Below are 131,028 nucleotides of genomic sequence, written 5' to 3'. Positions count from 1 at the left end.
TGCCGCAACATTAGGGTTGGCCAAATTAATTCTATGCGCGTGTGTATGCAGAGCTCACGAAAATTAGAACCCGAACCTAATTCTCTCTGTGGCTCCAACCCCCAATCCCTTTTATCAGTAGGGGCCGCATGTCTGTTGGCACCTTTTAATTCCCATTGAATCTGCTGTTAATCTATATTCTATGTTTTCGTAATTTGTAATTGAAGAGGCCATAATGTAAAAACTTAATTTCTCGCACCCTGCGAAATGCCCGAAACAAGCTGGTCAGGGGTTTGTTCGTGGCATAACTCAAGCTCGTGATTTTCTATCGAGACAAATCCTTTCGTGGATATAGACTATCGCAAATAAGGGTGAAGAAAATCAATGCCGCTTCGTGAGTGCGATGCTTTTTTCTTATGACCCGTCATTGTCTTCGGCGGCGCTTGGATTGATCGGTGGATAAAATATCCACTATTAAAAAATATCAAAAAGCTCCTTCACAAATATATATATCTCATCGGATTAGGCGCGCGCCGGATAAGTCCGAGGAGGCGGCCCGGTTCAAAGAAGGAATATGCGACCTGTGATACGGTTTAGGTGGCGCATCAAGCTCAACTCACTTAAGGTCAAAATTGTAGAAGAAATATACTGATAAGCATCTTCAACTTGAGGCTAACTTCCAATTCGATTGCATTGCATCCCCAATACTCTAAATTCTTAAATACGAGAATTAGGCTATTTAACGAGTGACTTTTTTCCTTAAAAATGGCTTGCTTTTTTAGCATTTGAAATATATCTTCCATTTAATCGTAAGCAACCCAAATACTTAAATATATACATATGCATGAGGTCTTAAGTCCATTTTTTAAAAAATTGAAAATTTTTCATGGTTTTTCTAAATTTAAACAAAAGTACTACTTATTATTCGATTCGTACCAGCGGTTCCCTCGCAAGAGGAAAATGCCAAAATTGGAATTCTGAATTACATATATCGCAGAGAAAAATTGCGTGCCTCGTCTCGTTCTGTCTGTTTGATTTGAATTCTAAACGCTACTAATTCCCAAGTTCCACAGAATTCCCCAACTATGTTCAAGATGAAGCGTTAAAGATGAGTGCCCGATACTCCATCTTGACATGGACTCTACATTTGCACGACCAATTCGTAACGAAGACAGAGTACTCAACAACCAAAACTCATGGGGCGTTGCTTTCTGCATTTTCTTGATGAAATGCCCCTCCAAGACACTACTAGTGAAGGAATCCATAAGGAAAACTGCTCTGTTCATGCGTATTGACAAGTAATGTCCCCGATGGGCGTTCGTCGATGACAAAACAAACCACTTTCGAGGGGTTTTAAATTTCATTAACGATAAGTGAAATCCAACCCATAACCCATGAAGTTAGTGCACGAAGCTCCATATTTCCCAGATAATTGGTGAATACATAGATAGTTAGACATTTCCGCAGTTCACAGAATTGAACAGACAAACCTCCACTTGAGGCTTACCCATCATGATTCATGAGGCCTCTTTTGAACAGTCCAAATAACCTCAACCAGAACTTGAAATGGCTTCCTCACAATGCTCTGCTGCATCATCCTTTGCACCATCATCTTCAAAACTCGGAGCCTTTGGAATTAGTCCAAGCATCTTGAACATGAGTTGATCAGCATCGAAATCATTGTTAGGAGTTGTCAGAAGCTTCTCGCCCGTGAAAATGGAATTTGCACCGGCCAGAAAGCATAGCGCCTGCTCCGGCATAGAAAAACGGACTCTGCCGGCAGATAACCGTACCATTGCTTTTGGCATGACTATCCTCGCAGTGGCAATCATCCTTATCATCTCCCATATTTCAACTGGCTAAAAGCAGACATAAAAGTGAGATGCCTTTTCTCAAGACAAATCTCCTAAAGAAATCTAACCAGATGCGTGGTAACCTCATTATTCATGCTATTGATTCATAGAAATAAACTGATATGACTCTTAATTGGTGATCTCCACTCATTAACGTATGCGTGCTTGTTAAATTCTGTCGTGCAATTGGAAGTGGCATTTTCCTGTCAAAACATTTCAGAATAAAGCAGTTCTCTTTGCATTTTCAATATGAAGGCATTAGCACCATGCTTCAAGGCACTTGCCACGAAAATCTCATCTAAAAACTGTTAAGAGATCATTTTGATTATCATATGAAATCTGACACGGATCATTCTGCAAGTCTACTAGAATATCCTGTGTCTTTTCCCTATAGAAAATATACCTCCTGATTAGACATTTTCACATAATACCAGGACGTTTTCAAACCCAACTAGTTTCCATTAACATGTTAAAAAGTTGTTTTTTCTGAATTTCTTTATTTCTTCTGTCATATTTTTCGTACCAAGTCTTTACCAGTGAACATCTTAAGTTCACAAAATCTCAGACGGCAATGCCAGGTGAAGATTCATAAGAATATGCTTCATTTATTAAGTCGAAAGATAAGGAAAAGAAGAAAAAGGGGGCAACAACGTTTGCCTAAAGGAGCTGTTACTGATTAAAAATCGCTTGGGAGCGCAGTTTACTAACTTGTTACCAAGGAAAATCAAATTACCTTCTGATCTTGTAGAGGTGTGCCTTTTACGGCAAGCAGCGCGTTAATGGGGACGCTCTCTGGATGTGCTGGCAGGGTCGCCAAAGTATGCAACAAACCAACCCGGTCCTCCTCCGTTTCTCCAAGCCCAATTATTCCTCCTGTACATTAAAAAAAAAAAAAGAGTTTCGACTTGGTCATACAAATCGTAGAATTTATAACTAGAAGCTTCCTGAGAAGAGTCGTCCTTATACAATACAACCGTCGAGAAGAATGCAAAAAAGTATGTGAAGCACAGTCTAAACTACCACCATTAAATATTGTCATTGAATACTCAAAAGAGCCACTACTTTCATATTAATTAATGCCATCACATTAGTGACCTCAGAAAAATGTACCAGGGAATACCTAGTGGATCAATGCTTGCAGAGCTAACACCAGTAACATCGACGATTGAAGAAAAGGGGGAGGAAAAAAAAATCTAAGGTAAAACCACGAAACAACAAAACTCATGCTCTGTAGGTGATTCAGAAAGATGGTTTACACCTGGCTGCAGGCTAAAAATGAATAACATTAGTGAACTGTGTGGAATGGGACCAAACAGCTAAGAACTACAATTACTTCGGAAAGCCAGGAAAAAAAGGACTAGACACATTGGTAAGAAAAGTACCAGCCAGAATTGTTATTCAAGTTAACCATGCCAGGACAGAGAGCATACTCTCCTTAAAGCAGCTGCTGGCAGCTGGACTAACTCTAGTGATCCAAACTGCTTATATATTTTTTTGTCATTCCTTTTAACTTAACTTGCTACTTAATCTGTCTGAGATTAAATATTAAGGAAGAAAGTCTCCCTTATCTACACTGTAGTTGGGAGTACAAACAGGCTTTTAATGCTAAACATTAATTTGATTCGTTTTTCCTGAAAATGCTCCAGACTGTTCTTCAGAATCCTCAGAGAGGTCCTCGGTAGAACTTCAGAAAGATGAACAATCTGCTAAATACAGACAACAGTTCCTCCGAAAGCATGATAACCTTATGAATTACACTACATTTTGTACTACAAAGAATTTATCGTGATAGCAATAATCTGTAGCAAGAGCATACCAGAGCACACATTAATCCCTGCATCGCGGACGTAATCGAGGGTTTTCAACCGCTCATCATAAGTTCTTGTGGTGATTATATTTGGATAATATTCTCTTGAGGTATCGAGATTGTGGTTATACGCTGTCAGGCCAGCATTCTTGAGTTCAATGGCTTGCTGCTTTTCTAGCATGCCCAAGGTGCAGCATACCTCCATCCCCATCTCCCTGATCAAAAACATGTAGCAAGGTCAAACTTGTGAAGGAGAAATGTTAGCAGGAAAAGGAGTACCTAAATCAAAATGAATGATAAAAAAAAAGGGGGGGTGGGGTGGGGGACATCAAATCCTGACTTTGAGACTATTCAGATCCGATCATGCATGGCCCAGACATGCAAGTCAAACATGGGTTGTTCGGCTGTAGGACCGTTACTTCCATTACATCGATGTGGATTGCCTTCGGCAACAGCAATAGAGCTTTTTTAAACATTTGTAAGCCACGGGCTACTTAGAAAACCCTTTTGTTTGAACATAGGAGTTTGTAAGAGTATAATTCAGGAAAAGTAGTGAGAGACACCTACAAAACAAAGGACGGACAGATCTGTGGGAAAATAAATTTGGCCAGGCTGCACAAGAGAAAAAGTTTGCAAAAGGCCAAGGTAGCACTTTGTAGCATGATTAAATTTGCTAACATCGGTCTTGAACATATTGAACTATTGGCATCTATCTTTCTTTATGACACCTTTAAATATCATCAGCTACTAATGGAGTGTTGAGAAGAGTGTCAAAAGATTGGCCAACTAATGTCAACCAACATGGACTGTTGTGGCTGGAAATGTGTAACAGACAGCTTCGTGGCATTCCAGAGCTTGATAAAGCTTTAGCAACGGCGATCGTGATGAGATGTATATGGAGATAATAACCGAAAGTCAATCGAGACTCATTTTATGCATAATTCTAGTCCATCAATCATGATGTGATAGGATAGCTAAAGGAAAAGTAAATTTCCAAAAGGTCTATAGATAATACTCAATTTCCACAATAGCTTTTGTACTCTAGATTCATTAATATTTAACAAAGTTAATTGAGACTCATCCTACGCACAATTCTAGTCTGCCAATCATAATATGATGGAGGCCATAGCTGTAATCGGGAAGACGCTCAGCTAAAGCAGCAGACCAAAAGTAACCTGAGAAATTGTATTTGAATCACTCAGCTCTACATCAAATATGCATCACAATCTTAACGATACCTCAATTTCACACAGTAAGGCTGAGTTTACCAACTAAGGTGAGGTTACTCGTCATAAACTTTTCGGTTAAAAACACAAGAAGGAAAACAGGGCTGAGCGACCAATTGATGTCAGAATGAAACTTTCAAGGAACATTTTATCGAACTTAATCTCAAGGTTTGAGTGCAAAACTAAATAAACATTAACGATTTTGGCTGAGATGGACATTTTTATAGGGGAAAGAGCACAAATAACGGACAGGAAACTGCACGCATAATTGCGAGACACATGGTGAAGGATCCAACAGCAACAGTTAATCAATTTGCAAAGAAAGCAAGAGTTCCGCAACAATGTAGAGCAATTTCTTGTGGTTATATCATGTGGAGAGAAGTAGCTAGATGGAAAAGTACAGAATACTTTGCAAGGTACTTCCGTCAATTTTTGTCTTTCAAATCTCTCATTGAGTAGGATGCTTTGCATCTCATATCTTTTAAGAACAAAGGAGAATCACAGCTCCACCAACAATATGCAACATAAGCCGAAATCACTATGCCCAAAGGGAAGTACTCGAACAACCCGCTACTCCTCCAATAAGAAACTCTGAGATTTGGAATTGATTTAGGGTTGTCATGGGGAGTAGTCCTCCTACGATTTGTGTCAAGATATGAAATCCTAACTTACTTCCTTACAAAAGAGGAACAAAATCATTTGAAATTTGGATATTCACAATGCTTTTACATAACAATCTGAAAATATTACCTTATTTCCTTCACATATTCAAGGATCTGGTTAAAATTAGTCTTCCTGCCTATGGTATCTCTCCAGGCAGCACCCATGCAAAAGCGTGTGCTACCAGCCTCCTTGGCCTGAAAGGTCATACTGGTTAAGATCACACGGAAGTGGAATGAATTGCTTTGAAAACAAAATGCGGCACTAGCACCTCAGATAGGTGATAAAGAGAGAAATCTATATGACCATGAAGTAGCCCAGAGGAAATACCTTTTGAGCTGCCTGAAGGACATCGTCCTTTGTCATGAGCTTCTGGGCTTTCAACCCAGTGCTGTACCTGGAGGACTGTGGACAGTAGGAACAATCCTCGCTGCACCCACCTGTCTTTATGGAGAGCAGAGTGCACTGCTGCACTTCCCTGAAGTTATGGGCATGTCTATGGACTTGAGCCTGACCAAAGCGCAGACGTTAGCCTTTCAAAACTCATAAAAGCTGATGATGTCCGAACTCAAAAACCAATGCCCTTGCTATAAGAAATTCCTTTCAACAAGAGACAAGGACAAGATACCCATCACGCACGCAATGTCTTCTACATCTTAAAGACTCCAGCAGCAAGATTCAACATTTGGTCAAAGTATGGAACCCAACCGAACCGATCCTTCCTCCCTCGACTTTCTTTTCAACGTAAAGGTACGAATCAAACATGCATTTGCAATCGCTCTCTCCCACTACGCTAATGGCCGAGCAACACCCGCTGGGGGGGAGAAATCGTAAAGGGAAAAGACAGAGAAACGAGGAGGCAGAGGCGAAGAGATGCTGACCCCATGGAAGAGGAGATCGAGGACGGGGGAGCCGTATATGGACTTGATCTCGTCGCGGGACCAATCGTTCCGGGGACCCTCGCCGATGCTCCTGTCGGCGTGAACCGCAGCTGCCGACGAAGAAGAAGAGGAAGAGGAAGAGTAGGAGAACGTGAAGAGAAGAGACGAAGAAGAAGCGGAGATGGGCCTCGCGCTGCCGCGGAATGCCGATCGAATCACCAGCATCTTTTCCCCCCACGGTCGGCGGCGGCGGCGGCGGAGGAGGAGGAAGACGACGGTGGGGGGGGAGCGGGGGGGTTTTGGTTGTGCCGACGCTGCCAAACAAACCGGGGGAGCTCAACTACTACTATCTACCCCTCCTCGTGTTTGTCGTGCATTAAAAATCGTCATTCTCGCTGCAACGGTAAGTCCTTAATTTTCTCCAAATGGCGCGGGGAGGGCGACTGCCGCTGGACACCCGTCAAGCATCGATTGCATTCGGTTCGGCTTTTAAGAAATTTCTTTTTTGAAGTAATGTAAAGGGCTTTTAGATCATTGTAAATCTTGCGCACCGCTAGAAAATATTTGGATCAAATTATGATCATCTGGCATCATCGATAACTTTATAACTCGAGATTGGCGAATCTTGCGGCGATACTACACCGGGATGTTAGAAGCCGAAAAATCTCTCCATACGAGGAATGCGGCGGCAATTAGATAGTGCAGAATGAGCATTCCAGAAATTTGAATTGAACCCGTAACCTCGCGAAGGACGGTCGATCTTTACTATTAGGCCGACCACCTTGGTGGTCGTTGCTTTATAAGTCTGGTGGATCTCGCGCTTGCGCTACCCAATTAGCTCGACTTTCCAAGCATGGGGTCGAATTGATTAGTATTTTAAGGAGCAATGTAATGCAGTAAAGCAGGAAAGCACTTTCTTGTATTTACAATAGTCTTGCTTTTTTTTTTTTTAATTTAGTGGAGCGCGCTTTTTCCGCTCGTTCTTCAACTTAGACAATCCATTTTTTGTATTTTGACCGTATTATCCCTTGTGTAACCCACTACTTTTATTACCACTCTAAAAAATATATATTTTTTATTTCCTCTTTTTTTTTTCCTTTGTCGATCCCACTTTCCTTCTTCTTCTTTCTTTCCGCGCCTTTCACGTCTCAGTTCTCGGTTCTTGCAAATTGGTCGCTTTATTTTCTCTCTTGCATGCCATTCTCTTCTTTCTGTGCCTCCCTATTTCTCAAGCTACAGGGCATTGAGACACTATTGGCTTGCATTCACACTAAAATAAATCGAATTCACAAGAACAAGATAAACATACATTGGGAACCCCACACAAGCCCCACAAAAAGATCATCCTCCGTATCGATGTTGGCTACAGATGGACTATTAAGTTCTTGAGATGGATGTCCAGCCACCGCATCGTCAGCTTGTCTCAAGATGACAAGTTGTCGGTTGCAGATTGATTGCCTTGGGTTGTCAAGTTCTTGGGACGGACGTCCAATTGCCGCATCGTCAACTTGTCTCGAATCGATGAGCTTGACATGTCTGGCGAGTTCTAAGGCCAACACGATTATATCAATAACACGTTCCTACCCCACCACGCTAGACAACCAATAAATGGCGAAGTCAACAGTGCCGAGCACATCTCGGGCTCCAACCAGAAGACTTTGATGGGGTACAAATCAACCCAATTCAACTCTGAAACGCAGAAGCCGAGCAACAGGGGCGACTGTGGGAACGATGGGGCGAAGATGGATCGCGGCTTTTTCCCCGACGAAGTTGAAAGACAAGTCGATGCTCTTGAGAAGCCAAACTAGAAACTTCAACCCCACTCACGTCAGGAGTGCTTCGATGGTAAAATTCCACGAGGAGTACACCCTTAATCGTACATGGAGGGACCAGTCGAGATGCGTGAAAGCCTGTTCAATACCGTATGACCGTTTAAAAAAAAAGCGCAGAGTTACTCAAACTCAAAAAGAACCGAGTCGGGTATCAAAAATGAATCACTAACAAATTTAAACCTTTACTAAATTACCAAAACATCTACCTTTTTCTACCTGGATAAGATAATAAATCTACTTACATGGAGACATGGGAACTTAGTATCATGATAACAAATGCATCGAGAATATTTGACCGATTAAAAGATAAACTTGTGGATCATGGCCTAACATGATATTTAAAGTATCAAACGTATTCTTTTCGTTACAAAAACATTAAAGAACAGTTGAAAGACAGGTACTATCAAGTCAAAATCCGCAATTAATTTGTTGGGTATGTCATCAAGGTGGTCGTACATCCGGGAATTTTCTAAGTCAATGAGATACTTATCAATGTACTTTGTGCATGGTACTGCTGTAACTTTCACCTATCAAATCGAAACAAATCAGCTGCGGCTGATATGCAAAACGAGTAAGGATCGCTAGAAAGAGAAGAATAAAAGAACAAAAATGGAAAATAAAAAGAAGAAAGAAAGAAACGTGAATCTTTTTCTCGTTGTTTGGATGAGTGGGGATGGAATATAGAAAAATGAGCAAAACTTAGGCTCCATTCGATTAACGGAAAATAACTTTCATAAAATATTTTTTGGATGTTTCAGAGTTCGTTTAACGGAAAATAAATTAGTCATGAAAAATATTTTCCATCAATAAAAAAAGTACCTTCAAAAGTGAAGAAAAAGTTTTCCGTATCTTCTTTCACCCAATTTTCTTACAAATAACACATTTTATTTTTATTTTTTCTTGTTTTTCTTTTATAAAATACAGAGTTTTTCTTTCTTTCTTTCTTTTATTTTTGTCTTCTTCATTGGCTGGCGACCACCCGCAGGCGAAGCGGAGCCTCGCCGGTTTGTGGCGAGGCTCCACCTCACTTAATTTGGCGAGGTTGAGCCTCGCTGGATCTGGCGAGGTCCGAGCTTGTCCGACTAGCCTGGGGCGAGCTCGGGCCTCGCTAAAATCTGGTGAGCTTTAGCCTCACCAGCCTGTGGTGAGGCTCGAGCTCGCCTGTGGTTAGTCGCCAGCCACGGAAGAAGACAAAAAAAATGAAAAGAAAAAAATAAAAATAATTTAAAAATAAAAAAAAATTGAATTTGTATGTCATTTTTTCTGGAAAATCAAATCGGATACCGAATGACGAAAAATATTTTCCAGTTCATTTTCAGGTTTCGGCCGAACATCGAAAAATATTGTCATTTTCCAGGAAAATGACTTTCCAAAAACCATTTTCTAGAAATGTCAGCGAAATGAACGAAGCCTTAAAATAACTTCGGAAAGATCTAGTTCATTAATTTTCAAGATGCTTGTCTAGGCTTTTCTTTCTCACTCTCGTCTCTTCTCTTCCCAACCAAACAAGAATGGATGATTGTTCGTCAATGTTATTGTTTCTGCATCAACTCCCTCAAATATGAACATTGTAAATTGCTGTCGAAATTTTCAATATCAATTGGCTAAATTTTTGAAATTTGACAACCACCATTTTTAAGTTTTAGGACTCGGCTGAATTTTCGTGATGGATTTTAGGATTTTTCTAATCAACGTATCCTTTTTTTACCGTATACTATACACATATATGCATATGTCGTTTTGCCAATATCTAATATCATAAATGATAAAGTGGCATTTATCTCATTTACCAAGGCCTTCCCAAACTATCATTGCATCTAATGATAGATTAACACTTTTTTCCATACATAACTACCGACTTCTTGTGTGCACATAGCAAGTGCCTACAAATTAGTAAAGTTTATTTTATTTTTTAGGTCAGACCTAAACCTTTCGAGATATGTCATTAGATCTGTCAAAATAGACCATAAACTCATTTCGTAATCCATATTTGATAGGTCGAATTATTAAATGGATATTCAATAAATGAGTTATAAATTGATTTTGAATGGTAAAACCCAAATTAGGGAAAAGTGTCAAAAAGTCCTAAACCTTTGGCATTGGTGCCAATTTAGTCCTAAACCGTTTTTTTTGTGCCAATTCAGTTCTAAACCTTTTGCATTGATGCCAATTTAGTTCTAAACATCTTTTTTGTGCCAATTCAGTCCAAAACATTTTGTCTACGTGCCAATTCAGTCATTTTGCCTAATTTTGGGCGGATTTTGCTGACGTGGACGTCGATCGACAAGTAGCTGGTCACCGACGCTGACGTGGACAACTTTTAATAATATTTTAATATTTTTTGAACTTTTATTTATTTATTATTTCTTTTTTTTTTTCCCTCCCCTCCCTCCTTCCACCAGCCGGTTGCTAGACCAGCGACCGGCAACAGGCCAGAGGCCGGCGAGGCTCGCCCTTGCCAGCGACGGCGAAGGTGAGCCTCGCCCAACCATGGCGAGGTCGATCTCGCCGGCCTCTGGCCTCTAGCCAGTCGCCGGACCGGCGACCGGCTGGAGGAAGGAGGGAGGGGAGGGAAAAAAAAGAAAAAAAGAAATAAAAACTCAAAAAAAGATTAAAATATTATTAAAAGTTGTCTACGTCGGTGCCGGTGGCCGGTCGGCGTCTATGTCAACAAAATCCGATCAAAATTGATCGGAAAGACTGAGTTGGCACAAATACAAAATGTTTAGGACTGAATTGGTACCAATGCAAAAGGTTTAGGATTGAATTGGCATAAAAAAAAGTTTATGACTAAATTGGCTACAATGCAAAAGGTTTAAGACTAAATTGGCACAAAAAAAAGGTTTAGAACTAAATTGGCACAAATGCAAGAGGTTTAGGACTTTTTTGACACTTTTCCCGCCCAAATTAACATGGATGTTAAATAAGTTCACAATTTACTTACTTTCAACTGACCTCTATGACTTTTTCTCGCCCTCACTCGATTTCGTGCTCGCTCGCTCCACGCTCTCACCTCAGTTTATATATGAGCTTTTCTAAATTTGGTTAAATACGGAAATATTTTAACAATATGGGTAAGACGTGAATATTGATCGGGTCGGATACGAGTCACTATATTGGAATTGCATGGAAAATGGATCGAAAACGGGTTAAAATGAATCAATTCGGGTCGGATCATTTTTCGCCTCGACTCACCCGTATGATGGATCTAAATCTTAATTATGCGTTTTAATAAGGAATTTAAGTTAGGAAGAATAGATAAATTCCCTTTTATTCCCCAAAGACATTGGACAACAAAGCATTACTTTTTGGGTTCCCATTCTTTCTTCTTTTGGGTGGGGGTAGGCACTTCTTTTGCTGCCGCACGATTTGAATGAATTTTTGTGATTAGAGAAGAGACGGAGACGGACCCGACTCGATTCAAACCACCCATCCACATCAGGTGCGTTCCAATTTCCCCGTCTCCCCATCTCTCTCCTTCATTACATACTTGAACTTCTGTCCGTTCTGCCACAGTAGCTCCCAGATCTGCTCTCTCCGTCTCTCTGCTTGGCTTCGCGGTGTCGCCGACTCCCACGCTTCCCTGCCGACTCCTTCAGCTGGTGCGCGACTCTCCTTCTCTCTCTCCCTCTCTCCTTTACGCGAATGATTTGTCTGATGCTGATGCTGATGCCGATGCTGAGCTGAACGGGTGAAGCTTTCTTTCTTGTTTTCTTCTTGTTCTTTTTGGAGAATCGCTTCAAGTTTCTCCTTTTTTGAATTCGATCCGGAGATCCGGTGCTGGGTTTGTTTGAAATCGCGGTTTGGAAATCAGGGTCGCCGACGATCCGTCGTTGAATGCTCTGGATTTTGCGCATTCCCCAATGTGCGGAACGAATTGGGTTGTGCTCCGTTCTCGGTGAAACTTTTTGTTGGGAACGCTCCGTCGTCTCTGTTTCGAGATGAATATCGATTGGTTATTGGCCAAAGTTTGGTTCTTGGGCTGTCATTTTAGTCCCCGTCTTGACGTTAAGACATTTGTGATGACTTGGTAGGCGATCATGTTATGCTTTTGAGCTGAGGGTTGCGCAGGAATGGGTCAGATCATGTTCAAAGTTGTTTCACGCAGGATAGACTATTTGCCGGCAACTCGATTTTGTCACTCGAACATTGACTTTTCATTAGCTTAACTTGCACTTCCAACATTTCCTACGTTCAAGTACCCTTGTCTCTTCCTTTTTTCGTTTACCTTTGAAGCTTGAGCACAGGGATTTCTAGCAAGTCCATTTTTTCAGTTATGCATCTTATCGCAAGCTAAAAAGATAAGTAATAACGTGGTGGTGCATATCGCTTCGTCAGAAGTCCAAGTCCTTTCACCAAACCTGTTAGAGATTGTACAGCCTATGTCACAAAGGCCAGCGCTATAATAATTGTCCCCTAAATTTTAGGTACATATCTGAAGTTTCGGGTAACAACCTAGGCTTTGGTATCGCTAGCTAGAAAGTGCAAGTTTAAGTCATATCTAGAGGTGGGGTTGAGTGAAGCTTAGTCTAACCAAAAGTGCCAGAAAACGTACTAAAGCGCTGACTCATTTATACTGATGTAGGGCTTCCTCTCGCATCCTGCATCAGGTCATTGAGCAAAGGATCAGGCAACAGTCCTAGGGGAAATTCCTTTGTGAGCTTCCCCCCCCCCTTTGAATCTGCTTCTGTTACTGGTGTATGCTAGTTTTGCGTCTTACCTCCTGTCTATCTTTCCCACGGTGGACAAAAGAACTGAAAAGCTCTGGAAAATTTTCTTACGTGCCGTGCATGATGAGGATAAGATACATATAGTTGACTAGAACATTGTTTGCTCTCCTAGTTCTTCCCAGGCATCAGTCTCTGTGATCAATCTCTTTCCATTGAAGCTCTTCTAGGAAATTGTTTTCGGGTTTTGTATTTACTTTAATGCTATCGGCCACGTGTGGTGATACTCCTCTTAAATCTTGCTATTATTCTTTTTCAATAATTCATGTTGAGGAAGATGCTATTATTTCTGATTTTCTAAGCCTAGATTGTTGCATTACTCATTGAAATTCTGTCTAGCATGAATTTTGAGTATTTTGAGCTTGACGCTATATACTCTTCTTTTTTTTTTCCTCTATAAAACTAAGTTCAGTGGCTAAGGGGACATGGAGCTCACTTGTGTTCTCCATGATAGTTAACTTTCCTTTGTTAAATCTTTCCGTGGAGGTAGTGGTAATTCTTTGGTTGGATCTTCTTGCCAGTTTTCTTCAAAGCCATTTGATCTTCCCATATGTACCCTATAATCTCCCTTGTCTATTGCATGGCAATTTGGGATTTAATTATTACTGTTGAAATCTTACGAAACCAAAATTACTTATTTGGTGGGTGTTGCTTGTGTAAAGCATTAGGAGAATCCACCGGATCATTTCTTTAATCAATGTGCTCTTAGTAGAGTTTCTTTTTTTTTTTGCATTACTCATTGAAATTCTGTCTAGCATGAATTTTGAGTATTTTGAGCTTGACGCTATATACTCTTCTTCTTTTTTTCCTCTATAAAACTAAGTTCAGTGGCTAAGGGGACATGGAGCTCACTTGTGTTCTCCATGATAGTTAACTTTCCTTTGTTAAATCTTTCCGTGGAGGTAGTGGTAATTCTTTGGTTGGATCTTCTTGCCAGTTTTCTTCAAAGCCATTTGATCTTCCCATATGTACCCTATAATCTCCCTTGTCTATTGCATGGCAATTTGAGATTTAATTATTACTGTTGAAATCTTACGAAACCAAAATTACTTATTTGGTGGGTGTTGCTTGTGTAAAGCATTAGGAGAATCCACCGGATCATTTCTTTAATCAATGTGCTCTTAGTAGAGTTTCTTGCTCACATAAAGAACAAAAAACAGAAATAAAAAACCTACAACCCCTCTTCAAAAAATGATAGGAGACTCGTTAAAATCTCAATAAAAAATTAATTACCCTATGATAAAACTATCAACTCAACCAAGCAAAGAACCCTAGTCGATTAAGACTCTTGTTTGATGCATCAGGCCATCTTCAGCAAATTTGGTAAGAATGAATATTTCGACAGGTATCAACTTGTTGGGTTGTGTGGGATACGTCACCATTTTCTACCTCTTCCTTGTTTGTCCCTCACCCTATATATTATTGACTTTTTTACAAACTTAAATGAGAACACTCTGTCAAGAAAAGTAAAATTTTGTGGTGAAATTCAGGGACTGTGGTTGGTGTTTATATGCCATGAGTTCAGTGCATTTGTTAGCCTGTGTATCCTGTGTTCATTGTTGAAAATGGATCCGGTACAAGAGGATCAACTAATGTAGAAAAGCTCAGTTTTTATTACAATAAGTGTTTATTACTATGAAAGAGTTAGAATGCTGTTTTGTTTGCTGCAGGAATAACTTTTGAGGTTGTGACATTTAGAGGGGTAGATATATGAAGAACGGAATTCTGGAATGCAGTGTTTGCCACTCACGTCTTGTCTCCCCAAGTTCTAAAACTGTGTCAAGGGCTTATGACCGACATAAAAGCACTGTTTCATCAAAACAGCGGGCTCTCAATGTTCTTTTGGTTGTTGGGGATTGCATCCTGGTTGGCTTACAGGTAAATTATAGATACAAGTACTTACTCAAATTGCTGCAGTATCATATTTAATTATTGCTTTGAACAAATAGTGAGGTGACCTTGAAATGGAGGGTAAAGAACCATTGTGCACTTTACATATGATAAGGGACTTGTACAAGTTTAGCCATTTCTACTGTCTGACATACTCAGCCTGTAGGCATTTGCATAGAATAAAGACCTATCATTTAGTTATTTCGCATTTAGGTCATGACAAGCACTAGCAGTCAATGATAACTTGACTGCCATTTTGATGTGGGAATTACCTTCTTCAATTTTCATTTCTCGGAAAGCTTGCTTTTGTCTTCTTCCTTTTTTTTTTATGAGTTTTAGATTTACCTGACAATTATGGTCCACGTCTTTTGGCCAGCCGATTTTAGTTTACATGTCCAAGGTTGATGGAAAATTCAACTTCAACCCTATCAGCGTTAACTTTTTGACGGAAGCTGCGAAGGTCCTCTTTGCAGTTGTTATGCTTTTGTTCCAGGTAATGTTTATCATTGTCAAATATTAATATATGAATTTTTTTACTTCAGCTGTTCTGCATAGGAATTTATTGCTTTGAACTCTCCACTAGTAAAAAGAAGATATAATATGAGTGGACAATCTATCTATGATGTCACTGAGTCTTTAGAAAAATTTGATGTTGTCCGCTGAACAGAGGTCGTTCCACATTTGCCATTGCAATTGGGTGCACTTGTGCTTTCTTGGGTGTATTTTGGCACAGCTTGCTTGTAACCATAAGAGAAATAGCTAATAAATCCTGGAAACACTTGTATGTTTCAGTTCGAGGTTAACTTTTATTCTGTTTTGCAGGCTAGACGTCAGAAAGTTGGTGAGAAGCCATTACTCTCAGTCTCCACATTTGTGCAGGTAATGCATTTCTTTTATTATTATTATTATTTTTTTAGGAAAGGGCAGCTAGACTGCAGAGGAACATCAGAGTATATTTTCAATTTAAGTCATATTGGATTGGCTTAGATTACTATAGTGGTCATACTTTCTAATTACTAGATGCTAATTGAGGAGTGTATGAATGACTTGTTTGTGGAAGAATATGCCAGCTTGAGCCTCGTATGTGATTTGCACTTCACCTGCAGACCGATTTGTTTTTTCAAAAAAGTACTTTATCAATAAATGCTACTTTAATAAGTGCATTAGAATCTTCGAGCATGCTAAATTGATGATCAAAACTTTGAAGTGCTCCATTAAGATTGAAGTGGGCTTGATGTTATTGTAAATGGAGGTTTTTGTTTAATAAATGGCCTTTGCAATCTGTAGCGTGGCTATGATGGGAAGAATGTTTCTTCAAAGATTTTGATATTGTTTTAGTCTCTTGTTTGCTGTTGCTGCTATAATTTATTCGACACTTTTTGATGTTTCCACTCATATGCATGCTTGAGGAAGCACAGTATAGGCAACTAAGGTGCAGGTTAGGGCACTTCTCAAAATATAGATAAGGATCGCTAGGGTTGAAAATCCCAATAAAGCGATATAGCTTGAAAGTCCTAAAACTAATGTTGTATCACTTACCATAGTAAAATGACTGAGAAGCTCATGTCCTTTTGTTCATCCGAAAATGCTCAAATATCGTTATGATTCACTCAGTTGTGTGTGATGAACGTAAAAAATTAAGAACCACTTCTATGAATAAGTCCAGTATCCTCAATCATGCAAACAGGGGGAAGAGGGTGGTTGTTAATTGACCACACCAAACCAGATATATGTACAGACAAAATGGAAGAACGACAGCGATTAAGATTTCAAACCTTCTGGATGAGGGAGGAAGAATACTTGATGGCATGCCAAGTAAATTCTTCTAGGTTGAGCAGGTTGAATATTTCCGTGTAAGTAATGGAGATAATTCAATAGCTATTGAGTAGAAGAACCTTAGGGTTTCAATCCAAGACCTTTTAAGAAAACAAGGAAGAGACATTGTGAGGTTTCTGAAATGTAAGATGATCATGGGAAGAAGTGGATTGTGGCAAAAATCTAAAGACTACTGGGTGCATTTTACCTGATTATGGGGAGGCCCATGGTTATGTTTAGAAAAGTATTTGACAAGGGGAGGTTTTCTTTATCAAATGGTCAATGGAAACGGAATTTCATTTTGGCAAGATATATGGTATGAATAAAGCTTTTAATTGTCTCAACTCCCAGATTTTTATGGTGATTGAGGAGATAAAAAGGGAAGTAAGTGGTTGCTGTCTCTCTTCTGTCAAAGGAGTTTCTCGAGACTAATTTTATCAGGAAGATGACAGATGGACAGACTTTTTTCTTGTGGTTATTTGATATGGTCTACCAATGGCAGATGCTAGAGTGAGATTATTTTATGTGGAGTTTAACAGAAGTAGATGCTTCTTTGATAAAAAAGTTTTCAGCAAAGAGGAATGATGGTGGCGGAAACAAGATATTCCATGGATCAGTCGTTGGCTAATGAAAGCCTTTTTAAAAGAATTTGTTATTGAGCCACCTCAAAATTCATACTTGCTCTTGACAATACTAGAAAGCACTGGAAGGTCTTGGACTCTTGGTTACTTTATTCTTTATATGCAGACATAATAATTAAATGCCTGCTTCTGCGTTGTCCATGTTCCAAGCAGTTGTCATCAGCCTCTTATGGACTTGTGTGAAATATTGGGCGGAAGGAGAAGGAACAACAATCCTGGTTAGGAGGTTGTGGTTGGACGGAAAAAAGATGAATAATTCAGTTCTCTCTGAACTTGGTTACTTTGAAGTTTGAAGAGAGTTATAGGCCCTTAGGAGAGCCTCCAAAGGTGTCGATTTTATGCCACTTCACATAATTGGTAATGCCATCAAAATGAAAATTATTATGAATGGCACAGTAGAGTTAAGAGAATTATTGTCCTCCACCCAATGCCATTGGCGCAGGCAGCAGCAATTTATAATAACGGAGGACCACCTCTGCATGGTAACTGCACAAGGTCCCAAAAAGGGGAAAAGCTTCATTCCCAGCTCTCTCTCCCTGTGATTCATCTGTCCTTAAAGATTCTTTCAAAGCAGTTTCTGGTGAACATCATGAGTTCTGCTTATATTACCTTGACATCAATCTTTTTAAATCTTAAAAACGTTTTGCCTTTTGTATAGTTGTCTGGCTGCATGTTGGTTGTCTCTTTCAGAATTTCGAAAGAGTATTGGAGACAGATATCCAGCTATTTATGTGGCAAACGGAGTTTCTAATTGTCACCACTATTACAATTTTGTATGCTAAGAGCTGGCCATTTACAGATTTCCCATTGACAAACGTGCATCGTAGCAATATGCAAGAGCAAATATTCATGTGTTCATACATGCAATAGTTCTCACATTTAATCCTTTCTTAATGTCTATGGTTCTGTAGGCAGCTCGCAACAATGTGCTTCTTGCTGTCCCAGCTCTTCTCTATGCAGTCAATAATTATTTGAAGTTCATCATGCAGGTATAATTCTCACCATGTGCTGCATGTGTACATTGTTATCAATTCATGTGTAGTTGTCTACGTGCATGTACCTGTGTTTGCATATTGGATGGTGGAGATGTGCACTTGTGTGTGTGCATCCAATCTATCATCTACATGTTTACATGCATGCATTCATGGCATGTGCAGAAAGGGACATGTTTCAAAGGAGCAGATACCATTCTAGTGTTGTCTATTCTGCACGATTGTAAGATAATCGGTCTTTTCCAATCTTCAAATATATTACCCTTTACAAAAATTTCCATGGGAATGACAGGTTGATTTGAAGCTTCTAGAATTAGTTCTTTGGAGTGTGAAACTTTATTGACAATGTTCTTGCCGATTTATAATGTGGCTTGTCTAGGAATGGCAATAGGGCAATTCTCTGAGTTCAGAATACTTAGTGACAAGAGTTCAGATGTTACTGAAACTGGTCATATCTGCTCAAGCCATATAGAAGTAAAGAAAATTTGTTTGATGCAAAGTTTCTATCTGTTTTCTTCTCCTTTCATATTTTGTGAGAGATCCCACTTAGCATTGACGGATTCCATAAGCAATAAGAAAACCAGACAGCAGCAAATGCTGCTTCTGCTTTACAGATTTGTTCATGAGATTCTTTATCAATAAGTCTGAAGTCATTGCTCCTTTTGGAGCTACTGCTTTTCCTGTTGATGTGTTATGACTAATGATAGAAATCCATCTTCTACAGCTATATTTCAATCCTGCAACGGTGAAGATGCTAAGTAATCTCAAGGTATTGTCTTAGTAGGAATTTTTTTTATTGTTCCTTACTTAGAATAATGTCCATCTCCCTGTATGGTGTTATATTACTTTTGCTTTTTAGGATAGTGGTAATTTCTACGAACCTTATCTTTGTGGTTTGCCATTGTGTCCAGGGGGCCCTATTTTTCTTTAAATGTTTTTGTAGTGATTGTCCTGCTTTTTTCTTAAAATTACCCAGCAACTTTTGAAAGTCATCCTTGTAGCAGAGAATGCTTGCCATGGTGAATGTAATGTTTCACGTTTCATTTTAAAGCAATTGTAGGTCTTCCCATGTTTTAAGATGCTCTTTTTAGGGTAAGATGCCTTTAATTTCTATTCAACCTCTATCACTCTCCAAAAATCAGGATCGTTCTCTGAAGACCTGATGGCACATCATCTTCCCAAACAAAAGATGCTTGATCTTTTAATACTCTTGAAATTGGCCCCCTTCTTACTCAGTTTTTCAATAACCCAAGAATAGTCTCCTTTACCGTGGCGTATGGTTGTTTACTCTTAGTAACTTGTCTGGCATGCTCATTGTATATATGAACATATCATATCGTCAGCCATCAAATTCTCCTGGTTAGACTGGTGTTTAAGCTGGAAAGTCACGTTGAGTACTATTGCTGATGAAATGTCTCATGCAGGTTTTGGTGATTGCTGTTTTGTTAAAGATAGTCATGAGACGTCGGTTCTCTGTAATTCAGGTTAGTTTCTCCTTCATTTTCTTCATTTTCTTTCTTGCATTTTCACCTTGCTTAAAACAAGTACAGATTTCTGTGATACTTTTCTTCTATGCTACACCTTTGGAGTTGCTTAATTAATTGAAGTGCAGAACTTATTATTTCTCTTTGACAGTGGGAGGCTCTTGCCTTGTTGCTCATTGGCATCAGTGTGAATCAGCTGCGGTCTTTGCCAGAAGGGACTACTGCTTTGGGTCTTCCAGTTGCAGCGGGTGCATACATCTATACATTGATCTTCGTGAGTGAGCTTTCTTCCCCCTAGAAATGATGGCTGTTCCTTCGCAGATATGCATTGCCAATTGCTTGGCAAGCATTGAAATGAGTATGAGGGACTTTTTTTTGGATGATGTGAATTCAAAACCAATTTTGGTTTTTTTTCTCTGTCTTGGGTTACTGTGCAATTGTTATTATTTCTTTCTTCTGGGTATGGTGGGGAACGGATTGGAGTTATGAATAAAGCACAAGACCAATTAGTCCTTGGTGAGAGCTGATCATCATTAGGCAAAACCTTCTTCTTTATCTGTTTCGCTTACTCAATGGAGAAATTTGTAGGTTACGGTGCCATCTATGGCCTCTGTCTTCAATGAGTATGCACTAAAGAGCCAATATGACACAAGCATCTACCTTCAGGTAAGATCTTAGTCATTACAACTCGTTCAGCATCTTGACCTTTCTGCCAAGTTTGGTAACTTTAGGATGCACGTAGGTTGCTAAGCTTTTCAAGATGAATATTCATGACAGGTGTTGTTTATCTAATGCAAAGAATTTAGCAGAAAGTTGAGCTGCTTCCTTTTGTATATCTTGAACCTGATTGATCAGGAGGCCCAGTACTTTTGGATCTAGAGAATTCTTTATTAATAACTGGATTATTTCCCAAGAAAGATACGGCTGCAATCATTTTAATAGCCACACATTTATTGATTAGTACAAAGTTAAAAATTGCAATTTTAAGTTGTATTTTCCAAAAGAGAATTTTTTAAAATTAAAAGTAGAAAGGATGGTGAAGTTGTAACATTGAGGACTATTTCATCTAGAATGTTTTGAAACTGTGAACTTACCTAGTGGGATTGGAAACAAGAATTTAAAATTGCAGAGGGAATGTTATCACGTTGGTATTCAGAAACATCTTTAGTGGAAAGCATTTCTATAAGTTCATTGTTTATTGCTTTACGATGAGACCCTCAGACCACATACCTTTAGTAATCTCGATTTCCTTTTTTTTTCTTCTTTTGTTAAGTATTTATATTGCCCTTTCGGTTACAGAATTTGTTTTTATACGGGTATGGAGCTATATTCAACTTTCTAGGGATCGTTGCAATGGCACTTGTTAAAGGTATGGACATGAAATAGTTTGCTATGATTTCTGCAGGCCACCAGGCATGTGACCTGGCAGTTCTTTCTTCCCTTTTTTTTTGGGGGGGGGAGAAGGATTAAATCCTGGGAAATGCCAAAAGAAAAAAAAAAGCATGCTTCCTAAAGAACCTGAACTTCAGTTGTACAAGAGTACTTAGATGCTTCTGCATGAAGTTATTCCCTCCCCTTAATTGAACACAATGAGCATTCTATTCGACGTATTTGCAAGACGAGCTTTTTACTTCTGGCTATGCAGTGCATCTAATGGAATACTGAAATTTAAAGATTTTTTTTTTTTTTAAATTTGCGGGTCTTTTGGTAAAGATTTCCTCCTTTGGGCTATCAAGATTTTCTGCTCTGAGATAACCAATCTGAATTGTAAGAAAAAGCATCTTCTCAATTACATGATCATTTTGTGTTGTCACTCTCAGGTCCGGACAGCTTTGATATTTTTCAAGGACTTTCGAAAGCTACCATGCTTCTGATATGTAACAATGCAGCCCAAGGAATTTTATCCTCCTTTTTCTTCAAATATGCAGGTTGGACTGTATGTTTGATTCTTTGAGTTTGTAGCTTTGCTCTTAATCTATTAGTTCGAGAGCTGGAGACCTCCTGTTTATTGGGACCGAAGTAATCTATCATGTGCTTTCTGTCATTTAGATGGCTTAACATCTCTAACGTATATATATTGGGGGCATTCCAGATACAATCTTGAAGAAGTATTCGTCAACAGTTGCCACAATCTTTACGGGCATAGCATCTGCAGCTTTGTTTGGTCACAGTTTAACTATAAACTTTATGTTGGGAATTTCCATTGTTTTTATCTCAATGCACCAGGTAAGTGGAGAATCATTCCATGGTTATTTAATTAAATAGTGGTTCTTGTATTTGCACCTTCATTCGTTCACTTGTCTTATGCTTTTAATTGTTCAGTTCTTTTCACCCCTATCAAAAGTCAAAGATGAACAGCAGAATGGGGTGCTGGAGTTGGTAGAACCAGAAGATAATCACAGGTACGCCTTTACAATTATGTTGATATTCTTTCATGCCTAGAGGATAGGATCTGTGGTTACTTGTCGCTGAAACTTGAACTTTAGCGAATTTCTAAGTAGGTGTAATTAGGACCTGGCAGAAGTCCAAGGGTTTTTACCCAGATCACTGGGATCATTGGTTGTTTAAGAAAATTATATTTATGAAGAAGCACACAAATTTTGTGCTAATGAATGTCTTAGAGAAGTGTAGCTGCTCCTGTTGAATACGACTGGATCATTTTGATGAAAGCTATCTTTAATTACTTAGCTGGATAGTGGGTTGATCTTGTTGATCATCTTCCAGGTCGAGGGATTCCTTTATAAATATGGCTGCAGGAGCTAATGATGAGGTGTGAAATTCTTCATCTTCTGTGAACCGATTGTACTCTTTCTACACTTTTGTCATCTCACTAATTCTTGTCTCTGTTGATTTGCCCTACTCTCAGGCTACCCATAGAGTTGGATCTGATGACCGGCAACCACTACTTCCTAGATGAAGTTATTTCAGGTATTATTTGTCTCTCCGCCTCGATTACCCTAGTATCTTCTATCTATCTGGGCCAGTCATTTACGAAATAAATGTCCTGTCATGGAGGGTCTGGACTGAATGTGCCATGTAACATTTACTTTTAGCTGAGTTGGGAACTTTTGGAAGAATCCACTAATTCTTGCGTCTGTGATTCTCTTTGGTATGATATGAGATGGGTACTGCACTTGAACATTTTTTTAGCTTGGAAGTTATAGTTACTCCGGTAATCTCATGTATTTCAGCATCATAAATGTTGTATTATGATGCAGCTGTTTTTCATTTCTGATAGTGCAAGCTGTAGCCCTTTTACTTTTTCCGCTCTTTAGGAAACTGATTGAAAGCATTCTTCTGGCAGGAGTGATTGGTGGGTACAGGATTAGCCATTTATTACAGAGAAATTAAATAAAGTTATAGAAAAATCATTCAACTTCTTCGGATCCTTTTTGCTGGTCATGATGAAGAGGCTCTTAGAAAACCACACTGATGCCAAGCAGGGGGAGTGGATAAGTTAGGAGAGGACTGGGCAGGCTCTACTCAAGGGACAAGCTTCGTGAACCCTTCATCTTAGACCGGTCAAGAGAGGAGTTTTGCCCCCTTTTCTTTTTCCTTCTTGCTGTATGCGTGATTCTTTCTAGCATATATTAGTCACTTTTTGGTATTGTTCGATACCAACAAACGCCCACACGATACTGTGTATTAGGGAAATGAATTATGCTAGAAATCTTTGAGAATGAAACGCTTCTCAGTCAATGCATTTGTCACTATCAAAAAGACTACTTGTACATCCTAGAGACTTCTAAAATGCAGAAATATAGCAAGACAGCAAGATTTACGAAGTGGCCTTGCTTATGTCTTCCTGTTTATCCTCGCAATATTCTAACAGCTTAAGCTTCTAGAAAAGCTAATGGAGAGGTTGGGCCAGCAGAGAGTCTTATTTGTTTGCTGCTGGTTGTGTTGGAACTCTATGTTTAGAGTGTTGCTTGTTTGTTTGGGTTGTCGAGCTCATTCAAGAAGCTGATACATACATATTGAGTTATGGTACACGGTCGAGGGGGAAAACAGGATGGCAAGCTGATGATTAACGTTGAAGCAGTGAGGGAGCATGATAATTTGATAGTGGAAGCTCACGGCTGTTTACAATTTGAAGAATATTTTCTTTTCATGAGATTTTTGTTAGTTCAATTTGTGCTTATGATGCAAAATGGGATTTGTGAGAGGTAGGAATAAGACCGCGTGATTTAAAAGATACTAATTTTTTTTCGTAAAAAGACCGGGCTTGGGTGAGCCCGGGCCCAATTCATGCTTCGAGTCTAATTGGCTCGGGCACGCCCAGCGAGCGAATGGGCGGTTGGGCCATGAACATATCAATTTGGGAGTGAAGATCTTAACAAAAGATATGTTTGGAAAGCTATGCAATTGCAATTGAAATGCTGAGGTCCGAGGTCAGTGACATCAACTCAACTCGTGGGCAGTTCGTCTTCGCACACGGTTGCTTTGCCCGAGCAGAGATTTCGACTCGAACTATCGATCTCATGGAATGGAAGACAGCTGAATACGAGATTTCTAAATTTATTGCCCTCGACGGTCAACTTTTCTACTGTTCTTAGGTGCGGCCATCTTTTCTATTGTTCTTCTTCGATCCACAGAAGGGGAAATTCTTATAGATTTTCTCGTCTCTGGTTTTTCCCTCCCAAAAAACCCTCGATAGATTCATCTAATTTTCAACCATCTCAAGGGACGATTTCTCACAAACAATGACTGAAACAAAGTTGTACGGTGATACCTGGCTTTGTTGTGTGCTAAGACTTGAGATTTGCTGCCATTGGCCGGCTGGATTCGGCTTTTCTTCTCCAAAACAGCTACGGTGTGTCTCTGCTTTTTTTTTTTTGTCTCAATCTCTTTCATTTCCCCCAAATTCAATGACCTCTCTTCACTCCCTCTCCCTCCTCTTCCTCCCTCCCTCCTCCTCCCCCTCCTCCTCCTCCTCCTCTTCTTGCTCCGTGCTCAACCGCCGCCACCTCCACCACCTCCGCCGCCACCGCCAATGGCTGCGAAGCCACTCCATCGCTCCTCCACCTCCTCCTCCGCTTCGTCTCTTCTCCGTCTCCTGCTCCAAGAAGCCGCGGCGCCACCATCGCCGCCGCCGGGGGCCCCTCCTCCCCAACCCCGACGCCTCCGACGCCAGGTCCCCCATGCTCGTCGCCTCCGACGAACGCAGCGTCGAGCTCACCATCGACTTCACTAGCCTTTCCGCCCGTGCCAAATCCAGCTTCGGTTCTCTCGTCTCCGCCGGCAGAGATGCGTACGCCGACCTGAGCACGCTCGTCGCTCTGGACGACGATAATAGGATGGTGATATCCTGCCGGAGGTCCACCATCCAGTTCGTCGGGAGTGTGGTGGCTCTAAGCTTTGTGGCCGTTTTCGCGCTCAAGGTCGTGGTTCAGTTGGTGCTGGGATTCAGGTCGCGGTTCGGGTATACGAAGAATGAAGCTGTGGTGGTTAGGAGAGACAGGAGCCTTGGTGGCAGGGAGGTGGTTGTTGCGACGAGGAAGGAGATTGATGGCTCTAGGGTTTTGGATAATCCCCTTTCGCCTGCATCGCGGGGCACTGTCGATAGGCCTCCACAGAGAAGGCGTGGGAATTTCACGCCTCGGCTTGAAGAGAAGTTGCCTGAATGGTGGCCAGCCACGACGACCTCGTCGGCCGTGGATTCGGTGGTGGATAAGGAGTATTATCAGAGGGAGGCCAACAGATTGGTGCGAGGTCTGTGCTTGTTGCTGTCTTGACATTTAGAATAATTGATTGTTGTTTCCTTGCTAGTCTGTTGGAGACACTGCACCGTACTAAACTTTTATTTGTGCCTGTTATCAACGTTTGACTGCATGGAATTGGGTGCTCAGCTCTAGAATTATGGGTTGATATGAATAGGGCATAGAGAACCAGACTGCTCAGATAAAGAGTTTGGGAATCCGTCGCTAACATTAACCCAATAAAGAAATGGAATTTACAATGCAGAAGAAATTTGTTTTAGTCCCCTTCCTTTTCCTTATTCAGACTTTAGCAGGCACTGACTTCGGTCTTCTTGGATGCTCTGCATTGCTCAATACAAGCTAACGGTCTGGCCTTCAATATCTTATCTCTGGTGATCAAATAACGCTATGCGTTATTTATTCTTCTGTCATTGTGCTTTGCTTGACTTAATATGATGGGGAATGCGAGCTGGCCAATGATTTGGGGAATTTGCACTCAGAGGTACTGCTGGTGCATGCTCGCGTCAGTTTTAGCCCCCTTCCTTTTACCTTAGTCAGACTTTAGCAGGCACTAACTTCGGTCTTCTAGGATGCTCTGCATTGCTCAATACAAGCTAACGGTCTGGCCTTCATTATCTTAGCTCTGGTGTTAAATAGACGGTATGCGTTGTTTACTCTTCTTTCATTGTGCACTGCTTGACTAAACATGATGGGGAATCCGAGCTGGCCAATGATTTGGGGAATTTGCACTCAGAGGTACTGTTGGTGCATGCTGGCGTCAGTTATAGGCCTTTCTGGTCATATAGAAGGATATGCCTCTGTATCTTCATGCTTAGATTCTTGTCGTACTTATTGCAGCTGCTGAGTCTTCTAATTTCCTCGAGTCTTCTGCTATTTTGGTTACATCTGGCCTTTGATGGCAATTTTTTCTTCCCAGAGTTTAACATTATTTGACTGGTTCTCTGCATGTGAATGGGAAACATTTATTGCCTGTATGTTCTCAATTACAATTGCCTTCAATTATATCTTCAAGGCAACTTACAAAAATTGTTATGCAGAAATTGTCGACAATAGATTGCGTGGAAAGGACATCATGGTCGCTGACATAGTTCAAGTTAGTCCTCTTATGACTTGTTAAATATTTGTCATGAAGCATTTTGCTGACATATTTATAATTCCCATGGGTTTGTAATTCCTGCTGCTCTTTTATTAGTAAGTTTCATCAGTCAAAATGAAGAATTTTATGAATAAGAAGGTTCGCACTGAATTATTTGATTATGCACAATTATTTCTAAACATGGTATTTGAAAATTTGCAGCATATTAATTAAAATAACCAAGGGAAAATCACTTCTCTTCAGGACAACTATATTCATGCTCTGTTTCCAAGAACTGAGGAAATTTTGCATTTTTTGTTTTTTGTTCCAAAAACCTATCCTGACTTGTGCACATCGTCTGCAAGTTGTATGCTGTCTAAGGTTAATTGAATGCCCTTAATTTAGTGCAATTATGCCAGTTCAAGGAAGAGATTGCTGATTCATTTGTCATCCTCCCATGTCGTCTCAGTTTCTCCATACTATGACCAAATTACACACCTTGGGTTTTTTATAATTGGAGTTTTCTCTATTTGTTGCATAATGGTTTTTCCTCAGCACCAGTTGTTTATTAGGTGATCCATTAATGACATTCTGGGCTTCTCTTTGCCTGTATGGATGAGCAGTTGCGTCGCATATGCAGGACTTCTGGAATCAGAGTCTCCTTTGGCACAGAAAACACTCGGGATTCATTTTATCGTGTGTCTGTTGACTTTGTTCTGAATATGTGCAATCAGTATGTACTTTTAGACCGCACCCTCTATCTAGTTGTTCTTGGCCATCTCTTTTAATCTTTTGAAGTTACAATTTTCTAAGAAATTTATAGTTCTTCAGGTCAATCCATCTCTTTAGAGATAGATGGGGAAGATCCTAGGCAATTCCTTGTTGGGCTTGCTGGGAACATAGGGCTTGAGAATATTCGTGCAGCAAGAATTGTGTCTGCCACTGTTGCTGCACGTACACGATCTGGTTTTCTACAAGCTTGGGTAAATATTTCTCCTGTTGGTATCTAGTCACATCCTAAGCATGTAAAGCAGCACTCTTGAGCCGTTGTGGCTTTTGAGAATTTGGGAACTTAGTTATGCTTAAGAAGAAAGAAAGACTTTCTACTACCTAAATGTGTGTCATAACTTTCTCGTTATCAGGCTTTGTGACAACATGCGCAAGGAATTAAGAGAAGCAATGAAAGTTGTATAACACGATTGATATCTCGAAAGGTGGTTTATGATATTGCTCAACCCATAAAATACTTACAAAAGACACGATCTTTCAATTATTTTTCAATAATCAGGTCGTGAATTCCTAAATGGAGAGGCACATTGTTTCTTTGTATTAGCTGATATGGTGGAAAACTAATTAATAGATGTGGGAGAAATTGGTTGCATAATATCTTTAGTAACAATCCTTCTTGTAGCAAAAATAAGAGCAATGAACTTTAGATTAATCCTTCTTGTATTAGCTGGTATGGTGGAAAACCGATTAAGAGATGCGGGAGAAATTGGTTGCATAATTTCTTCAGTAACAATCCTTCTTGTAGCAAAAGTAAGAGCAATGAACTTTAGATTAATCCTGGGATTGAACTTTGGAACATCAGTGCTATTTGGTTATTGGAAACATTTCAGTTTTAAGTTGTCATTTTCCATGGAAGTAAAAGAACTGGTTTGGGAACATGTTTGGTAGCCCACCCTGTTTTCGAATATTTTGAAAGCTAAGAACAGTTTCCTTGAATATTAGAGAACAAGAGAGGGCTGATTTCACCATGCTCAAGCCGGAATAAGAGGAAAAATGAAATTATGTGAACTACTTTTCTTGCCTTTTAGGTTTTGAATCTGAATTAAAATAAAGTGCATGGAAGTATGTGGATTGTGTGAATTGTCATCGGTACCAAGCATACTGTTTAGGAAAAAAGAAACGTGAAGATGAAAACTATTATTTTGGAAACTTTTCAGTAAAACCGTAGACAAAGAATGAATTATAGAACCAGTGACCCACAGGGTGGATCATTTATGGGGAATTTATATTTTTGAAGAGTTGAAGCCATCTAAGGCAACATCCATATTCTGCTGCCTCATGATTTCGTCATAAACAACTTGCACATTTTATTGCAGGCATTGGAAATGCAAGGTGAACATTCTGAAGCACTAGCTCACCTGTCAAGTATTTGTGTTCTTCACCAAATATTCCCTCCAAGAGATTTTTCTGTATGTTCCCTGTCAGAAACTTTATCTATTCCGCGAGCTTTGATTCATCTTCAGAGTTATTATACATACAGATGTGACCAAAGTATCTTTGCTTGTTTCAACTGTTTGACTTCAAATTAGCATAGATACATGCTTTATGCAGGTCCAGTTTATTAGCTGTTAGTAGATGCAGTTTTTGCTCCTAAAAGATGGCCTTTTTTTATTTATTTAATTGCATGACTATCTATGTTATCTGTCTTATTTATAATTCTTATCCCTCTATTTTTGTAGCCTGAGATGGAAATGGTGGCTCTGGGCCTCGAAAAACAATTAAAGCCGGAACAGAGGGAGTATCTACTGAACATGCTTGTTGGTGTTTGTGGAGAAGAGCGACCTAAAAGTCTGGCAGAAGCGTTGGGTTTGGTATGGTCTCTTGACTAAAATCATTATGAAGTTTCTCTGATTGGATTTATTTGGCTCTTAGGCAAGTTAAATTTATGGGGTGCAATCTTTTTAATGATTTTTTTAATTTTGTTCTTGTAGGAACTTTCTCTTGATGATGGTGCTGGTGACCATTATGAAAGAAGCCTTTCATAGAACTAGGTAAAAAAGAAAACAATAAGTTTGCTTTTGATGAGTACAAGAGCAACTGTACGTTGTATTCTTTTCATACCATTCTTGTCAGAAAAACACCGTGGCACTGTATCGATGGGTCCTCAATAAACATCTATTTAAACTATAGAAGTCACTGGGAAGTGGTTGGTATAGTTCCACCTGCTGTTCAATCTCTTGTTTCCCCTTTACCTCTTTGTGGCAATACTTGTATGCTATTCCTTTCATCACAAGTCAGCTGATCCCTGGGTTCTTTCTGGTAATATCCCAATGTTCACTCCCGCAACACCCATTTCGGACGAGTGCACTTGGCCATGTGTTCTGGATAGGGCAATCTAGCCTTCTTAGTCATGATCGTGGAAAGCCAGCACGGTTGTTCATTTGTTTTTCTGCAGGTGGGGGCTGTTTTGTGGTCTATGCTTTGTATGGATGGGCACATCGCAGCTGACCGTGGCCAAGGACTGCCGATGGGGAGCCTTTTTGAAGTTGGAATCGTGGGACTGTGTTATTGCAGAAGCCATTCCTGAACTGTGAATAAGTAGGTTTTGCTTGATGTTCAAAGAGGGGAATTGTCCATGAAAGTCCTGGGCTTGGAAAATTCCGCTGCCACGTGATCATCAGTTGGCAGTTTTAAAGTAGAGAGACATGCTGTGATGGTTGGAAAAACGTGTTTTGTGCGGTCGTCATAACCCATTCGGCTTTTGTGAAAAGTAGGATTGCTAAATTTCATTTGAATTAAATATTATCGAATGATAAAATATATATATATATATATTTTTTGAAGTCGACTTATTTACACTTTATGCAGCTTCAGCAATTGGAGAAACTTAAAAACGAAAAATGAGCACAACGGAAAAAATCAAACAAACTAGCAATTTAAAGAAGGTTACATTTGAGATCTCTAATAAATAGAGGACTTTAAATTATTTTGAAAGTACAGCTCGTTGGACAAAAAATGAAAATGTATCTCAATGAATTTTTAGATAATATGAATTCTTTTTCAATAATAACTCACGAAGACAAAACTTAAAAAGAAAGAGAAGAAGGAGAAGAAGAAGAAACGGGACATTGGATAATTTTCTCATTCGTCCGGTGACATCATAAAAGAAATAATAAAGTATAAAAAACCGTTAGTTACGAATCTCTCCCTCATCTCCATTTTCCTTCGTCTTCTTCACCGATCTCCTCCTCCTCCTCCTCTTCTTCTTCTGCTTCTTCCTCTTCTTCTGCTTCTGCTTCTGCGTGCCAGTGAAAGGTGAGCTCCTCTCTCTTTCTTCCTTTCTGCTCCCAGATCCACGTCTCGTTCCTCTGTCTCGGATGCCGAGAAGGACCACACCGAGCTCAAGCTAGGGCTTTCCCGCTCGGCTTTCCCACCGGAACATTGCGTTCGATTCGATTCGATTCGGTTAACCTGTTTTTAGCTCGTATTTGATTGGTTTCTGCTCGGTTCCATTCATCACTTTCTGCGCAGGTTCGTTGCGGCGATCTCCGTTCCGATCGGTTGCGTCTGCTTTGGATTCACCGAGGTACTTGTTCTCGCTCCTCATTTCAAGCACCGCTTTCGAGTTGCTTCCGTCGCTCTTATCTGACGGTTCCTCTTTCGCCGGTTTCTACTGTCGATTCCAGCTCGTTGTTTGGGCAGTGGAGCGCCGCCGGTAGCTGTCGCGATGGTTTCGTTCGAGATGAATGACCGCAAAAGTCCGTGAGATCTCTCTCCTTTTGCTGCTCTTCCTTCTATTCAGCCATTTATATCCGTCTAGTATGATGTTTGTTGAGTTGATTGGCACGACAAATGAGAATTGGGACTATTTGGTAAATCAGATCAAAGATTTAGGTGAATGTGCATGCAGACTATTACTATTGGGAACGTCGCTTCTGAAGTTTGTTTTTACTCTTGTGTGATAATATCTGCGGGATAGGATTCTGTTAGGTGACATTCGTCATTGTGCTTGTAATTGGCGGCTCAAACTCCGATTGAAATGGGTCCTCTCCTAGTTTTTCTCGCTTTTTTTGGCAGAAATAAATGTCAAATGAAGTCATGTGGGACTCTATGTTTAAACTGGATCTGTTTTGAGTGTTTGTGGGATGTAGTTATGCTATATGCTGTATTTGTATCTCTAGTGCAATGTGATGCAACTGCTCCATTTAGCCTTGCTTCAGTTTTGAACTTAATTATTAAATAAAGGACTAATCTATGTTATTTTGATGGATTTGAATGTCTAGTCCATGTTAGCTTATGAATTATGAGTTGGGAGGGATTCTGTAGGTTTCTGGTTGATTTAGCAAACCGTGGTAATCATATTCGAACCTTTTATGTCTAATCTCAAATTTCTTCAGTCCACAAAAAGTAAAAAGGGAACAAGTGTCATCTGGAAATTCAGTTGATGATGCGCTGGGAAATGGTCTGATCTCCTCTGCCCCCTCCTTCAGATTTTCTACCATTTTCAGTTCTTCAAATTGTCTACGACTCTATGACTGTAACTGACTAATTACTAGACAAAGTTGCTGTTTTGGTACCTAATAGGTGTTACTCTTGACATGCATTGCTCTTTGCATGAGACTCAAATTTTCTTTTACAGTTAGTATTTGTGCCTTTGATCACCAGTGTCATTCAAACTTCTTCGTTGTGATCAGAAATCGGGCTAGGCTTGACTGGATTTGGTATCTTCTTCTCATTTCTGGGGATCGTCTTCTTTTTTGACAAGGGACTGCTTGCCATGGGAAATGTGAGTTTCTTTCCCTGGTTTCTGTAGTGTGGCACTGTCTTTCGTTGTGTTCTTGTTGTCCTAGTTTTGGTAGGGTTTCCATTTAACTGGCCCTTTTCCCTCTCAATCAGATTCTCTTCATATCAGGAGTCTCTTTGACTATAGGACCGAAGTCGACCATGCAGTTCTTTATGAAAAGGCAAAACTTCAAGGTTCAAGTCTTCCCCAACTCTTCATAGAAACTCTTGGCATATAAAGCTGTCCTCCTGTACTGTAATCTTCCTTTTGACACTTTCTATCTTTCTTGATGTCCAGGGAACAATCTCGTTTGGTGTTGGCTTCTTCTTCGTTATTATAGGATGGCCCATTCTTGGCATGATTGTGGAATCATATGGTTTTGTCGTTCTTTTCAGGTCTGCTCCTTTCATTTGTTGGCAGTCTCAAAATTGTTGTCTGTTTAACTTAAATTAAGCTAGCTCTCTGTCTGCAGTGGTTTCTGGCCGACTCTAGCAGTTTTTCTGCAAAGGATACCTATCCTCGGTTGGTTAATTCAGCAGCCATACATTAGATCGGTATGGCTATCTGTTTTCTCAGTTTTTTTTGGGTCCTATATTGCAAGCAGCGCTTTTGGTGGTTATGCTTTGTTATTATAAACATTGGGGCATGGCATTTTTGGTTCTTTGGTGAATGTGAAAAATGAACAGAGGATGATGAACTATAATGACATTTATCAGTCCTCAAAATCTTCAACATATGGCTTGCTAAAAAGTTGTTTTCGTGTTGGTGTCATACATTCAATTGTGTATTTTGTGAAAATTAAATTTGAATATGTGCACAACTCCATTTATCATCACTTTTGTCCTTTGGAAATGCTAGGATTTATTTGTGGACATAGGTGGTTGTCCAACTCGGTTCGTGTTATTCTGGACAGGGTCTGAAAGTTTAAAATGTGAAGCAACCTTGGCATGATGCTATCATAGAGTTCTGTTCATCCAGAAATGTAATGATAAAGCTACTTTCAATCTACTATGAGGAATAATTGATCATGATAGTCTCTTTAGAAAGCTTAGTTGAGTGAATGGTGGGTCTCATCATGGTAAATGATGCCCAGCTGTGTGGACTCTCTCTATTTGAACAGCTGCGACCATTTAAATGTTTAGCTCCAACTTCAGAATATAGATTGAGCTATGATATGTGAGCTATATCGTTAGATTTGATGGAACAACGATACATAAGCTTTTTTTTTTGTGGACATAAAAGAAGGTGACTAGTTAAAAGCACTTAAAACATGCGATTTATTACGTAGCATTTGGTATACGAGAGGAATAGTATAATTCCATGTAACCTCCTGCACTGGCAAAGTGGTTTGCATTGCCAAATTTGGCTGCTTTCCACTAGTCAGTTTCATGATTTATGTTCAAGTGGAACGCTATCATCATTTTTTTCATGGCTTCTTTTCGTTTGGCAACATGCGTTTGAAATTGCACATGGCAGATCTTGTTGATTGAACAGAAAATGCCGCAGATAAGATTTTTTGAAAGTGGATGGCGAAAGGGTAATGATATTCTTGTTTATCCAGTTGAATTTGGGGGCTAAGGGAAAAGTGCCTGTTGTTTTACTTAATGAGCATTCATAATTACCATTGCGTAATAAAAATATCTCAGATATATGGTCATGTGGTACATTATATAACATCCCATTCACATGCTGTTCTGTTTGGTTTTTGCAGTTCTTTGATCGTTACCGAGGGAGACGTGTGCCCGTATAGTTCTGAACTTGCAGAGCGGGCAATACCTCTGGTTTTTGTGTCTGCTTTAAGCCCCCATGTAACATATGGATTTATGGAGACAAATTTTTTCTGCCTCTCTCTCGTTGGAAATGGCAATTGATAGAAGGTGTCATGACTCGTGTTATATGAATGAGGAAGAAGGAAATTTTACGTGATGTAGCGGGATCTGTAGTGTCTCTTTCCTTCGTTTGGTGGTGATGATTGACCATCCTCGACTGCATCCCTTGGGCTTCTTTTCCCAGATTATAAGTGAACAATTAGATTTTGATTTGTTGCAAAAAGATGTAATCTAACCTTGCATAGCACTGTCCATATACCAAAAAAATATAGCTTTGCTCGGTTTTTCCCCTTTCTGTCGAACAGTAAATTTTCATTTCAAGTTGATTCTCTCTCTCTCTCTCTCTCTCGGCGTGTGTGGTTTGTGTATATGGAAGCGAGGTGCTTTGTTTAAAGGGATATGTACACTAGAAATCTTAAAACTTATCACAAAAGTGCATTTAAGTCCTAAAGCTTTTAAAAAGTGTAAACAAGTCCTAAAACTTGTTACAAAAGTGAACTTGAGTCCTAAAACTTTCAAAAAGTGCAAATAAGTCATAAAACTTGTCTTAAAAGTGCAAACAAGTCCTAAAACTTGTCAGAAAAATACAAATAAGTTTTAAAACTTTCAAAAAGTATAATCAATGAAAGGACTTGATTGAACCAATTTGATAAGTTTTAGGACTTGTTTGCACTTTTGTGACAAATTTTAAGACTTGTTTGCACTTTTTTAAAGTTTTAGGACTCAAGTGCACTTTCGTGGTAAGTTTTAGGACTTGTTTGCACTTTTTGAAAGTTTTAGGACTTAATTGTACTTTCGTGATAAGTTTTAAGACTTTGAATGCACTTATCCCTTATTTAAATAAAAGAGAATTTCCTTCTACTTCTGCATAATTTCATCAATGCACCCGCCTTGTCATATTCGATTGAGAAGCCCCTTTTCCCTTGGTTTATGTGGTGTTGTGCATGTTATTATCTATCATTTTATGCCCCTAGGCTGGTCTTGCTCCATTTGCTAGGAAACTGGGTAGTAATTAGAGCTGGCAAAAATTCAGGTCCCATTTCTTTAACTAAAATTCAATGGACTAGGTAATATATGGGTTGTTTGAAAATTTAAAAACAGGTTAGAGTGGGTTCACATTGTCAAAGCCCAACTAGATGTGGGTTTTGGTGGGTTTAAAGATAAACCCATTTAAGCTTAAAAAGGTTATTAGCTGAAAAAGTATATATATATTTTTTAAAAAAGGTAAAGAAACGGAGAACTATGATGTCGAAGAAGTGGGGGAACCGATGCTGTCGGTGCCCCTCCGCCTGCGGCAATGTCGCCTGTGATGGCCGATCACACTTCCGCCGTCGCCGTCGGCAACCACCTTCATCCTCCTCTTAGTAATCCCTCATCCCACGCCTTCTTGTGGTGTCGTTTTTCTCTGCGGCCTCCTGAAGAAGATACTTTTTGACATGTGAAGTTACATAATGTAACTCAAAGCCATAAATAAATCCATCTGCTGGGCATCTTTCTCTAGTTTGTCAGGAAGTTGGGTCATTGCTTTATCGATTGGGGGCGTCTTCATCATTTCCTTTCTTCAAGTTTCCTTCAAGACCAAGAAAGCAGAACAAGATGGTCTTCTGTTGCTAACCTACAAAATATTTCAACCAAAAAGCCAATCGGCCTTTTCCCATGTATCCAGACGACGTGAACAACCCCTAGAAAAACCAAGCTAGAAGACGTCCAAATAACCTCGGATGATCGAGTCAGATCCAGACCGAGACTGGCAAGGCGATGACTCTTTAACATTGTAATATCGAGATCAACGCGCACGTATCTGAAAACACCTTCGATTGCCAATAGAAAAAACGACATCGAAAGAAAGTCAAAAGAGGAGCGACGAGACATGACCTTTTGGAAGCCAGATAGAGAACCTTCTGATCGAGGAAGAACACCGCACAAAAGGATCGAGAACACAAACAGAAGACGCAAATTGAAGAAACAAGCAAGGAGGACCCACAACGTCAGCGATCGGTGGAGCGGGCGACAACAACAGGAGGAGCAACAACACGATGAGCAATGATCGGCTGTCGTATCAATTTTTTTAGGGGTCTAATTATCAAGTTAACTATGCAGATTTGTTTAATTTTTTGTTTATTTATTTAAAGAAAAAACCTTTTTCTCTGTTTTTCGGGTGGATTATGTGGGTAGGTTAGAATTGGACCTGAATTATGTTGGGTATGGGCCATTTAAATTGTTCATAAGATAAATGGGTGAATATGAGTTAAATGGGTGGATTTAGGTTGAACCCATTTAAGAACCACTCAAACCCAACCCAACTTATTGATTGTCACCTCTAGTTGTAATTGAGATATTGTACTCAGACTAGCAAGATTAGCAGAAAATACAAAACAGGAACATAAACAAATTATAATAGTTTAACTGAGATCGACGATATCGATGAGATTGATATTCAAAAATAGAGCACAGCTATGGTTGTGGCAGAAAGCTTCAATTATCTGACTGGCCGAAATACCTGCCGGAAATTGTGGCCAGAATATTCAGCATTATAACTTCATCGTCCAGCTCAGCCTTCTGAGTTCGCAAGCTCGCACATTTCCGGAGCAAACTCCGGAGAGATGCACTAGTGTCGGCATCCAATGGGGTGTCCACAGCGGCGCACAGAGCAAAGAGCCACAGACAATCGTTTCTTGAAAGAAGGCTTGCGGCATCCACCGAGTTTATACGTTTCCTGAGCATGGATACTCTAGCTACCGAGTCCATCCCAAGTATCGCGGATAAAGTGGGGTCTTCACTTTTTTCACTGCCAAGAGATTTCCGACTAGGATTAGGGACTGCTTCATCAACCTCCCGAGCAGTTTGACAGCCGCTGAAATTTTCAGAAGCATCACTTTTGGGATGTTGAACAGAGTACTCCTCTGCGACCTTAATCAAAGATCGTTGTTCCCCTAAAATTTCAGCACCGGTAGTCTCAACACTTGACAAGGCCTGTAAAATAAGGTAACCATGAGCACTTTTTTCCAGTTATATGAAGTAAGAAGCAACACAGCGTGGAATGGCACCATAAGTTGTCACCTATCAGCGTGCAAAAGATTTCAACTGACATTTCACCAGGAACAGAACTATCTATGATAAGTAATCTAGCTAGGAACAAAGACAAGCACCACACATATATACATAAATATAAAGAGCATACCCTCCTCAACATTGAAAAATCTGCAAGAAAAGCATCCTCCCATTGTTTCAGTGGCATCAAGTGTTCTGGACACTTGGCAATCTCAGGTATTACAGGCATGTAAGAGCTCTGTTCTTTGTGGAATTTACTCTGATCAAGCTTGGCTACCTTCACATTCGGAATCTGTGCAGCTTCCCACCTAAGACAAGACAATGCATCCATAATTAGAGCCTTGCCAAAGGTCTAAGACTAGTGCAAGAACACTTTAATAATTCTTCTTTCAAGTTGTAAGCAGTGAAAACCATATGAAGGATCGACAGCATCAGAAAGCAAAAAGAAAGGGAAGCTGCCACTATGATTCGTGTTCAGTAGGAGGGTGAGAAGTTGTCAGATAGTCATTGTTTTGTGTACATCCATGCGTTGCTCGACTAATGTGCAGGGACTACTGGCACAAGCTGCCATCATTTTATAAAACTGGCTTCAAAAGTTGCAAACATCAGCTTCACACAATGCCTGATTATCAGTGGAAGTAAACCTTCTCACCTAGAAGTAGTCGTGCTATCTTGTCCGTTGAATGCAGCATGCATATTTATGGGCCGTATGAGCCGACAGGTTTCAACCATACAGTGGTCATATCAAAGCCATTTCTTTGCTCTGACCCTAATTCTTGGCAATGCTAGAAGAATAACCTGGTGAGAAGACCTATATTATAGTTCAAACACAATGTTGGAACATCATATTTGTATGATAGTATTCATACGAGACAGCTATCCAGGGCACTTTGCTTTGCTTTTGTTTCTTCACTTCTTTCTATATTACTACATATTAGCTACCAATAGGAAAAAACGAGAAAGGGCCATCATGGAAATATGGTATCACTCAAAAGAAAGTAGATGGTCACCAAGTGCTTTAGGTTTCTTCCTCCCAACATTAATTTTACCACTAAACCTTAAGATATATACTTTGTGCGCTAAGTCTAAAGGAGCGTTTCATGTTTGCCTGGTGCATCTTATGAGACGAAATACAGATGGGCCCTTTTTTTATGTCGGCGAAGTAAATTAAAACATGAAAGGAACTGCACTTCATTCCTCGTGAAAAGGAAGTATCCACTCTACAAAATGAATCTTATCACCCACCCATTAGTTATTATCAGCCCGAACAATGACCGCCACAAGCATGCTCTAAGTTAAATTGATCACTCGATCTCATTAGCAAAATCTAAAATGTGCCGTGAACAGAGGTAACTTGATGCATTACAGATGCTTGAAGAAAGAGGAGCGTTACACAACAAAGTATATCCGCCTCTCCAATCCAGAGACATAGCACAACCATATCTCTTGCCCTCCGACAACTAGTATATATCATTAAAAAGAATAATACAAGAGTCCTAATATGAGAGACATGGCTTAGAAGGATCAATTTAAGGCGAGTGTGAGAGAAAAAATCTAACAAAATTTCAGTGGTGTAAGCTCTCTTCGGTGGGTCCTCAAGTATCAATCCAGCGTTACAAGGGTCACGACACCCACTTTCAAACTGTAAAACAGATACATCATACAAATTTTGCCCACTCTTAATTGCAGGATCACTCTTGATGATCCAATCGTCCCCGCTACATACTGGTAAAAGGGTCAGCTTGTTTTAGACAAATTATTGCATGTTCCGTTACTTTCAATGTCGAAGGTAGATTGGTTAAAAATTACTCTACATTCTTGACTAGATTCAGGCTCTTGGGATCATAGGAAATAATTAAAAAAATACCATACCGTTACTTTAATTGACTAAATTCACATCGATTAGAAGCTGCTAAAAGAGCCACTGAATTTCCATAATGACTGTAGATGAACATTTAAAGGTAATGCATGCCAAATTAACAAACTCACTAATCCCCTTTTTTGTTGCTTTCTCAACAAGTGAAATACCACCCCTTCCCGCACTAGATATCTTAGCATACATTTATCCTGTAAACTATGTCTCAATCTCGCAATCTGCCCACTATTGTAATAACAAACCCAGGTGCACTACATCACTCTCTTTTCACATCATTGCTACTATATCCTCCTAAATTTCATAACATCAATTTTCTTCTAGGTCACCACCTATGCATGCAGTCTTCATTGGCCCTCTAACCCTAAGCGTGTTGGCACTTCTACTAATCCCATCTGCTCACTGAGCATCTACAAACCACAGTCTCACATCTCTACAACTTACTGATAATGTCTCTCTAATTTATCCAGTCTTGAAGCAACACCATCAGCCTCTCAGTTCTGATATTTATAGGAAAGTTTATATATCTTAAGTTGAAATTCTCTCTCTCTCTTCCCCCCCCAAAAAAAAAAAAGAAAAAAGGTGAAATTCTGGGTCCGCCATAGTCCTGATGCCTTTGCTCTCGACCATGCTAACGTTTATGTCATTCACTCTCCTCACATAGCTAAATAGTACTGAAATTGGAACAGAAAGGGCGTGGGAAGGAAGATTAGCAAACACTGTTGAGAGAATTGGACTTATTTAATGTCTAAGATGAATAAGAAACATTTACCTGACTCGCTTAAGAAACTCTAACCCATCTTCTGGAGGCCCAGCATCAAAGTTGGGTTCTCCCTCAACCAAAAAGGCTGGTCTTTGGATGCTAGCAAAGTATTCATCACTGTCATCACTATCTTCCTCTCCCCCTTCTTCTATAATATCACCATCTTCCCCACAAATATTTTGGCCGCAAGCAGGGTCCAGATTCATAAAGTTTGTTTCACTGTCCTCTGTGTTCTCTAGTACAATACCAACCTGTTTTTTACACGCTTCACCTGAAAGTAATGACAAAATCCAAGTTTTCTTAAAAGAAATTGCTTTGCATCAAGAGGAACATAAACAGAGAACAAGGGATATATCCAAATGCAAGCTGCATAGAATAAGAGCAACAATGTCCACACATGTCATCAAGAAAGGAAACAATGTAAATCCATTCATTGTCGCGAAAATCAGTTCTATTTACAAACGAATTGCTTGTGGTGATTTCTTTACATTTCCACCACAAACAGTAGCTTTGAATGTACAACAGAAAAGTAATCAAGAGACATATGACCAATTTGTTGCATATAGGGTCTTTAGTGCAGGAACAAAGAAATTCACGTGATTCCCTCTTGCACTTCCAGCAATTGCACCTGTTCAGAACAGAAATTTGAACCATCAAATTGACACATCAGGCAGATGACTATGTAAATGATTATTTTAAGAAATGTGTTTGAGTTTGAATTTTGTCAAAACAAACAGTGGAATTCAAACAGAGAGTGGAAGAGCAATCACACGGGATACAAAAGAGCTTTTTCTGCTGATTATGACAAGAGAAAGATAACCAGACAAGAAAGAGCCAGAGAATAGGAAATTAATAAGGCTTAATCTGAATACCCTCAATAATAGACCTTTACTGGATGTAAACAAGAATAATTACTGAGGGTGCAAATCATTAAGGAAACATTAACTTCATAAATGTTATCAACGGTTGGTGTCATGAATATCAGCATATTCACTCAGTCTCCACAAAAGAAAAGCAAAATGAAACGAAACCAGAATTTGCTTAGGATGAAAAGGGAGGAAAAGAAGATTATGATCAGAAACATCAGTCGGCCTTGTCACTGGCAGACTAAAGCAACCATGAAGAAATTGAGTTGTCAAAATAATACCTACTGCATGCTCAAAAGACCACCCCCATGCAACAGCATGATCAGAGAAAGTACATTCAGTTGCATCTCTCAAATTCAAGAAACACAATCGGACCAAACCCTGAGGTTCTCACTTCATGCACATCAGAAGGATATTTTTCCCTGAGTTTTTCATCTGCTTTATGTAAATAATAGTTAAAAGGTCCTTACACACCATGAAAAGCAAGATCATACAACATTGTCTCTAGAGGAACACCAACCTAGAGTATTCTTCTAGTGAGAATCAAAATTAACTAATAAAGCATCTTATCATGGTATAATATTCTCAAACCCAAAAGCATGTGTCTTGCAATTTCAACCCAACGAAACAGCTTAAGGAGATTAACAGAGGACAAGGTGCACGATGCATACTCCAAACAGAAACAGACATAATGCCTTGCAAAAATGAAGTGTTTCATTTATGCAGATTCCGATGCCGTGTGATGATCGATGATAATCACATAATGAAAATTGAACAGGTAAGCCATTGTGAGAAATCTGTGTGTCCAAGATGAAGTAAACCAACTTAAGCAAATACTACCATCATTAATTCAATTTCAAGCTTCTCTTTCCATCGAAAGAAATAATATTATAATACAGCTAAAGAAAGAACAAGGGTCAAGCTACTACAGTGATGATACTCACCAAGAATACCAGGATCCTGTGCCCTCCCAAGGGACGGACGCTGGCAATGATAGCTCAAAGTAGACTGTGCCTGATGCTTTGAGCTTGCAAGATTTGCATACTCTCTTGCCACGGGGCCTAGGCCATTGTAAATCTCTCTCCAAAACTTTCGTTGTTCTGAAATATTAACAAACCTCAGGGCCTCCATTTCTTCCCTTGAGTACCTTCTTTCGGTTCCGTCTCCCTTCGTTTGACAAGCATCCATAGGTTCATCAAAATGCACTAAATTGTCTCGCTTTGCACCTTTCCCTTTCCTCCGAGGACGTTTAGTCTTCTTTCCATCCGCAGCATCTTTCACACTTTTACAAGAATTTCCTTCAGTGCATCTTGAAGAGCTCGCCACCATTCCCATATCCTTGTCACCCCCATTTCCAATTCCAGCGAACGCGACGGGTTCAATCAATGCGGTATCATCGATGACTTGAATCTTCAATGAACGTCTAAGAGAACCATCGATTCCGTTGTCGCCTTCCATCTCGTCACAGGTATACACCAGCTCCCCGGAAATTATGTTTCCATCAGCAGCACCCGCTATCATCACATCAATATCGGGGGATTCATCAGCGACATGCTCCGGCTGGGCCACCTCCCTGAAGATCGACCCACCTTCAAGATCATTCAACAACTGCTGCTTCTTAATTTCCAACAGAATCGCAGACACCTTGCCTTTACCAAGAAACTCCCCATCTCCATTCGTTTCCAAAGAAGACGAACAACCCGTACCTTCGCGGACGGAGCCCCTCTTGGCTTCCTCCGCAGAGTCCTCCCCGAGGACTCCTTGGACGCAGACAGGCTCCCGCGCCTCGGGAGAACTCGACGGTCCCATCACGTTCGCAACGCTCGCAGGAACTCCCACGGACGGCGAACCCAAAGCGGAGCCGCCCGATTCCCGCGCTCGGCACGAGCTCGCGGCCGCGCCCTCAACGCCGGACGCAGCGGCCGGCTCTCCACCGCACCCGCGGTCGTCGGGGGAAGCGGAACCCACCAGAGTGCCGCGGCGGTCTTCGACGGAAGAAGGGAGGCGTCCGGCGAGTTCAGGCGGTGGAGGGAGCGAAGCCATGGGAGGTGAATCGATGGAGTCGGCCATGTCGAGTAGAGAGAGAGCGGGGAAGAGAGGGTTGAGGAAGGGGTTTTAGGAGATTCTCACCAGATGCAGTTAAAGGAGGAAGAGAGTCATTTCTTTTTTGTGTATTTATATTTAATTAGTTAGAGGTGCGAAGAAATTATTATTATTATTGTTATTATTATTTTGACAAATTTATAGAAAAATGTAAGGTGTCTTCATATGCTATCGTTCATCTTCTTCTTTTTTTTAAGATCTAAAAACTATATAGGTCCGAAGAAAATTTCAATGGCATTTCTGCATGTTAAAAAAGAAAAATATTAATCGATATTTTCATGATTTGATTTCGATGCTTCAATAGCCTTGTAATAATCCTTTCGTTCGGTACTCATATTAATTATACCTATGAATCCCTTCCCTCCCAAAAAAAGAAAGAAAGAAAAGAGCCCGTTCAGAAAAAGAAAATTTTAGGTGATCATTGAGCTATTTAAATCCATCAACCTTGCACTCTGAATCATGTATGTTAATTATTAAAGGGTTAAAAATCCTAAACTATACTTATCGTGACACATTTATCCTAAAACTTTTTTTTCTGTGACACAAAAAATCACAAACTTGTACCCTTGAATTATCCTCTACCAAAGTTTTGTCAATGAGAATTGCTTGAAAATTCGCCTACATCAAAGTTCTGTCAATAAGAATTGTTGAAAAATCTACCAACATAGATGCCAGAAAGAGAAACAGTGTTCATATGGCACCCATGTTACTTAAGTGAAATAAAACGTCATTATTTTGGTTGAAAAATCATCTAACGAAATATTGACAGAAGGTAAATGTCTGACATAGATATAAGTTCGGGGTTTTTTATGTTACAAGAAAAGTATGGGATAAATGTGTCATGATGAACATAATTTAGGAATTTTTATGTCACAACAAAAAATTCAAGATAAATGTATCACAATTGGCATAATTTAATATTTTTTTGTAGCTTTTTCTTATTATTAAAAGACTTGAGATTTAATTTACTTTCATCATCCCAGTGGAAAGTCAATTGATTTGGTATGCATGGTATAGGAATTTCTTGTTGCATCACGCGTAAGTACACCTTGAACGCCTAGGAAATTAGGAATAATGGCAATGGAGCTATTCAAGCCCTCGGGTCAATAGGGGTCGATTCACCGTTTTCAGTTCAAAACCAATTGCCATACTCCTTACCTGCTAAATGTAAGGCAGGCCCTCCTCCTTCAAGACTATGGCTTTCCCTCGTTTTGATTAGCAGAAGGCAAGAAATCAATGCAGAAGTTAACGAGACAGCCGGAAAAATTTACTTCAAAAAGAATTGAAGATATGTCCATAAAAGATAACTTGCGACAAAAGGGAAAAACTAACAGAGCGTCATGCCAGCACCGACTGCCTTAGCAGCTGCTCGGCATGGACCGCTCGCATTCTAAATACAATCTCCCGTCAGATAACAACTCATCAAATAATGTATACCCATCATATCTATCTCAAAAAGGAAAAAGAAAAGATCATTCATATGTGCCAGAGAATATGGAGCAAACTTTGCAGTAAGATGATATTGCGATGCGGAAGGACTTTGAATTCCTTTCACTCAAGTCTCTGGAGCAGGTGCTGCAGCTTTCAGCAGAGGCTGCAAAGCCTTGACAACGATGCTCATGTTGGGCCGAAACTCTGCTTCATATTGCACACACAAGGCAGCAACAGCTGCCAACTGCATCATCCAGAAAGTGTGGAGAACAAATGAGATTTCTCAGCAGCTACTACTATAACCATGCATATACGTAGCCCATCAAGGTGCACGTGCCAATCATGTACAAGAATACATAGGCGAACATACAAGGAAAGAGAAATTTAAGAAAAAATACCTTGGCAACTCCCTTTGGAGGATATTCTCCATTAAGCCTTGGATCTACACATTGTTTAACCTTGTCTTCACTCAATCTTGGAGTTGCCTAAATCATAGAGAATTTACGCACTCAAATTTAGTTGAACTTGGAAAGGAAATGCTCGTCAATGGTACTGATATAAGAGAAACCAAATGCTCACCCAGGTAACAAGACTCTGCTGTCCCCGCGGCATGGTATGATCAACAGGTTTTCTCCCAGTTAAAAGCTCTAGAAGAACAACTCCAAAGCTATACACATCACTTTTCTGTGTCAATTGACCAGTCATCGCATACCTGACAAGTATATGACTAAGAATTAGCTACAGCATTCCAGAGAAAAGAAAAAGATCCCCAGTTAAGAACATATACACTTTTAAGGCACTTTTCAAAATGCTGTACTGTGCATTGGGCTGAGGCACCTAGCAAGCATAGGTCAAGGGGTGATATAAAGTTTGGAAGAAGTTGCTCAGCCAGACCTTGATCTTTATTTAGGGCCTTGCATATCTCTTCAAAACAATTAACCTATTACATTGTCAGTGAAACAGAAGAATTTATTCCTAAAAATTATCATTTGAAGATGGGTGATTCTAATTAGATAAGCTAGTTCACAGCCAATTGGTAGATCATCCCCATTCAAAGTTGAGTAATTTCAATCTACCAATCGCTGAACCAATCAGACCATGCTCTATGATGGCAATTTATTTTCAGAAGACAGACAACAAAAAATCAAGCTTTATATTGATCATTCTTATCAAGACGAGTAATACTTTGAAGGATATGCAGGGTTTAGAGAGAAAGATCATTCCAGTTTGGCATTGTTAGCACAACTGAAACTTCAACCACAAGAGAAAAAGAAAGACAGACCTAAATCTCCTGGTAAGATATAACAAGTAATTGCTCAATGATAAGCCAATCAAATTGATTCGTGAACCGCAAAATTGCTGCTTATGAACCCAAATAAAAAGTGAGAGTTGTCATATCGTATTTTCTAAATTTTCACACAATTTTTCAGCATCCAACAGGATAGACAGTAACGGCAAAACAATATACTTATCAATAGTCTCCATACAATTGAAAAGAGAGATCCAGATGCATTACTCTGGAGCGTGATAGCCGAAGGTTCCCAAAACTCTGGTAGAATGAAGACGGGCAGCCATGTCAGGTGCCTGATTTGACAGATTAAAATCTGCAATTTTGGCTTTGAAGTCTTCAAAAAGAAGCACATTGCTAGACCTAATATCCCTGTGGATTACAGAAGGCTGAACCTTCTCATGCAAATATTCCAATCCCCTCGCTGCATCAACAGCAATTCTCACTCGCTGGATCCAGTCGAGGACAGGGCCTGGTTGTGCACCTTGAACTCCTTTTCTTCCTGTAAAGTGATAATCCCTTCATTTAGAATACTTTATCTCTACAGGATAAAACATTCCAAGAGAGTTAAGCCACGAAAGACAAGTAGGCTTCAGTTACCATGTAGTACATCATGTAGTGATCCCATGGTTGCAAATTCATATGCAAGCACACGAAGAATCCCTTCAACACAGTAACCAAGCAACTCAACAAGATTTTCATGCTTCAACCTTGATACCACGGAAACCTGAATGCATAAATCCATGACAATCAAGGATCTCCTGTCGTAATTAAATAAACTGAATGGCATAACAGATTAACACAGTTATTCATTTTCTGCAATGGTGTCAACCAGAATTCAAATTCTGCACATACCTGGGTCAGAAACTCAACATTTGACTCAGAATCAGATGAAGTGTCAAGCTTTTTGACAGCCACAGCTTTTCCACTATCTAAGTTAGCATAATATACTCTTCCATAAGATCCTTCACCAATCAATGACTTTGATCCAAAATTATCAGTCTTTTCTTTAAGTTCATCCACTGACAGAGCAGGAACCTCGATAGGTGGTGGTGCCTTTTGCACTTCAGGTTTAACAGGAGCAGACAACTTCGAACTTTTTTGGTGCCCTACGCCAAATTTGGGACAAACAAAGATTAGGAGAACAAAATGACAGAAAGGATTCGCTCTACTGCCTTTGAAAAGACTACTTGCCAGAATATGTGAAGACGAAGAATCATAAACTTCCAACGCAATGATCTTCATTCAGATTGAAATAATGTATCGACTACTTCAATTGTTCTACTAGTTGATGAATAATTATTTTCTGGGACTAGTGGCATGACTACAGTCTACAATACCAAGGAACCAACAAAGTAAGAGGTCCGACACTCCAGATATCCATTAGCTTCCATTGGATCTTTAGCAACTACAGCCAGTTGGAGATAAATATACAGAAGTCGTTGGGCTTGATTTATTCAATTCTATCGCTAAAAAGTATGACGTCTTTCTGCTTAATACTTCCCAGATTGCCGAGAACTTACTCTTCTAAAATCAAAGACAAAAATAAATTCCAGATACTACAAATAAAAAGATTTCCACAGAACCCTGTGAAGTAGGCCAAAATAAACACTAGCAGGAACAAGACGAATGTGCACATGCCCGATGCACAAAATCATTTAGGTTCACATGCTAGATATTTCGATAATTGCGACCAAAAGTACTCAATTTGTAGATGTATAAGATGCAGGTTCTTTTAATCAAGATGCCTATACGGTGACTGTAACTTACTCAAAATTTGAACGGTGACCTAAGACAGTATTATACCTTTATGAAGTTGATGAGTCAAGAAACCTACGGATCAGTACATAATATTTTTATTTTTCCCATCAGCTTTAAGAGTAGCCACTCTTTCATTATCATCAACAAAGGGTAAATTGTTAACAAAATATGATGAGAAACATACCTTGTACATGGTTCCTTGGGCTTTTCAGCACCTCGTCATCGTTTGTGTGGTAAGATTCTTCGACTTGACAAGTACAACAGAGCCACCGCCGCATTTTCTTGCTAGAACTCTTCTTCAAGAGAAGGCTGTCGTGAGTTCTCCGATATTCCAAGCGAACAAAGTAACCCGGAGGAGGCGCATGTGCCTGCAAGATAGACAAATTCTTCATCGTACCAAGCAAAAGATGGGAAATACGCTGGATTGAAAAGACAAACCCAGTGAAGTCATCCTCTTTCAGATACCATCTGATCAAGGACAAAACTTGGAGTTCTAATGATCAAGGACGCAAAATTCCCCCTCTCCACCATCAGGGATTCAGGACAGATTCGACATCCCCCGTCCTCTCCACACATACACCCAGATAACTTTCCCCCCAAAACCAAGTTCGGATGCAAAAGAATTAGGAACAAGAGGCCCTTCGGACAGATTCATAAGCCAAGCAGCAAGACAGAATTTTCAAACACGGACGGAGCTCAATCGCCCCGAAATTCAAGAATGCCTCAAGACAAGACCGGCCAACATAACAAATCAACGTAGAGCTTCGGGAGAAGCATAATTTTGGTGGGTCCAGGGAACAAGACAAGGCACACCACGCGGGAACCGATGGAAGCACCGGGAATTGGAAATAACAGGACGGGGAACACGACGAGAAGGAGGGGACTCACGACTAAACCCCGGCGATGGAGTTCGCGTTCCATGGAAAGAACACACACGATCAGACGCGATGCGATGAGCGAATCAAACGGAAGAGGGATGGAAAATGGGGTTGGGGGGATGGCGAAGAAGGCGAAGGAGGAGGAGGAGATCAAAATTAGGGCGAAATGCAAGCGATTCAGAAGAGAGAGAGAGAGAGAGAGACATATAAACCAATTTTGGTGTGGAGGGATTGAATGAATCTACCTGTGATCGCTCTGTAATCCTCTGTCTGGTGCGAGCGAGCGAGCGAGCGAGCGAGAGCGAGAGCGAGAGAGAGAGAGAGAGCGCTGTCTCTGATAAAGGAGATTGGAGCGGAAGTGTGACAGATAAGGAGAATGAAGAAGGAGAGGAGGAGGAGATTGGCGCTTCAGCCTTTTGCTTCTCTCTCTCTCTCTCTTTCTCTCTCTGTTAACTCGAACTGAAACGATCGTTCATTCATTGTTTATAGAGCATGTTGGGAATTCCTATTTATTTGGGGAAAACTATCTGCAAAAATTATGAATTTTCTTTGGAAGTTACTGAATTAGATTGTGGCATTATACATATTTATGGTATATACTGCACTACACAGCATGTAGGATATGTGCAGCAATTGACATTGGCCGTAAAATTTGTTACTCCAAAAATTGAATCGGTCTATTACTAGGAAATATTTAGTGATTGCGAATCGTGTTTGCCGACGCGGAATTAAATAAATATTTCTTCTTCTTTCCACCGGCGGGTACCTTGGATGAGCCTCCTCGCCTCGGTTTTCCCTTTCCCTGGCCATGGGCCAGCCCGCCATGGACAACGGCATCGCCGACCATGGGCGGGCAAGGCTCGCCTCGCCTCGGTTTTCCCTTTCCCTGGCCATGGGCGAGCAAGACTCGCGAGTGATCCTTGCTTGTCCATGGCCATCGTCGGCATAGTTTCGGACCAGATCTGATTGGCCGTGTAGCTCGTCCATAGTCCCCAGCTTTGATGGCGAGCTCGAGATTGCGAAGATCACGGGCTTCGATTTCGAACTGAAAAAGAAAAACAAATGTAACGACGCTAGGAAAAAGAAAAATAGAAAAACGATGTCGGCAATCTGAACACAGCATGGCCTAACCGACCGGCCAGTGACGCCAACCAGCGGCCGGTGATGCTGTCTTGGATGATCGAATGGGAGGTGCTTTGTGGATTAAGGAGGAAGAGAGAGAAAATCAATTTTTTTTTGGTTCCACGTTAATATCCATCTGTCAATTTATAATTGGACATGAGTACATAAATACACACTACATCAGTACCACTGAATATTTTCTCGCCAATGCGTATCTTCTCTTTTTCTATTGAACTTCGACTGTCAAAAGAAGAGAGGCGACAGTCAACATCTCTATGCTTTCAGTTTCAAAAGGTAGGTAGGTTCAAAGTCGCAAAGTCATTAATGAACCGCAATGTGCAGGTCGAAAGCATACCCTACCCAAAGGCTACATCAACTCTAAACCCACTGAATATCATGTACCAATGTCAATACCATTCATTTCAAAAGGCTTCTTTTCTTGCACGAAAGCATTATCAATCTGGTTCCAAACGACAACTCTTTTTTTGATCGTCAGCCAGATATCAAAAGCCAAGAATTGCCATGGATTCAAGCCAGAGTCACTTGCAGCTACGTAAAATTCTTATGAAATCTTGGCATGGGGGCACGGGGTCAAGAAATTTTACTAAAAATTGTCATAAAAATACAATGAAGAATTCATAAAAGTTGCACTAAACGGCACCCAGCAGGGCCCCTTAGGTCCGTCTCTGGCTCAACTAGACATAGACGAGCACGGTATCTTCGAAGATGTTTTTTAACCGCACCTCAAAGACTCGCACAGAGGAGAATAATATGCTGAAGAAATGAGGGTAGAAATCATAGGCAAATGCTTTATCTTCATTGCCAAAAACTCAGCTGACCTGATCTGTGTCCCACCTCCCGCTATATGATGGTTGAACAAAGCTTTGGAGTTTCAAAATGGTGGAGGGAGAACAAATCGAAGCTGGCCGACGTTAAGAGTGTCATTTTAGAATTGCACATCTAATAAAGATGAATAAGTTCTCTCATACGCACGACACTACTCGTCGAAAATTGCAGCTAACTTAGGAGAGCTTGAAATCGAGTTAAAATTCCAATCCTTCAGAATAGGGAAACAAGGAAACAAAGATGTATTGGCACATCTAAACAGCTCACTAATTGGACACACCAACTTATGTCTAGTCTATATTACACAGCTAAAACGCCCCTCAAACATATGCTCAGGAAGTTGAGGCTAACTCACCAACATAGGAATGGTTTTTCTTCACTGCTTTTGGGGAACGAAGTGGTTGAAAATGTCTCCCCATTGATTAATAGATTTCTTTAAGACATTTGGCCAGGAGTGTATGGACAAGACTCGAGGACTCATCATGCTGTCACCACGTATATGGGAGATGCAACTACTAGTCGTCAGGCATGTTTACACGGACACTGGGGTTCTCTCTGCAGGAACATCTGATGGAGTCTGCTCCATGAAACCCAACATCTTGTTTAATGCACCAATATAGGCCTTCACACTTGAAACAGCAATATCCATGCTCGACCCGGCACCACTGGCATTCAAACAATAAATGCAATAACTTGAAGTTTGTGCTAAGTAAAATAACATGGATTGTAAACATATTAAACACTTCTGTACCTGAAGGTTCTGTGTACAGTCTCCCCAGTTAAAGCATGTGTAGATGTGTGATTGTTTTCGCCACGGATCAAAACTCGGGTTGTGGCTATTGCGTCAATGCCCTCTGTGACGGCGGTCATGGAGTACTCGAGAAGCGCTGCAGGTACCTGCATAAATAATATGATGATTGCTTCAAAGGACTCCCCAACGTTTTTACAAAGTGAGAATCTTCAGCGTAACGCAGGAGCGCATCTGTCAGTTCTGAAAGTCAACTCTCGAGAAAATGAATTCTAATTTTGTCAACTTTATTTGGTACTTGTAATTTTTTGCAATGTTAATTTGATTATAAACTAATGATTATACTATACCCCATATTTGAAAGTACCTAGATGAACAATATTTTTTTGGTGGTCACAGGAAGCAGCTTCCTATACCTGATTACAATGACAAAATTCAAATGTGTTCTCCCTTTTCATTCCTTATTAAAGTAACACTACGAATATCCTACTTCTCGGACAATGATACTACAAAAGTAAATAATATTTGGTAGAGGTATTTTTTAACCGACTTCTTAATAAAATATGAGTGTATTAGGACAAAATCGAAATTTCAAACCTTAACAATTAGATCAACAGCCTTGTATGCCGAATCCACAGGTCCAGTACCGACAGAGCAAGCAATATGCTCTTTCCCATCAGCACTGATAAGTTTTACAGTTGCCGTCGAAAGACCAAGAGTTCCACATGTAACCTGCATGACATTTGCTATGATTTTCTCACTAGATGGATTGGAATTGGAATCACCATGGTAAAAGCTGGAAAAACTAGGCAGATATACCTGTAAATCAAGAAGCTTCCATACAACCGCTGGTTGGAAAACTTCATCTGATACCAGGGCTCTTATGTCAGCATCAGTAACTCTCTGGCACATAGCGCACAAAGAAAGCAGGTCATATATGACGCCTTCCCAAGAGCCAAAAGAAGCAAGCATACAAAGCCGCAACTCACAAAGAGGATAAAAGGAACTTATTATTGTCTTTCCATATGAAAACTTTGCATCATTTTTGCAACTTATGAGTCTTACGGCTCGACATATGTTCAGCCACAATTATAAAATGTCTGCGACTAGTTGTTAACTACTTAACATCTAAGACAGAGGCATAGTATGGAATGCCAGATGGGCATTTGATTCTCTTGTTGATGTTGCCCATTCAAGTCTAACTCTATGTATTAGAACTTTATTGTCAATGTCAACTGTTCAATTGCTGCTTAATCGTCTCCACAGATTCAAGAGTTCCGCCATTTGTAAAAGGTGGGGGACGGTCTCTAAATTCTTTTTGACTTAGTATTCATGTTACCAATGATGTGTGTATTGAGTCTATGTGCATGGATGCTGAGACAAAAGGAGTACAAAATGGTTCACATTGCAGAAACATTAGATTAACTCAGCAGACCTGAACCAACCATCCAGTGAACTAAACATGAAGCATTTTGCTCTGACCACCTCATGGATTCACAAGGAACTACATCCACAAAAAAGATTATACAAACAAGATAATCGGAAAACGTTTTTAATTAAACTCTTGCAGTGATGGAAGGGATATGCAGCAGTGCTGCCCACTTTCCTCTCAACCCTCTTACCCAGAGGAAAAAGGTTGCAATCATCCTTTCTATGACCATTCTGTTTTGTATTATTCCAAACAAAGTTTGAACATGTGTGTGTGCAGGTGTACACAAAGAGTGACACCATGAATAAGAATAATTAATATAAATGCAAGTAACCAATTATCAAATAGTCAAATTATGGAACTATTCTAATCTAGTAAAATCAGAAGGTCAAACATACAGCAACAGCACTCTTACCCACCTTTTTCTGCTCAGCTACTGCCTTAAACCGCCAGAAGATATTGTCCAGTTGATCACCATCAATATCATAACCAAGCTGAAGAGGGCAGATAGAACATGAGAAAATGATCATAATAAGGAAACTCACAACTTGGGCAAACATGAAGTACGGAAAAAAATGCTGCTTACCTCTACAAGTTTCATTTTCAAAGCATGGCGCCCACTGTATCAGATAGATTTGACGAGAAAAGAGAATAAATTTAAGACACTTGAATATGTAAGAGCAAACTTCCAAACTTCAAACAACCCCAATACACAAAGAAAGTGACATGATTCTGTGAGGGGAAAATAACAGCTACACATTGACAAACTACATGTCAACGACACATTTTCCCACCAATTCATGAAACATACTTATCAATTAACACCCTTTATCCAATTCATTCACTGATAATTCACAAAATAAGTGACAGATTAGAAATATCAATTATCAATTAACACCCTTGATCAAAGTTATTCACTGATAATTCACTAAATAGAATGCCCTCACTAGTATTGCTATATAAGATGAAATTTGATCTTTTCTAGTTTTGTGATCTTCCCTGAAGCATTAACTTTATCAAGTACAATATCGCAAGGGGCTGCTAATTTCAGAAAATGTTGCCATTTACCATCCACTTTTGATAGAGCCATGCTAATTCCACCCCTCTACCGGCTCCATCCACACCCTAATAAAGTGAAATTTGCAAAAGTACCCACACTTTGATATCGTTCATCTACTTCCTTTGTCCTCTAGCTTCTCCCCTGTTCATCAATTTCTTTTTGGGTATAAGCGTGCCATATATATCTGTTGGTTATGGCTTCTGGCATATGCTTTCTACCATTTCTTCTATTCGGACTAGAGTTTGAACTAATGATGGCCAGATTGGTGCCTGCAAGGTTTTACAGCACACTTAAACCATTTCAAGGAGATCTATGTGCAGGAGGTCATCGATTTTTATCTAATCTGTTTTGTTCATCTCAGATCCATGAGAAAACTATACAGTCCCCTTCAAGAACTATCTTTTGCAAACCCAGATCATCTGCAAGTCCACTTTCCACACAAACAAATTACATTTATCACAATACCAACGGACACAGACCCCCTCATCACAATCATCATCACTTTCCCAACGAGTTTCTTTCGCTATCATCCATCACCAACACTCAAATTCTCAACCAAATTCCTCATCTTCCCAGACACCAAAGCTGCACCACACCAGCACATGTGCAAATCCAGAGCCACTGCTTCGCTGGCCAACTCGGCCAGACCAACACCATTGCTGCCAGACCAAGCTACGAGTCGCTAGAGTTGCCGTTGTTGGGGTTTCCATTGATTTCAATTTGTTGATTGCAATTGATGCCCGATCTCTCACTGTCCTCCATCTCTCCCTCTCTCTGCCCGCACCTCCCTGTGCTCGGTTTGCCAAGACCTCACAACCTCAGTCCCAGGTCAATCTAAGGTTGACCACCTCAAACAGCCTCGATCCGAGTGATCATGGCGGAATGCGCTTAAAGCTTGAAGCAGCAAGGGTTGGTGGTCGAGGGCAGAGGCACACACAAGAGAGAGAGAGAGAGAGAGAGAGAGAGAGAGAGAGAGATCAGATTTGACAGTGAAGACGTCAGTAGTGGCGGAGGTAAGTGACAAGTGAAGTATGACAGCAGCGGTGGGCAAAGGCCAGCAATGGTGGCAGCATGTGGCTGAGAGGCTAGTCTGAGCAGGCTAAGCGACAGAAATGGACGCAGGACTCCCAAGGCTACTTTTGTCACCTAAGTTTTTAGGGTTTGTATGGAGCTAATTTGGGGGTAGATTAGCGTAACACTTTCTAGTAAGCAATACATTGACATATTCTATGCTATGTATTTACATTTGATAAGTTAAAGCATACTGGAACCTTTACAAAGGAATTGACACAATCACCACAAAAAGACCTCACCTCAATTTTCCAAGGACAATGCCTGCCTCATTGGATCGCTCAAGTCCAATATCGTCAGGAGATATAATTTCATATGTACCTTTGTGTTTCAGCATTCCGTCCTATAGAAAGACAACACTGTTAGAGGCAATATCATAGTTGTCATCGATTTTTTTCTCAAATATATTTAGTTGTCAATTAGAATGAGAAATCAAATTATGAACTAAAATCCCAAGAAATTGGTTTGATTACTTGAGATATTTAAGTTATATACTTATATTTTCAGCAGCGACCAAGAAAATGGACACATTTGGCGATCTTCCTTGCTTTAAAGTTCTCTGAAAATTGAAGAGAGTCCTCTTCAAATTAGGAGACAAAAAAATGGTATTCTCAATGTTTTCAAATAGGAATAAGAAGAAAACTGAAGACCTGTTTGGTTCTTGAAAGATCGAAAGAGGTTACAGTTTCTAAGATTCTTACCATGGCCCAATTAATTTCTTTAAAAGTAGTGTTCATTATGCAAACGCTTGGGTCAATCTACAGACCATCTATTTCTGATTGAAACATTTACAGCCTCATGGCTGTGGTATTCTTGTTCTATTCCTTCCTAGATTGACTAATCCTCTTTTATCTATTATCCATGTTTAGATCGTGTAGTGCGCCTCCAAGCATATCCACCATTCATAACCACATCAACAACCACCAAACGTCAGTCTCTACAAAACCTAGGATAGATCTCCTAAAAATGCTACCAAAGCTTAAATCAACTCCTTCAAGTTTATTTGCTAAAGAAAACGTCATCTGGAACAGAGATCAAACACCAGAAGAATAGTATTTACTGCTTCTAGAATCAATGTCTTGGAGGTAAAAATATCATATATTTAAACTCCGCATCCAGCAGTAAACTAGGCAATTAAATGAAAGAAAAGTTGACTGGGTGATGTTAGAAGACCATAAGATATCAGTTTAAGCTCCTGAGTTTCAACAGGGACCACAATTAAAATGATGATAAAATTTTTCATGCCATATAATGAGAAACCAATAAGGAGATTTATCCCACCAAAGAAATGGAGCATCAACAGTTAGGCATCTAAAATGAAATGCTAGAGAAATTACTAAAGAAATTATTCAAGAAAAGGAAGCAAATAGGTGAGAAGAAGCCACAAACTCAAAGTTCATAGCCACTGACCTGATGGATGCCGCTTTCATGAGCAAAGGCATTAGCTCCAACAATAGCTTTATGAGGTTGTACATGCAAGCCTGAGTACTCTTCTACCTAAAAAATAGTTGAACAGATATTAAAGTACAGTTGATTAAGGTAAGAAATGTATGAAGTCAAAATTATATACCATTTTGCTAGTCATGACAATATGACGAGTATTGATTCCTGTGTAAAGACCTCCCAATACGTGCTCCCCTTTGCATTTTAAGGCCATTACCACCTATAAATTTTTTATAAGGAAAGACAAAAGGTAAGGAAGATTAGAAAAACAAGAACAGAAAAGGAATCCAAACAATTTTCAACCAAACAGCAAAAGGAAACAAACAGGAAGACATTGAAACTAAATAATCATAAGTACAAGCACCAATGACATGCAAAGGACTTACTATTCTGTTTCTCTCTAGCCTGTATGGGTCCTCACTATGATACACATACTCAAATCTTATTTCTAGAGATCTAACCACAGCTTTGTAGGTTAGGGCCGTCCATATGGCTTACCCTAAATCCCATCACTGAGCTCTGTCTCTTGCTAGAGCTTCTGAACGTTGCTTCTATGTATCCAGATCACATCAAACATGCTTTTCTCATCTTACAGTCTAAGAATTGATCATTACTTGCTGCAATGCAGCAAAACGAGTAAAAACTTTACATATTCCAGCATCATTCGGTTCCCATTCAATAGTGAAAAATGCAGGCTAAGAGAAAAGTATAGTTGAAAGGACATGAACCATTCAGAACTGCAAAAACTTAAGTAAGAGAAAGGAACAAGCAAAATTGAATTAACAGCACACATGTTTGCAAATCTTTCCGTTTTTTTCCCTTTTGTTTCTAGGTATCCTTGCCAGTACACTTCAAATGTACTGACACTATACCCAGCTTCTTCTTCTTCTCTCTCTCTCTCTCTCTCTCTCTCTCTCTCTCTCTCTCTCACTTATCAAACAGCAGAACTTATGATAATTTCATCGATGCCAAAAACTAAAAAGTGCTCGTTAGTCCATCTATATATGAAATGTCATAAAATAACTGGAAACATTATTACAATCCTTATTAATAATTGATTATATCACATAACTTCGGGTTGATAACAAAAATAGATTTGTTCATGGTGTCATTTGCATTAGAAGCATCAATCCAAAGAAAATTCTCTTGATTACGACCATCCTCCCTTCCTACAGATCCATTTCCCTCCTATACACAATCACTCACGGAAAATCAAATATCCATGACTTATATACATGCCAGAGCTGACAGTCACCTCTTCCAAAGAAGCATTTCCAGCTCTTTCACCAATGCCATTAATTGTTACTTCCACTTGTCTTGCCCCAGCACATGCGCCCTGAATTCAGAAGTCCTTAGATATAAGTTCATGCTCACTAAGAGTTTTTCATAAACTTGATATTAGGGAGGAAAAATATCCACATACCGCTATGGTGTTGGCTGTTGAAAGACCAAGATCGTTTTGGCAGTGTGTGGAAATGATAACATTTTCTATTCCAGGTGTATTCGCTTTTATGTCAGCTATCAGTTTACCAAACTCTTCAGGCATAGTAATACCCACAGTGTCGGGAATGTTGAGAGTTGTGGCACCTGCCTTGATAACTTCACCCAGAATTTCATAGAGAAACTCTCTATCCGATCTAGTTAGAAATCAAGGTTAAAAAAGTCAAAATTAAAGAACAAATAGGATTTTGTAACATTCTGAAGCTTCATACGACCCATTAGAAAATCATACTTATCAACCAGACGAGGTGCAAGCAGCAGTAATTCTGTCACTAAAAGCTAGTGACACCAACAGTAGTAAATACTGAAATGCAGCTACAAATATCCCCGGGGAAATGTATAAAACGAGCACAAGAGGGAGCAAAACAAATGATTCTTATAAGATCGGTGAAGGAATCTGAACAAAGAAAAATCTTTACTATAGTAAGTCACAATTGCAAATTCAATAGATATGCGCATCCGTCGAACCAGAAAGCATGTCATTGTGTTCTAGATGGAGTAGAAAAAGTCACTTATCTATACCCATTCACGAATGCAAGAAACCATCCATAACACCAAGAAGCAGGAAATGACCTCCCCAACTACACCACTATCCGTGGCCTACAAATTGTCCGGGAACTAACTAGACAATGACAAATCAGATGATTATCAAACACGACTGCTACCAGGAACCAAATGACATCATAAAGGACATGCAGGACGTGCAAAGACAGGAACTTCGCGACAACCTGCCAGCATCCTCAGGGCTGAACTCGACATCATCGCACCCTAAGCTCCGGGCGAACCCCACCATCCTCCGGGCAATGTCGATCACCTCTTCCTTGCTCTTCTTCAGTTTATACTCCATGTGGATCCCGCTGGTGGCGATGAACGTGTGCACCCTCGGCCGCTTGGCGAACCGGACGGCCTCCCAGGCGGACCTGATGTCCTTCTCGTTGCACCTGGAGAGCCCGCAGATGACGGGCACGTAGCCGGAGGCGTCCACCGCGTTGCCCACCTCGAGGGCGATGGCCTTGACGGCCGCGAAGTCGTCCTCGGAGGCGGCGGGGAAGCCAGCCTCGATGACGTCTACGCCGAGCTTGGCGAGCTGGCGGGCGATGTCGAGCTTCTCCTTGGAGGTCATGGTGGCGCCGGGGGACTGCTCGCCGTCGCGGAGGGTGGTGTCGAAGATGCGGACGTAGTTGGGGTCGGGGATGCGGTTGGGGATGTAGGGGGGCCGGCGGGAGGGAGCGGGAGTGGGAGGGGGAGGGGGAGGGGCGGAGCATGTGACGGCGGAGGAGGAGGAGGAGGAGGCGTGTTTGGGGGGAGATCGGGAGGAGATGCGGCGGAAGGCGGGAGGCTTCGGGGTGCGGCGGGAGGAGGAGGAGGAGGAGGAGGAGGAAACGGGGCGGAGCTTGGGAGCGAAGGAGGAGGAGGAGGAGGAGGAGGAGGAACAGGAGATGGAGGAGAAATTAGGGTTGATGAAAGTGGAGGCCATGGCCATTTTTGGAGGAAGATGTGCAGGAGAAGAAGAAGACTAGGAAGAGAGACTGACAGTAGTGAAGAAGAAGAAGGAGGAAGAAGGAAGAAGAAGAAGAAGAAGAAGGGTTTTTTTTGCCCGCCCGCCCACCTCTACTGTTAGAGGCCGACGTGGCCTTCGTATCCAAGTTTGACTTTTGTTTAATCAAGTAGCTTGATTTTAATCATCAATATCATCAACTTTTTTTTAATTTTTCGATTTCGCTTAACTATTTTGCTAGTATCTACGAAATCGCTCGAAACAATCAAATTACTAAATCACTTTTCCGTTACCCTTTTTTTTTACTTCGCGGGAAGCCTTTGAAAGACGAAATTTCGAAAGAGAATATTCCATCGAGAAAGGCGGAGAAAAACTATGCACGATGTGAACTTTAACATTTCTTAAGTAATGTGAAAGCAAGATGCATACAGTGCAGATATCCGACCTACTGTACAAGGATATTATTATGGAGGAACCTAATGTTTGGTCCTTCCTACGTCGTATAGTATAATCTGACTCATCTTCACTCCTGCTTCTAAATGCCCGAACGACCCAACCAAATTGCTACGAAGGATTAAACGTATCGATACAGGTCAATACCAACTAAACGGGTGGGTCTAAAGGAGTATAAAAGACCGTGTTTGTTTTAGCTTTCTCAGGAGTGAAAGCCGGTGTATTTGGTGAAAATTTTTTAGACCTACTCTTTTCTACCTAGTCTTCCCTTCGCTTGTGGCACCCGTTTGCAGATAAGGCTTCTGGTTGCCTGATCGCCAAACCCGGAGCCCTCTCCTGGGCTCGTGCGAGACTCGAGGCTTGTCGTCCTCATCGACGGCGGTGGTGACCGGCTTTCCTTCTAGCATTCTCGACTAATTTGGTCCCCCCCGGGGTTGTTGAGCGCTTCCATGGAGAACTCGGCGACAAAACCGTTGAAATTGTCTATCTTCACTGGAAAAGAATCACCTTCAGAGGGAGCCACCGTCATGGACGAGGAGAACCAACCCCATGAGTGGGCAATTCAAGGGGACGAACACCAGAACAAGTAGAAACAGAGGAATAGAACTGTAACTCATTTCATTTTGTGTTATTTACGTTTGCGACGATCTCGAAAGACCCTATACAAATCACAAAAAAGATTCAAAAGTCCAGTTCACAAGCATACATACATATACACACACGCACACACACACACACTCTTATTGAGAGCAAATGAGACCGCAAAGAAATTTATGTGCTCCTAATTAGATTTGAATACGGGTATATTTCAGAGAGTAAACAAACTCAGAGCTCAGATCAAAGCAGAGCAGAGGGAAAGAAGGAATCTGTGTATGGACCCTTGAATCTGTGCACAAGGCGAAGAAGATGGCAGAAAGATGAAGAATCTGTGTAGACCCTTGATCCTGGGTGCAAGGCCGAGAAGATGGGATGGCCGGCTGCAAGACTCAAAACGCAAAACCCTACCCCGTGTTTACCAAACACTCTGCGTTTATTTTGAACATTCGGGAAAAGCTGAATCAATCGCAGTTTAAGTCTGACATATAAGATTAGATCAACCAATTTACAACCCGGCACCCAACTGCCACCTATATCCTTGCTACCCAGATTTTGGCCATGTTCTCCCCTCGAGCATCACCACCTTTTCCCTGCCACGCAATCTCGAAACCCAGTTCATTGCAGAATGCGAAACATAAAGCACCAACCACCTTCACAAATTTTGGATAATATATTGCAATTTCACTATAGCAAGATCTGAACATCACGATCAAGCATCCATCCCGACTTCATTATGTCACATCTCTATGTACCATTAAAACACTGGCCTGAAAAAGGAAAAAGAGGAAAACAAAAACATAAACATATTCATATAATCGCATCCTATCTTTCATCACCATTGCCGCCATACTGCGTAGAATTCCCATTCCAGAAAGAATTTCTACCGCTGAAACGATTATCATCCTCGTCACGCTTCAGAGTATGTATGTTGCTACTGAAAGGGGATGATGTTGGTCTCCTGCTCCCGTCCTCAGTTCTGCTTCCCACAGAAGTGTTCTGATTTGTCGAGTCACGGAGATTCGGTCGTTCTGTTCTTGCCAAGTTATTTTGAGGAGGATTAGGATCTGGAAACATCAATGTCAATATATAACGAGTCAATACAGTTCTTTTCCAGATCAATCAAGCTATATAAGCAAAATCTAGCCTTTGAAAGCAATGACAGAAGCTGCACTGAAGCAAAATTTCTGCTCCAAAAGGACAACGTAATGCGCAAAACTTGCCAGGCATGGCACCAGTCATTACCATAGCAATTGGCATTCATAGATAATACTATGCTCCAGCAAGTAAAATCTATGTGCATGACTCACTCAACATAAGCAGCAATCACATCCATGCAGTGAACTAAAGAAGAGGCGCGCGTCAGTCTAAAAGGTATGGACCATGAAAGTTCAATGAACTTCATTCATCACTTTAAAACTTTTCCTATGCTAATTTAATTCCACCAACCGATAACAAGAAAGCTACAAATAAAATTGACTGCATAAGAAACTGCACATCAATATCCAAAAACCATATCCATAATTTACTCATAAACAGAAGCTTCAAGTGTAATCTATCGAATAACTATCTGGTAAGCAACAATGCTGTTTTGTCAGATTCTGATTTTTGTATGACGCCTCCTCATGGCATTGATGTACTCGTGGACAATGCTTCCAGTAATTTTGAATGAACTTTGGTTTTTTACCAAAAAAATTAGAAGAATCTTGAATGTGCTAGACCACGCCAATGCCTAAATTTGATGCTTATGCCAGGGCAATGGAAACTAGGAACATACTATCAAATCCAAACCAAGTCAACACAATAAGATCAATTTATCAAAATTATAGAGACTAAGGGTACTGCCATGAGCTATTTAATCCCGTCTCGAACCTGATGAGCGGAATGTGCCTCCAAGATAAGAAAGTGGATTCATGTAGGACAAGATCCTTCTCACAATTCCAAAGTATCCTCCATTATTACCATCAGAAGAATCATCAGTTGAACTTGGTTGGTGCTGGGACAGGGAACCTCCTCCTCTATTATGATTTGTGCCTCTTTCTAGTGGAACCACCATCAATGCTTGTCTACCAACCAGTTCCAGCTCCAGTAAAGATCTGTCCAAATCTACATCAACAACATAAAAGCTGCAATGTGAACTTATAAACAGCATTTTAGCTGGAGGAGAATGACATCTTATGGCAAGCACAACGCTATAAGGAAAAATAAAAATCCACTTGAATGAAACGAAATTACTGCCTAAAAAATTGGCAGACAAACCAACCAGGACATGATAACGCTAAAACTTTTGGACTATTGACATGCATAAGAGACGGCATTGCAGGAAGGCACAGGGAATGGAGACACTTCTATTAAATTTGAATCCGATCTAATATTTCACAGGAGTTACCACTTTATGATATCCAAAAAAAAATGTGATCATACCAATTATTGTACCATCAAACTTTTGAGCTCTCCATCTTAAATAACAATACTTGCATATTTGATAATGTCTACAGAAATATTGTGACAATGAAAATTAGCACATCCTTTTCAATGCTACTTACCTGACTAGGGGGTAAAATGACAAATCTTGTCCCATAAGTTGAGCAACTAAACAATTTGAGAAGCAGATCTAACAATGTCATGTTCAACATAGATATGTCAGATTTCTCTGAGTAATTACCTATCCCCAATGTCAGGTTCTATGATCCTACTATATCAAGTATGTCAAGATGCCCTCAAGTGTTCCAGAAACAACAGATCCTTCCCTTGATCTCAGGATATAGCGCTACGATCATCTTGCTACCAACCGTTTCCAGGGAGTAACATCCTAGCTGTTATGTACACAACAGCACTAGGACGGCCATGTTCTTAAATTTAACATTGTTCATCAACATACCACTGGGTGAGTAGATTACCCCACAAACAAGAAACCAGTACAGCCTGCCCAGACTGAGCTAAAAATTCAACTACCCTTCTTATCACCCCACACATGAGAAATCAAAACAGCCTGGCCAGACTGAAGTGATAATTCAACTACCCTTTCTTTCCTAATTGCTACAGTTCTCAAGTAAAGTTGTTTCTCAAAGTCTGTCTCCTGCTCAGGTTGTTACCTATCTTTCTAGCCAGAACCAAACTCATGCCTTGGCAATATGTTCAGATTATCAAACTCAGGTAGACTTGTCCTTCTGGCCCTGTAATACAAGTCCCAATTCCCTCAAGTCAGTTTTGGCCTCGGGTTGAGGAAATTCCATAATAGCTTTTCGTTGATATTTTCTGAGGCCACATGCTGAGTCATATCTATAGCGTTTAACATGCTCCTGCCACCCTATCCTTATTGACTACTGCAAAAGCCACTCCAAACAGAAAACTAAAAATATGTTTCCCACAAAAACTGAACTTACCCAATTAAGTACTTCACTTGAAAGGTAACCCCGACATAAGTAACACTTTTGAGTGACATTATAGTGCAGACTCAGCTACATTATGATTACCGCTTCTAAGACATAGCAAGATTCGCGCTACATAGACAAACCAAAACATGCAAGCCAAAAAATTCCAAATCAAGGAAAGGTGAACGGACTAGAAATAGTTCCTTCATCACAAGAATGTAAGAAATAATGCTTCCAGATAAGCTAAAAGAATTGCTTAGCCAAAAAATAAAGTGATTGATTTATAAATTAGCCAATCTGATTAAAGAGGGGTTCAGAAAAGATCTGCATAATCATACCTTGATCAGTAAACACCTTTCGAGGATATGGAATGGCCAAATTGTAGGAGTTAATGTTACCATCTTGATTTTCGTCCACGTACTCTTTGACCACTCTCAAAGTGCTTGTCACAGAGAACTTGTGTTGAAGACTTACACCGTTGGGCAAGCGGATATTTAAATGGACATCCATCGATTGACTACCACTGGGACGTTTGCAAGTCAAATCAATGTCAACATCCTCCATAGAACGAGGCTTTTCCTCTGATGAAGTTACATTTGATTCTTTAGAATTTGACTCTGGGATTTCTGCAATCTCTGATGAGCATTTCGTAGCTTCCTCTGAGACAGTATTTCCTTTTTCAACGTGGGAAGATGTACAATCATCTGAGTTGTTGCCAAGATCAGACGAACTAGGATCTCCTAATCCTTTAGCTGCCTCAGCCGAAGAAGAGGATTTATCATCCCCAAGACTCCCCGAGTCATCTTGAAAGTCTGCTCTTAAAGATGGCTTGTCATCATCAATTTTCTGCCAAATTATGGCAGATTGTGCATAACATAAATAAGAGGCCTGTAAAAGATAAACGAATCAAGTACACAAAAGGCAATGGCGGAATATAATTTAAACCTCAGCAATGTCTTCACAGCATCTTTTTTCCTCAACTATCTCAGAGGACACCAGAGGTACAGTATCAGATCCTTGATTGTGCTCGTCAGATGAAGAATTAGCAGCTGTTCTTGAAGAACTACCTTGCTCTATTGAAGCAGTACTTGATGCATGAGAACCAGATGGTTCAGATTTTCTAGCAGCAAGTGCTGCAGTCAAAACACTAGCAGTTGTTTCCTACAATAGCCAGCAGCAATTATTATTTCATCTAGGTAGTCAAAGTTAATCAATCCAGCCTCACATGGAACAAAAAAAGGATCACAAATTGAAAATACGAGTGCAGTTGCACATGCACATGTCATCATCAGGAAATTCAAAATTTACCATCCAAAAAACTGCTGCTAAAAATGAGTACCCCAAGATATCCTTTTTCCACCTTGGTAGCAAACTAGCACCCCTCAAGATAATAAAAATCTAGAGACGAAATCAGGATGGAGCTAATAATGATCTAAAGGGGTCTAATGCCAGTTTTGAAGAGCTGGTCAATACTGACAAAGAACAACTTTTAGTGGGTAATAAAGACACCCTTCATTGACTAATATATGCCTTCCTTTATGATCGTGTCTTTAATTGTGAATATTAGATATGATTCTTATAGACCAGGTACTAGAGAACTGCTTACAAATTAGATGTATCCATAAATCAGAACAAGTGAAAGAAATAAGAAACGACCGAGTTACTTGACTTTTTCTGTTCCACCCCAATTAATTCATTATCCAAGAGATCATTGATACAGTACAACGTGCGGATGAAAAACAGGTCAATTATTGTTTCTAGCCCATTAATAGTTTTAATTAAAATACATTTTAAAGATGGCTAAAAATTCAGTGTAGGTATCAAAGCCAAAGCTCCTGAACATTGGGCCTGGGGTTTGTTGTATCATGATTAAGAATGGATTTACCCCACATGATTCAAAAGAAAACAGTTGAAACAGTTGCGGAAAACTTTCATGAACTTCCTATGACTGAATAGGACATGCAAAGTTACAATCTCATTCCAGGTAAAATAAAAAACCTGGAAATCGGCTTTATTCATGCGCATCGTCTAAACAGAAAAATAACTAGATATGGAATCAAGAAGGAAACTAATGCGATAAGAAAACTGCTAAGATAAGTCTAATCTCCTCAAACTTTAGCGAAGATATCATGAAGTCAAGATTTTTAAGTCTTTGATATCTCACATGTGGATCAGCTGAAATGAAGACCCAACCAAGGGCCTATTTTGGGAATTATTAGGCCTACAAATTGGCTCAGGCCAAGCTGGGCCCCACACTAAGCATAAGGGCATTCTTCAAGCCTGCTCATTACTGTAAAATGTATAGGACAAATTGGAGTTTTCATCCAAGGTACCCTTTGTTTTCAATTCGGTGTTATTAGTGTTTGAACACCACATATTTGAGAACATAGTCCATACATCCAACTTCCATTAGAGTTTCCAACCAGCTTATGTGACGAGACATCCTTTGAGCCTGCCACATAGGAAACTTCTGTTTAAAGCGCTTAAGGAAGTGGGACGAATGGACCATTTTTTCCAATACACACAGTTCAATGACAAATATCATCAATCTGAAAGTACACAGGGTCGCTGGATGCAACACTCAAAAGATAGGAGTACCTAGACAGGTCTAGGTCTAGGTGAGTCAGGACAAGCTGAGCCCCGAAGGGAAGAGCTCGTGATTTCCCGCTGAAATTTTTTGTAGGATAGACAGAAAACTTTCCCAAACCTAATCAAACGATGGAGAGGCTTCCAACCTATAAGTATGCTGTAATTGCTCAAGACATCTCATTCAATTCTGGTGAATACAGATACGGATATAAGGTTGGAAGATAATCTGAATATTTTGAATCGTACAGGTGCAAAATAGCGTTGTCGAATTCCCAACGAGAAGTAAGACCAGCTCAACTTTAGAAAATGCTAAAGAGAAAAAAGAAATGTTAAACGAGACTTTCCATGAAAAAAGATAATGCAAAAACTAGCTAGGCTTAAAACTAGAGAGAAATATAAAAGGCCACTACTTAGCCAAAACAACTCAATTTTAAATGTTGTAGGAATTAAGAGTAAAAAGTAATCATATGAAAGAATAAAACCATGTAGCTCCGAAAATGCCACCCTCATTTCCATTTTGACCTAAACGAGCTTCTTTTATAATCTAAGGAAAACAATACTAGGCAACAAGTTCTTTAAAGAGCACCATACTTTTAAAGGATCATACTAAAAGGGTAACCAAAGCAGCGATAAATCATCAAAGAGAGTCTTCACCATAGTAAGAAGGACCACGGTGGCATACCTGAATATGTAGACTCAACCATGCCTTCTCAAGACCTAATGCTAGATCTTCAGCACCGATAAATCCCTCTAAACATACAAGAGAAACAAATATCAAACAAAAGAATTTCATCAAATAATGCAATTGATTCTTGAGAAAAAGAACAGATATAACACACCATTTTCCCAAAGCTTCACGCCATTATACCCAACAGCCGTAATACAAGGAACAGATCCCTGGGGGTCTGCACAGCTTGATGTAAGGATAGGGTTTTTGTTTAAAAAAAAATTGATCCCGCAAATGAAACGTTATGCAGAGAGAGAAATTCACACTTCTACAGAATATGGATAACATTCCAGCAATTTCAAAAGTGCACATGAAGAAAAAACTTCAAACATGGCAGAAAAACTTTTCCTATGCTCATTGTTTGGACAAAAGCTAAAACTATTTTCTAAAGGAAAAAAGGCGCAGAAATAGATGAAGACATCAATTTGTAAAACCATGAAGAACATAGCAGCCATAGTAAAAAAAAAAAACTACAAACCAACAAAAAAATATCAACGAGAAGCATTCCAAGAAAAGGATACATATTTTTGAGAAGTTAGTGGCATCTGTACTTCCTTCAAGGACATGAAGAAAAATGCAGTACTTGGACAGTGACTCTGACACCTGATTGAAGCATCAAAGCACCAACAGTACAGTGGGTTAGCACAAAAAATTTCAAAGAAAAAGTAGACTGATGCCATGAAAGTGGTAGAGGCTACTTAGATAACACCCTTTGAGCACTAAACCATAAAACTTACACGGAAATCCCTCCAAGTAGTTTCTTCCATGCGTGCTGATTCTGCATCTTCACCTGTCATTGGATGAGAAGGCGGGGTCATGTAAACTTAACATTACATAAAATGAAAAGACTATTGTTGTTAGATCAAAAAAAGGTCTCCCCTGGACCAACTCTTGCTTTTGAAGGAATACTGAAGCAAGAATATAGCATTGACCAGATAGAATTACTCTGTAACTAATTACAGGGTAAGAAAAAGGGAAAAGCATATATATAAATAAATGCAGTGTACAACATCAAGGAAAGTTTTAAAATGAAAGAGAAGAAAAGAAATCCGCGTCCAGGACTACATGTCATGAGCACATCCATGAGCCAACACTTAAACATATATGTACACAAATTATGTACACAAGAGTCTGCTCCCCTTCCTTCAAAGCATGAGTTCAATGGATCTTCCTGGTTTAACTCCTGGATAAAACTAAACGGTACCCAAATGCTTTTAATCTTATGTCCACAGGATGCACCCTAACCTAGGATTACAAGCAATTAGCATCGTATTGACATGCGGCAACGGGACAACAGTTAGTGACATCCTAAATGTAAATCAACTGTGTCCTTCTTATCCACGAATCGAACAATCAAATAGCCTAGCTGCAAAAGAGGTCCTGGAATCTTCTCTCTACACAGAGAATTGCGCAGCCTAGGTACGACTGCCAGCTAAAAGTCACAGAGACCATGACATCGCTACGTGAAGAACATAGCAGAAAAGATAAAAAAAAAGAGGAGACACAGAATACACGATGAGGAAATTGAAAGGGGGGTCCATATATGCAGTGGCAGGAACAAAAGAGTCTCAACACCTATCTCAGTATTATTCATCGGTATTCACCGAGGCAATATGACCTCATTATCAAAGAGCGATTACCTGAAATGTAGACAACAAAAAGTTTCCTCTGTACTTTGGCTTCAGAAATTGCTTCTAGTATCGATCCTTTATACGTAAGAGACAAGAGAGACTGCTCCATCTACTTAGAACAGGTAAGAAAACAAAAATCTTAATTTGTCGAGCGTTAGAATGATACTTAAAACTCTAAATAAGCTCTTTGCAGACATGTGTAAAGAAATTTAAAAAAAAAAAAATAGCTTGAATAGCTAAAAAGCTACATTTTTGGGGAATGCAACCTTGTCGAAAAGCAGGAGCATGCATGCAACTGTATCTTAGATTGCTTGATATCAAAACCGAAAATTAACCAACGGAATTAAAAAAGGGCGTCTCCTTAATGATTCAGATCGGCGCGCCGGCAATCGAACTAACACGAGACAGCAACATTCACGGGATCACAAGCAGAATTCACGGGCACGCGGGCATAGACATCGAATCATCGTATCGGAATCGCGAGTGATTCGACCGGACAAGCGACGGCAACATCCATTTCAGTGCCATCAATAGAAAACCCTAAAAAAATAGGGAAAATGGGGGAAAAAGAAAAACCACGAAACCCCGAATTGACCGATGGAAGTTTTATCAGAAGAAATCCAGGCTGCGAAAGAATCTAGCAGCCTGAAGATGATCGAAACCAAACACTGAAGAGCGAAACTAGCATCGGATTACCTCGGCAGGGAGACGAAACTTAGCAGACGCGCAGGGGGGCAGAGAAAGTCGGGTCAGGGGTGAATTCTACTTCTCTGTTCCTCTAGACGACGATGACGACGACGACGACGGTGGTTTAGAGAGCGCAATTGTCAAGGTGAGACGAGGCGACTAAACTGTACTCCTCTGTAGAGAGAGAGAGAGAGAGAGAGAGAGAGAGATGGGAGTCCGTGCCATCGTCGTCCTTCGGTCGAAATCGCCCCCTCTTTGTCGTCTGTCTCGCGTTCTGGCTTTTTTTTTTTGGGGGGAAATGACATGGATTGTCGGCGCACTTTTGCTCGACGTGTAATATGATCTTTAAATTTTTTATTTTTTCAATGTGATATCTAAATATTAACCTAATGTGTAATATTATTCCTGAATATTTTTTATTCAATGTGGTCCTTTAGACTTTTTATACATGTTCAATTTAGTCCATGAACTACATGAAAATATTAACTATTGTCTTTCTATTAATTCAAGTTCATGTACAGCATTAAATATTTTCATATAATTCAGAAATTAAATTGATCATGTATTAAAAGTCTAAAGACTATATCGAACGAATTAAAGGTTCAAATAACATAGTGAGTTAGAGTACATGGACCGTACAGAATAAATTAAAAGCATAAATTACATTACACATTTGGCCAAAGTTCGAGGATCATTTATGTCATTATGCTTTTCTATTATCTAACACAAAGCAGCTCATCTTATAAATATCCACATTTTTCTTAATTTTTTAGCTTAAAATTAGATATTTCTCTTTTCATTTCGAAAGGAAAGTGCCGAAATTGATTAAAAATATCCAACGAAATTGCTTTTGACTCTTTCATCTTGATTATCATGGTGGTAAAGGAATATGTTTACGCTCACATTGTAAGAGTTGGCTCGAATCTTGCAACTAATAATACACCTGCATTTTGTATTGCTTTTAAGATGTGTTTGTTTAAAAGAAAGCATTTTGCCAGAATTAGATTTTCGAACTTTCACCCGTTTGGTCCGTCGAAAATGATTAGTCAACCGAAAATTAGGAATGTGAATTCCTAAATCTAAGAAGGTGAAAAAAACTTTATAGAATTACTCATCTTGAATTTTTTTAATATTTTATTTTTCTTTTCTTTTTTTTCTTTTTCTTCTTCCTCCTCCACCGGTCATCGGGCCTCAACGACAACCGATGACCGACCACAAGCGCATGCCGGTGAGGGCTGGCCTTAGGTGAGCTCAAGTCTCGCCATATCTCAATGAGGCTTGACCTTGCTTAAGGCTGGCTAGGTTGGCCCTCACTAGTGGCCTAGCACGGTCATCGCCGAGGCCTGGTGATTGGCGAAGGAGGAAGGAGGAAGAAGGAAAAGAAAAATAGAATAAAAAGAAAAGAATACAAATTATTTAAAAATTTAATTTTTTTTGCCCGAGATAAAATCATGAGATTGAAATTATTTTTCAAATGAGATCCAAACACAGAAAAAGTTTTCGATCACATATCACAAAATAAAGGAAAAGTAACCATTTTCCTGAAAAATGATTTCCTTTAAAGAATTCTCCTGAAAATTTCTTTAATCATAAAGTTTTTCCCCAGACAAACACACCCTAATATTGTGTTGTTTTGCAAGATTTACGTTTCTCTATCACTTGTTCAATTACGAATACATGACAAAAGGTAGTTGCTATGGTTACTGTCTTCATATTAATTTAAAAGGGAGAATGATACAACTAGTTCGTAAACTTTAGCCCAATGTGTAATGTGATTTCTGAATTTTTAATTTATTTGATGTAGTCCATGAACTTTTGATACATGTTCAATCTAATCCCAATACTATATGACATTGTTGTTGAACATTTTTCATATAGTCCAGAAACTAAATTGAACATTAATTAAAAGTTTAGGGACAATCTTGAATAAATTAAAAGTTCAGGGACCACGTTATACGTTGAGTTAAAGTTTAAGGATCACGTTGAACAAATTAAAAGTCTAGAGCCTATATTGTACATTGAGCCAAAGTTCAAAAAACTATTTGTATCATTATCCTTAATTTAATTGGTTTGAAATTGACGAATCCGTCATTGCATTCTATTAATGTATTAAAAGTCATGAAGTTGTAGCCACAAAGAATATGCTATGGCTGGGAGGGAAGTGAAAGTAACCAAAAATTTTAAGGGAAGAATTTCCTTTTTTCAGTTGAAAAAGAAGAGAAGAAAGTTCTTACCAAAAAAAAAAAAAAACTTGCCAAAAAAAAGTAGAAACAAAGGGAAAATCACGTAAATGGTCTATGAATTTCGATTTAATGTGTAAGCATTCAAAACTTTTAATTTATTAAATATGGTGCATAAATTTTGATCCAATATTCAATGTGGTCTTTAAACTTTTGAACATTTTTATATAGTCTATGGACTATATTAAACATTTACCAATAATTCAAGAATCATATTGAACAAATTAAATATCTAAGAATTGCATTACACTTTAGATCAAAGTTTAGGGACCACATTGCATAAATTAAAAATTAAGGAACGATATTGCACATTACACCAAAGTTCAAGGACCATTTATGTTATTATTCCAGAAGGAAATAGATCTAAAATGAAAAGGAAGTATTTCATCCACACTATTTATTTTCGTTCTAAATTGGAAAGAATTGATGGGAAATAAACTTTTTGCTCTTTTTTTTTTATTATCACCCCTCACTTTTTTCTCGAATATAGAACGGATAAAAAAATCATTTTAAGTAAATTTACTCACTTATTAATTACCCTCCATGTCATTTCACTTCAATGCACATTCAAACAACTAGAGAACATCTTGATACTGTTTTACCAAAGTAAAAAAGCAAACTTGATGCTGTCTTCTTCTCCAAAATCCCACCTTTTAAACCCTAGGGAAAGCTTCCCGGGGTATTAACAAGGACATCGCTGCGCATTCCCCATTGGAGCATCAAACCAGATATGCGCAGAAGGGGGCTCCTGCACCTTCTTCGTCGCTCAACTCCCATTGCTCTTTCGACTTTCAAGCCTAAGAAGCAGGTCACTATCCCTCCTTCACGTGCACCACCATCGTCCCGCTTTCATCCCTTTACCTCTCTTGAATTCCCCATTCAGTGCTTGTTGGACTCCAACAATACCAGATCCTTCTCCACCTCATCGCCCGACGATCTCGAGGGTCTGATTGATCCGGACGACCCGGTTTTGGCCGCAGCTTCTCGGGTCGAGGCCTTTTCAGCTACAGAGTTTGAGTTCCTGCGCGAGTCGTTGTCGGGTTCGAGGCACGGCATTGAGTCCTCCGCGCATGATCTTGGTAATGATACGTGTGAAGACGATGCTGTTTTAATTGCAAATGCCATTGAAAATTGCAAGAATGGGTTTGGCGACGAAACTCAGAAGCTTCTCAGGCAGTTTAGAGAGAAATTAAATCCATATCTGGTGATTAAGGTTTTGAAGATTGTAAAAAACCCCGAATTGGCTGTTAAGTTCTTTTCGTGGGCAGGTAGACAAATTGGATATACTCATACGGTGGTTGTGTATAATGCATTGCTGGAAAGACTCGGTTGCAGCGATAGTGAGAGAATACCTGAGTCGTTTTGGAGAGAAATAGGGGTCGAAGATGCGGAAGTCCTCGGTAAGTTGCTTAATGTTTTGATTCAAAGATGTTGTCGAAATGGCTCGTGGAACTTAGCGCTGGAAGAACTAGGGAGGCTTAAGGATTTTGGGTACAGACCAACTCAATCGACGTATAATGCTTTGGTTCAAGTTTTTCTTAAAGCTGATAGGTTAGATACAGCTTATTTAGTTCACAGGGAAATGTCAGACTCAGGGTTTCATATGGATGGCCATACCTTAGGTTGTTTTGCATATTCTCTCTGCAAGTCAGGGAAGTGGAGGGAAGCCCTCGTGTTGATTGAGAGTGAAGAATTCCTTCCTGACACTGTACTTTACACAAAAATGATTGCCGGTTTATGTGAGGCTTCCCTTTTTGACGAAGCTATGGAGTTCTTGGATAGGATGCGCTCTAGTTGTTGCATTCCTAATGTTGTGACCTACAATGTTTTGCTTTCTGGGTGTTTGAGGAAAAGACAGTTAGGCAGGTGCAAGAGGATTATCAGTATGATGATTCCTGAGGGTTGTTATCCAGGTCACCAAATATTTGTTTCTCTCGTTCATGCTTTTTGTAATTCGAGGGACTACTCTTATGCATATAAGTTACTGAAAAAAATGGTTAAATGTGGGTATCGTCCTGGTTATGTGGTCTACAACGTATTACTTGGTGGATTATGTGGTAATGAGGAATTGCCTGGCTCAGATGTACTTGAATTAGCTGAGAATACTTACGATGAAATGCTGGATGCTGGGGTCGTATTGAATAAAGTAAATGTGACTAACTTTGCTCGTTGTCTCTGTGGGGCTGGAAAATTTGAGAAAGCACATCGCATCATTCGTGAGATGATGAGTAAAGGATTCATACCTGATTGTAGCACATACTCCAAAGTGATCAGTTTCCTGTGCGATGCATCCAAGGTAGATAAAGCGTTTACACTGTTCGAAGAGATGAAGAGTAATGACGTTGTTCCTGATGTTTACACATACACAATTCTGATTGATAGTTTTTGTAAGGCTGGACTGATTGAGCAGGCATGTCGCTGGTTCGACGAGATGGTGAGAGATGGCTGTGCACCTAATGTGGTGACTTACACTGCTCTCATCCACGCTCATCTCAAGGCAAAGAAGCTTTCTCGTGCAAATCAACTCTTTGAGTCTATGTTATCTGAAGGTTGCTCTCCTAATGTGGTTACATATACTGCTTTGATTGATGGTCATTGTAAAGCTGGAGAAATTGAAAAGGCATGCCAAATATATTCGAAAATGAGGGGAAATGCAAATCTTGCCGATATAAATATGTATTTTGGAGCAAGTGAAAATGAATTAACAGAACCGAATGTTTTCACTTATGGGGCTTTAATTGACGGTTTATGCAAAGCTCACAAGGTCAGAGAAGCTCGTGAATTATTAGATGCCATGTCAGTGGCAGGCTGTGAACCAAACCAAATTGTCTATGATGCTCTCATAGATGGATTCTGTAAGGTTGGGAAACTTGATGAAGCGCAAGAGGTTTTTGCTAAGATGTCAGAGTCTGGGTATAGTCCCAATGTGTATACATACAGTTCTTTGCTTGACAGATTGTTTAAGGATAAAAGGCTCGATCTAGCTTTAAAAGTTTTAACCAAAATGCTAGAGAACTCTTGTGTTCCTAATGTCGTCACCTACACAGAGATGATTGATGGCCTATGTAAAGTGGGAAAGAATGATGAGGCATATAGACTTCTGGTGATGATGGAGGAAAAGGGTTGTCATCCTAATGTTGTGACTTATACCGCAATTATAGATGGTCTTGGTAAAGTGGGCAAAATCAACAAATGCTTTGAGCTTTTTGAACAGATGCGTACTAAGGGTTGTGCTCCAAATTTTGTGACTTATGGGGTTTTAATAAACCATTGTTGTGCTGCTGGCCTTCTTGATGATGCTTATAAACTTCTGGATGAGATGAAACTAACATATTGGCCTAGGCATGTAGCTGGCTACCGTAAAGTCATTGAAGGTTTTAATCGTGACTTTATAGTTTCTCTTGGGCTTTTAGATGACATGGGTGCCAGTGATTCGGTGCCTCTTGTTCCGGTCTACAATGTTTTGATAGATAATTTTGTCAAGGCTGGACGATTGGAGGTAGCTTTGGATCTACATGAAGAGATCAGATCATCTTTAGTTAGTTTAGCTGGCTACAAAACAGTCTATGCTTCACTTATCGAAAGCCTCTGTCTTGCCGGTAAGGTTGATAAGGCCTTTGAGCTGTATGCAGACTTGATAAAGCACGGTGGTATTCCAAAGTTAAGCACATTTGTAGACCTCATCAGAGGCCTTGTCAAAATCAATAAATGGGATGAAGTTCTGCAGCTGTCAGACAGTTTATACCAGATGGTTTGTCCCTCTCTCTCTCTCTCTCTCTCTCTCTCTCTCATCATGACGTGCTTAAATTGTAGGACATGCACAGTTTCTGTTTGCTCTTTATGCATAGTCCAGATAGGCAGTGAAGTGAACTTAGATATCTATAATCCTATTATCTCATGTTGATGTTACTGGACTAATTAGTTTGTTTGAAAAACTTGATAGTTTTAGAAAAAGAAAGAGCAGCTTTGCTGAACTTTTAGAGTACTGAAGACTCTGGTGATTGGAACGTAAAATTTGGTCTATTAATTGCTCGAGCATGTCAAGTTTAAAGTAAATGTAGGTGGGCGGTTCGTACAAATTTGCCATTTGTTCTACACATGTAACTCTCTCTCCCTCTCTCTCTCTCTCACATGCGCACACACAAAAACGCCAATATCCTTGGCATGCATAAACATTCGGTGTGGTTAAAATATCAGAATATTTGTTTTATCATGATTGTGTCATTCCCATGTATATTATAGATGCAATGATCAAGATTTAATTTCTTGGACTTTTCATTCTTTTTCCCCTAATAAGATTTGCTATTTCAATGAAAGATTTTTGTTAAAACCTGTTAATGCTGTCCTCCAGATACATTATGGCATTTTAATTGTTGAAGCTTCTGTTCCTACCATTTAAAAATTTGTTCTTGTGTTGTATCTTCCATCATCACCCAAAATTTATCATCTTCGATCTTTCAAAAGCAGAATGTTGTGTGGGTCAAAGATGAAGGAACAGCTGTAAAAGGTTGACGTCACCTACTTTGCTATGGCTTTCTGTTGAACCTACTGGCATCATGTATGGAAACCCCAGAATTTCGTGGTGTTGGACTGTTGATATTATTACCAGGAAAAATGGCCATAGGTGCAAACCGCAAAGCAACTTGAAGGAAAAGAAAGGCGCATAAGGTCAGATTGGCACTTTTTTCCAGATTGCTGTATGTACGTAGTCTGCTTAATCTATTCTAATCCTTATGGTTGGCGTTATATCTTTGAGTTTGTTCAATGCTTCCAGTTTCAGTGCCTGGATAGGGCATATCTGTGCTAGGAGTGAATAGTGATTTGCTGATGGAGTGAATTCAACATTCTGACAAAATCAGACTACGTGATGCTGTGATGCTTTCTCCTGTTTGTTGATGGAAACAAATGATCACATGCGTAAAGCTCCTGTACCATCCTATCTTGTCCTCTTTGTTTTCTTTTCCTGTTGCATATCCGGGATCTTAGATACTATTTTCATGCAGCATGCAGCATGCAGTAGTATCTGCGGCTGTTGCCACTGCTGGAGCATCCAACCATGACAATGTGCAGGTATATCCTAGCTCACTTTGTGTTGCTTTTGGAATCTGGAAGATTGCTTGCTTAAATAGCACTCTGCGTTCTACCAGTTGGACCATTCCCCTATAAAAGACTGCTTTTATTGTTTGATTTGTGATCTCCTTCTTTTCAGGTTTGGTTTAGGTGACTTTGCGCTTCACTGAAGTGAAATCAAAGAGCTGCCAAAGTTTGCTAGTAAGTAATAGCCACAGGGTTGGGTGGGGTGTGGTGCAGGAAGTGCTCAGATCATCAGACTGGGCTTGGCTCAGATCTACTCCCTCTAATGAGACCTGGATTTGTAGCATGGTGAGAAGAGCCCCTGGACGCAGCTCTTACTTTTGGGGATTTTCTTCAATGCCATGAGAGGTAGCGTTGTCTAGTCGCTGCCACAGGGAATGAACATTAATAATTAGTAGGAAACTTTCCAGACAGCCATTTGGCTGAAGATGTTTCCGGTGTTAAGGTCATTATGCTGCTGAGCAAGCTACCATTGCTGAAAAATTGCAGGGGGAGAGGACATTTCTGTGGCACCAAGGTTAAGAGCCTCTGGGGTAGGTGTAGGGAGAAATGCACCTTGAAAGAACTGTCCCTGCTTTCTTCTTGTTTGAATCCTAGTCTTTTGGCGTTTATCTAGTCGTATGAATGGGATCAAGAGGAGATGCATGAGATTCTTCCTATCCTGGGTAATTGAAGTATACCTCACTAATTCACTAAGCACTTCTATGCTTCCAAAGTTGTTCTACTCCGCTCTATGTCGGATGAGGAGGGATGTATTTAGTCCTGAGGCATTACTGGGAGCAGTTACAAACAGTGTGGACAAAAGTTGTGTCTGCTACTTTATCCATTGAAGCCAAGCCCGAATCAGCAAGAATGTATATTTTATTCGGTGAAAAATAGTCATATTTGTTGATATATAGAAAATTGATGACATATTACATCATTAATTAATGAACTAAATAAATAAGTTCAGAATTGTAGTATCTTTACCCAAGTATAATAGGACGTGATTTACATGTTTATAATTCAGTTCACTCCTAAAGAACAAGTATTTTCCATAGGTCAGCACACACACGGAGATATGGAAGTCTTACAGGAAATCACGTACTTAAGTCTCTTTAGTGTAAAAGTACAAGTATTTGACCTGTTCTCGGGCAATTTTCCGCTGCCATGTTAAGTTATATTCCCATACAAGAGGCAGCAACTTCAATTTCGGAGGAGCAAACATTGATACTTGCAGCAGAATGCTTAGGTATTGATGGCAATATGTTGATGCTAGTGCATATAATGATAGCGACAAAGCACATAGCTTTGCTGCTAAAGTATGAACGAGAGTGCTATAAGCAGCAGCAAATAACAATACACAAAGTTGAGAAGTTGAAATACTCCTGGTTTCATATAATTCAATTCAACCCCTTTCTATGCATACTCGTTGGCATAAAATGTTCTCCAAAACTCATATTCTGACTCTCTCCAAGTCTTGCAGGTCTCACAATCTTGTCCACAAGCAAAAGTGCACTCCCAATGTTGTACTCAGAGAACTAATACTATCCCCGCACTTGATAGATTGCAATTAAAACTTTAATCTTTACTTTACTCGAGATAATCCAGGTGAATATTACATCCGATATCATAAAAATCGAAGCGAGGCAGAAAGTATTGAGGAAGTGGTGAGCGTATGTCAAAATGCGAAACTCATTCGATACGAGTGAATTAACCAAACCTGCCGTGCAATCATCATACAGAATAATTTCAAACATGACAGAATAGATATTATTTGAACACAGAGGGCATCCCCGTAGTCACGATACAATTGCAGAATAATCAATTTGAAGTTACTGTACTGAGGAACCTCAAGCGATATAAGTCATCACATGGCATGGGCTGAGATACTAAACTGTCAACCACCACAATTTCGCCATCGACTCCTTAATTTACAATGAGCACTCTCTAAATTATGTGAATCTAGAACCAATTTGAAACGCTAAAGTCTCTTAGCTTCCTCAGATGTCTCTCCATGTCTTGCCTTGTCTTCACCCACTCTTCCCTCTCTATGACTGTGGTGGGATCATCTTTCTCGCTCTGCAAGAATGAAAGAAGGAAGATGAGTCATGCAAAGGACATTCAAAAGGATGATAGCATGCTCTTTCCGATGCACAAATTAGAGAGACAATACTAATCTGAGATACTCACAGCATGGATTATCTTGAAGGAGGACCCATTATCACGTATCACAAGCAAGTCATCCTTCCTATCCCTATTTCTTCCTCCTGGAACCGTGACCTGCAGAACGAAGAAAGAGGTAAATAGCCCTGCTGAAGGTATTTTAGTGATTAAAATAAACAAGCATTACAGTGAAGGTCCATCAGGGAAAGTATAACGTGTGCATAAATACAGGACACCACTATGATCACACAATTATTATAAGGCCAACCAGTATGAAACAAAATCAATCATCAACATCCATGCCACTGGAGCTAGTTGCTACAGTACTTCTCTATTTGGCCAAAATTTGTCACAGTACTTGGATTGTCGTTTGTAGTGACAACAGTATCCAAAAAAAGATATGATTTGAAAATGGTGGCATTAAAGATTATGTGAAAGACCCAGAAGAACTCGGTGCAACTGGATTCATACCAGAGACATACTACTGAGATACCCCCTGTTGCCACTCAATTTGTGTATTGGCTTCTGCATACCCAACCCCTCCAGCCAAACCCTCCACCCAACTAGGATCCATGGAAAAACCAACAACAAAGAAAAGAAGAAAGACCCACCTACACACCTCGATTTACTCATTTTTGGTTTTCCTTTGCAGTGCATGCTTGATTACTTAATTTCTCAAATAAAAATCAAGAGTAATCTGAGGAACAGAAGAAAATCTTACAATCACTTTTGCCCTGGTTATTGATTTGGTTTTTGAGTCAATCACATATATCTCCTCAAAGTCCAGAACAAATTCTGGGTCACCCAGCCTCCGATTTCTGTAGTGCTTTGTAAGGAAAACCTGCAGCAGAAGACAGAAGTCATGCCGTTGATTGTCGTTCTGTAGAATAAATTAAGAAAAAAAGGAACTTGGTAAAACATCATGAAGAACCCCTTCCACCAAGTTTCTGTAATATAAAGAGGCATGGGGAAAATACTATATCTACAACAAAATAGCCAGATTCTGCGACAATAATGTGACCCAATTAAGATATTAACATGTAAGGATCAGCACACAAACAAGAAGGCGAGACCGCGGAGGAAAATCGTGATATGGAATTTGTCTAAATTTCGCAGAGAACAGAAAGTATTACCCAGTATTTTGTTTGTGGAAGATATTCAAGTGCCAAGGATGCAGTTCCTAGCGTAAAGCATGAATGTATCGCCAAGTATTTGTTGCACCTTAACTCTCCCTTAATCAGAGCATCATCTAGACACTTTTTTTTTTGGTTGGACATCTAGACACTTATCTTGCTATGAGGAGGGGCAAAGACAGCTCATGTCTACTTGTCACTTATTTCAATATTGACAAGCTCTCTTTTACCATCTAGCATTTCTTGTTTACTGCAGTGTACTTAATATTAACCTTCGGGACAAATTAATAGCTACTACTTTTACATTACTTTAGATATAAAATTCAAAATCTTCTCGACAGAAATGTTTCTCCAATCATCGCGATGCAAAATTATTCAATAACATCATCCAAAGCATCCGTAATAGTAAAGAGTGAAATAGAGGCAATACAATCAAAAGTAAATACAAATGGTTTCCTTTTAGCCCGTTACCTTCGTGATCTCCCTGTCAGACTTATACATAGGATCTCGAGGTGCATCAATGGGTGGCTCAGTGACATTGTAGCATCCATAATCGCTCATTGCGCATCGAATGTACTGCAAATTGGACATAGAGCAAAACCATATCCGCAAAATCAGCGTAAATTACCACCCAAACATAGCGATGCATCTCAAGCGCAAAACTCTGTCAATCAAGGAATTACTGTCCAGCATTTGAATTAGGCATATCGTAGCACAGCCACCGAGGTGACAAGTGATGAAACGTCACAATGTCAAGTCAATACCGCAAAAGTAGAAGGTAAACTCTCAGAAGCTAATCACCTTCTGAGGCATCGGTGCAAGAACTTTAGGAATCGCGTATATATCAGTGTCTGGAGGAGTTACATACATCTGTGAAAATAATAGCAATCACCTCAGTCCTCAAACAAGCTCAATTGAACCAGAGAGAGAGAGAGAGAGAGAGAGAGAGAGAGAGAGAGAGAGAGAGAGAGAGAGAGAGAGAGAGAGTGAACAGACCTCTCTGAAATCATAGACATCGTTATCTGGGTCGGGAGGCTTCCGGATGAAGAAATCACAGTCAAGCAAGCTGATCTTGTGAAACTCGTCCTCATTGATCCTGTAATCGACGACCATCTCGGAGCCCCAACCCTGGATGGAGACGAAGCTCTTGCTGTGGACCATGGCGATGTCGTCGTCCCCCGCGGCGGAGCCGGAAGCGGCGGCGAAGGAGGCGGCCATGGCGAGAGGGTCGTACTCGACCTCGAAATCCTTCTTGTTGTCGACCTCCTCGACCTCGTCCTCGTCCATGTCGTAGTCGTCGGGGCTCCCGCCGTCGCCGTCGCCGTCGTCGACGCGCACGAGGAAGGGGCTCCGCCTCGCGTGAATGAGAGGCCGGGTGAGGTTCGAGAGGGAGAGGAACGGAGAGGCCGCGGCTGCGACGGAGGTGGGGATGGCGAGGGAGGGGAGTTTGGCGGCGGCGGCGAGAGGCGGAGGAGGGCGGAGGAAAGCGGTGGCGGCCATGGTGGTGATTGACGGAGCGGAGGTTTTGGATGGGTTTTTGCCTCTCTTTTTTGCAGAGGGAGGGAAACAGATATGGATATAGATATATCGTTATTCTTGTTTTGCAAAAGTAACCCCATATTTTAAGATTATCTCAAATAAGACCTCACAAAGTAAACTTTGTTTCAATTCTAACCGACCCTCAAACTATCATTGCCTTCCCTATGCAACGCTGAAATCTTAAGAAATGGCGCTCTTTCGGCTCTTCTTCTGCACGTAATGTCATTTCATCATCAGCTGCAATTCTACTTTCACGAGTGTCTTCGATACAGAAACGGCGTTGCCCTGAAACGGTAACTGTGTTCCTTTAGCTTCTCCAAGAACCGACGCTCGGTCCGTACATGCCGTAATGTTGTCTGCAGAAAGATCTGATGCTTTTTATGCTACATTTTCTATGCATCAAACAAGTCCAGGGCGAGATTGGCTTTGTCGCAAGGAGCTTCCTAAAGTTGCTTCGACGATTGACAACGTGCTTTTGGTTCATCGCAGAAAATTCTTGCATAACTGCTAAACCCTTGTCAAGATAGCAGAATAGTGGAGAGGCTGATCGTGTTCCTACGCTAGAAATGCAACAAACGAACTTAGAGACCAAGGGAGGTAAATCGAGGTCTAAGAAAGCCCAATTTGCGATATAAAGTATCGGCCCGTGACACGTTCACATAACATTTATTCATTCAGGTAAAACCGAGAATACATAAGTACGTTGATACAGTCAGGACGTTACTTTGCATTTGCCAGCCGATATCAATGATCAATAACTTCTCGGCATTTGATTTCTCTGTGGATTAGTACCTCCCGAGACACTCTGCCAGTAGCTTCCTCTCAAGAACTTGAAACAGATGGCACCTAAATGAGGTAACGTCCGGGCCTATGATGATACAGATGCTTTAATTTGAATATGCTGTACAAAAACGACTCACGAACTTATCTGTTCGGAATTGTCGACGAGAAGAACCTTTACAGGATGGTACGGCCCGTTCTCGCTGTGAAATACCTTGCCATTCCACCTCATTCGATCCACTATATCTTTCACTTTGAAAATTATGTCGACATGATCCCTTATGATCAACGCACCTTCAGGGCGAAGAATCCGATAAATCTCGAGGAGGATGTCAAGAATGTCGCACCTGCATATAGCATAGTAGAATTAAAAGTACTACAATAAAATCTTCTTTCTCGTGTCCTATCCATTTCGTTGCACCAGAAAGAGATGATGTCCCTAACCTATTCCATACCAGACCATTTTATCATCCATAAACTGGATAGAATAAAAGCAACCACTGGTACCCTGTGCATAATGTATGGCTTCTGTGGGAATGAAAGTGGATGATGAATTTGTATGCATCTAAATAACAGGCAGTAATATTGAACCAGAGACTAGCATGTCATGGATTCTACATTCGGTGCAAAAGTGATCCGGAATGTGACAAGTGACAGTCATCCTGCTTTGTTTCCTAGTTTTTCGTACTTTTGGTTCATGAGTAACATCTAACTCCAAGTACCACATAAAGAGCAGAGACAGAGCTGTACTGCTTACTTGTTTATGTACATGCTGAACAGACCATTGGCATGAATCAAATCATAAGTCCGAGGATATGTAGAGAAGGCCTCGCACCTGAAAGCATATATTATCTACGGCACTTTAGTCACTAAATAATCATCAACAGATATGATTCTCTAATGTATCCCAAGAACATATCTTACATCAAATCACGTCAAGTTCTGTGGTCTCTACTCAAAGATCAGAAAAGGCGAGATCTCAAATAAATTATGGAAATTACTAGGTCTATTAGAGAAAAGAGGGAAAATACATCTACACTCATATATCTACACACGCACGTGCGCAGAGAGAGAGAGAGAGAGAGAGAGAGAGAGAGAGAGAGAGAGAGAGAGAGAAATTTGCAAGTCTCAACAGCTCTTACCAGTTCATGTATGTTCCAATAAGGCCACGCTCATAGATAATGCCGAGTGTATTATTTGCATCGTATGGGACAACATTCATCACCCAAACTGGATACTTAGTCAGTGCAGCAGCAAATCCTCCAAGGTTAGCATTCATATCAATGATATTTCTATATTTTCTTCGGGCAAGAGATTTGAGAATTATCTCATAATAAGAAACTCTCTTTCTCCATAACTGATTATCTTCATTGAAGGCCTTAGTTGCAATTCGTTCTTCCATCTCATTTCTACTCCTTGGAGGAGCAGTATTTAATCTTTTTGGCCATTTTTCAAGGGTACCACCTGATGTATCATGGATGTCTTTGACTTTTGGCAGAGGAGTAATGCATGTTTCTAGCTTCGTGTACCTTTGAAGAAGATAGAATGAGCATGGACCAGCAAATTGTCAGATACAGCTGATAAACGAATGAACTTGAAATTTTCGTCCATGCACTCGTACCATCAGACATAAGTACAGAACCTACAATGAGAACACTAGTCGACCCTAGAAATCGTTGCGTGTATCTTCAAAATGTAATTTGCTTTTGCATGACTGAATAGATCATCTGCAACTTGTGAGATGTCTGTTACGTTTCCCCCCCCCCCCCCCTTTTTTTTTGTACAGCCGGATGGGATATCAGTTAGTTTATCATTGAAGGCTCTTGTGGGCAGCAGAATATTCACATTAAATTGCCAAATGACAATGGGCATTGTTCTATACGGTTGATCAAGAGCAAAGAATGAGGTTTTTTAAGTTTAGGCTTGAAGTGTAAACTCTAAGGTACAAGCTGAAGAAACTCACCAACCAGCATCCGGATTACCCTGAGCACATAACTTGGGCGACTTCCAAGCCTTCAACTTTTGCACGCAATGCACGTGGTTGGTAGGCTTTCTCCAAACGGCAATGGGTCCCCTTTCAGCAATCTTCTTCCAGCACAGCCTCTTGGCAAGATCTTCCAGAACAATTTGCTCATTTTCCAACTCCTTGGCCTCTCTTTGCCAACCCTTGTAGCTGGTCCTCCAACTTATAGGTGGTCCAGATAACACCCAATAACCACCAGGGCGCAGCACCCTGTCGATTTCCATCAGATATTGTCCATCTAGAGATTGTCACATTTCAAGCAACAACAAAGAATGAACAATAGGAGAGGAGAATTGTATGAATAAATGGCATGTGAGAGGATTATTTTGAAACCCCAGATAAAACAGAAAATCTCAGTATCAAATGGAATGAAGACTATTCCATCCTGCTACCGCTTACATGGAAATTTGGTTATATCACGCCGTTGAAACCATTTGAGGAAGAAGTCCCTTAGATAAGAGTTAAGGGAGCACAGAGCTATAGATTCACTGAGTGCTACGATTTATCACTCATAGTAGACAATACTAGTAAAAGAATCCGGTCAAGTTCTCCCGATGAAATTGTCATTTCCATAGAAGAATTCAACAGAATTAAAATTAGAAAGCATTTCTAGAGAAGATGCAAAAATTTAAAAGACAGGAAGGGAGGGCAACATTTCACGCCAGTTCTACAATGTCTTCTTATATTAATCGAAAAATCCAATTGCTTCAACTCCAAAGTCCAGATTAGGAATAAATGAGTTTAGTTCCAATGTAAGCAGAGGACGTGAGGATGAGTACCATAATTAGTCCACGGAGCAAGACAGCGAGAACAGTGAGCCATATCAAAAGATCTTGATGGGTACGGTAATCTGTAGGTGCTTAGTATGCCGAGCATTGCAGGAAGTCCTCTCTCCAAGGCAAATTGTACTTGGGCTTCGTGTATGTCTACCGGAGCAATTGACATAGTAATGATGTTGAGATCCAACAGAGAAGCTCCAAAGCTGGCAACCTGGGAAATTAAAGCATTTAACAGGATTTGAAGAGCAGACTAGTACAAAAAAGTTAAGAAGCAATTGATTCCACTAGTTGTATGTAGGCAAGTTACCAATTTAGAAAGGTGCTATTTTACTCAGAGCCATTTCCACAGTAGACAAGCATGTTATACTTCAACGCAACATGATTTTCTGAAACAATTTATTAAACAACCGCATGGGTCGTGAATGAAAAAACCGAAGGAAAGAACCAAAAGTTACTCATTTCTAGTTACAAGAAAACATGAGATTAGCTTTTCTGTATTCGTGAAACATTATACCAAGAACAAAAAGGACTGGCTATCGACGCAAATGAATATAAAACGAGAGTAGGCAAGTTACCAATTTAGAAAGGTGCTATTTTACTAAGAGCCATTTCCGCAGTAGACAAGCATGTTATACCTCATCGCAACATGATTTTCCGAAACAATTTATCAAAGGACCGCATGGGTGGTGTATGAAAAAACCGAAGGAAAGAACCAACAGTAACTCATTTTTAGTTACAAGAAAACATGAGATTGGCTTTTCTGTATTTGTGAAACATCAATACTAAGAGCAAAAAGGATTGGGTATCGACGCAAATGAATATAACTACGTCCCTTCTCAGTTCAAGTTGATACATGCTTATAAGTTTTATCATTGATTCCTATCATAGAGAGCATTTAAATGAACGTAAGAGGAAGACAAATCCAGTCAGAACAGGGCAAATACTAAAAATGGATTCTAGATGGATTGTAGATGGATTGTAGAGACAGCGTCTCCCCTATAAAAAAAAAGAGGAACAAATGAAGCATCAATTGATATTAATCAACCTGCTAAAAAGAGGAAAGCTCAAGCATAATCTAATCAATGGAAAACAGAAGCGCAACAGAGAGAAGCTCCGACAAGGGAGAATGAAAATTTTGCACACCTACCCCACAACCGACATCAAGAACAGTCCTTATAGCCCCGGACTTCAAAGGCACGACCCGCTTAATCAAATCGACATAACCTTTGGCACCCATCGGGAACGAAGTCCCTCCACCAGGGAAGAAGAAGCGGTCACCCTCCAACTTGATCCAGTTCTGAGTCTTCTTGTAGAGGATGAGCCTAGGGAATGGCACGTTCTTGAACCAGGCATAGTCTCTGCTCTTGGGCCACGGGAAGGGGCTCTTGTAGCCCGCCGGCCTCGGGACCAGACACCGGAGTCGCTCATGGGTCTCAGGGCAATGCCTCTCCCTGTGGAAGAACCTTTCAATGGCGAATTTCTTTTGCCTGGATGGGTCCTGGCAGGGGCAGTAGTTGGTGTAGTTCTTGGGGCAGGAGGCCAAGAAATGGGAGGTCTTTTCTTGAGGGGGAGGGAGAGGGATGGTGTGGTGAGGCTCAAAGTCAAGGGGCTTGGGAGAGGGAGTGGAGCGGTGGGTGGTGGTGGTGGTGAAGTTGAGTGGAAGAGGAAGACAGCGAGAGGGTGACAAGTGGGGAGCTTGAAGTGGAGGAGATATGGTGGCGGAGTATTTGGTGTAAGAGCCAAGAATGAACGAGAGAGAGCAGAGGAGAGAGATGGCGAGCAACTTCATCAATGGTGCTGGAGAGAGAGTTAAAGGGAGTAAGGTGAGAGATTGGTGGCTTGGAGCGAGAGGAGGAGGAGGAGGAGGAGGAGCTGCCATGGGCAACGTTGCTGCTGGTGTTGCTGCTGCTGCTCCGGAGCCGGCGCTGTTTTGGGCAAAAAGTGATTGGGATTGGTGTTCACTTTTTCACCTTTTTGCATCGTTCACTTTTGCTCCTGGACACCAACCCGGTCAATACAAATCCAAATCCAAATCCAATTAATGGCACAGATCGCCATGCGAACTCTTGCGGTACAAGGTCCTCCACGGCAAAATTTCAGAAGGGCTTTTAGGAATATGGTTATACAAGTCATGGGGAAACTTAAAATTCTTGAAATTGCAAATCTTCCTCTGTTATTTTACTTTGACAAGTGATTCACGGATATTCGCTCGCTAATCAATTCTTGCTCGCTCTTCAAGGTCTCAACTTGATGGAGCATCGTCCACGGTTGAACCGTTTGCTCGCAGTTGGTCATTTGATGAATAGACAGGTCATGGACCATTCAAGCCTGTGTACACTTGGGCTACTTATTTGCTGTCATGACCGAGTTTTGCAGGCCCAGGCATGTTTTAGGCCCCCGACCTCAGTAACAACTTTGATATGAAGTCACCAATCACAAGGAAATTTAATTTATGAGTTAGATTTTTCCATGAAAAGATAACAAATCACTTGGGAAAATTAATGAATATGGGTATATTTTATTTAAGTTTTTCATTTTTTGGAAAGCTATTATTAATGGATAAGTAGTGAATATAGGTGTAAGCGGGTTAAATGGCGAAAGCCCACATTAGCAACAGCTAACATTAGCAACATCTAATGAGCCGAACACTTAAAAGAGTACATGGCCCCAAACAAAAGGGGTCAACCTTAGAAACTATGAGGCTAAGTCATAGGCAACTTGATTCATCCGTACGTACTCGATACGAGACTTTGTTCAGCTATAGTACTAGGGGTGAGCATGGTCCGGGTTGGGCCGGTCCACCCCCTAACCCTAGGACCAACCCGCACAGTGTTGGTCCTCAATTTTGGGACCAAGGACCGCCCGTCGGTTCCATGGACCCGCCCAGGAACCGGACCGCCGGTCCGGTCCGGTTTCCGGGCGGGTCCACGGAACCGGTTCCACCAAATTTTCCTGGACAAATAAAAAAAAATATGTGGACCAACATCGGATCAACGGAACAAAAAGAAAAGAACATAACTTTCTATACAATTCCTATACTATGATCGGTTCTATTAACCACATCATCTACAAATCAAGTGGGTACCCATCAAATGAGTGTCCATAGATAAGAGAGCAGAAAGTTATGAGTATCTAATTACGTTTTTTTTTTTTGGGTCAGATTTTTTTAATTAAAATTTTAAAAAATAAATATATTATTATTATATTACCGGTCCGGTCCGAGTGGGCGGGTAGGCGGTTCCACACCGGGAACCGGACTGATACCCACCGGTTCCAAAAAATTGGAACCGAGAACTGGACCGGTCCCCTTGGGAACCACCGGTTCCGGTCCGGTCCCGGGCAGTCTTGGGCAGTCCTGGGTTTTTTGCACACCCCTAAGCTATACCATGAAATTATGAGCATCCACGTTTTTCTCTAGAGCTTAATGGGCTTTTCACTTTTTTTTTATAATTAGGTCCGTTTGTTTTATAGAAAATAAATGATTTAGAAAATATTTTTCTGAAAATGATCGCTCGTATGACTTGAAATACTTAGTCAATGAAAAATGGTTTCATCATCGACAACAATTTATGTTTGAATATCTTCGTGGACGTTGAAAATATTTATTTATTTATTTATTTTTGTAAGTGATACAAGCAATCACTTTTTAGGAAAATATTTTTCAAATCATTAATTTTCTATGAAATAATCGGAGCTTTAGAATAAAGAAGAGAGAAGATCGAGTCTAAGGGGACTTGGTAGTAGAAGCCTGTACAACCAAGCCAAACATACCAATTTTAAGATGTGCTGATTTTAGGAATTGCTAAAGAAGAGTTACAAGTAATTTTTTCGCGATGATTGATATCATTTTGTTATACAAAAATAAGTGCTTGCCTGTTTGCTGTTAGTAATTTCTCTTGGTTTAACTAATAAACTTCATCACTAATAACTTTTTTTCCATCCACCTTCAAAGAAATCAAGGAGAATGAGTCTTAAACCGAGGATCGCATATACTTGATAGGATTTGACTTTACAGTTTCAATAAGAGGAACGGGTATACGTGTTTATCTCGCATAAATTTTGAGTTTTAATCAACACATGCATTGTTAAGGTCACCTTTGCGAGAACGAACTTGGTGTGTACTAATTTTTTTTTTTGGCAAGGGGGGTCGGAACTTTTGTGTGTACTTGATATGTAAAAGACGAGGAGATTGTCACACCCTATAATGTATCAACTCATGGTTAGCTTGTGCTAGACGCTCGGATTCCAATGATTTTGGAAAAAGGCGCTGCCCTTGCCTTTCGAGTTGAAAACTTTTCATTTGAGATGGAGTTGTATGTGTTCCGACGAAGGAAGTACGATAAATCTATTAAGTGAGTAGATCTATACGGACACAAAGCAGTTCATGCATCATAAAGAGGCAGCAGCATCAGCAGGAAGCAGATTGGAAGGGAAGGACAGTAAAGGCCTTCCTACTGATGATTGAACGGGTGACCCCATTAGATTTCTGCAGTTTTGTGTGAGATTTTATAGGATCACTATCAATCGTTCTAAAAGCTTAAACTATTAGATAAAAATATGATTTAATATTTAATTATTCTAATATTTATAGCCAAATGAAAAATCAATAATACCGAGAACCAGAACAATCATCGTCATCCCTTGCCTTCCCATTTGTATCAATTGGCACGTCACTGTATCAATTATTCGGGTGAATTTCTTAAAAAATCCTCAACTTTAAATCAAGTCCCAAATCTACCTTAAATTTTTTTTTATTTCAGAAAAAACCCCAGACTTTCGGTCCAGTCCCAAATCTACCCCAAACTTTTTTTTATCTTAGAAAAAACTCCAAACTTTAAGTTCAGTCCCAAATCTGCCTCGAATTTTGTTTTGTGTAAAAAATAATCAGTAAATTTCAATTTATTTTAAAAACTATACCCAGTGATCTAGTTCCAACTTGACGTGGCACTTCCACGTCGATAACAAATCCATATCAGTAAAGTAATGGGGCGATAGGTACAGACCGACGTTGTATTTTCACTTCGATAACAAATCCAACCCAACAAAAATTGTTGAAATTCTCCAAAATAAAACCAGTTTAGGATATGAAAGTTAGAGACAATAACAAATCCACCAAAAAAAACTTTTTTTAATTTAAAAAAAAAACTTAATTTTAGGTACAGTCGAAATTTGTTATGAATTTTTTTTGTCAAAAAAAAAGCCAAATTACTTTATTGATATGGATTTGTTATCAATGTGGAAGTGCCATGTCAAGCTGGGATTGGATCACAGGAGTATATTTTTGAAAAAAAATTGAATTTTGATTTTTTTTTTTACACAAAACAAAATTCGGGGCATTTTTGAGATTGAACTTAAAGTTTAGGGCTTTTTCTGAGATAAAAACAAGTTCGGGGCATATTTGGGATTGAACTTAATGTTTGGGGTTTTTTCTGAGACCAAAAAAGTTCGAGGCAGATTGGAACTTAACCTAAAGTTTGGGGTTTTTTTAGGGGATTAGGCCTAATTATTCAGGATCTGACTTTGATATCTGATTATCTTCCTTAAAAAAAAAATAATTTACACGACAAAAGGCATCCATCATCAAGAAATTGAATGGGAAGACATCCAGCAACTTATCTTTCGACTGTACTTAATAAAGAAATATATTCATTTTTTAAGACGCCGATTATATATAACGCGACAAAAGGCAGACGAATCTTTCTATATTTAAATATTTACAAAGCTTTAGGAGGCTGAAGTCAAGGATTATGAAAGCAAGAGGCTAACTTTAGAGAGAATGTCCAAAGGGGTGAGTTTTTTTAGGGGGGGTTCCAAGCCTTTTTAAAGCCTGAACATGAACATGGACATGAAGAATAAAATACACGGAAGAAAAACCTAGGACCATTGATGGTGGAGCAGAGCAAGAAGCAGACAGCAAATTTCTATCAGACTGGGCATTAAAGGAGGAGACTTTCCCGAAGACGACATTATTCCCAAAGTGGAATGTGTCCCTATCGCAGAAAACGTCGTCATTCCCATCAACCCATTCAAATCATCACCATCATCGCGTCCCGTGGAAACCCAGAAAAGGAAAAACAGTGAATAAAGAATCTGCAAGCGAAGCCGCAACTTATTATAAGTTGGGGGAGTCGCAGAAGGGCGGAAAGGTTGTCTTCTGCGTCAAGCTCTCCGATATTCAACGGCTGCAGACGCACTGACACGCACCCATCTCTCTCTCTCTCTCTCTCCGTCTCGGTGGGGGGTGGAGTTGAGGAGAATATGGGGAACCCCGCATAGCCAGCCGCTCTAGCTGAGTTTCAAATTGACGTAAAAATCGCTCCTTTTTTCGTCCTCTGCCTCCCTCTGCCTGTCGTTTCCAATCTCGGATTCCCAATCCGACTTCGCCGCGTGTGGGCATCGCTTGCCCCGTCGAAACTCCAAGTGGGTATTCGATTTTCAGCCATCATTCCCCTGTTTTCGATCGCATTCCACTGACTATTGACCTCGCCTGGTCTGGTCTGGTCTAGCCGGAGCATGTGATTCCTGCAATTCCTTGTTTTTAGTTGCTCCTCCTTTGGAATCACCCCATTGGGTTGAGTTAGTTCATCATCACCCATCAGTTGATATATATATATATATATATATATATATATATATATATATGGAGAGAGAGAGAGACGGAGAGAGGACCGGGAGGATGGGATTCAGGTTGAAGGAGTTCTGGACGAAGAAGACATTGGTGGGGCTGGTTCTCGGCCAGTTTCTCTCTCTTCTCATCACTTCCACTGGCTTTTCTTCCTCCGAGCTCGCTAAGAAAGGTCCCTCCTTTTTTCCCTTTTCTCCTCACCCTTTATTTTGAATTTCGATTTGTTCCCACGTCTTGTCCTATTTTTCCTGATTTTGTTGGAGTGCCAACTATGAGTACTCTTGATTCTGATATTAACTCGTTGATTCCGGTATACTCTCCCATTGCCTTCTTCTTTCTAGTCTAGTTAACGGTGGAAGTTCTTTTTTATTTCACCAATTTTTTCTCCTCTTCCTTCCTTCATTCAGGATGTAGTGGTGTCGAATATATACCATCTATCGACTATCTCCAATTTATTTATTAGTGGATAGTTTGAAATTACGATAATGTTTGTATTCGCTTAGTATGTTAATGATTGAATGGACACGGGTATACGAATTTTCGGGATGTTTTAGTGTATCATCTCTGCTAAGGTGGAAATTATTGTTCTGCTGCCCTCACTCTCTTTCTGACTCTCATCGCTTTTCTTCTCTGTTCTTGCGAGCATCAGGAATCAATGCGCCGACTTCACAGTCTTTTCTAAACTACGTGTTGCTGGCAATTGTCTATGGAAGTATGATGCTTCATCGCAGGCAACCTCTGAAGGTTATTTTTCTTGACGTGTCATTTTGTTCTAGCTAGTCGTTACTTTCTGCTGATTGGTTATTGATCATCCATGGAACACGATTTGGATAAGTGCTTGTCCATATATGTATGAAATGATTTCTTTACTTATAACTAAAATTAGGCTGGGGAACTATTTCTGGACGTTTGCTCTTCTGATGACAGGAAAAATATTAGAGCCCTTGATGACTTTAGGTCTGTTAGAATGTCCATCAGCAAGGAATTTTTTTTTTACACCCGATACAAACAAGTGATGCAAAAGTCCGAAAATGCCTCCTTTATGTAGGATCCAAGGACTCTTGGTTTTGAATTTCTCCGAATAAAGTTGAAGTTGCTTCTTTAGTTTTCATCAATTCCTTGCTGAGCAATTAGTTGTATATACTGCCCTCCTCCTTTGCCATCTAATTGGAAGCAAAGAAGTAAGTTGCTAATTGACGTTTTATCTCTGTATGCTCACCATACAAGTGAAAGATGCGCTAATTGGATTGTCTCTTACAACCTGAAGAATTGACTAATTAACCTTTTGAAGACTTTTCACCAGAATGTTAGGTGACTAGTGATTTTTTGTCATAAAATAGTAAGAATAGATCAAGAGGTTTATAGGAGGAGCAATATAATGTCATGTATGGTCTAATATTCTTGTTCATAGGGATGCTTATTGCTATTTTTCCTCTATTTCATATTTTAACATTGTCAAGAGAACCTAAAAATTGCAGCTAGATAAGTTTAATGCTGATTTTAGCGGAAAACAAGCCTTAAAAAAAAGAAAGACCTCTTTATAACGCGATCAAGGCAGACTCAAACAAATCTTTCATGATGTCGAAGATGTTGATGTTTGAATATCTAGATATTAAACATCACTTCTATTAACAATTTAAGTTTTTAGAATAGTTGGCAATGGTTCTATAAAAATTTTTACAGTATCAAAGCAGGAGGTCCTGAGTTAAAATTAGTCTAGATCTCACTTACCTTCTCAATCATATATTCCCATACTTTAGTCTTAGGTCAAAGGCCAACCTATCCCTGGGGGTGTGGTGGGCAGTGTTAGAATATTTAAACATTAAATTACGTGTTCTTTTTATAGATTAAGCTATTAGAACAATTGGCATTGGTCCCTCGAAAGCTCACAGTTGAGAAAAGGCCTATGCTTATCTGGTGTTTTGCATCATATGTTTATCTTGGTTATATAGCAAACATCATACGTCTAGAACTTCATATGAACATGCAACAATTCTATATTGGGTTTTCATGAGAGGAGAAATGTGAAGACTGTTGAAGAATTGGGGGATGTTCCAAAGAGGCAGATCTCTTGAACAAGATATTGGAGATGTTCTCCAAACCTTCACTGTAGGATAATGGAGTATCTATTTAGATAATCTTTTACCGTAGCACTAGTAATCAATTGTTTACTGGTCGAAGCTTGAATTAAGAAGAGACAAGTTCCAGATATTTTGATTGATTTAGTGCACTTCTGTTTCGGCTGATTTTGCTTTCTTCCTATTTATCTTTTTCAATCACTCCATTCATACAAGTTCAACTTAATTCTTAAAACTGGTGCAGGCGAGGTGGTACTACTATGTTATTCTTGCGGTGGTGGATGTGGAGGCAAATTTTCTTGGTGAGTGTCTTTCAGTTTGTAGATAGTCCCATGATAATAGCATATGATCTAAATTTCTTGCTCCTATATCTTCTGTTTGTATTGTTGACTGGTTGTATAAAATTTTTGTCCGTTAAAATCCATGGTCAACAGACAGCCGAGGTGTTTTATACTTATAGCATCTGATTCTCTATCCATTAAAATCCATTGTCGATGAGTGGCCTTCTTCAAGCTTTCTAGTGAATGAGACTTTTCCAACAACCGAAACAAGTCCTATACCATCAGTATGGTTGCTGCTTCTTTGGATCGAATCACATCCTTTTGCCCTCTATATTGTTGCTTCCTTGTTCGTAATGAAACGCTAGAATGGCTTGTTGGTTATTACTTTCTTACAATATTGGACAAATTTAACTGATGTCCATATCTTTCTTTAGTTGACCTGAGCTCCTCATTTAAATTGAATGACCAATCAAAATCCTGAAACTGTGGATGTGCCATTCAAGTAAGCTGCTGTTTTTACTAGCATGAGCACCTATATTCACAATACCATCAATTGTTTCTTTTATACTGCCCTGAGAATAAATAAGATCTGAGCAGTTATGTAAACAAGTCAGGTACTTCTCTTAGCATTTTATTCTGATAATCTGTTAATAGCTACACGTTTTAGAGATCACGCCTCTATGACTCTGCTTTATTGATTACCGCTTACTTTTTTTAAATAAATCATATATTAACAAAAAAATAAATTACAAGGTTCCTTTATTGAAATAGATAAACAGCCAGTCACATGTGAAACCTATTATTAAATGGGCCTTGAACAAGCTCTGTTACCAAGTCTACATATGTCTCTGCTGCTGACATTTGATCTTTATATTGTACCTCATTTATTTCTCTAATGCTCACTATACTTACAGTGGTGAAGGCCTATCAGTACACATCCATAACAAGTGTCATGCTCCTGGATTGTTGGTCAATCCCATCGGTCATGCTTCTTACTTGGCTTTTCTTGAGCACAAAGTACAGATTCAAGAAAATAGCTGGTGTTCTTGTTTGTGTTGCTGGCCTTGTTATGGTTGTCTTTTCAGATGTTCATGCGGGTGATAGATCAGGTACTTAACAGAGGTCTACTTCAATGTAATCAAGTACACTACCTGTTAAGACTCTACTCCGTGTCCCACCACTATCATTATCTTTCTCCTGTATGTGTCTTGCGTTGATCCCTGTTCTTGGAAATTCTCATGCTACTACAAAATCGATTTGTCAAATTTATGGTCTTTGTTGAGCGGCCATTTTTGTGATGCTTCTTATGTTAATATATTTCTATGGCACGTGATCTTAGTTTCTTTATTCACATAATAGATTTCATGATTGGAGTTTCTTAGCAATGAAAGTATGGTAGCTTCGTCCAAGAAAGATTGTTTAAAGGGGAAAGAATATGCTGCTAAAGCAGATCTTTATTCAGACAGAATATTAGTGCAAGGTTCTTTCAATGTATTTTTTGTGCGAGTCTTGATTCTAAATACGTAAAGTATGTAATTTGTAATAGTTGCTAATATAAAGAGTTCATGGATATGATAGCAAAAGTAAATGATTTTGCACTGTTCTCTTTATTGTATACTAAAAATTCTTCAATTTAAGGGTCATAATTCAAATTTATGTCCTCTGATTGAGTTAATCTATCATGTTATACACATCTGTTATCTTTCATAGCTGGAAGTAGCCCTCGGAAAGGGGATGCACTGGTTATTGCTGGGGCAACACTCTATGCTGTCAGTAATGTCAGCGAGGTATGCAAAGTCATATGTACTTCTGGTTTCTGCTCTTGAAAATTTTTCCTGTCTACTTTTTGAATGGTCTTATGCATGAAGCAAGCTTGGGTTATCATGTCTGACGTGCTGCAGAGCCTGTTTGTTGCATATTTATTTTTAATAATCTAGATGTAAACCTAGAAAGAAACAGAATTGTAAAACCTTATTTTGCCTTCTGTAGAGGAAGCACAACCTTAGAGGTGAAGGAAATTTCTAGGTAGGACTTATGTCAATAGCACTCGTCTTTTCTCTATGTGGAGCAGGTATTTTCAAGTTTTCATTGAGTCTAGGACTAGAAATCACATGCATCATTTATTTCATCATATTGAAATACCCAAGGGACATTGATAAATGTTGAATCAGACCATATAAAATGGTATTGTTAGTCAGAAGAAAGTTCAGGTCGGTGTAGAGAAGTTCCGTCTGTCATAGTTTTCCCCCAACTTATTAAGTTGGCTGTACTGGGAGTTTGAGGTGTTTGTTGCAAGAGATTTTTTTGCCTCCTTTTCTCTTACTGTGGTCTGTGGATGGTTGATATTTTATTTTAGTATCAATGAGTTGATTTTCTCTGTGTGGACAGGAATATCTTGTGAAGAATGCTAACAGAGTGGAACTAATGTCAATGCTTGGACTTTTTGGTGCCATTATTAGCGCTATACAAATGTATCCTTCCTTTAGGTGTTGATTAACTAATATACGGATAAGATACCAATATTATGGAGTCATGAGAGCCATCATTTTCACCGGTCTAGTTTCATTTGTTGTTTCACGGGCAAATGTCATGCATTTGATTGAATCTAGCCTGTTCCATACGTATTTATTCTTGATAGGACTTGCACTAATATTACCTTTGCTTTTTGCAAACATTCAAAGTGGTTTCATCTCCATGTGTGATAGACAATGTTTTTGGATCTGACCTGTTCTCCAAATTTTCCTTAATGTTCATATAGAAGCATTCTTGAGCGCAATGAGCTCAAATCTATTCATTGGACAGCTGGAGCAGTAAGGCTCTCTCTCTCTCTCTCTCTCTCTCTCCATGTATATATCTAAACATATGTATCGTACACATATGTCCAGTACGTTTCTAATGAATATCAATGTGTATTGACGTGCACAAGTGCAAACACCTGTACAGAGTTGCCATCTGCACATGCACTCTCTTCAGGCCTTTAAATTGACTTGTAAACAAGTTTAGAAGCTGCCTGGCTGAAATGTAACTAGCTTCAAACTATTTCATCCTTTAATACACTTCAATGACTCAGAGATCTTTTGAGTAGCTCGATGCAAGAAGCAGGAAATGATGAATCACATGAATGTGAATCGGTGGGCTTTTCGATAACGACTTAAATAATTATTTTTGCAACGTTTGCAGAACTTTCGAGACAAAAAAGACTTGAGACGATATTTCAGTTGCCCTTCATTAAGAATCAAGCATTTAATTGTCAAATGTCTGTTATATGTTGTTTTTTTTTGGTCAGCCTGTTATATGTTGTTCAGATGTGTGGTTTTCATGTATGCAAACTGCAATTGTTTTCATATATCCCAATCAAACACCAAGAGTAAGAGCTGGGAAATTGGAAAATATGCTTATGGAAAAATTCTCAGGGGAGTTTCTCATTTCAGCTTTGTTTGTGCTAATCTTTCATCAGATAATCAACAACTTAAGTCAACTCGCAAGTCTAAAATGTGGAAATTTATATTCACTTCATCAGTTTTCTGGAGTTGTCTCTGTATTAAGCCGACTATTAAGTATCACAGTTATTTAGTTGGGGGGATTTAACTAAGATGAACATGCTTAAAAGTTCACTAATACGCTTATGTATGCTGTTTGCTGACTAGACCCTGTACTCCCTTTCTCTTAAGGAATCTTTACTTACAGCAATATTTTGATTGGTGCAGGCACTACCTTTTGTGGGATTTTCACTGGCCATGTTCCTGTTCTACTCATTTGTCCCGATTTTGCTGAAGGTTTGAATTCAAGAAACTACATTTTCTGGTTGTGCAGTCATTCACTTGGGTGCAACATGAGATCCATAGGTTTATTATTATTTTGCAGATAAATGGGTCTACAATGCTCAACCTGTCTCTATTGACCTCAGACATGTGGGCTGTCTTGATCCGCATCTTTGCTTACCACGAGAAGGTTTATTTGAAGGATGTTTGGCGTGATTGGGATTTAGACCTCATCTATGCCTCTTTGTGTTGACTTTTGTTTGATTTTAATCTGTTTATAGGTTGACTGGATGTACTTTGTGGCCTTTGCTGCTGTTGCAGTCGGTCTGGTTATTTATTCAGGGTGAGCAACTACTGGATTTTCATAGCTATTAATTGGTTTCACTCACATTTGCTCGTTTAAAGACCCGCTTTAGTCAGTCTGCCTTCAGTAGCATCCTCGAGCAGTTGAACCTTAGGAATTGCTCTTGATAATCTCAGCGCACAAAAGAAAAATATAATTATTTTGGCTCCATTAAAAATTAATTAGAGTGGTAGAAATTGTTCTATAATCTCAATTAATGTCCAATTCTTCTCTCTATTTTCCCTGAATACTTTTGGCAGGTTTCTGAATCATTTAAACCTTTTCCTCAAGATGTTGGGCAATATGGCATTTTTCTGGGACTTTTTGGTTCTGTGCTATCTGCTGTAAACAATACATCAACTTCGTTTAGATCTACTGTAATTTAGATAAAAGAAGATAGCTTCAAGTGTAGTAAAGAATGGTCCGTTTGACTTCTAGACAATGTGTTTTTGTATGCTTGTATAGAAGTGCTGTAAAACTGATTTTAGCATATGCGTGTCTGGCTTTTGTGCAGAGGAGACAAAGAAAATGATAAAAAACGGGCCGATGTTGCGAATGAGAATGTCGAGAGGAGCAAGAGATTTGATGAGGAGGCTTGCTCGGTCAGTCGGGAACGATCTTCCGGCACAAAAACAGAGGTCATAAGAAAGGATGAAATTGCTAGCGGCAGCAACTCAGCTGGGAAGAATGAGTGCAACACAGAAATTGTCTTGTAGTTGGTAAAGATCTCAAGGGAGGCATGATTAGTCTTTTTTCTGTCGTAGTGTCCCCAGGAGTTTGGCCTCAATAACGACTCTCGATTCATATCCATTGCAAGCGCTATTCAATTTGTAGTGTGGGAGAAATGCTGTTTATCTCTGCATCTTCAATATTCACAGAAGCTACCTTCTAATAAGTCATCATTTGATGGTGGTTGACTTGGGATTTCTTTCCGGCAGTGATGTCGGGTGTTAATGCCAGGATTGTGAATCATGTCGGGCAACGATTGATAGGTAGATAACAATCTGCATAGTGATGACACTATCTGCCTCTTACTGATACAGAACTGGTAAGAGGAGGGAAGCTGACAGATAAACACAAATGATGAATATATTGATTCACATCCCGGAAAGCAAAGAAAGGCCCCTTTATTCGACACTCATCTCTCAAGTCTACGTAGCTAGTTATATAAGTAAAGACACAGCAACAAACCTAAGTTGTACATGGCGGCGCTTAGGAAGAGAGCTATCTTAATTTTGGAGTAGGTCGTCGAAGATTTTCGTGGACTTAAAGATGGTGCGTGCGACCAAGGGTACGTAGATGAATAACGCGAGGGCATTGATCGCGATCAGGGTACCTATGGGGTTCATTGTCTCGGTACCATCGCAAGTCATATCTCCGAGCCGGAGCTTAATTATGTCAATCATGGATAACAAGAGCAACACGCCGCCGATGATGGTGGTCAACGCGGAGAGAGCGAACAAGGACACTCTCAGCCCCTTGCTCGATTTATCGTTGATCTCTTTGACCGTGTGCTTTCTGAGGAGGTAGGTGAAGAGGTGGGTCTTGAGGGCTTTGGCCACGAGGCTGGACAAGAGATAGCAGGCGAACGATATCACTTCGTTCTTGACCAGCCTCCTCTTCACGACGAGTTCGCAATGCTGCCCGCCCTCCACGATCGGTACCTCGGAGCTCGCGAACGTCAGGCCCACGAAGACCGCCACGGTGAAGAGCGAGTTCATGCTCACCAGGTCGTCCAGTGCTTTCTGATAGAGATTCACTGCCTTCTCCAGCTTTCCATAGCTAGTAATGCAATTAACAAGCCAACCAGAAACAGAAACAACAAAAAACTAGCGTTATTCACAGATCAAAGTGTAGAATACCGGGTAAACCTTCTTTCTCCTGTATCGATCCAATCTAATCTGGGAAGATAAAAGGCGAAACTAATACGATTTTTTTGTACTGTGATTAGTTCTGTTCACTATAAGAGAGAGAGAGAAAAAGGGACTAACTCCGGCTCAACATCTTCACCGCCCATGATTTCTTCGTCTTGTATTCTTGATCACCAACCTTGCGGATTGAGGGTTTCTTATAGAGACGATAAAAATTATGCTTGGCCAGCTTTACAAGCATTGTTTCGTGAAAGAGATAAAAGCGCAAACGGAATAAAGATAATATAAGATGATATTCTCTTCTCTTTTTTGTGTTTCACGTTTGAAGCTTGTTACTTATATGCGGGAAGCCAATAAAATCAGAGAGGCCATGATGATTCTCGTGGTTCAGCCAGTTCAGCCACCTGCCAGCATCCATCGGCGAGGGAAGGGTAGTAGAAACTCTTTATTTTTTTTTTATCCAAGTTGGAATACCAAAAGAAGGAAATCAAAACCTCTTCCATAATTTTTTGAGGCTATATGCCAATGGGAAAAGTGTCAAAAAAGCCCTAAACCTATTATGTTAATGCCAATTTAGTTACAAACATTTTTTTGTGCCGATTTAGTCATAACCCTTTTAATGTAGTGTCAATTTAGGACTTTTCTCACACTTTTCCTGATATCCGGCTTAAACCCGTCCTAAGAAATAGGGTATGGATGGACCTTTCTTTAATCGGCTAAAAAAACAATGTGAACCCATCTCAGACTCAAAATTTACGGAGTTGGGTCGAGCCAACCCTGTCTAACCCGACTTAACTCGGCATTATCACGACTTTCCTAGAGGTGAACCACCAAGCGAAATCTCATAAAATAACTAAGTAAACACTTAAGACAGACTCTCCCAAGCTCATACTAGTCACAACTTTGGGGCTTTAATTTAATCAATTAAAAATGCACTTTAATTCAATTATGAGTTGCCACTAATCTAATCTATTACAGGTCGATTAGAAACTCAAGTAAAATGTGGGGGCATATTTTAATTCTACGAACCAAAGATTCATGGATATGGAGACTTGGTTACGCTAGATAAATCTAATGCCTTTTCGGTACCTTTTCTCTTTATTTCAAAAATGCTTTGCAAGTAGTCTTGGTTGATTTTAATACTAAACCACTAACATGTACTAGGTGATCATGCGAGTGCATAGTTAAGAATTTTAACACTCAATAAATCAAAGCAATGAATAAATCACCAAAAATGGTAGAAAACCTATATGCGCTAAGCAAACGAAAAGCTCCATTATGTCCAACACATCAAGTACTTTGCAATGATGTTAACTATGAACCACACAATGTTGTAATGTATGCGTGACCTAAACATGGTTTCTAAACCCAAAAAAAAAATCCTAATTTAAATTAGGTAATTTATTAAATTACCACATGGTTCCTAAAATATGCAATTCTAAATTAGGAAACTTAGATTGATGCAATCTATGCAATGCAACCTTTTTTGTATTTTCATAATGAGAATGTTTCCTAAACTAAATAACATGCGATATATAAACCCCAAATAATCAAATATTCGTTATAACCAAAATAGGAAGCGAATTTAATCAAAGACCCAGTCTTTAGTATCAAAGATCGAGTCCTTGATTACTAAGCATATATATGCAATATATCAAATTAGGAAACTTCATATTCCGGGAACACCTAAAATTTCACACCAAATCAAATTAGAATCACAATAATCGAAATTAGGTAAGTAAAACATTCAAAGTGGGTTTAATTTAGGAAATTACCTAAATTGAACTTTGATCCAATTATGACCGGCGACGATGAACGGCGACTGGTGACGATGAACAGCGACCAGTGAGGAAGGTTCACGAGCTTCGCAATGGGTTAAGCACGGCTGGACTGCAGCGAAGAGCAAAGACAAGCGCAATAGGGAAACTTGCTGGAGTCGGTGATAGGAGTTGCTAAATGGGTCGGAAAAGGCGTCGGCTTCACTGGAGTTTTCACAAGGACACCGAGGGTGTTGGGGGAAGCTGTAGTGGACTGATATGGAGCGATCTAGGCATGACAAGAAGCTCAGTGTTGAAACTGGAGGTGCTGGACAATCACCCGGGCTGCCGTCAATGTCGGGGCTCGGCTGGATTGGCGACAGAGCGAGGATGGGAAGGTGCAGGAGCAGCAGCTGGGCACGGTGACTGGTGTGGCTCGAGCCGTGGCAAGGAACGACAAGACCTCGGCAATGTCAAGGTGCTGCGGTGAGCAGGAGTAGCTGCTTTCGTTGAAACCGTTGGAGTGGTCCGAGGTGACAGGGACCGGGAAAATTACCAAAAAAGTCATATTGCACTTGTGCCAATTTTATGCTAAACCTTTCAATTTAGCCACTTCAGTCATAACCTTTTGACAATTTGCCAATTCAGTTCTAGACTTTCTAATTGTGCCAATTCAATCATAAACTTTTTGACGATTTGCTAATTTAGTACTAAACATTTTAATGAATTACCAATGTAGTCATTCCGGCTAATTTTGACTGAAAACCCTTAAAGTGGTGGCCCAGTCAGTATTGGCCATTCTACGTGGCATGGCCGATGCTGACGTAGATAAATGTTTAAATTATTTTCAAACTTTTTATTTTTTAATTTATTTGCTTTATTTTCTTTTTTCTTCATAAGGCCAGTGGGGCTATTGACCACTGGGTGAGGGTAGGCTAAAGGTGTGAAGCCCTCACCAGCTGTGGACGAGGGCCGCGACCCTCCCCATATTTGGCGAGGGGGCTGCAACCCTAGCCCAAGCCCTTACCGGCCACAACGAGGATGGGCAAGGGTCATGACACCCTCGCCAGATTTGAGGAGGCGAGGGTGTTGCGGCCTTCACCCAGGCTCTCGTGCATCACAATGAGGGCGGATGAGGGCCGTGACGCCCTTGTTGTCGCCCGCGAGGGCTTGGCAGCCCTAGCCGGATCTGAAGAGGGCTTCATGGCCATTGACCATCGTTTGCCCTATGAAGAAGAAAGAGAAAAAAAGAAAAGAAAGAAAAAAGAAAAAAATAAATAAAATTTTTTATCCACATCAGTGCTGGTCATGCCACATAAGATGACCGACGATGACTTGATAGCCACATCAGTGATTTCTAGCTAAAATTATCCGAAATGATTACATTGGGAATTTATTAAGGGTTAATACCACGAAAAAGTCTAAATTGTTACACATGTGACAAATTTATGGAAAAAAACCACCAAAAATCCCAAACTTTGCCATCTGTGACACATTTACCCCGAACTTTTTTTTGTGACACCAAAAATCCCGAACTTTGCTTTTTGTGACACATTTACTCCAATGTATTTAGTCCATGGGCATTTTCGTCTTTTTTGCTTTTTCTTTTTTTTTTTTTCTTTTGTTTTCCTTTCCGGCCAGAGGGGGCCTCGCCGGATCCGGCGAGGGCTGCCCATCGCCTGATCCGGCGAGGGGGGCCCTCGCCGGCGTCGAGCGAGGGCGGCCCTCGCCAGATCTGGCGAGGGTGGCCCTCGCCGGCGTCGGCGAGGTTCGCCCTCGCTTGGGCGAGCGAGGCGGCCTCGCGACTCGAGCGAGGTCGACCCTCGCCGGCGTCGGCGAGGGTCGACCTCGCTGAGTCGGGCGAGGGCCGCCCTCGCTCGCCCGAGCGAGGCGACCACCACCGGCGTCGGGCGAGGTCCGCCCTCGCACGGGCGAGCGAGGGCGGCCCTTGCTTGGGCGAGCGAGGGCGGCCTCGCTCGATCTCGGCGCGAGGTCGACCCTCGCCGGCATCGGCGAGGTCGCCCTCGCAGCGTCCGGCCGAGGCGGCCCTCGCTCGCCCGGGCGAGGCGGCCCTCGCCGGCGTCGGGCGAGGTCGCCCTCGCCGGGCGAGCGAGGGCGGCCCTCGGCCGACGCCGGCGAGGGCGGCCCTCGCCGAGACGGGCGAGGGCCGCCGTCAGCCGCCCGGGCGAGGGTCGACCTCGCCCGAGATCGGCGAGGGCCGCCTCGCTCGCCCAGAGCGAGGCGGACCTCGCCCGACGCCGGCGAGCGAGGGCGAACCTCGCTCGAGTCGGGCGAGGGCCGCCCTCGCTCGCCCCGGCGAGGGCCGCCTCGCTCGCCCAGGCGAGGGCCGTCCTCGCCGGATCCGGCGAGGGCCGCCTCGCTCGACGCGGCGAGGGCCCCCTCGCCGGATCCGGCGATGGGCAGCCCTCGCCCAGGCGGCGAGGCCCCCTCACGGAAGGAAAAAAAAAAAAAGAAAAAGCAAAAAGACGAAAATGCCCATGGACTAAATACATTGGGGTAAATGTGTCACAAAAAGTAAAGTTCGGAGTTTTTTGCGTCACAAAAAAAAGTTTGGGGTAAATGTGTCACAGATGGCAAAGTTTGGGGTTTTTGGTGGTTTTTTCCCCAAATTTATTATAAACTAATTTTTTGACTATGAAAAACCCCAAACCGGTAGACCTGTAACAAATTTATCAAAAACTAATTTTATGACAATCAAAAACTCCAAACTAACCCTGACCCCAAATAGTTTAGGGTTTTATGTGATATTAACCCTATGGATTTTCACGTGGACTTGCCACGTCCTGTGTCATTCACAGCAGTAAATTTAATGGTCAAATTTGACAGAAGCTAACACATGGGTTTTTTGTGATTAGTTTGAGGTAGATTTATCACATATATATCAGATTAGGGTTTTTCGTGGTGTTGACCCTAAATTATTTTAGCAATGTTAGTGACACTAAAATTTATCCAATGAGTTAAGCCTATCACTAAGTGATGTGCTGAACAGTAAATAGTTATGTAAACATAATTGGAACATAAATCTATCACATCACTTAACAAGTAAATTCAAGGCGTGTTTTTTGACCAAAAAAAAATAAATTCAATGTGTGTTTGATAATCCTATTAATTGCTAAAAAATAAGCTTTTAAGCAGTTAATGTTATTAAGTGCATTTGATAATCTCCAACTACACGCGACTTATTGATTGTTTTAAGTAAAAAACCATTCAACACTCGTAAGCAATGAATGATTTACTTAATATCCAATGGAAGTTACAACCTTGTCAGATATATTGTCAAAACCTTCCAATATTATCAAATAAACTTATGTTTGGTGAGAAACTTATAAAATTTATTATTCAATTTCATCTTTATATTATCAAATAAACTTATTATTTTCGTTTTCAATACATAAAAATTATAGCATTTAATATTCAATACTTAAATTTTCAGCACTTATTTTTCATTGTTTTGATAAACAAACCCTAATGAGTTTTAATGTGTAGCGTTTTTCATATTACTTAGATTCACCCATTCTCTACGAGGGATTAGATAAAAATTATAGTTTGGGATTTTTTGTGGTAAAAAAATTAGATTTTGTAAATTTATCACATGTGTACCAGTTTGGGGTTTTTGGTAGTAAAAAAATTAGTATGTGGTGAATTTATTACAGGTGTACCAGTTTAGGATTTTTTATGGTCAAAAAATTAGTTTGGGGTAAATTTATTGCATGTGTACCAGTTTGGAGTTTTTTCGTGGTGTTAACCTAATAATTTATGGAATGGGTCAGGTCAACCCAACTTAACCTGACTTGACTTGAACCGTGAAGAGTCTTTTTTTTTTTTTTTGAATTATAGTTGGAAATTTAGAATAGTCAAAATTACACAGGCTTGTCAGCCAAAAGATGTGCAATTTACTAAGAAATGTTTATCTATATCATTTCCTGGAGGTATCATTTCTTTGTCAGACGAAAAAGTTGGCTGGCTTCATATTAAAAGTTGGAGTTTTATTTCGTTAGCGCCTTTATATTGTTATCTTTGATAATTGGGGTTTTATTTCATTAGGTCATAAGAAAGAATGAAATTACCAGTGGCAGCAACACAGCTGGGAAGAATGAGGGGCAAACACCGAAATTGCCTTATAGATGGGAAAGATCTGAAGGGAGGCATGCATGATTTTGGTCTTTTTCTGCCAAAGTATCCCCCGGTGCTCGGCCTTGATGATGACTATCGATTCATATCCATGGCTAGCGCTATTCAATTGCAAATCGTGGGAGAAAAGCTGCTTATTTTATTTCCCTCTTCAATATCTGCATAAGCTAACTTTTGATAAGTCATCGTCTGATAGTTGGCTTAGGATTACTTGTTGGGGGTAGGGTTTATACTTCCCATTGACAGGAAGGCATGAGCTGCCAAATGGCTTTTACAGTTTGAGCCCATATTTTATTGATAGTTTGGGCTTGGGCTTATGAATATCTATTGAGTATATATAATCTCTCTTTATTGTAATTGAGAGTTGTAATAGAGAGGTGGAAGATGCTAATTATAATGAAATCCTCTTTTGGATGTAGCCTTAGTTTAAGAGTGAACCGAGATAAAATCTTGTGTCTCGATTTCTCTTTCTTGGCTTTACTCACTATTTCGTTGTGTTTGTGTGCCTAATCCTAACATTTCTTTCCGGCTGCGATGTCGGGTGTTGATGCCAGGATTGTGAATCGTGCCGAGCAACGATTGATAGGTAGATAACAATATGCACTGTGATGAAGATAGTGCGTTGGTGAATCTGCCTCTTATTGGTTGCAGAACTTGTAAAAAGGAGAGAAGCTGACAAATAAACGCAAATACATGTATTTGACTCCCATCCTGGGAAGCAAAGAAAGCGCCCTTTATTCAACACTCGTCTCCCAATTCTACGTAGCTAGTTATATAAGTAAAGACACAGCATCAAACTTAGAATTTTGCACCTGCCGATGGTTCGGAAGAGCAATCTTTTTATTCTTTTAGCCCGTCGAAGATCACTGTGGATCTATAGATGGCGTATCCAACAAAGGGCACGTAGATGATCCAGGCGATGGTGTTGACCGCAATCAGGGTGCCGAAAGCGCGCATCATCTCGGGACCTTTGCAAGAGACCTTGCCGAGCCGGAGCTGAATCATGTCGGTCATGGTGTGCAAGAGCAACACGCCGCCGATGATGGAGGTCAACGCGGAGAGAGCGAACAAGGACACTCTCAGAGCCTTGCTCCGATAGTTATTGATGTCCTTGGCTTTGGGCCGTACGATGAGGTAGGTGAAGAGGTGGGTCTTGAGGGCTTTGGCCACGAGGCTGGAAAAGAGATAGCAGGCGAACGATATCACTTCGTTCTTGACCAGCCTCCTCGCCACGTGAATTCCCGCTTCGCATTGCTTGTTGCCCTCTATGTTCTGCTGTCCACTGCTCGCGAACGCCAAGCCCACGAAGACCGCGGCGGTGAAGAGCGAGTTCACGGTCACCAGATCGTCCAGTGCTTTCTGATGGACCCCCACTGCCTCCTCCAGCATTGCATAGCTAGTAATGCAACATGACAAACCACCACCAAAACAAAAACAAAAAGAAAACAACCGTTATCCAAAGAGCAAAGTGGAGAATACCGAGCAAACGTTCTCGGGACAAACCAATCTACTTTGAAAATATGAAAGCGAAACTCATTATTTTGTTTCGTATTGATGATTAGTTCTGTTCACCATAAGAGAGAGAAAAAGGGACTAACTTCGCCGGATTATCGTTGTCGGACATGATTTCTTCGTCTTGTATTCTGAATTACCAACCTTACGGATTGAGGGTTTCTTATAGAGGCGAAAAAAATATGCTTGGCCTGCTTTGCAAGCATCGTTCGTGAAAGAGAAAAAGCGCAAATGGAATAAAGATGATAATGTGATATTCTCTTTTCTTTTTGGAGTTTCACGTTTGAAGCTTGTCATTAATCTGCGGAAGTTAGGAAAATTAGAGAGGCTATGATGATTCTCGTGGTTCAACCACCTGCAAGCATCTATCGGCAAGGGAAGACTAGATATTCATTTTATCCATGTTGGGGTACCACAGCAGGATAATCAAACCCTCTTAGAAGCCCTTCCAAATTTTTTGAGGTTTAGGCTCGGGCCGTTTTGAGAAAAATGTGACATTTTTGGAAAATGTATTCCAGGAAGTTATTTTTTAAGAAAATGACAATATTTTCGGGTATTTGGCTGAAACTTGAAAATGAACTGGAAAATCCATCGTTTGGTAAGGAAAATCCGATTTGATTTTCCGACATAGATATACACTATTTGAATGCTAATAACTTGCGCATGGGTAGCTGAGGGAATCGGGTATGGGAACTAGAGTCTCGGGTCTGGCCTCGATGGATCTCGACCTAGGCGCTAGGGATCGGGGCATGGACACCCGAGTCCTGAGCCTGGCCTCGATGGACCTGAGCATGGGCACCGAGGTTGGGCCCGGCCTAGATGGACCCAGGCACGAGCACTAGCCATGACCAAGTGTTGGCCACAAGAGAAAGGAAAATAAAAGGAAAAAAGAAAAATTCAGAAATTTCTTTTTAAAATGCAAAAAATATCCATGTTAGTGGCGGCCGTGCCGCATAGGATGGTCAGCGGTCGGCACATCAGCGATTTCATGTCAAACTAACTAAATTGGAAGATCATTAAAAGGTTTATAACTAAATCGTCATAATTAAAATGTTTCCAACTGAATTAGCTGCCATCTAGTAGGCTTAAGACTTTTTGCACAATTATCCCTTCTAACTTACGAGTTAGATTTTGATCAATATAGCAAAGCTATAACTGCATGAAAGAAAAATGTGTTGACTTTTAGACTCCGTTTATTTCATGGAAAATATTTTCCTTATTTTCTGGTGTATGGTTCGCTTAGGAAATGAGTTAACGGAAAATGTTTTCCTAGTCAATGGAAAACCTATGCTTAAATTCAGCAAAATGGTTTCCTAGTCAATTGGAAATCATTTTCCAAACATATGACTAGGTATCATTGCGTTACCCTAACTCTACGCTTGGACATGTAAAACCCAACGCTGGTTCTCGATTCCCAACGTCCAAGATCAAGTCTCCTACGCCAGGACCCGGGTCCATCGGGGCTAGGCTTGTGACCTTGGTGCCAGTGTTTGCGCCCAGGTCCATTGAGGCCGAGCTCGGGACCTCGATGCCCATATTTGGGCCCTCATGCCTTCACCCAGGTCCATCCAGGCAAGGCCGAAGCCCAAACACGTGGGCCTGGGACCACAAAGGTTGAGTGTGGGATCCTGGTACCTGTGCTCGAATCCCAACACCTGGGCTCGGGTTTACAAAGCTATGGCTGAGTCCCCCGGTCCATCGAGGCTAGGCTCGGGACGTAGGTGCCTGTGCCCCTATCACCATCACCCTGGTCAGGGTCCATCAAGGCTGAATCCGGGACTCTAGTGCCCGTATCAGTTCTTCGGTTGCCCATGTGCAAGTTATCGGGGCCAAAATATTGTATGTCTGTTTAGGAAAATCACTCATATTTTTCATACCAAACAACGAAAAATATTTTTCTGTTCATTTTAAGGTTCCAGTCAAACACCGAGAAATATTGTCATTTTCCTAAAAAATAATTTCCTGAAAAATATTTTCTAGAAATGTCACATTTTTCGCGAAACAAATGGAGCTTTAGTTCCCTAACTATTAAACGTGCCCCTCAATTTTGTCTCCTTTTTTTCTTTTTTGAATTTGGTCCCGAGTCATTTGTCTTATTCTAAATAGTTGCCACTTCCATATATTCTGTTCTTCTACGATGCATGAATGCCCACGTTGTGATGTTGAAGGTTCAGGGGGATAGTGACACAAATGATCACTAAATTTGGCCCAATGTGCAGTATGATTTCTAAACTTTTAATTTGTTCATTGCGCTCCTTGAAATTTAGCCTAATATTCAATGTGATCTCTAAACTTTTAATCTATTTGACGTGGTCCCCGAACTTTTGATGCATGTTCAATGTAGTCTGTGAATTATATAAAAAATATTCAATGTAGTCCATCCATTAATTCAAGATCAGGAATAATATTAAAATTTTTCATATAGTTCATGGACTAAATTGTCCAGGGACTCCATTGAATAAATTAAAAGTTCAAAGAACATATTGTACACTGGACTAAAGTTCATGGATCACATTGAATAAAATAAAAGTTCAAGAATTGCATTGCACATTGGACCAAAATTCAGAGACTATTTGTATCATTTTTCCAAGATTTAGGGGAGCTCCGAAGAACCTGCCCACCATAGACAAGAACTTTTCCTTCTTGAGATTGTCTTTTGGGAACTGTCGGCTGCCTAAGTTAGTAATGAATATGAGAAAAGCAAGAGAGTTGTGGATCGATTACCCTCAATTTATATCTTCTGCGAGATCTTTTTCCCTATTTGTTAAGCCTCAACTAATTAACTGATTTTCCATCTTATCTGGCGTACACAACAATCACCAATGTGGACAGAGGTCAAAGTGAGCTTGTCGAAGGGAAGGTACACTCCACCATGAAGAGTTGCTAGAGGGTTTATAGAACCCAACATGCTAGTCTAAAAGGAGATCCAACCCGTAGGACCGTGGAACGGGGTTTGAAGTGACTCAACCGTCCGAGCCATCGCCAATGCGGGGTTCCTTTCTAACCCATCCTTGTACTCTTTGATTCTTCAATCTTCAATTGGGTCCATGAACTTTACTTATGACCAAAATTGAGTCATTGTGCTTTTGAATAAACCAATTTAGTCCTTAAAGTCAATTGGGTCTGGTCGGCATATGACTTGGCGACCCAATGCAGCCATGTCACTCTCGTTTGTTGATGTCGTTGCATACATGTCACCGCCACATCAGGAAATTTTAGAGAAGAACATTAATTTCTCACGGGCGAGAAAGGGAGGATAGCGGTGGCGGTGAAACCCCCCATCCGGTAGGGCCTCGGAGAGGGTGGCTGACCCTCGTATGGCCACCGGCGGGGGCTGTGCCCCGAAACCCCGTTGCCATATCAAACCTCATAATTGGAGAAGTTATACTTGGTGTGGTCTATAAATGATATGGATCCACATGATCGACGATCCAAATGAATTTGATTTGTACGAGATAGAGACGATACGATTATTCAATCTTCTAATTTTATAGACGGGTGTGGATCGATAGTAGTGGCTTTTATGCTCTGAAGACCAGTGGGACTTACCATCGTTGATTCATGACATGGAAACAATCGAATTCCGAATGATCACTCGATTAACGAATGCGTCTGGCCGAATGCTCCCCCAAGAGATTTTCCTCTAATAACTTTAGTACTTAACGATTGTGAGGAGTTAAATGTATGCTCTGTGCCTAATCCAGTCACGCAAATAAGAATCCATTTTATATAGGCCGATGGTACATGATTATCCGATTGCCATGGGGCAAGTAACATACGAAAGAAACGAACATCGCGATAATTAATAGCTGATTAATATCATCGGCATCCACACATGATGATATTGGCGAAGAGAATACTACTAAGGTTAGGTTCCTGTTTGTCCAGCTATTTGAAGATTGAAGTACGATAGAAAGATGGCCTGCATCATGATGGGCACATAGATGGCGAGGGCCAGGGAGTTGATGGCAATCAAGCACCCTGCGGCCTGAATCGTGTCGCTTTTCCCGCAAGTGAGATTACCGAGGAGCACGCGGACCACGTCGACCATCGACAGCGTCAAGTAGACACACCCCAGGATCGACCCCAACGTCGACACCAGGATCATCAGGCTCATCACGTTACTAATCCAAAAATTCTTTAAGTCGGCGATGCGTTCGGGGCCGAGTGCCAGGTACGTGGAGAGGTGCATCTTGAGGGCCGTGGCGACGAGGCTTGAGAGGAGGAAGCACACGAAGGACACCACCTCGTTGAGCAGGAGCGTCATCCTCGTCTGGCTGGTGGCTCGGCAGTGTGTCCGCGTCTCGAGGCTATGCGGGCTGGAGCTCGCGAAGGATATCCCGACGAACATCGCGAAGCTGAAGAGGGAGTTCACGCTCACCAGATCGTCCAGCGCCTTTTGCAGATGCTCTATTTTCTTCTTCAGATTCTGGTTATCGTTCCACCCACTACAAATAATAGTTCAGATATTATTGAACAATTAACAGGTTACCAAATCAACTTCTTCACAGGATGCGTGCATGCAGATAATCATACGTAATTATTATCGCATTGGAATTGAGAGAGAGAGAGAGAGAGAGAGAGAGAGAGAGAGAGAGAGAGAGAGAGAGAGAGAGAGAGAGAGAGAGAGAGAGAGAGAGAGAGAGAGAGAGAGAGAGAGAGAGAGAGAGAGAGAGGACGTTGGATCACTGGAGGGCTTTAGATCATTAGCTGCAGTTTCTTCACAATCCTGCATGATTCAACAATTTCAATGGGATTAAGGGATGGATTGAAGGAGGCAGGAGGGGTTTGAACTTGTTATATAGCTGGTGCCACTGAGATATTCCTTGCCTGAGGTTACAAGCGAGATTAGTGAGAAAAAGGGGGGAAAAATAGAAAAGAGATAAAGGGTAAAACAATATGAAATGACTGAATCCTATTCTGCTGCTTTGTCTGCATTTTCGTGAAGCACGTTGGGTGACCAGATTCCCTTGATTATCATGCAAAGCAAAGTCATTGATGGCCCTCTGGTTTATGCATAAACGTGCAAACAGAAACCGAACAGATCATCAGATTATCGAAACCTACTAACGAAAACATAAGAAAGAATAAGACAACAAACCTCTAAGCCAACTTTATATGAATATTTGATATTAGATGAGATTAGATATTTAATAGGGTGCACTAATCAGGGTTGGGAATTTGGTTTTCTGGGGTTTCTCCAATGAGGTGAGCCTTGGGGAATCTATGGGTTACAACTTCACCTACTCTCACAGGGACACTCCCTCTAATCTTGAGGTCAAGACTTGGTCAACCAATCAAATTTTATGTATTACGATTAGATTAGATTAGATGTATACTCTCATGTTAATCAAATTATTTATAATTATATGTAATTTGGGGACGAAAAGGAGCATTGGCATATATAAAGGAAAAGTTCATAGGATCCCGAACCCCTTTTTTTAAAGATAGATGTTCGTTCCTTCTATTAATGTAGTAAAGTGTGGCACAACTCTTTTCGATAGCGTCACAGTCCAAAGATATCTAATTGGGTTTAGAGAAGCTAATAATCAATTAGGTTAATTCCTTATGGGGTATGAGAAAATGTGGTAAAATAATGGTTGTAGGAATGCAGGGAAATTAGTCTCTCTGAAAAACTGGATAGTGAGGAAATCACATTGGCCCTTTTATGTATTCCCTCAGTTGTTCCTTTTTTTCCTTCTCTCTCATGGCCGTCGTATAATCGAGTTGAGTCGGCACTTTCTAATGCTTGAGCTTGGACCCAACTCAATCAAGGTCATTCATGACCCGATACTCAATTTGGGCTCGATCGAGCTTGACTCGCTTGGTGGGGGTGGCGGGGGTGCTGCCACATACTTTTGTAACAATGGTGAAGACATGGTCAACGTGTTCTCACTTTAGGTCATTACTCTTAGACTATTATGCAAGAATTTTTGTTGCTTGAGATTCTAAGCCACACACTTCACCTATCACCAACAGCTAGAGTCTTGTGGCCATTGCTAGAAAATTTTGGAAAGAGGCGGTGCTCTCCAGCGCCACTATATTTATGTCGACTGTTCATGTTATATCCGGTCAGAGTAAAGTGCTTCCATTCGATGACCACTTATTTAAAAATGAATTAACGTAGCTTACATTGTGCAGTTTTAGCCGCATGCTCATATGTCATATCAGATTGGGTTTTTTTTTTCCGGGCAAATTCATGCCATCTTTTTGTGTTGTGTCAATAATGTGTTGTAAATTAAGTCGGATCGCAATTAATCGTAATGGAATTCTAACTGTCAAAATAGCGCAATATGTGGCAATATAACTAAACCAACAAACAGGAGACAAGAAGAACGATACATCATAAGTTTTACGTGGCAAACCCAAAATGAGAAAAATCATGGGACGCTGATCCATGAACTACTTTACTATAATCAAAGGATTACAATTAACACTCTAATAATGTTTCTCTCACAATAAATTTTCACAACGGTCACAAAACATATCATCACTTGATGAACTTTCAAGATCTCTCATGTTTACACACATTATTGAAGATTCTTGTGATCTCTTTGGAGTATTTTCTGGTGCACTAAGAAACCTCCACCGAAGCCTTTTTGTTTATAGTGGTAGACCTCCACCCAAGTTAGGAATTCTCCCTAATTGATTGACAATCACATCCCAATTAGAAATCTCCCCAATTGATTGGAAATCCTCTAATTGGGCAATCATCAAAATTGATTCCATCCCGGTATTCTTTCTAAATAATACTCCTTATTTAGGTTTATTTCTTTTCAGTGTCCTACCATAATAGGAATCTTTCCTATTAGGTATTCTTGATGAGCAATCATTGGGATATTTCAAATCTACTCTCAAACATGTTGGGCTGCTCCCAACATAATGGACAACCCTAAATCCAAAATAATAAAATGTTTTTTATTTATTAGAGATACTCAAGACTATTATCGATAATTTTAGTTAGTGGATTAAATCTAGTCTTATGATTTTTTCTCTTTTTCTTTAAGACACCTAAAACAACTTACTACTGCCATTTAAAACAAAGAGTTGGGTTTCAATGAGAGTTGAATTGTTCTTACTTTGTGGACATCATCATATGACTCTAGGAATAAATAAACCGTTCTATATATCAAGCCACTAATCCTGTAAAAGTAATTAAAATAATTTTTGACTGACTTTTATATAAATGAAAAACAATGCATACAATAAAAAGAGGAAAATAGACACAAAAAAAAGGAGAGTCGGCGTGGCCGTTAAAGAAGCTGTTTGGTAGTTAGATTAAGGGCGCGAAAGAACTAGTTTTCTGTTCCCGGAAACAAGTTTGGAACAGAAACCCGTTTAGTAACGCAATTTCATTTTTCTATTTTTGGAAAAACTTTTTGTTCCAGAAGTGGTTCTAGACCAAAAATCAGAACAAAAAAAAAAGAAGGTTTTTTGTTTCTGGACGAAAAATGAAAACCATTTTTAAAAGAACCTGTCTTCTCTCTTCAAAACACATCTCTTCCTAAATTTGGCCCCGGTCTGACCATGTCAGACCCATTCGAATCGGTTCGGTCCGGTTTATTCCTGGCGGGAAAATAAAAAAAATTAGAAAAATCATAAAAAAATTAGAAAATTCAGAAAAAATAAAAAATTCAGAAAATTCACAAAAAATTCAGAAAATCCGGAAAATTTCTAAAAATCTCAAAATTGTTTTCAGAAAATCCATAAACATTGAAAAATTCCAGAAAAATTCATAAAAATTTCCAGAAAATAAAAAAAAGTTAGATTTCAGGAAAATAGGAAATTTGGTGAATTTTTTCAAAAAAAAAAAAATCAAATAATCAAAAGTTTCAAAACTTCACAGGATGACTTAGAATACCTGTGGCCACCCACTTTAAGTGAAATTTAAATTTTTTGAGGTGCCCATATGGTATTTTTGAAAACTCAGTTTAGGGATTTTAACCCCTAAAAAACCCTAAAAGGGGTTCTAAAAAAATGGATTTCTATTCTGGGAAATAGAAATTTGTGTTGTTATCAAACGGGTTTCCGTTCCAGGAAATAGAAATTTTATGCTATTATCAAATGGGTTTCTGTTCCAGAAATAGAAATTTTTTGTCGTTATCAAAAGGGCTTCCTTTCTCAGAAACTCGTTCTCGAAACAGAAATAGAAAAATCTATTTCTGTTCCAGGAATTGTTTCTAGAACAGAATGGTTGTTATTCGCGCCCTAAATATTGATCGTGTCCTTAATTACCAATCACAATTCAAGTTCTGAATTGACATAACCCTATTGATTAATAAAAAGCAGCATTTATTACTATCTAAAACATTTTTGAATGTATTAATGTCCAGATTGTATCCTTTTATTAGGTTGACATTCTAGATTTGAAATTTAAAACCTTGTTACTTTGTTAGCTCTTTAACTCCAAAAACAACGATGACAATAATCTTGATTTTTACAAATTAGGGTAGATTTACATAAATCTCCTTTCATGGTTACTATATAGCATGAGCATAATTACTCGTACTCCAGGAGATAATTCAATCGATTCTATTTCTAGAGTTAATATAATTTCTTTACTTTGGATAATATAAGTAAATACGTTTGTTTGTAAAGCATGTTATTAGACAGAGATGGTTGACGAATGGTTATTTAGAGGTTGCATGAAATAGTTTTCCCATAACGACTTAAACTGTGTTGAGCGGTGCTACAACTTTTTAAGATACTTGGCAAATACCTTAATAGCCGCATTACTTCAGAAGTTATGTCATATTACAACAAATTTTTGAAACTGGCCTCACCCAACTTTGAGGGACCGCAACTTTAAAACATGTACTAGCAAATATATGACAGGCGCCACTTCATGGCACAACCACAACAGACACTGCTGAATTTCAATCATATCCATACCAGATGTGCTCCATTTTGGTCGGCTATTAAAGCTTCCCATACGGTTGTATCACGTTACTTAGTACAAAAATTTAGTAGACGAGTCTTAATAGCGGTAGCATACTCTATAATTCGTCAACCCATTTCATGACTTGTCAAAAGTCGAACGGTCTGATTTTGGCAATGGGGTCTCATTTAACATCAAAAGAACATCGACACAACACCTGTACGGCTTCATATGCACGAGACCTTGAGGGAGATTTCTTTCTGTAAACCAACATCGTCAAAACCATTGATCATGCGGGCCCATTATAAGGTATATATCTTCAATGACTATTATCACGTTGGCTTACTATTTCATAGGAATTTTTCCCGCAATGAAATATCTTTCACCGAAAGTCGTTAAAGGTTCTGTGCCAACTTTGGTCATGAAATATCCAGGTGAACGAGGGAATCAACAAATTTACCTCAAATATAACTACACAAACGCAAACTGTGCCGGAATTTAATTGATGACGAGATCCAGAAAGTGTAATTGTTACAAATGAACCAGACGAAGACAGATCTTGCTGGAATATACTTGACGACAAAGCTTGAGAACATAAAGATACCACGCCGAAATTTAATCAACGATGCAACACCTAGGATAGAGATACACCCCGAAATTAAATCGGCGACACGGATCTGGAACTTACAACTAAGAAAGACGTCGGAATTTAATTGACGACGTGAGTGGAAAGTAAAGATACAATGCAAGAAAGTAAAGTAATGAAAGATAGTAAATTTGTTTGATTTGTTTGGGGCTCTCTAGTTGAATGTCTGGTGGTATTTATAATCATTCAATAATGATTGTCTTCTGACGGTTTTCGACAATTGCATCTCTTTGAGCGGTTTCTATCGATAGCGTTCATGTTCCCCCATTCCCTAAATTCAGTGTTCGCACCTTCATGATGCTACGCTTCTGCTTTTTAAGCTGATGCTTTTGTCATATTGCATGATAATTGCCCCACGATCTTGTTTTCGACGGTTATTGACTTTTCATGAATCCATCTTCAAGCACAAACTGTTCCCTTCGAAAGAGTCAACTTATTTCTCCTCAATCTTAACTGCATTACTAATTTTGAACTTTGTGGTGACATTTCGATGCTCTTCAAGTATACATATGCCGGTGGCTCCGTCATCCTAATTGCTCTGTCTTGACCGGTGACCATACTCCTATGTTTTTCATGCTTTCAAAGGACTTTACTAGTATTTTGCCATTCGCCTATCTATATCGATGCTACTAACTATTCATTGTTGTATATCGACAACCGAATATGTATCACAGATGTATATTGGCATGGATCATTAGTCCCCATGGTTGTCGACAAGAATTCACATGTGTAACAATGTTCAAGTGTTATTCACATGATTGTTCATGCTCCTGTCGTAAGCACGTGAAGGTCCATGTCGACAACTCGACCAATTTTTGGTGTAAACACCTACGTAGACGGACTCTATCTAATAATTAACCATACATATATATGTCCTCCAGGCATGTTTCTCTGTGTATGTCAGTCTGTCTCTCAGAGAGAGAGAGAGAGAGAGAGAGAGAGAGAGAGAGAAGGTGAAGAAAGGAGCAGCGTCCACTATGGGTATCCGGACATGCAAAATCTGGCCCTGGTAATACCATTTCACTCTCCCCACAGCGACTTATATTTTCCCCTTCTCTTTTTCCTTCATCACTTGCATGCGTTTTGCTTTTGTTTTAGGAAAAATTTGAAAAGGGACCCTCTTAGATTCCCCTTCTTGCGGTTCTTTAATCCTTTTATCCGTAATGTTACCTTTGCTTTTGCGATCATTCAAAGTAGTTTCATCTCCATGTGTGGTAGACAATGTTTTTGGGGTTGACCTGTTCCCGAAATTGTCCTTAATGTTCATATAGAAGCATTCTTGAGCGCAATGAGCTCAAATCTATTCATTGGTCAGCTGGAACATACATGAACTGGTAAGAGCTGTTGAGACTTGCAAATCTCTCTCTCTCTCTCTTCCCCCATCTGTATATGTAATCATATGTATCATACAGATGCGTCCACTACGTTTCTAATGAATATCAATGTGTCTAAGTGCACAAGCACAAACACCTGTACAGAGTTGCCATCTGCGCATGCACTCTCTTCAGGCCTTTAAATTGGTTATGTACTCGTAAACGGTAAACTATTTTAGAAGCTGCCCAGCTGAAACGTAACTAGCTTCGAACTATTTCATCCTTAAATGCACTTGATTGACCCAGAGATCTTCAGAATAGCTCGATGCAAGAAGCATAAAATGATGAATCACAGGAATGTGAATCAGTGGGCTTTTTGATAACCACTTAATTTTAATTCTTGCACTGTTTACAGAACTTTGGAGACCAAAAAGACTTGAGACGATAGTTATTGCCCTTTATTAAGAGTCAAGCATTTAGTGTCAAATGTCTTTTATATTTTGTTCATTTGAATGGTTTTCATGTATGCAAATCTCATTGCAAATAGTTTTTGTTTATCCCAATCAAAGAACGAGAGTAAGAGCTGAGTAATTTGGAAAAAGTGCTGATGGAAAAATTCTCAGGGGAGATTCTATTTTCAGCTTTGTTTCCGCTACTCTTTTATCAGATAATCAACAAACTTAACTCAACTTGTGAGTCTAAAATATGCAAATTATATTTTCCCTTCATCAGTTTTGTGCAGTTGCCTCTGTATTAAGCCTATTATCAATTATCAGAGTTATTTTGTTGGTGGGAATTTAACAAGATGAACATGCTCAAAACTTCACTGATATGCCTATATTAGACCCTGAAAAAGTTCTCTCTTTTTAAGGGAAGCTTTACTTACGACAATATTTTAAATGGTGCAGGCACTACCCTGTCGTGGGATTTGCACTGGCTATGTTCCTGTTCTACTCATTTGTCCCCATTTTGCTGAAAGTTTGATTTCAAGACATTAGATTTTCTGGCTGTGCAGTTGTTCACTTGTTTGCAACATGAGATCCATAAGAACAAATTATCGTTTGCAGATAAATGGGTCTACAATGCTCAACCTGTCTCTATTGACCTCAAACGTGGGCTGTCTTCATCCGCGTCTTTGCTTACCATGAGAAGGTTTATTTGAAAGATATCTGGTGTGATTTGGATTTAGACGTCATCTATGCCTCTTTGTGTTGATTTTTGTTTGATTTTAATCTATTTACAAGGTTGATTGGATGTATTTTGTGGCCTTTGCTGCTGTTGCAGTCGGTCTGGTTATTCATTCAGGGTGAGCAACTAATGGATTTTAATAGCTATTAGTTGGTTTCACTCACATTTGCTAGTTGAAAGACCCACCTTAGTCAGTCTGCCTTCAGTAGCTTGTTCAAGCAGTTGAACTTCAGGAATCACGTCTCTTGATTATCTCAGTGCGCAAAAGAAAAATTAGATTGTTACGGCTCCTTCGAAAATTAAATAGAGCGGTAGAAATTGCTGACAAATAAACCCAAATGCATATATTTGACTTACAACCCGGAGAGCAAAGATAGCTCCCTTTATTCAACACTCGTCTTGCAATCATATGTAGCTAGTTATTTAAGTAAAGACAGCACCAAACTTAGAATTTTGCACCTGCCCATGGTTCGGACGAGCAATCATTTTATTTTCTCTAGATTGCTTGTCAAACTAATGATCGCGTGTCTGCACTGCCTTTGGCTTGTGATCTTTTGTTGTTTTCTGTAGGTTGTCGAAGATCTTCGTGGAGTTATAGATGGCGTGTCCGACAAAGGGTACGTAGATGGCCAGCGCGAGGGTGTTGACTGCGATCAGGGTGCCGAAAGCGTGCATTGTCTCGGAACCTTTGCAAGTGAGCTTGCCGAGCCGGAGCTGAATCATGTCGACCATGGAGCACAGGAGGAACACGCTGCCTATGATGGAGGTCAACATGGAGAGGGTGAACAAGAACCCTCTCAGAGCCTTCCTCGGCCAGCTTTTGATGGTGCCGGGATCAGGCGGCGGGTCTCTGAGGTAGGTGAAGAGGTGGGTCTTGAGGGCTTTGGCTACGAGGCTGGAAAAGAGATAGCAGGCGAACGATATCACTTAGTTCATGACCAGCCTCCTCGCCATGGGAACTCCGGCTTCGCAGACCTTGTTGCCCTCTATGTTCTCCGTTTTAGGGCTCGCGAACGCCAGGCCCACGAAGACCGCGGCGGTGAAGAGCGAGTTCACGCTCACCAGATCGTCCAGTGCTTTCTGATGGACCTCCACTGCCTCCTCCAGCTTCTCAGGGCTAGTAATGCAGCATGACCAAACCACCACCACCCCCCCAGAAAAAAGAAGAAGAAAAAAACGTTATTTCAAAGAGCAAAGTGTAGAATACCGAGTAAAAACGTTATTGGAAAGATGAAAACGAAGCCTGTATATCGGATAATAAAACTTTTTTCGTGACTGGTTCCGTTCACTATAAAAAAGAAACAGAAAAATGGGACTAACTCGATATCAGGTGAAGGCGTGGCCTCGGCCATGATTTCTTCGTCTTGGTATTCTTGATCACATACATTACGGATCGAGGGTTTCTTATATAGAGATGACAAGAACTATGCTTACCCAGCCGTGCAAGCATCGTTTGTGAAAGCGATACCCCGCAAATGGAGTAAAGACAAATAATATGTTATTCCCTTCTCTTTCTCGTGTTTCACGTACGAAGCTGGTTACGTACATGGAGCAAACCAAAAGAAAAAAGAAAACAAAAAGCGGAAGTCGAGAAAATTAGAGGGAATATGATGATCATGATTCTCGTGGTTCAACCACCACCTGTAGCTGCAAGCATCCATCGGCAAGGGAAGAGTAGATCTTCATTTTACCCAAGTTGGAATACCCAAAGAAGGCAATCAAGCTCTCTTAGAAGCACTCCAAAATTTATTTTCTTTTTTCGAGGTTATGTATATGCATGGACCCGAACCTGAATCCGGTAATCCGCTCAAACCCGTCATGAGAAATAGGGCTCAGGGGGAACCCATCCCGGGCTTGATTGGGTCGGGCCAATTTTGTTTAATCCGACTTATGACTCGGCACACGTAGATTTCTTTCGTGCTTAAACCATAGTAAGAATTTTGGAATACGCAATGTAGGACCATATCCAATCTCGTTAGTTGAGATATATGTCCTACACGTACTGAAGAAATATATAATTTAGCTAATCGAAATGGGTGAATCTAAATACTATAAAAAAAATCCTACATGTATTAGAACTTGTTAGGGCTCATTTATTGAAACCGAGAAATAAGAGCTAAAAATCGAGTACTGAATATTAAGCGCTCGACAAATAAAAGAATGTTTGATAATAAATTGATGATAATTGAGTAGAAAATTTTGCTAGTTTTTTTTACCAAACATGGAAAAGCGAACACTATTGAGAGGTTTTCACAATATATTGGGTAAGGTTTTAACTTCTATCGGATATTATAAAAGTTAACCATCTTAAGTGACTCATTCATTACTTATTGCATTATGTGCTTTTTGATTAAAATAATCAATAAGGTGTGTGTAGTTGGAGACTATCAAATGCCATTAATAATGACCCGAGCTTGAGTTTCTCTGCGCGATCATCGGGTATGAGTGGATCAAATTTCGACCCATACAACACGACTCGTTTTATGCCCCGGACTCATAATGACCCGAGCTCGGTCCTACCTGATTGCCAGGTCCGTGTGCGACACCGCTGCATATATTAAAAGGGGTTCTAGTTTCAGGTCATCATGGAAAAGTATCATGCAGGCACCACAGTTCTAACTTTTAAGATTCAGATTTTGATCACCCTTTGATCAATAAAGCAAAAATTGTAAAAATTAGATTAAAGAGAAAGGTTCTAAGTATAGTTTTAGTCCCTCCTTAGCTATCAAAAGCGTCCCTGCATTATGTCATTTCTTTCTCTTTTTGTTTTTCGCTAATTAAGTCCCTGTTCATTTGCCTTCTTCCATATGTGGTGTTCTTCTACGGGTGGACCTCGTTTCGATGTTGAAGGTTTAGGGAAGCTGTGGAGAGGCTGCACGCTAGAGACCAGAAATCCCCCTTCTCGGTATCGTCTTTTCGAGAACTGTTGGCTGCTTAAGGGTGTGTTTACTTCGGGAAAAAAAAAGAACACCGTGATAAAAGAAAATGTTATTCGGAAAATCATTTTCCAAGAAAACGTTTTCGCGTTTTCAAATTAGAGAATTCACTTCCCTAAATTTAAGCATGCATATTTTCTTTGACCGTAAATTATTTTCCGTTAACCGATCATTTTCAGCAAATCAAGAAAATTCTTTCACTCAATCAAACCCATCCGAAGTTAAAGTGAGTAAAATGAAAGATGATGAGAAGGAAAAACCAACAGAGTCATGGCTCTCTTCTTAACCATTAGACCCGTTGTTCCTTTCTAGTCCGTCCTTGTTCTCATTAATTCTTCAATATTCAATTTGGTATGTGAACTTTGGTTTTGGCCAATTTGGTGCTTGTGCTTCACAATAAAATCAACTTAGAGCCTCGGAGCCATACCAAACCTTATAAACGCAGAAGTTATATGTTGCAAGGTGTCGCGACCTCCCCGAACCAACCCCCCGCCTAAGGTGGTTTGGCTAATGGATTACTAAGTTAAACTTAGCTCGAGCTCTCCCAAGCTCATACCAATTCGCGACTTAAGTTGAAGTTATTAACATGGAAATCAATTTCACCTAGGAGTCGCCACTAATCAGTTTTTGGTGGGTCGATTAGACACCCAAGTGAAACACGGGAGAAATGCTTCACTTCTACGAACCAGAGATTCAATGGGTACGGAGACTTGATTACACTAGCGATCTACTAGTGCCCTTTCGGTACCTAAACTTGATTACTTGCGAATTAACGTACCAGGCAGCCTATCGAAAAAGCTAAGATTCCGTCTAACCATGCTAAAAATAGAAAATAACAACCAATAAATTAAAGGTGCGCAACCAAATAATCACAAAGAAAACAAGCAACCAGCGACCTAGCATCGTCTCTAAAAAAGAAAAGGCAATTAAAAGCCCTAAAGTAAAGCCCTCATGGCTTATCCGATTTTTGAGAATTTTTTAGAGGGTTTTTTCTCATTTTTTCATTTTTTTTGTTTTGAGTTTTTTAACCTAAAATCTAGTGAAATTAAGCCCAAAATTGATTTCTAAAGATTTCCTAATTTTCTGAATTTTTTTTTTGGAATTTTTCCGAATTTTTTAATGTTTTTGAATTTTCTGAATTTTTTTAATATTTTTTAGATTTTTTTTAGATTTTTGGGTTTTTTAAACATTTTTGAATTTTTTTGGAATTTTTAGTATTTTTATTTTTTTAAATTTTTAATTAATTTTTTTATTAATAAAATAATATCTTCGGACCGGGTCTCCTGACCCGATCCACCCGAATTACCGACCCGCCCGGGACCCCAATTTTCCACTCCCTTTCTATTTTTTATTCCCTTTTTTTTTGTTTCTCTTTCTTTTCTAATTTTTCTTTTTACTTTCTTTTCTGGTCTTCCTCCCTTCTGCCATGCACGTGGTCTTCTTCACCGAGAGCTTCATCAGCTGTTTCTTCATGGCGCCTTCACCGAACCTCGCCGGGACCACGCCGAGGAAGCCCACCGCCGGTCGACTGCTCGGACCGCCAGCGCCGACGACCGGCGCTGGCCGTACGCTGTCACCGCCGGCCGCCGCTCCGGCGACGATACCGACGACTTACTCCGGTCACGGAACCGACATTAACGTGTAAAAATCCGATTTCTCGGCTCTCAAATTCTCGACCACCCCATATAGACAGTAACACTGACATACAAGGACATACACACATCAAACGAAGATAGAGAGCTAACTGTTTCGCTCCAAATCGCGAGCACACCCGGCAACCGAGAATGAAACTTCCGACGAGGAAATGTATACACGCGGCTGATGAGGAGATGTGTGACCCGCGACGAAACCACATGAACAAAAGCGAGAAACTTCAAGTCAATGACAATAACAGAGCAAATCGTGCATAAATCAACACTCTAGAGTATCGATTTTCATGGAGTTCATCTCGGATCTCACTTGGGCATTTTACCGAGTAGGTGCTGTGCGACTAAAACTACGAGTTTCTAAGTCGATTTCAGTGGGTTTTAAAGGTTTTTCTCGGAAGAGATCGGTCAAGAACGCATCCTGGAGGTGCAAAGAAACATTTTCCTCATCTTGTGGTGCCGGGCGATCACCGAATAGGCTCGGTGTGCCCGGCACCCGAGAGGTAAGGGAGGGGAAGCCAAAACAGGGAAAGGCTGAGAGAGACCCACTTGGTTCACGGTCGACCGGAGCGAGGTGCGATGGTTGGGGGGTTCGGCGTCGGTTCGGGCGGCCCTCCGGCGAGCGGGCGAGACTCGGACCTCTCCGATGCCCCTCAACTCTCTCCCTGTCTCCTCTTTCTCTCCTCCCGTTCTCCCCCTTCTTGCTCACTCTCCACCCCCTCGTGTTCTCTCGGCTCCTCTCCCCAAAGATCTCCTTTTTTTTTCTTAATCTCCTCTCCAACTCTTCTTTCTTCTCTGTTTCTTCCCCTTGGTGCCTCTCTCAGACCTCCCCGAAAACTCTCTCTCTGTCTCCCAAAAACCTCCTATTTCTCTCTATCTCTCTCGGAACTCTCGGTCTCGGAACCCTCTCCCTCTGCCTCTGCCCCCCTCTGCTTTTGTTCTGGCTTTTCCTTCTTTTTCGTAAGTGAAGGAGGCAAAGCCCCTTTTGGTGAACGGGTTGAACGGTCAAAGAGGAAAGCCCTTACACGTGATTTCTTCCTTTTTTTTTTTTTTTTTTTTTTTTTCATTTTTAAATTTTTTTATAATAAATAAAAATAAAAAAGAAGTAAAATAAAGCGAAAACATGTTTCACTAAATCTATTAATGCAAATGCACCTAATGTCTACATGCCACACAATTTAATGAAAATATTTTTGTTTAGGGGTTAAAAATCAATCCCTAATTTTTCATGCAATTAAACCCTAAATGAATAGGCAAAATTTAGGTGTCAACACAAGGTTTATGAATCATGTGAATTAACATCATCTTAAACTATTAATTATGCGGTTCTTACTGTGGGACGGACCCGCATGATCAGCGATACAAATGAATTTTGATTTTGTATACAACAATTTTTACATTGTACTTCCATAAACGGGTGCGGAAGCAATCCAAAAAGATTGTGGTGGCTTGTATGCTTGGACGACGACTGCCACGTACCAATTGGGATTTGTTGCACAGAATGTGCTCTCTGTTGTTACAGAGAATGTGCTCTCAAATGTAGAAGAACAAGAGAAGATTGATCTGGAAATGCACTTTTTACATTCTCAAAAACGAGAAGAGTACATAGCTCTTTTAAAAACAACGAAAACTGAATTGCACTAACTTAGTAACTGACAAAAACCACTACACCACTAACTAGCAACAAAATAGGAACTGAAAACAACAAACTCCTACTATCTTGTTGACTAAGTAAAACCAAAAACAACCAGCTAACAGACCAGAACAAAAATGACCGAAAATGGTCCTTAAGACATAACCAACATACTCCTCTTTGGCTTAAGGAGCAGAACACATTCCAGCCTTCTTCTTAGTAACTCAAGTCTGCTTGCTTGCAGTGGCTTAGTAAACACATCAGCCACCTGATCTTCTGTCTTGCAATAGAGTAGCTTCACTTCACCTTCTTGTTGCACTTCCCTCATATAGTAGAACTTGATCTTGAAATGCTTGGTTCTCCCGTGAAAGACAGGGTTTTGAGATATGGCTAGTGCAGCTTCATTGTCCACAAGTATCTCGGTTGGTCCTTCAACTTCCATTTCCGGATCCCGCATCGCTTTCTCACCATATTGCATGATTGGTCGCTGCAATGAGCTGCTAGAAACTCGCCTTGCGATGGGTGAGCAACCACTTCTTGTTTCTTTGAGCTCCGGGTGAAACATCCAGGATCCCGAAGTAAAACAAAAACCACTTGTACTCCTCATATCCTCGATCGAACCAGCCCAATCACGTCAAAGAAAGCCTTGCAACCCGCAATTGTCCACTTTAGTAAACTTGACACCAAATGACCGAGTGCCTTTCAAGTATCTAATCACTCTTTTGCAGCTACCAAGTGTTCTTCACCAAGACAACTTAGGAATCTTGAAAGCACACCTACTCGCATACGGATATCTGGTCTTGTTGCAGTTAGATACATCAAGCAACCGACTAAACTTCTGTAAAAACCTTCATCAGCAGGCTCAGCTCCTTTAGTCTTCTGCAGCTTCTCCTTTAGATTCATAGGAGTGTTCACACTTCTACATTCCTCCATCTCAAACCTCTTTAAGATCTCTCTTAGACATCTTCTTTGACAGATGAATACCTCGCCTTTCCTCTGCTGTACCTCCATTCCCAAAAAGAAGGACATTAGTCCAAGATCAGTCATTTCAAACTGCTTCATCAGCCCTCTCTTTAGTTCTGCAATCTGCTCTTCACAATCACCAGTAACCAAAAGATCATCAACATAAAGAGAGACAATAGTTACACCTTCCACACCTTTCTTCACATATAGAGTCACTTCACTCAAACTTTTTTTAAACCCAAGTTCTTGCAGATGCTTATCAATTTTACTATACCAGGCTCTTGGAGCCTGCTTCAAGCCATACAAGGCTTTCCTCAACTTGTACACGTAATCTTCCTTGCCTCTAACTACAAAGCCATCAGTGCTCAACATATATCTCCTCCACTAGCTCTCCATTCGGGAAGGTGACTTCACATCCAGTGAAATACTTGCCGCCTTTTGTGCAATAACACTAGCGACATTCTTATGGTATCCAACCTTGCCACTTGGAGCAAAGGTTTCAGAGTAGTCTACCCCCCATACTTGCGCATAGCCTTTGACAACAAATCTTGCTTTGTACTTATGTATTGAACCATCAGGATTCAACTTTGTCCTGAATACCCACTTCATTCCAATCACCGTTCTGCTTCTAGGCCTCTCAACTAGATCCCATGTCTGGTTTTTTTCAATCATTTTGATTTCTTCTTCCATTGCAGCACACCATTTCACATCTTCACTTGCTTCCTTATAGCTAGCTGGTTCAAGCATAGCGTATTGCATCTCTCATAGATTTCAAGAAGAGATCTAGTGCCTCTCAGGAACATGATCAATTAGATCCTCGACTTCCACTTCATTTGGTTCAACTCGCAATGGCACTACCTCCTCTTCAGCCTTGCCACCTTCCACAGACCAGTCCCACTTCTTATCTTCCATAAAACTCACATCTCTACACACCACAACCTGGTTGCTAGCAGGATGATAAACTCTATAAGCCTTAGATTGCAAACTATACCCCACAAAGATACATGCTTTTCCTCTTGGATCAAGCTTATCTCTCTTAACAGAAGGAACCAGTGAATAGCAAATGCAGCCAAACACTTTCAGGTTACTCACCTTAGGCTTATATCCATGCCATGCTTCAAATGGTGTCTGTTTGTTGAGAGCTTTAGTGGGCAGTCTGTTCAGAAGGAAGACTGCAGTGTTGGCAGCCTCAGCCCAGAACTTCTTAGGGAGTTCTTTCTTGTGTAGCATGCATCTGGCCATCTCCATGATACTTCTGTTCTTCCTTTCACTCACTCCATTTTGCTGTGGAGTGTATGGCACAGTGAGCTGGTGCTTGAGCCCTGCATCATCACATATAGCCTTGAAACTGCCTGAGGTGTATTCTCCTCCATTGTCTGACCTAATTGTCTTGCTATTACAGCCACTCTCCTTCTCTACTTCTCTTTTGAACCTCAAAAAAATCTCATTAACTTCAGCCTTATTCTTCATGAAGTACACCCAACACATTCTAGTGCAGTCATCTATGAAAGTGATGAGGTATTTGCTTTGCCGTTCGGTGATTCTTCGGCATTGGACCACACACATCGTGTGGATTAGTTGCAGACTTTTCACCGGCCCTCCAATTTGACCTCTTGAAAGGAATCCTCACTTGCTTGCCTTGTAAACATGCTCTCTGACCCCATTACTTCCTTACGCAACATAGGTAGCCCCACTTGCCATTTCATTTTTCTGCAAGTATTGCAGCCCCTTGCTATGGAAACGACCCAGTCTTCTATGCCATAACTCCTCCTCATCTTGTATACTTTTCATGGCTTCAAAATTCTCATCAACTGGATCAAATGTAAAACACTTGTTCCTCATAGGAATCCTGAAAAGGATGTAACCATTCTCATCTCCTATGGCACACTCACTCTTCTCAAACACGACCTTCAACCCCTTCTCTACTAACTGACCCACACTCAGCAGGTTTTGATCTATCTTTGGCACAAACATAACCTCTGTGATAAGCTTAACACCACCAGGACCTTCAAGCACTACATCACCTTTGCCTTCTACTTCTATGCGTTCTCCATTGCCAATCCTGACTTTAGACTTCACAGATTTGTCTAAATTGCTAAATAATCCTTCATTACCTGTCATATGATTGGTGCATCCACTGTCCACGAGCCATCCATCTCTAGATGCATTTGAGATGAAGCAGGAGGCAACAAACAGGTGCTCCACTTCACTGGCTACTGCAGTTTGACCTTCAGCTTGCTGTTGCTGATGCTTCTCCCTGCAAATGGCCTCAACATGGCCCATCTTGTGACACCTCCTGCACTTCACATCTGGTCTCTTCCAACACTTGAAATGAGGATGATTTTTCTTCCCGCAATGCTTGCATGGAACTGTATTCCACTTCCTGTCATATCCACCACTGCTTGAACCTCCCTGACTATGACTATGATTGGCCTCAACATGTCTTCTATTTTGGTTCCATCCTCTTCCCTTTTCTGCACTATGCAGCTTCAGCTTGGCTTGCAGAGCACTTTCGATAGGCTCATTTTTCCTCATAAGCCTTCTTTGCTCCTGAGCCTGTAGAGTACTTAGGACTTTAGCAAGTTTGATGTCTGAAATGTCCTTAGTGTTCTCAAGGGAAGCAATGGTTGCTTCAAACCTTTCAGGCACTGCAACCAAAACCTTCTGAACCAGCCTTTTATCATCTACATCTGTCCATAGCACCCTTATCTTATTGGCTATATCAACTAGCCTATCAACAAACTCTTTCACGTACTCATTCTCCTTCATCTGTCGCCTTTCAAACTCCCTTAACAAGTTCAGCACCTTCATTCCTTTCACTCTCTCATCCCCTTCATATTCTTCCTTTAAATAATTCCATATATCATGTGCTGAATCTTTTTTCATGATTCTAGTAAATATGGTCGAGGAGACAGCAGAAAACAAGCAAGATTTTGCCTTTGCTTTTCGGGTTACCCTCTCTTTATGGTACCTGATTTGATTGATAGTTGGGTTGTTGGGTAGATCAGCAACCTCGTAGTCCTCTTCCACAGCTTCCCATAGGTCTGCACCCTCCATGAAAGCTTGCATCTTCACTGCCCATGCCTGGTAGTTGTCTCCATCGAAGATTGGAGCTGTGATGGTTGAGAATGAGGCAACAGGTACACCAGTTTGTTCCATCTTTCTTGCTCTACTTCGAATTTAGCACTTTCTCACAAGTCCCTTAAGATCAATAATGCTCTGATACTATTTTTGTTGCACAGAATGTGCTCTTTGTTGTTACAGAGAATATGCTCTCAAATGTAGAAGAACAAGAGAAGATTGATATGGAAATGCACTTTTTACATTCTCAAAAACGAGAAGAGTACATAGGTCTTTTTAAAACAACGAAAACTGAATTGCACTAACTTAGTAACTGACAAAAACCACTACACCACTAACTAGCAACAAAATAGGAACTGAAAACAACAAACTCCTACTATCTTGTTGACTAAGTAAAACCAAAAAACAACCAGCTAACAGACCAGAACAAAAATGACCGAAAATGGTCCTTAAGACATAACCAACAGGATTGGGGTTTCATTGTGAATTCAGGACATGGAAACAATCATTCGTCTAATAATTTTTGTACTCAAACGATTCTGAGGAGTTTTAAATGTATACTTTATTGCTTTGTGCCAAATCCACCCGCACATTAATAAACCATTTTATATAGGCCGACGGTACATAATGGGGCAAGTACTAAGAGAAAGAAAAAAGCATCGCCGTAATTAGTAACGGATTGATCACATCGCATCCGCATATGATGATATTGGCAACGAATCAGGATTTAAGTTCGAGCTGGGCGTAAGATTGATAAACGGCAAGCATCATGGAGGGCACATAAATGACGAGGGCCAAGCCGTCGATGCCAACCAAGCTCCCTGCGGCCTGAATTGTGTCGCTCGCCTGGCAACCGAGTTTTCCGAGGAGCACGCGGACCACGTCGACCATCGACAGCGTCAAGTAGACGCACCCAAGGATCGACCCCAACGTTGACAACAAGATCATCATGCTTCTTAGTGGCCCCACCCAATCGAAGCTCTTGAGGCAGTAGGGGCCAAGCGCGAGGTACATGGAGAGGTGCATCTTGAGGGCCGTGGCGACGAGGCTCGAGAGGAGGAAGCATGCGAAGGACACGACCTTGTTGACCAGCAGCGTCATCGTCGTATGACGGTCGGCTTGGCAGTATGTCCACGTCTCGAGGCTTTGTGGGTTGACGCTCACGAAGGATATCCCGACGAACACCGCGAAGGTGAAGAGGGAGTTCACGCTCACCAGATCGTCCAGCACCTTTTGATGATGCTTTATTGTCTTCTTTAGGTCGTCGTACCTACCACAACAAATCCATGACATAATAATTCAGATATTAATTGAACAATTGACAGGGTACCAAATCAACTTCTTCACAGGATTGCACGCATGCAGATAATCACACGTAAGTATTATTGCATGGGAATTGAGAGAGAGAGAGAGAGAGAGAGAGAGAGAGAGAGAGAGAGAGAGAGAGAGAGAGAGGACTTCTTTTGCACAGCTTGACTCGTCGACATGATTTAACGATTTCAATGGGATTAAGGGATGGATGGAGGAGGCAGAAAGGTTTTGAACTTGTAATATAGCTGGTGCGACCGTGAGATATTCCCTGCCTGAGGTTACAAGCGAGAATAATGAGAAAAAAGGGGAAAACGAGATGAAATGACTGAATCCTATTCTGCTGCTTTGGCTGTGTAAGACATATTGGGTGGACCGCCCAAGATGGGCCAAACCCGGCCCGTGAGTCACAAGGGCCCATGAGGCAGTTATTTGTCTATCTATAATAGAAGGCACCCCTTGGAAAACAGACGTGATTTTCCATATATGCAAACACACTCTTTTGATACAAAAGTATTCTCTGCTTTTGCTTCGGAACGCACGCGAGTACGAAAAACATTCGAAGAACTCTCAAGCGCAAAATGGCACTTAATCTGTGACAATACCGGGTATGT

The 131,028-nt window shown here is 40.3% G+C and overlaps 16 protein-coding genes, 1 long non-coding RNA gene and 1 pseudogene across 37 annotated transcripts; 5 read left to right on the top strand and 13 right to left on the bottom strand.

The window, feature by feature from the left end:
* Window positions 1-1,304: 1,304 nt before the first annotated feature.
* On the bottom strand, window positions 1,305-6,858 carry LOC115688603 (biotin synthase, mitochondrial). Of its 2 annotated transcripts, XM_056305552.1 has the most exons (7): window positions 6,407-6,858; window positions 5,856-6,035; window positions 5,616-5,722; window positions 5,424-5,501; window positions 3,649-3,854; window positions 2,566-2,705; window positions 1,305-1,838 (listed from the first exon to the last, which is right to left on the bottom strand). In XM_056305552.1, exons 1-7 carry the CDS (start codon window positions 6,629-6,631, stop codon window positions 1,530-1,532), a joined length of 1,245 nt encoding a protein of 414 aa, XP_056161527.1. In that variant the 5' UTR covers window positions 6,632-6,858; the 3' UTR covers window positions 1,305-1,529. The 2 variants fall into 2 exon arrangements, with proteins under 2 accessions (XP_056161527.1, XP_030470338.1); XM_030614478.2 differs by lacking the exon at window positions 5,424-5,501 and having other exon boundaries at window positions 6,407-6,854.
* Window positions 6,859-11,571: 4,713 nt separating this feature from the next.
* LOC115688585 (CMP-sialic acid transporter 3) lies at window positions 11,572-23,572 on the top strand. Of its 7 annotated transcripts, XM_056305300.1 has the most exons (18): window positions 11,573-11,680; window positions 11,755-11,840; window positions 12,824-12,894; window positions 14,636-14,843; window positions 15,232-15,348; window positions 15,678-15,734; window positions 18,223-18,300; window positions 19,028-19,072; window positions 19,728-19,787; window positions 19,939-20,061; window positions 20,376-20,453; window positions 21,087-21,156; window positions 21,608-21,715; window positions 21,880-22,013; window positions 22,110-22,189; window positions 22,512-22,557; window positions 22,654-22,715; window positions 23,092-23,572. In XM_056305300.1, exons 4-17 carry the CDS (start codon window positions 14,676-14,678, stop codon window positions 22,702-22,704), a joined length of 1,215 nt encoding a protein of 404 aa, XP_056161275.1. In that variant the 5' UTR covers window positions 11,573-11,680; window positions 11,755-11,840; window positions 12,824-12,894; window positions 14,636-14,675; the 3' UTR covers window positions 22,705-22,715; window positions 23,092-23,572. The 7 variants fall into 7 exon arrangements, with proteins under 7 accessions (XP_056161276.1, XP_056161275.1, XP_030470302.1 ...); XM_056305301.1 differs by lacking the exon at window positions 12,824-12,894 and having other exon boundaries at window positions 11,572-11,680; window positions 14,664-14,843; XM_030614442.2 differs by lacking the exon at window positions 12,824-12,894 and having other exon boundaries at window positions 11,574-11,680.
* Window positions 23,573-24,640: 1,068 nt separating this feature from the next.
* Window positions 24,641-29,544, top strand: LOC115688601 (uncharacterized). The gene is made up of 7 exons (XM_030614473.2): window positions 24,641-25,499; window positions 26,545-26,600; window positions 27,206-27,315; window positions 27,406-27,565; window positions 28,688-28,780; window positions 29,051-29,182; window positions 29,303-29,544. The coding sequence occupies exons 1-7, from the start codon at window positions 24,656-24,658 to the stop codon at window positions 29,354-29,356; spliced, it is 1,449 nt and encodes a 482-aa protein (XP_030470333.1). The 5' UTR covers window positions 24,641-24,655; the 3' UTR covers window positions 29,357-29,544.
* Window positions 29,545-30,498: 954 nt separating this feature from the next.
* LOC115688608 (vesicle transport protein GOT1-like) lies at window positions 30,499-34,218 on the top strand. The gene is made up of 8 exons (XM_056305303.1): window positions 30,499-30,626; window positions 30,843-30,897; window positions 30,998-31,069; window positions 32,006-32,097; window positions 32,208-32,288; window positions 32,392-32,489; window positions 32,567-32,648; window positions 33,806-34,218. Exons 3-8 carry the CDS (start codon window positions 31,039-31,041, stop codon window positions 33,842-33,844), a joined length of 423 nt encoding a protein of 140 aa, XP_056161278.1. The 5' UTR covers window positions 30,499-30,626; window positions 30,843-30,897; window positions 30,998-31,038; the 3' UTR covers window positions 33,845-34,218.
* A 759-nt stretch (window positions 34,219-34,977) lies between these two features.
* Window positions 34,978-36,029, bottom strand: LOC130135769 (uncharacterized). The gene is made up of 2 exons (XR_008815002.1): window positions 35,799-36,029; window positions 34,978-35,493 (listed from the first exon to the last, which is right to left on the bottom strand). It is a non-coding gene; the product is annotated as an uncharacterized LOC130135769 (long non-coding RNA).
* A 215-nt stretch (window positions 36,030-36,244) lies between these two features.
* LOC115688604 (uncharacterized) lies at window positions 36,245-42,626 on the bottom strand. Its single transcript, XM_030614479.2, has 4 exons — window positions 41,421-42,626; window positions 39,620-39,881; window positions 37,105-37,282; window positions 36,245-36,896 (listed from the first exon to the last, which is right to left on the bottom strand). Exons 1-4 carry the CDS (start codon window positions 42,544-42,546, stop codon window positions 36,399-36,401), a joined length of 2,064 nt encoding a protein of 687 aa, XP_030470339.1. The 5' UTR covers window positions 42,547-42,626; the 3' UTR covers window positions 36,245-36,398.
* Window positions 42,627-43,824: 1,198 nt separating this feature from the next.
* Window positions 43,825-50,397, bottom strand: LOC115688606 (PTI1-like tyrosine-protein kinase 3). 6 transcript variants are annotated; one of them, XM_056305284.1, is made up of 10 exons: window positions 50,261-50,391; window positions 49,899-49,981; window positions 48,704-48,982; window positions 47,244-47,427; window positions 46,154-46,407; window positions 45,899-46,025; window positions 45,527-45,800; window positions 44,590-44,722; window positions 44,409-44,495; window positions 43,825-44,254 (listed from the first exon to the last, which is right to left on the bottom strand). In XM_056305284.1, the coding sequence occupies exons 1-10, from the start codon at window positions 50,322-50,324 to the stop codon at window positions 44,135-44,137; spliced, it is 1,605 nt and encodes a 534-aa protein (XP_056161259.1). In that variant the 5' UTR covers window positions 50,325-50,391; the 3' UTR covers window positions 43,825-44,134. The 6 variants fall into 6 exon arrangements, with proteins under 6 accessions (XP_056161259.1, XP_056161260.1, XP_030470343.1 ...); XM_056305285.1 differs by lacking the exon at window positions 49,899-49,981 and having other exon boundaries at window positions 50,261-50,397; XM_030614483.2 differs by lacking the exons at window positions 48,704-48,982; window positions 49,899-49,981; window positions 50,261-50,391 and adding an exon at window positions 48,183-48,381.
* On the bottom strand, window positions 49,653-58,694 carry LOC115688605 (2-isopropylmalate synthase 2, chloroplastic-like). Of its 2 annotated transcripts, XR_008814971.1 has the most exons (13): window positions 57,885-58,694; window positions 57,080-57,293; window positions 56,912-56,992; window positions 55,784-55,876; window positions 55,624-55,710; window positions 54,456-54,556; window positions 52,669-52,702; window positions 52,502-52,576; window positions 51,473-51,556; window positions 51,251-51,385; window positions 50,657-50,802; window positions 50,261-50,570; window positions 49,653-49,981 (listed from the first exon to the last, which is right to left on the bottom strand). XR_008814971.1 is itself a non-coding variant. In XM_030614480.2 (12 exons), exons 1-12 carry the CDS (start codon window positions 58,637-58,639, stop codon window positions 50,438-50,440), a joined length of 1,938 nt encoding a protein of 645 aa, XP_030470340.1. In that variant the 5' UTR covers window positions 58,640-58,694; the 3' UTR covers window positions 49,653-50,437. The 2 variants fall into 2 exon arrangements, 1 of the variants encoding a protein (XP_030470340.1); XM_030614480.2 differs by having other exon boundaries at window positions 49,653-50,570.
* Window positions 58,695-60,333: 1,639 nt separating this feature from the next.
* LOC115688564 (plant UBX domain-containing protein 11) lies at window positions 60,334-68,970 on the bottom strand. Of its 3 annotated transcripts, none has more exons than XM_030614409.2 (10): window positions 68,719-68,970; window positions 68,032-68,134; window positions 67,129-67,181; window positions 66,913-66,994; window positions 66,504-66,569; window positions 66,347-66,414; window positions 64,021-64,236; window positions 63,414-63,921; window positions 61,574-61,807; window positions 60,334-60,768 (listed from the first exon to the last, which is right to left on the bottom strand). In XM_030614409.2, the coding sequence occupies exons 2-10, from the start codon at window positions 68,129-68,131 to the stop codon at window positions 60,527-60,529; spliced, it is 1,569 nt and encodes a 522-aa protein (XP_030470269.1). In that variant the 5' UTR covers window positions 68,132-68,134; window positions 68,719-68,970; the 3' UTR covers window positions 60,334-60,526. The 3 variants fall into 3 exon arrangements, with proteins under 3 accessions (XP_030470269.1, XP_030470268.1, XP_056161436.1); XM_030614408.2 differs by having other exon boundaries at window positions 68,032-68,131; XM_056305461.1 differs by lacking the exon at window positions 68,032-68,134.
* Window positions 68,971-71,578: 2,608 nt separating this feature from the next.
* LOC115688589 (pentatricopeptide repeat-containing protein At1g06710, mitochondrial) lies at window positions 71,579-76,919 on the top strand. 2 transcript variants are annotated; one of them, XM_056305515.1, is made up of 5 exons: window positions 71,579-74,700; window positions 75,417-75,617; window positions 75,724-75,866; window positions 75,960-76,019; window positions 76,159-76,919. In XM_056305515.1, exons 1-2 carry the CDS (start codon window positions 71,680-71,682, stop codon window positions 75,459-75,461), a joined length of 3,066 nt encoding a protein of 1,021 aa, XP_056161490.1. In that variant the 5' UTR covers window positions 71,579-71,679; the 3' UTR covers window positions 75,462-75,617; window positions 75,724-75,866; window positions 75,960-76,019; window positions 76,159-76,919. The 2 variants fall into 2 exon arrangements, with proteins under 2 accessions (XP_056161490.1, XP_056161489.1); XM_056305514.1 differs by having other exon boundaries at window positions 75,953-76,019.
* An 853-nt stretch (window positions 76,920-77,772) lies between these two features.
* On the bottom strand, window positions 77,773-81,076 carry LOC115688591 (PLASTID TRANSCRIPTIONALLY ACTIVE protein 6, chloroplastic). Of its 2 annotated transcripts, XM_030614452.2 has the most exons (6): window positions 80,318-81,073; window positions 80,123-80,191; window positions 79,793-79,897; window positions 78,910-79,029; window positions 78,216-78,305; window positions 77,773-78,104 (listed from the first exon to the last, which is right to left on the bottom strand). In XM_030614452.2, the coding sequence occupies exons 1-6, from the start codon at window positions 80,819-80,821 to the stop codon at window positions 77,988-77,990; spliced, it is 1,005 nt and encodes a 334-aa protein (XP_030470312.1). In that variant the 5' UTR covers window positions 80,822-81,073; the 3' UTR covers window positions 77,773-77,987. The 2 variants fall into 2 exon arrangements, with proteins under 2 accessions (XP_030470312.1, XP_056161463.1); XM_056305488.1 differs by lacking the exon at window positions 80,123-80,191 and having other exon boundaries at window positions 80,318-81,076.
* A 438-nt stretch (window positions 81,077-81,514) lies between these two features.
* Window positions 81,515-86,385, bottom strand: LOC115688590 (probable methyltransferase PMT19). 3 transcript variants are annotated; one of them, XM_056305486.1, is made up of 7 exons: window positions 85,590-86,385; window positions 84,443-84,653; window positions 83,604-83,901; window positions 82,783-83,169; window positions 82,398-82,475; window positions 81,855-81,987; window positions 81,515-81,728 (listed from the first exon to the last, which is right to left on the bottom strand). In XM_056305486.1, exons 1-7 carry the CDS (start codon window positions 86,319-86,321, stop codon window positions 81,612-81,614), a joined length of 1,956 nt encoding a protein of 651 aa, XP_056161461.1. In that variant the 5' UTR covers window positions 86,322-86,385; the 3' UTR covers window positions 81,515-81,611. The 3 variants fall into 3 exon arrangements, with proteins under 3 accessions (XP_056161461.1, XP_030470311.1, XP_056161462.1); XM_030614451.2 differs by having other exon boundaries at window positions 81,515-81,987; window positions 85,590-86,382; XM_056305487.1 differs by lacking the exons at window positions 81,515-81,728; window positions 81,855-81,987 and having other exon boundaries at window positions 82,398-82,492; window positions 85,590-86,383.
* Window positions 86,386-90,304: 3,919 nt separating this feature from the next.
* On the top strand, window positions 90,305-98,425 carry LOC115688565 (uncharacterized). 2 transcript variants are annotated; one of them, XM_056305457.1, is made up of 11 exons: window positions 90,305-91,239; window positions 91,717-91,811; window positions 93,390-93,447; window positions 94,341-94,535; window positions 95,137-95,213; window positions 95,815-95,897; window positions 96,185-96,236; window positions 97,134-97,202; window positions 97,291-97,377; window positions 97,469-97,530; window positions 98,045-98,425. In XM_056305457.1, exons 1-11 carry the CDS (start codon window positions 91,083-91,085, stop codon window positions 98,244-98,246), a joined length of 1,137 nt encoding a protein of 378 aa, XP_056161432.1. In that variant the 5' UTR covers window positions 90,305-91,082; the 3' UTR covers window positions 98,247-98,425. The 2 variants fall into 2 exon arrangements, with proteins under 2 accessions (XP_056161432.1, XP_056161433.1); XM_056305458.1 differs by lacking the exons at window positions 90,305-91,239; window positions 91,717-91,811 and adding an exon at window positions 93,038-93,176.
* Window positions 98,426-98,601: 176 nt separating this feature from the next.
* LOC115688570 (uncharacterized) lies at window positions 98,602-99,660 on the bottom strand. Its single transcript, XM_030614414.2, has 2 exons — window positions 99,522-99,660; window positions 98,602-99,312 (listed from the first exon to the last, which is right to left on the bottom strand). The coding sequence occupies exons 1-2, from the start codon at window positions 99,545-99,547 to the stop codon at window positions 98,760-98,762; spliced, it is 579 nt and encodes a 192-aa protein (XP_030470274.1). The 5' UTR covers window positions 99,548-99,660; the 3' UTR covers window positions 98,602-98,759.
* A 6,272-nt stretch (window positions 99,661-105,932) lies between these two features.
* LOC115688569 (uncharacterized) lies at window positions 105,933-107,022 on the bottom strand. Its single transcript, XM_030614413.2, has 2 exons — window positions 106,909-107,022; window positions 105,933-106,706 (listed from the first exon to the last, which is right to left on the bottom strand). The coding sequence occupies exons 1-2, from the start codon at window positions 106,932-106,934 to the stop codon at window positions 106,151-106,153; spliced, it is 582 nt and encodes a 193-aa protein (XP_030470273.1). The 5' UTR covers window positions 106,935-107,022; the 3' UTR covers window positions 105,933-106,150.
* Window positions 107,023-110,533: 3,511 nt separating this feature from the next.
* LOC115688567 (uncharacterized) lies at window positions 110,534-111,644 on the bottom strand. The gene is made up of 2 exons (XM_030614412.2): window positions 111,502-111,644; window positions 110,534-111,270 (listed from the first exon to the last, which is right to left on the bottom strand). The coding sequence occupies exons 1-2, from the start codon at window positions 111,555-111,557 to the stop codon at window positions 110,691-110,693; spliced, it is 636 nt and encodes a 211-aa protein (XP_030470272.1). The 5' UTR covers window positions 111,558-111,644; the 3' UTR covers window positions 110,534-110,690.
* Window positions 111,645-119,194: 7,550 nt separating this feature from the next.
* LOC115688566 (uncharacterized) lies at window positions 119,195-125,519 on the bottom strand (annotated as a pseudogene).
* Window positions 125,520-129,649: 4,130 nt separating this feature from the next.
* LOC115688610 (uncharacterized) lies at window positions 129,650-130,620 on the bottom strand. The gene is made up of 2 exons (XM_030614487.2): window positions 130,565-130,620; window positions 129,650-130,376 (listed from the first exon to the last, which is right to left on the bottom strand). The coding sequence occupies exons 1-2, from the start codon at window positions 130,591-130,593 to the stop codon at window positions 129,827-129,829; spliced, it is 579 nt and encodes a 192-aa protein (XP_030470347.1). The 5' UTR covers window positions 130,594-130,620; the 3' UTR covers window positions 129,650-129,826.
* Window positions 130,621-131,028: the final 408 nt, after the last annotated feature.

This window comes from Syzygium oleosum, unplaced genomic scaffold (genome assembly GCF_021117445.2).
Source record: "Syzygium oleosum isolate NSW1041296 unplaced genomic scaffold, Sole_v2.1 Sole_v2.37, whole genome shotgun sequence".
NCBI classification, from domain to species: Eukaryota; Viridiplantae; Streptophyta; class Magnoliopsida; order Myrtales; family Myrtaceae; genus Syzygium; species Syzygium oleosum.
Note: the sequence above shows the minus strand (reverse complement) of the source record. Positions and strands in the feature narration are given on the sequence as shown.

Coding starts and splice junctions, on each gene's coding strand:
- LOC115688603 (XM_056305552.1), bottom strand. CDS start 6,631: ATGCTGGTGATTCGATCGGCATTCCGCGGCAGCGCGAGGCCCATCTCC. Junction 5,723..5,855: donor TCCTTCAGGCAGCTCAAAAG/GTATTTCCTCTG, acceptor ATGACCTTTCAG/GCCAAGGAGGCTGGTAGCAC. Junction 5,502..5,615: donor GAATATGTGAAGGAAATAAG/GTAATATTTTCA, acceptor CACAAATCGTAG/GAGGACTACTCCCCATGACA.
- LOC115688585 (XM_056305301.1), top strand. CDS start 14,676: ATGAAGAACGGAATTCTGGAATGCAGTGTTTGCCACTCACGTCTTGTC. Junction 20,062..20,375: donor ACATCTATACATTGATCTTC/GTGAGTGAGCTT, acceptor AGAAATTTGTAG/GTTACGGTGCCATCTATGGC. Junction 22,190..22,511: donor GAACCAGAAGATAATCACAG/GTACGCCTTTAC, acceptor ATCATCTTCCAG/GTCGAGGGATTCCTTTATAA.
- LOC115688601 (XM_030614473.2), top strand. CDS start 24,656: ATGACCTCTCTTCACTCCCTCTCCCTCCTCTTCCTCCCTCCCTCCTCC. Junction 27,566..28,687: donor CTGGTTTTCTACAAGCTTGG/GTAAATATTTCT, acceptor ATTTTATTGCAG/GCATTGGAAATGCAAGGTGA. Junction 29,183..29,302: donor TGGCAGAAGCGTTGGGTTTG/GTATGGTCTCTT, acceptor TTGTTCTTGTAG/GAACTTTCTCTTGATGATGG.
- LOC115688608 (XM_056305303.1), top strand. CDS start 31,039: ATGGTTTCGTTCGAGATGAATGACCGCAAAA. Junction 31,070..32,005: donor CGAGATGAATGACCGCAAAA/GTCCGTGAGATC, acceptor CGTTGTGATCAG/AAATCGGGCTAGGCTTGACT. Junction 32,649..33,805: donor AGCAGCCATACATTAGATCG/GTATGGCTATCT, acceptor TGGTTTTTGCAG/TTCTTTGATCGTTACCGAGG.
- LOC115688604 (XM_030614479.2), bottom strand. CDS start 42,546: ATGGCCGACTCCATCGATTCACCTCCCATGGCTTCGCTCCCTCCACCG. Junction 39,882..41,420: donor ACAGGATCCTGGTATTCTTG/GTGAGTATCATC, acceptor CATTACTTTCAG/GTGAAGCGTGTAAAAAACAG. Junction 37,283..39,619: donor GAGTTTCTTAAGCGAGTCAG/GTAAATGTTTCT, acceptor GTCTTGTCTTAG/GTGGGAAGCTGCACAGATTC.
- LOC115688606 (XM_056305284.1), bottom strand. CDS start 50,324: ATGGGGAGACATTTTCAACCACTTCGTTCCCCAAAAGCAGTGAAGAAA. Junction 46,026..46,153: donor ATGTTGAGTTTCTGACCCAG/GTATGTGCAGAA, acceptor TTATGCATTCAG/GTTTCCGTGGTATCAAGGTT. Junction 44,723..45,526: donor TTCGGCTATCACGCTCCAGA/GTAATGCATCTG, acceptor TATACTTGTCAG/GTATGCGATGACTGGTCAAT.
- LOC115688605 (XM_030614480.2), bottom strand. CDS start 58,639: ATGGCCATGGCCTCCACTTTCATCAACCCTAATTTCTCCTCCATCTCC. Junction 50,803..51,250: donor CTGTTGATCTAATTGTTAAG/GTTTGAAATTTC, acceptor TTATTTATGCAG/GTACCTGCAGCGCTTCTCGA. Junction 50,571..50,656: donor ACTGTACACAGAACCTTCAG/GTACAGAAGTGT, acceptor TTTGAATGCCAG/TGGTGCCGGGTCGAGCATGG.
- LOC115688564 (XM_030614409.2), bottom strand. CDS start 68,131: ATGGAGCAGTCTCTCTTGTCTCTTACGTATAAAGGATCGATACTAGAA. Junction 66,570..66,912: donor CACTAACTTCTCAAAAATAT/GTATCCTTTTCT, acceptor CAAGCTGTGCAG/ACCCCCAGGGATCTGTTCCT. Junction 60,769..61,573: donor AGGCACATTCCGCTCATCAG/GTTCGAGACGGG, acceptor TGATGTTTCCAG/ATCCTAATCCTCCTCAAAAT.
- LOC115688589 (XM_056305515.1), top strand. CDS start 71,680: ATGCGCAGAAGGGGGCTCCTGCACCTTCTTCGTCGCTCAACTCCCATT. Junction 74,701..75,416: donor CAGACAGTTTATACCAGATG/GTTTGTCCCTCT, acceptor TTTCAAAAGCAG/AATGTTGTGTGGGTCAAAGA.
- LOC115688591 (XM_030614452.2), bottom strand. CDS start 80,821: ATGGCCGCCACCGCTTTCCTCCGCCCTCCTCCGCCTCTCGCCGCCGCC. Junction 80,192..80,317: donor ATGTCTATGATTTCAGAGAG/GTCTGTTCACTC, acceptor TTATTTTCACAG/ATGTATGTAACTCCTCCAGA. Junction 78,306..78,909: donor TAACCAGGGCAAAAGTGATT/GTAAGATTTTCT, acceptor TTCGTTCTGCAG/GTCACGGTTCCAGGAGGAAG.
- LOC115688590 (XM_056305486.1), bottom strand. CDS start 86,321: ATGGCAGCTCCTCCTCCTCCTCCTCCTCCTCTCGCTCCAAGCCACCAA. Junction 83,902..84,442: donor TGCTCCGTGGACTAATTATG/GTACTCATCCTC, acceptor GACAATCTCTAG/ATGGACAATATCTGATGGAA. Junction 83,170..83,603: donor GGTAATCCGGATGCTGGTTG/GTGAGTTTCTTC, acceptor TCTTCTTCAAAG/GTACACGAAGCTAGAAACAT.
- LOC115688565 (XM_056305457.1), top strand. CDS start 91,083: ATGGAGAGAGAGAGAGACGGAGAGAGGACCGGGAGGATGGGATTCAGG. Junction 93,448..94,340: donor TGTGGAGGCAAATTTTCTTG/GTGAGTGTCTTT, acceptor CTATACTTACAG/TGGTGAAGGCCTATCAGTAC. Junction 95,898..96,184: donor ATTATTAGCGCTATACAAAT/GTATCCTTCCTT, acceptor ATGTTCATATAG/AAGCATTCTTGAGCGCAATG.
- LOC115688570 (XM_030614414.2), bottom strand. CDS start 99,547: ATGGGCGGTGAAGATGTTGAGCCGGA. Junction 99,313..99,521: donor GGTGAAGATGTTGAGCCGGA/GTTAGTCCCTTT, acceptor TTGCATTACTAG/CTATGGAAAGCTGGAGAAGG.
- LOC115688569 (XM_030614413.2), bottom strand. CDS start 106,934: ATGTCCGACAACGATAATCCGGCGAA. Junction 106,707..106,908: donor GACAACGATAATCCGGCGAA/GTTAGTCCCTTT, acceptor TTGCATTACTAG/CTATGCAATGCTGGAGGAGG.
- LOC115688567 (XM_030614412.2), bottom strand. CDS start 111,557: ATGCAGGATTGTGAAGAAACTGCAGCTAATGATCTAAAGCCCTCCAGT. Junction 111,271..111,501: donor AAGCCCTCCAGTGATCCAAC/GTCCTCTCTCTC, acceptor TATTATTTGTAG/TGGGTGGAACGATAACCAGA.
- LOC115688610 (XM_030614487.2), bottom strand. CDS start 130,593: ATGTCGACGAGTCAAGCTGTGCAAAAGAA. Junction 130,377..130,564: donor AGTCAAGCTGTGCAAAAGAA/GTCCTCTCTCTC, acceptor TTGTTGTGGTAG/GTACGACGACCTAAAGAAGA.